General features: G+C 52.0%; 2 protein-coding genes across 10 annotated transcripts; both read right to left on the reverse strand.

Moving 5' to 3' along the window:
• Positions 1-309: 309 nt before the first annotated feature.
• On the reverse strand, positions 310-65,893 carry Ahdc1 (AT-hook DNA binding motif containing 1). Of its 9 annotated transcripts, XM_085838877.1 has the most exons (8): positions 65,870-65,893; positions 65,433-65,568; positions 65,104-65,198; positions 22,563-22,729; positions 17,076-17,187; positions 16,904-16,941; positions 11,684-16,588; positions 310-959 (listed from the first exon to the last, which is right to left on the reverse strand). In XM_085838877.1, the coding sequence occupies exon 7, from the start codon at positions 16,512-16,514 to the stop codon at positions 11,727-11,729; it is 4,788 nt and encodes a 1,595-aa protein (XP_085695003.1). In that variant the 5' UTR covers positions 16,515-16,588; positions 16,904-16,941; positions 17,076-17,187; positions 22,563-22,729; positions 65,104-65,198; positions 65,433-65,568; positions 65,870-65,893; the 3' UTR covers positions 310-959; positions 11,684-11,726. The 9 variants fall into 9 exon arrangements, with proteins under 9 accessions (XP_085695003.1, XP_021015124.1, XP_021015121.1 ...); XM_021159465.3 differs by lacking the exon at positions 65,870-65,893 and having other exon boundaries at positions 65,433-65,851; XM_021159462.3 differs by lacking the exon at positions 65,870-65,893 and having other exon boundaries at positions 17,076-17,292; positions 65,433-65,851.
• A 10,283-nt stretch (positions 65,894-76,176) lies between these two features.
• Positions 76,177-104,124, reverse strand: Fgr (FGR proto-oncogene, Src family tyrosine kinase). Its single transcript, XM_021159617.3, has 13 exons — positions 103,882-104,124; positions 93,950-94,012; positions 91,903-92,096; positions 90,940-91,042; positions 89,435-89,533; positions 82,730-82,833; positions 82,412-82,561; positions 80,015-80,170; positions 79,702-79,881; positions 79,218-79,294; positions 78,769-78,922; positions 77,214-77,345; positions 76,177-77,118 (listed from the first exon to the last, which is right to left on the reverse strand). Exons 3-13 carry the CDS (start codon positions 92,084-92,086, stop codon positions 76,910-76,912), a joined length of 1,548 nt encoding a protein of 515 aa, XP_021015276.1. The 5' UTR covers positions 92,087-92,096; positions 93,950-94,012; positions 103,882-104,124; the 3' UTR covers positions 76,177-76,909.
• Between the last annotated feature and the right edge of the window lie 37,499 nt (positions 104,125-141,623).

Genomic DNA, 141,623 nt, shown 5'->3' on the forward strand with positions numbered 1-141,623 from the left:
GTCCCTGCATCCAAATGACAGTGTGTAATTATCTGTTAACTGGGGATCCCATGCCCTTTTCTGACCTTCAAGGTCACCAAGCTCACATGCCGTGCACAAATCTTTAAAGCTCTAGGCAGTGGGATGGGAGTGCTTAGAGGCAGGGGAGCAGAGGCTGCGGGGAGGGAGATGACACCCAAACACAGGCAGGTGGGAGGACTCAGAGGCAGGGAACCCAGGAACATCCTGAGGTATTTCAACTCCTCTCGGAAGGACCAGTGGCTGTTGTCCCCAGTTTTACAAGACACAAGGTTTTTTTTTTTTTTTTTTTTTTTTTTTTGCTTTTTTTCATTTCTTTTTAATACAAACTTGGATCTTTGGGTGTGTCCTGCCAACAAAAAACAACAACAACAACAGAAGAGAAAACCCAAGAGTGAAAAAGAAAAAAGAAAAAAAGAAAAAAGAAAAAAAAAAGTTCCCAAAAGAGGTTCTCCCTCCCGCCCCACCATGCGAATTTGCACACCACGGGACCACAGCAGGTTTACAGAATGCAATATACGATCCACGATTTATAATAAAACAGTATATACAATAAATAGGATATTGTTCATTTTTGTCAAACGACCTGTAGATAAATTTCTCAGTGCACACTTGCAGGGGCTCTGGACACCTCGAAACCCCGCTCACAACCTCTTGCACACGCGCTCGCTCTCTCGCTCTCTTTTTTTTTTTTGTCTTTTTCTAAAACTGTGTTTTGTTTTTAAGTTTTGTACATTTTAAAAAGTATTTACAATTGCTGGTTTTGTGCAGAAAGGGCTCACCTTCGGCTTCTGCGTGGAGGAGATGGGCAGGGAGGGGTTGTGGGGTGGGGTATGGGGCCGCAGGGGGTGCAAGGGGCAGGTGGGAGGCAGAGGGGCAGGCGCTCCTGCCAGAGGACGATGTGGACGCTGGGAGGGGTCTTGGCATTGCTCTTCTGAAAGCTGCAAAGAAGCACAAGAGAAGAGGCGGAAGTCAGCAGCAGTTAGATACTCAATTTCAAGACCAGGGGGCTGGAGCTGAAAAGGCTTGGCTCAGGTCCTACCAAATCTCTGGAGATGCTAACTACCATTGTTCTTTCTCAAGACAGGCCCCCACGTGACTTGGGGCCTGCCTTGTGTTCTCTAAGCTCAGTTCCCTAATTTGGTCCAGGTTAGCCTCAAACTTGCTGTATACCAATGCTAGGTCTGAGCTACTGATTCTCCTGACTCAGCCTCAGCTGGCTATGGCCGGGTGTGGTGGCGCATGCCTTTAATCCCAGCACTCGGGAGGCAGAGGCAGGCGGATGTCTGAGTTCGAGGCCAGCCTGGTCTACAAAGTGAGTTCCAGGACAGCCAGAGCTACACAGAGAAACCCTGTCTCGAAAAACCACAAAAAAAAAAAAAGAAGCTGGCCAGCCTGGTCTACAGAGCGAGTTCCAGAGCTACATAGAGAAACCCTGTCTCAGAAAAACAAAAACCCCACATACACAAACAATGATGGGTTGGATGAGGGTGTCAGGTCCCATAGGACTGACGAAGAATCTAGACTCTGGAGTTAGAGAAAGAAAGCTAAGTTCACAAGCCAGTGCCACTATGTAAATCACAAGCCAGTGCTTGTGATTTCAAAGCTCTGCCTACCCATCGGAAGCCTTCTGTTGTTGCCAGACAGGGTTCACTACAGAGCTGAGCCTCAACTCACTGAGCTCCCACTTGCCTTTGCCTCCTAGGTACTAAGATTGAAGGGTGCCTGCCACTGCGCCTAGCTTAAAAGGGGGAGACCGGGAAGGCAGACATGGTGGCCCACATCTGTAATCCCAACACTAAGGCAGGAAGATCTTCAGAGTCTGAGGTTAGCCTGGGCTGGAGACAGATTTCATTTAGTAGACTGCTTAACTGGCATATATGAAGCCCTGGGTTTGATCCATAGTATGGAGTAAATCAGGTGAGCTGTAGCAGGAGTACCATCCTAGTACTCAGGAGGTACAGATCCCGTTTTAAAAACCCAACCAAAGCTTGGCAGTGGTGGTGTGTGCCTTTAATCCCAGCACTTGGGAGGCAGAGGCAGGCGGATCTCTGAGTTCGAGGTCAGCCTGGTCTACAGAGTGAGTTTCAGGACAGCCAGGGCTACACAGAGAAACCCCGTCTTGGAAAACCAAAACCATCCAACAAACAAAAACCAACCAAACATCAGAGGAGAGTAAAGCAGGGACAACAGGGGTACCCAGCCTAGATTTTGTTGCTGAATCCAGTGGGCTAAGACAGAGGAAGATTCAACACAGATATGCAATCACTAAAACTATCACTTTTATTATCTTCCTGGGGCCAGACAGGCCTTCCAAACCTCCACGGTAAGAGAAGTTCCAAGGACAGAGGCTTGCGAGGCAGAGCACCACAAGGGGTGAAAGCCTGATTCTATTTATTTGAATGCCACCTCTCTTCCTAGGCCCCCTCACCCACTCTGCTCCCAGGAGAGAGGAGATGAATGAAGGTAGAAAGAACTCATCCAACACAATGCCATCTGTGTTGGTGGAGACACTGCCTTCCTGAAGCTAGCAAACTCCCCAGTCCCCACAGCCACTCGGGTACCTCTTTTCCATAGACAGTTCTGATCACGTGTGTGGAACTTATCTTCTCTACGCAGACCACCAGTCTGGCCCAACCCCCCTCACCCAGATCTGCAGCCGTTGCTGTAAGGGATGAGATATAGCCAGGACAGGACCAGCTTGGTCATTCCCAGAACCCTGGGCCGTTAGACTGCCTGCCGTTCAGAGGTCTGCGATCCTGGCTCCCCACCCCCAAGTGCAAGACCATTTCCTCCAGAAGAGGAGCAGGGCTGGGGTGCTAAACTGCCTTCTAAGTCTCCTCTGTGAGCCACCTGTCCTCCCCCACAGCCGCAGGAGCCAGGCAGCAGCGACAGAAAGCCTTTCTCCCTGTACTTTCTTGGCTTGCCTCTCCAACAGGACCACATTGGCATTCCGCTCAGCCTCAGCTGCTGTCTGCTGGGCAATCAGCTCCAGGGATGACTTTTGTCCTCTGGTTGGACTAGCCAGGACACTCCTGAGAGCCAGGGGCACCAGGTGGGCTCCTGCAGGGAAGGAGAAGCACCCCATTTTGGTGATGAGGCCAGGCAGAGAGAAGCAAAAGGGCTGGTGAGGCCTGAGACATCAGATCTGTACCTCAGTAAGGGGTAGTGGGGAGGACAAGCCAGTGCGTCTGTAAGGTGACAGATGCATCACAATTGGGGCAGTAAGCAGAAAAGCAGCTCTTGGGAGCAGAGGTGCTGCGGGGATGAATGTCAGCTCTCTACAGTTAGGGTGACAAGCTCGACCAATTGCAGAGATGAAGGGAAAGGACCGTGACATGTGGGGTGCCAGGCTCAGCAAGCACTGGGGGCCTCAGTCCAGAAGCTGATGTCTCTGCAGTTGAGGGACAGTTGCCAAGATGAACAATCTTCTGGGTAACCAACAATAGAGGGTGGGCTCCTGCAAACTACTTGGCACAGTGAGTGATGAAGAACCCCAGTTTTGCCTGCTCCCCCAAGGGCCTAGAGCACAAATCCTGCATAAATCCCCTTCGCTCCCACCCCCACCAGCCCTTAGCCACTGCCAGTGACCCTCAGTAAGCCAGGTCTCCATGGTGATCTCAGCCCAGCAGGCGGTTCCTGCCAGAACCTTCCTTCCCATGGTGCCTGCGGCCAGGCAGCAGGAGGCTTTCTCACCCTCTGCTAGGCTGCCCAGAGCACCTTACCCTTCCCTCCCACTGCCTTCCCAGCTTCTAGGACTTGGCCAGCCAGAGGCACAAGCAGAATCTGGGGGAGGATGGTGGGTGGGGAAGAATCAAAGGCTGGGACGGGGGTGTTCTTCGTGCAGGGAGGAGGTTATGCTGGGCCGAATGCAGACTTAGCTAGACTCAAGTCCTGAAAACCGAACCAAATAACGAGGTGCCAGGCAGCCCTGCTGAGGGATTAGGAACAAGGCAGAGAGCAGAATCGCTCTGGATCCACCGTAAAAAGCCTGCTGAAGTGGAGGGACAGCAAAGCAGACACGTCCTAACCCAGGTCATCTGCAGATAGAGGGTTGTGCCAAGGCAAGGCCTGTGGGGCTCAGGATGAGGAGGAACCCTGCACCCAGTCTGGGAAGGAAGACTAGAGCATGCTGGGATGGCACATACGTGTGGACAAATGGCAGCACTGTGACAGATCTATGGCTGGTCAGCACCTCAGCTTTCACATGCCTCTAGGATGCCTTCTTAGAAGGCCTTGTTACCATAGCTACCAGAGCACTTGCCATTCCCCATGCTGCTCTGCTAGAACATGGACCTGTGTGGTTCACTTCTGAACCCTCAGTTCCAGTATGCACCTGGCCCCAGGACACCAACTGCGTTACTTAGTGGCCCCAGGAGGAACCTTAGAACCACATCCACTGTACCCTCACACTCCAGCAGCTTTAGAGACTTCGGTGGTCTTTGCCTGGGCAGAGATTCAAAGTGCTATGGATTATAAAGAGATCTGGCCGCCCAGAGAACCATTCTCTCTATGAAGGGAGGGTACACTCCTGGTAAGAAACTGTACCACACCCACTTCCTGCTAGGGCATGTGCTAAGGCTTGACCTCCGCTCCCTGGTCTATGCCTCCAGAAAAGGATTTCAGTGTCAGGCGCGGAAGATGGAGAGGGAGGCCCTTCTCTCTCTGAGCTTCAGTTCTCTTTCTGAAAAGCAAAGGGCTTGAACAAGTGATGAGACCTTTAGGTGTTCCAGACACAAGGGTCAAAGGGCAAATCAGTCGCCTGAAGACCAAGCTACTTCTCTGGCATTTCATGTTACTGCAGGCCTTTGAGGTACCTCAATGTGCAAGATATTTCTGTGGGGCTTAAACTACACCTGACAGGCAGATATACCACGAGAGGTTCAGTGAAGGGTCACAGGAGGCTTCCAACCGAGACCAAAGACCTCAGGGTCTGGGGGGCTCCTCCACTTTTCAGGATCGGTGCCTTGAACTTTGGTTCTGAGAGCCCCCCCCCTTTTGTTACTGGACACAGAGACCTACAAAACTTGCTGATGGATTAGACAGGCTTCTCACCTGCAGACACCCAATCTGCTGTGAGCACACCGCCCACTTGCCAGTTCATTTTGTCTTGAGGTAACAAGTCCTCATCTCCGCATTTGTACACTATTACACATACAGATGTGTCTCCAGGAAGGAGGCCTCCCCTTTGAAAGCCACCTGGTCCTGAGAGTGTCACAGGTTCCCTGACACACCCTTCCTTCCGTGTGCCACTTTTAGGATTACTTCCTGAAGATGTAGGCACTGAGCCTTCACCTCTCTCTTTTGGAGACAGGGTTTTCTCTATGTAGCCCTGGCTGGTCTGGCAGTCAGAGTGCACGTTTCTGCCGCCAGGGTGTTGGGATTAAAGGCAGGCACCGACCACCCTTTCCTCTCTTGGTTCTTCCAGGCTATTTCTTGCAGTCTATTTCTTTCACATGCATACATGTGTGCATGCATGTGCACATACACCTGCCATATCCCCCAAATGATCAGACACGAGTGAACAGTCCAAAGGGACTGATGGTACACTCGGGACACACCTGCACAGGGCAGACAGGTAGGAGACCACACTGGGTAAGAGAGGGCAAAGAAAACGAGGGCATATCCTATAAAAACTCTCATGCTCCCTGCTGACTCGGCCTGGTCAGGAAGGGTGTGTGTGTGTGTGAGTGTGTGTGAGTGTGTGTGTGTGTGTGTGTGAGAGAGAGAGAGAGAGAGAGAGAGAGAGAGATGGGGCTCAGGCAGAGGTGGATGTTGGGACAGAAGCCCAGATACCCTCTGCACCATGGCAGGCATTCAAGCCTGCGTTCTGTAGACTGAAGGCTGGAGAGGAAGGATGCAATCACAAGGTGTGAAGCACGGAGCTGCAAGAACAGATGTGCTTTAATCAATTCATCCAATAAATATTTTAGGGGCTCCAGACACTGTGCATCTAAAAATGCTGAACAGCAAGTACTTATGGCGGCCACCATGGGCAGAATGGACTGGGGTGGGGGTGGGCCAGAGACCCAGGTGGCTGAGTAGGGCTCTCACTGCTGAAATCTCTCATTTGTTAGGCTCCATTTCCAGCCTCAAGGAAGTTCCTGTTGCCTTCCCTCCCTCCTCATGTAGCTCACAAGGGCTGGTGTGGAGGATCCGCCTTCTTGCTGGAGAACCCAGCCTCCCATAGACAGGGTATTCATGTTGGGTTGAAACAAGCGCATTAGGTTCGTGGTCAGTGGTGTCTTGGGCATGGTTTACTGGCCAGTGCAAAGTAGGCTGCTAGTTCACATGGACTGGACACAGACTTCATCTACTTCTCCAGCGCAGGCATCGTGGAACCAAAGGTGGACAGTGACGAAACAGACAGAGCTATCTAGGGAAAACCATAACATACTATAAAGTTATAAGGAAGGTTCTCAGAGGCTTGGAGTTTGGGGAGAAGACTGTGCAAACTATATAGACAGGGATCTAGCTGACCCAGTAACTACTGAAGGTGCCTACGAGTGGGGCCGACCTTATCTCTATATCCCTACCTCTTCCCAGGAGGACTTGGTCCAGTGGCTAACATAAAAACACTGAGATTACCCTGTCTACCATCCATATCCCCGGGTCTGGGGGTGGAATCCAGGGCCTTCTGTGTGCACGATAGGCAAACACTCCAACAATCACCTATATCTCCAGGCCCGAGAATAATTCCAAGGTTTCCAAATGCTTGAGGCCCATACCAGAACACAAGGCTCTTGTCATAGGGCAGCAGGCAACAGATGCAGAAGGGCTATCTTTGGTCAAGCAAAGGTCAGGGACAAGGGTTGGAGATGTGTGACTCACACTGCTTGAATTAGGGACCCAGAATCCAGACCGTGGGAAGGTATTCATCCACCCATCTACCAGCCACTGCCGAGGTGCTTTCTTGTGGGCCAGGCCAGGGCTAAGGGCTTTACATGTCAATCCCCTTCATTCTTACAAGAGATAGAGATGCTGTGAATCACCAGGTTTCATGAGTCACCAGATCACCTAGCTGCTAAGGGCTGGAACCAAGCTGCACAGAGCGGCCTGTGTGTAGCCACAGACACGCACTCCTAGCCACTGCCTGCCAGTTTTAGAGGTCTGCTTTTACCAGGAATGTGGGGTGCAGAGAGAGGAGGAGCAGCAGAAGGTATGTTCATAGAGAGATGGTATTTCCAAGAAGCGGGGGCCTGAAACAAGAAGGCCTAGCCTAAATATGGCTCCAGGGAAGGCAGGCAGTAGAACTGGAGGGTGACCTCAGAAGGAGGAGAAAACCTGGTGCCTGGAGGAAGCAGGGCAAGACCGGCTGAGGCCTGACATGAGGCCTCTTGCTCAGAGCCAGAGGCAAGATCAAGTGACCTCTTAAGGATTCAAAACTCAGGGAGACAAAGCCCAGAGCAGCCAGGCCTGGGCATGCCTGCTGACCCTGGCTGGCTAGTGGCCTTGGAAACTGCCTCCTGTTCCGGTCCAGCCCCAGCTGGTATAACCTGGGAGGACCTGTGACATTTCTCTTGGCCTCCCTTCTACAGCCAAGAGCTAATAGGGAGGAGAGAAGGATTAGAGATTCCTGAATGTATCTGGTCCCTTTCCACCTTCTCATCTCTACTCCTGGGGTCTGCTGCAGTTGGTATTTGGTTTAAGGACCCCAGTATGGAGCTAGTCTGTCTGGGTCTGCTTTTCATTTAGGGGGACCTAAGAATATGCCTGTATGAGCTGAAGATCTCCTCCACCCCTTTTCACCTATCTCCAACTGTCCTGTCAGCTACAATACTCAGCAGAGGCAGGACACACATTCCCAGCTCTCCCTGGGACGGAGCTTGCTTTTGCCCTCAGTTCCCACTGCCTGCGGTGCCCTCCCCTGGCTCCACAATCTCGCCTTTTCTTCAAGCTCAGCTTCTTACCACAAACCCACAAAATTCATTTAAAACATTAGATCTTCTGGACCCAGCGGTCAGTGCCTGGAACACCAGCACTCAGTAGGCTGAGGCAGGAGGAAGCAAGTTCCAGGTCAGACAGGGCTAAAATACAAAACAACCTCTGATCCCAAAGAACCACGGGGTTCATCTTATGGGAGCCTCCATTTTGCTTGCACACAGGGAACTGGGGATGCGGGTGAAGAACAGGCCTGTGGCAGCTCTGAAGGGCAGAGATGGCTCCATGTTTTACAATGTATCCCTGGGCAGAGCTCAGCTATCCCTGTGTCCTTAACTCTCCAATGAAAGCCTAGAACATCCTCTCTGCCCAGGATGGTGTGAGGAGTCCTGGGGCAGTGCTACATATGAGGACAACACACATGTGTACAGAAGGACTTCTCAGCCCAACACCTAGTGCCTGGGGTGCAATCCTTGCTCCTTCCCACCTTTGGGGACATGCCGTCCCCTACCAGGTGTCTCCAGGTTCCCGTGTGCCCGTTTTAACTTCCTGGGCCGGTGCTGAACTGCTGACAGGAGCCGTGTCTACTCTGTCTCCCCAGATCCTGCCACAGAATGGGCTCCAAGGAGCAGAGGATGAGCAGATGAGCTGGAGCGCCGCTACCCAGTGCCTATTAAAGCTGCTCGCTTTGTCGGTGAGTGAGCGTTGTCACTGTCTTCTCTGCTTAAGCCTGCTGCTGACAGGGTGGCTCCCTCTTACCAATTCTTCTTCCCTGACACTCTACTCTCTGCATCCTCCAACCTTTCTCTCTCACAGGGTTTTAACTAGTCCTTGGCACCAGAGGGTTGCTCTACACGAGGCACTTGTTTGTTATCCTAACTAAGGCACTACCGCAGACCACTTTAGTCCAAGCCACCATCACGGCTGGCTTGTCCGGTCTCCTTTCTACAATGGCTCCCTGTACATCTTGGAATGATTCAAATTCCTTGAAGTGTCTGACAGCCCCTGCCTCTACCAATCTGGCCCTTGCTTAGCTTTCCTGCCTCCTCATCCCTCAGCTCTTCAAAGCCAAAACCCCTCCCTGCCTCAAGACCGTACACACCGCCTGCTGGTCCCCCTGCCCAGTAGGTCCCCGCCCTACCTACTATGTAGCTCCTGTGTCCTACTGGTAGCTGGAAGGTCTGGGTCCCCTGTTGCAAACTCTCACAACCTCCTAGCTGGCCCTGCCCCATTCTTCTCCACACCTCTACCCAACAAGTGTTCTGCGCCCTTCTGTGTTTCCTGTCTTTCTCTCTGAACCCAAGGTCCTCTGAGAATCAAGCGCCTCTTCTCTGGTGCTTCCAATGCCTGATGCATGCACAGGGAGGGCTGCATAGACATTCCTGTGAGGACAGCGCTGCTACCTCCCTGTGCTGGGTGGGGAACAGGCTAGAATGTGGGGCTGGATGGCATCCCAACTCCTGCATTCAGGCCTAGCTGGGTGGTTCCACTATGCACTGCGCTGAGCTATGACCTGCCCAAACACCCAGCCCCCACGCCCATTCATTTTCCATCCCAGAGTCTGGGAGGAACGGTTTTGGGATTATTTCATTTCTGGATTATCCATGAGACATCTCCCCTCCGGTGAGAAGGATCAAGGGTTTGACATTTTAAACCCTAAGCAGCTTCTCCCTCTGCCTGCTTCAGATCTGCAGCCCTGCTGCTTGCAGGGAGATGCATGGGGAATGCAAGGCCATTTTAATCTTGGCTTGGCTTCATTAGGAAGGAAAAAAAACACTGCCAAAAAAAAAAAAAAGAAAAAAAAAAGAAAAAAAAAAAGAAAAGAAAGAAAGCTTGAGCCATTGTCTCTGCCATGCAGACCTTTGAGAGACTCAGATATTGTTAAAGTCAATTTTTCTCAAACAGATGGGGAAACAGAGGCCAGGGAAGGACAAAGCTTAAAGACACGTAGCAAGCTAGAAGCCACACAAGGAACTGGTATTCCCCAGAGCCTTTTGGCTCTCATGAATGGCTCCTTGCCACCCTGAGGCACCAGGGCATCTGGGGTCTGACAAAGCGGGGGTCATGAGTTTCCACCGACTTTACCTCAGGACCCTGAATCACCCTGACCTCAAATGGCCTCTCCAGAGCAGGAAGGACAAGTTGGCCCATTAGGAGGTAAAAATACCCAGGAGGCTTTGGGGCAGCAAGAGTAATGAGTGAGGGTTTTAGTCAAGTTCTAAGTGACTTCACTGCCAATGGTCACATGGGGCTCATTCTGCGAGAGGTCTCTCGCCCCAAAATGGGTCTAGCTGTGGCTGTATTCAAAAACAGACTGTTCTTCAAGAAGGCAGTTCTTTTTGTTTTTTGTTATATTTTTTTGTTTTTGTGTTTGTTTGTTTGTTTGTTTTTTGGCTTTTCGAGACAGGGTTTCTCTTTGTAGCCTGGCTGTCCTGAACTCACTCTGTAGACCAGGCTAGCCTCGAACTCAGAAATCCACCTGCCTCTGCCTCCCAAGTGCTGGGATTAAAGGCGTGCACCACCACTGCCCGGCTAAGATATTTCTTTCAACCCAATTATTCTCTTCAGTTGTCTGGAAACATTTTCTGACTTTTCAATACAGGGGTTTCTGTGTAGCCTTGGCTGTCCTGGAACTTACTCTGTAGACCAGGCTGGACTCCACAGAGATTCCCCTGCCTCCACCACCTGAGTGTTGGGATTAACGGTGTGAGCCACCAACAGCCGGGCTCATTTTCTGCCCTGTATTTTCCTGAAAATACTGAAACAGACTTCCAACAGGAAGGCACAGTACCTGAGAGCAAGTGTTTCTGAATAGATCACTGGACTGTGGAGAGGCCTGGCTCGAGGAAAGGGACTTGTCTTACTCTGGGGACCAACCCCACTGGTTGTAATTTCCCAGGGTAGAGAAGACAACGTTCGTTGAACCTGGATCTTTGCTCCACAGGTCTGACTAGCAGACTAAAGGTGTTTCTCAAAAGCATTGGGAGGCTGGGGGTTGGTGGGTAGCACACACCTTTAATTTCAGCACTCAGGGGACACAGGGAGGGGAGTGTGAGGCCAGCTAGGGCTATGTAGTGAGACCCTGTCTCAATGGGGAAAAAAAAAAAGCCTTTAAGGATAAGAGGCCAAGAAAGAATCCTATGGGCCATTTTATAAAGCTCTTGCGAAGCACACGACCAAGGTAAACTAGCCACATCAAAGGAGCCTGCAGAGCCCTAAGAGAGTGACCGGCCCCTCCTTTCCTCATCGAAGCACAAGACCAAGGTCCTCCCTCCTAAGAGATAAGTGGTGGTGGTATGCTATTTCTTACCCAGGCCTAGAAAGAACGAGGGGAATGAAGGTCTGGTCTTATCCCATCTATGGTTCTACCACTCCCAACGATCAGGACTTCAGAATGGTTCCAGATGAATGAGTACATCATCTTTTCAAGACTGTTCAGTTTTTCTTTTTCTTTTTCCTTTTGGTTTTTCGAGACAGGGTTTCTCTGTATAGCCCTGACTGTCCTGGAACTCACTCTGTAGACCAGGCTGGCCTCGAACTCAGAAATCCGCTTGCTTCTGCCTCCCAAGTGCTGGGATTAAAGGCGTGTGCCACCACCGCCCAGCCCTGTTCAGTTTTTCTAATTTTGAGTTTTTTCTTCTTGATGGTGAATCCCTAAACTCTTCCTTGAATCTTACAGAGGTGAAGGGCTCTACAATCGCACACTCCCTCCATCTTTACGGCTCTCCCCCCAGCCAAGCGATAAGCAAGCTTTTGCCCTCTGCACCCACATCCCCAGACTTACCCAGGAACAAAACCTCGTGGTCCAGTCGGCACTTCAGTTGGTACTACAGGGAGGTGACGGTAAATGTGTCCTCAGGGTGAGGTTCCGCCATGGGCCCCAGGAAGCCACTCTTAGGGCCCCCACCCAGGCCAGGATGTGCCTGCGGCATAAAGCCTGGATACCTGTAGGCAGTGTCCTGCAGGGGCAGCAGCGAGTCCCTCGGCACAGGGGACAGAGTTAAGTCACTAAGGAGTGGGCAGCCATAGCCAGCAGTGGCTGCAGCAGGGCCACGGGGTGGACCCGGGGGCCGGGCCATCTCCAGTGGCTCCTTGTCGGCCTTGGGCGTGGCTGGTGGGCTAGCCAGGTGAGGGGCACTGAGGCAGACAGCTTCCGTCCTGCCCAGGAAGTCAGCCAGCAGCCCCGAGCCCACCTTGCCTTCATAGGGTGGGCTACGGGCAGCTGAACCTGGTGGGTACCAGTAGGCTGTACCCTTGCAACTAGGGGAATCATAGTGAGGCTGGCCCAGCGGCAGGTCCCGGCAGCTCAGGTGGGCTTGGGCAGCATGGCTCAGGCTAGCCCCCTGAAGACCATGCTTGAGGGGCTCACAGGCAGTCAGCTTGGAAGGTGGTGGCCGCAACTCTTCCTTGAAGCCTAGCGTTGGTGAACAGGTGGGAGAGTAGGCCTTCTGCAGGCCAGCATCGAACACTGTGGGCGGGTGGGCCAGTGGTGGGAAATGCTTGCCATCAAGCTCCGCAGCACCCAGGCTGGGAGAGTCACAGTGGAAGCCTTGGCCAAAAGTGCCATCAGAAGGTGTCGATGGATTCATGGAGTAGGGTCCCATGAAGTCACAGGGATCGCGTTCTCCCACACCAAAGGCTCTCGACTGGGAGGGCAGTGGTGACATGCTGCTGTCGCCACTGTAGTAGTCCAGGCCGAGGTCTGGGCTGTCCTGGAACAGGGGATTCACCGGTTGTGGCTTGGGGATGAACTTGGCTTTGGCCGCTGTACCACCTCTCTCCTTCTTGGCCGAGCAGGCCCCACTACCCCGGCCACCCCGAGGCTGCCGGGGCCCGGTGCTCCGTTTGGACGGGTAGCCAGAGGCAGTGGCCGAGGTGGATGTTGAAAAGCCCAGATGGGAGGCCTCAAACAGGTCCACCTTCTTCCGCCGTCCACGGCCAGGCTTTGAGCTACTCTGAAAGAGGACACTCTGGTTCCAGTTGTAGCCGGGAGCAGACGACGCTTCATTCCAGTCCATCATGAGCTTCTCCAGGCTCGACAGGCTAGACTGGCCCTCACTGCTTGAGGCCTCGCTGTTGGCACGCCTGAAGCCACCACCACCGACTGGCTGACTGAACTGGGTGCTGTCCGAGGATGACTCGGAGAAGGTCTCGGACACGGCCGTCTGCTGCTTTACCTTCTGCGGCGTGTAGTTCGAGATGTCCAAGATCACATTGGGTTCGCTGCCGTGGCAGTCAAAATTGGGATTGTAGAGCTGACTAAAGGCCTCTGAGGCCCAGTCCAGGCCTCCATACCCCTGCCGGAAAGGCCACTGAGAAGCCCCCACAAACTGCCGACAGTTCTCAGGTGAGGGCTGAAAGGAAGAGGAAGAGGAGGAGGCCGCAGAGGCCGCAGAAGCCGTGGTGCCCTTGGGCACCATGTAGCCACCGGGTGAGACGGTACTGGCTCGACTGTCACAGCGCAAGGGTGTGGGAGCTGACCCAGAGAAGGGGCCCCCCTCAGAGCTGTTGAAGAAGGAAGCCTTGCTGGGTGGTAGGCAGGGACCCCCAGTAGGTGGCGGGGCGTAGCCAGCACTGTGGGCACTGCTGGGTGAGGCAGGGAGGCTATTGCCGCTGCCATAGGCGAAGCTGCAGTCCTTGCTGTTTGCACAGTCCTGGCCTGAAAAGGGCTTTGCCGAGGCAAACACGCTTTGCCCGGCCCCATAGCCACCATACTGAGGTGGGTAGGTGTTGGCAGGCGGGTGGGTTGTAGGTGAGCGGGCCACGGCTGAAGGAGGGGGAGCCAGCTTTGGGAAGGTCTCAGCTGCCCGGCAGTCTGAAGTGGCTGGAGTTATCCCGTAGCTTGTTGCCCGCCCTGGTGGAAAGGTCTGACGGGAAGGCAGGACAGGCTGGAAGGAGGGGTCTGCCCCAGCTCCACTGCTGCCCACTGCCACCGGGCTAGCCTTGGCTCCCCGGCTTGGGAAAGTGGCAAGGCCCCGCTGAGCAGGCAGTGCACTGGAGGGAGGCCCTGCATAGGTTCCCGTTGCCTTCCGGGACTCTGGGCGAGAGGCCGACAGGGCAAAGTCCAAGAGGTCAGAGGAGTCATCTGAATCAAGCAGGGACCGAAAATAGCCAGTGAAGAGGTTCTGGCGCTCCTGGCTGAGCTCCGTCTGGCCTGAGGGCGCACCAGCATAGTAGCTGCCACGGCCTGAAGCCCCACTCTCCAGCCCAGTGGAGGCAAAAGCCCTGGCCTCGGTCCCCTGGAAACCACAGTTTCTGCCAGCCTGCCCTCCTGGGTGCCCATGGTGAGGAGCCCAGCCACCACCCTTGTCTCCGACCCACTCAGCACCTGCCTCCCCAAAGCCTGGGCCACTGGGCACCTGCTCTGGGAACAGAGTCCCATTCTTTCGGGACCGCCTCTTGCGCTTGGGTTTCCCAGTTACAGCATCTACCTCCCCTCGGCCCCTTTTGCGTGGATGCCCCAACTCGGTGAGACCAGGACCCACAACCCCAGGAGCTGCCACTGCTACCACCTTCTTTTTCTTGCCAATGCCCTCAAAAAAGTCACTAAAGGAACAGCGGGCTGCCTTGGCTGCGTGGCCTCCACCCCTACCTCCAAAGCCTCCTGTTTTGCCTCCACGCCTCCGGAAGCCCTGCACCCGATGCAGGAACTGAGAGATGCTCTGAGTGTCCGGGGCCTGGTGCACGGACTCAGGCTCACTGGGTGTCCAGCAGCGGGGTGGCGAGCACCTCCCAGCACACTGACTCTGGCGGTTCAAAAAGGCCAGCTTGGCAAGGACATCAGAATATTCAGCCTTACTGTCATTGGCGTCTGCTGCATATGATGGTTGCGGAGACGCCAGCTTCTGTTTCCGTCGTCGTCGTTTCTTCACCTCGGGCATGGCCATGGTGGCTGCTGTCACAGTAGCAGCCTCGGCAGCTACCACTGTCGGCTCTTTGGGCTTCCCGGGACCCAGCAGCAGGTTCTTGGGAGGGCGGCCACGCTTGCGCTTGAGAATGATGGGCATCTCACCTGGCGGGAAGACGACCACCACATTCCGCCCGTTGTTCTTCATCTTCAGCAGTGGGGTGGGCTCTGACGACACCCTCAAGCCCAGCTCCTTGCCCTCCACACTCAGACTGCTGCTCAAGGATGAAACTTTGTACGTGGTCTTGTTCCTCCGCCCCAGTGACACGGGGATCTTGGCCATTTTCACCACCATGCGCCGCACACCCCTGCACTTGCCTTTGCGGGTAGGGACCATTGGGGTTTGAGAAGACTCTGGCTCCAGCTCAGGAACTGGGCCTGGGCCTGACAGAGTAGGAGGAGGTGGTGGTGGCGGCAGCGGTGGGGGCTCGGCCAGAGCAGCTGCCAGCCCTGTAGGCATGGGAAGAGGAAGCAGGCGACCCTCAGGTCCTGAGTCCACCTTCCGCCCCCTTCCGGCTTTCCGCCTGCGACACAGGATCTTTGGCCTATCAGTGCGCCTCAAGGCGTACTTGGGGTGGCCCTCAGGCCCAGGGGGACCATGAGGTGAGCACAAGTCCAGGCGTAAGGGCTCAGCCAGTTGGCAGTGCCCCAAGGATTGCTGGGGCTCTAGACGTCGACCGGGGACATCTAGCAACTTGGGCAGGGGGTCGAGGGCCTGAGGGTCAAGGAGCTGGGATTCCAAGGAATCAGGTAGGGTGTCTAGGGCCTGCAGGGTCAGGCTCGGCAGCCCCAGGGGATCAGCAAGGGGCTGCAGGGGTGGTAGCTCCAAACCTTCTCCTAGAGGCTCTAGTGCCTGTGGATCTAGAAAGCGGGGCTGGGGGTCCAGGAGCTGCGGCTCAGGCTGTGGTGAAGGCGGCTCAAGGGCTTGAGCCTCCAGGAGCTGGGCCTCGGGGCACGTGAGGGAGGCCAGTTCACTGAGGATGTCAGCATCTGCCAGCTCAGAGTAATCAGGCCCGTCCGGCTCGGGCTCGGGGGGCAGTCCAGTGGCCGTGGCCGTGGCTCCAGGACCATGGCCTTGGCCAGGCTGGGGACTATCCCTGGGCTCAGGCTCAGGTTCATAGAGAGGGTGGCTGGGCCGCTCTGACTTGGTGTGAGGGTTAGCACGTTCCTCGGGGCTGCGGATGCTGTTGGCCAGGCTGGGCGAAGAGAAGAAGCTGTACTGCAGGTCGCCGGGTGGCGGAGCGGGTGGGCGGCTCAGCCGAAGCCCTCCACAGTCCAGATGCACACCGCTGTGCTGCAGGTCCTGCGACAGCCTTGTCAAGTCCTTCATGATGTCAATCAGCTGCACCACTGGACGCAGGTTCACACGCCCGTTGTCCCAGTGACGGAGGGAGTTGTTGTCTGGAGCCGGTGAGGGACAATGGGCCTGGGAGACAGGCCGGGCTGCCCGAGGAGGTAACAGGTCGTCTCCCTTGGCAAGGACTGGTGGACGGCGGGAGCTGGGGTCCCTCCGAGGGGGTGGGCGTGGGTTCTCCGAGAAGGTATGGGTGGAAAAGGCCTTGTCAGGTGGGCTGGCAGGGGGCCGGGTGGGAAGCAAGGGCCGGGGGGTTGGGGGGCCGCTGGGGTAGTACTTGGGCTCTCGGAGGTAGTCAGGAGAGCTGCACACGGCACTGGAAGTCACCACCAGGCCCTGGGGCTTCACACGCATCCTGACCTTGTCCTCCTCGGGCCGCCGGGCGGGGCCAGGGCTGACATGAGGGTACGAGAAGCCGGGACCAGAACCTGCCAGGGAAGGAGAGGCAAGAGGTTCTTCACCTAGCATTCCCATCCTAAGGTGCCCGTGAACCCTTATGGTCTTCTGTCACGTGTACATACTGAACTCCTCATGGGCCCCAGCACCCAGGGGCAAATGACCCACTTCTATAGGCTATGGTGTTAGAGATGACAAGATCCCCATATCTTGGCAAGGGAGGCCTGGTAGCAGGGCAAGATGACCACTCCACATAACACTAGATACAGAACTGAAGAAGGTTGGGAAGACCCATTCAGCACTGCGCTGCTCCTCTTCCTCACCCTCGCTCCCCAGGCTGTACTCACCCTCGGCTCTGCCGCCTGGGCTGTCACACTGGTTATCTCTGTAGGCAACAAGACATGATCAGAGCTCAATTCCCCGCATGGTTCAAGATCCACACTAAGCCTGCTACCCATACACAGCCCCACAGCTTTCCCGATGCCACCCCAGCTCCCTCAGGGCTCCCTCCTGGCTGACCTGGTAAACAGAGGGCCCCCGTGCTTGGGGACTCTGCCAGTCGATGGCTGTCAGCTGGGGGTGTTGTGGAGCAACTTCGGCCTGAGCCCAGGCCTTGGGGTGTGGACAGCGCCTGGAAAGGACCACCGTAGCTCAGGTTTAGTGAGCACCTACTGCACGCCAGGCACTGGGCTGGAAGCTGTCCAGGCATTGCTTCATTTGATTCTTCATACCAATCCTGTGAGGTAGGGGCTATTAATAACCCCATTTTGCAGATGAAGAAATGGAGGCTCAGACATGAACTAATATCATTCATTCATTGATTCATTCATTCACATGTTCATTATTTATGGAATATCTACTTTGTACAAGGCCTTGATAGTCAGACATTGAACGGGCAAAGCCCTACCTGACTTAGGAATCGGTGGATTAAGCAAGAGGAGCGTAGACAAGTGAAGAAAGCGCCTGGGACCAAGGGTCTGCGAGTCACCAGGAAGGTGATTATAAAGGCTTTGGGACACTTTACTGCCACCACCAAGCACTTTAATGGATTATCTCATCTAACCTCCCTGCCATTCACAGTTCAATTATCCTGCCCATCTTTAAAGAAGCCATCCGGTAAGGGTTCCAAGCCCCAGGAAGGCAAGCCTATCTGCCCCGTCGCTTGCTGAATCAAGCTCTGCGAATCTGCCACAGCTCTGCAGTGAACAGGGGCTGCTGCAGGCATGGGCCACCATGTCTGGCTCTCATCAAGTTTTTTCTTCTTCTTTTCTAGATCCAACAATGATGCCGAAGGAGAAACAGTGACAAGAATATAGAAAGGGGCCTTTTCTTGCGCTCCTCAACCTTCCTTAGTCTATGAAGTTCTGCCTTTCCTTATTGCCCACATCCAGCCCAGTCAGTCTGTCCTCCCGGAGCCCTGTCTATTTCACCTTCATAGGATTTATCACAACTGCAATCAATTACTTGTGTGACTGGCCATTTAGTGTGTCTCCCTTGAGACTGTGGGCTCTTCAGGGGCAGGGATCACATCTGTCTTGTTTACTGCTGTATCCTCTGACCCCGGAGCCTGGGCTATGGATGCTACATAAATATTTACGGAGAGACTCTGAGCTGGCCAGGGGGGCGCTGGGACTTAGATCTAGGCATATTTGATTCCCAAAGGAGCCTGAAGACTCAGAGCTGCGCAGGAACCAGGACCTCAGTGAGCTGCATGGACCCCAACTCTTGAAGGGTCCCAGGGACAGCAGCCACTGATCACCGCCTGTTGTTTGGTCCTGACCTCGAGCTGGATAGTTACGGCTTTTGCTCTATGGACAGGTTGCCATATTGCCCAGTACTGGTCCATGGGGAGAATGCAAAGCTGCATCAGGGATAGGACAGTGTGGGAGGGGACATTCCTGTGGACCCATGGGGTAGGCAGCAACCTCCAAGCCACTGACAGTTCTAAGCACCACCAAGGAGGGCAAGGCTGTCCTGTCTGTTCTGCTCACGGCACCTCTCAACATCTGGAAAGGAATGCAGCCCACAGGAACCGTGTGCAGAACTTTGCAGTCCACATACGCGAGCCTCTGCATCCTCACAGAAACCCAGGAGGCATTGCATAGTTTATTATCCTGGTGCTACAGAGCAAAGAGGCCCAGAGCCCTTGTGAACCTCGCCTGAAGCCACACAGCTGCTCAGAGGCAGAGTTCTCAATTCTTTTAAGGCCAAACCCTCTTTCTCCTCTCAGCTCCTGCAACAATCCTTTAGCCACTTCTGGAAAGGCTCCTTCTAAGCTGTGGTCTAATTTAAGGCTGGGAGGAACACTGAAATTATCTAAGCCATTGGCTTCTAAACCCTGAGCTCAGGGGAGCGGAGGAGCTGTGTAACACTCCAGATACCCAGGCCCTAGTCCAGGAGGGCCTGACTCACACATCTGAGGGACATCTGGGAAGCTGTCATTTTAATCTGCACCCCCCCTCCCCCAGTGAGTACCCTGTGCTCTAGTTCCATTTTACAGAAGAGGAAGCTGAAATGGAGAGGTTAGAAGACTTCACTGTTCATCCGTCCAGGCTGGTCTTTATTTCTGTCCACTGCCCCAGGCTGCACCCTTTGCCTCCCCTGCACCTGCTAACTCAAGGCTCTCTCTATGCCTGGCTACAGACCTGTACCACTTCTAGCCCAGCTCAGCACTGCCCCTCTCCCTGCCCCCTTCTTCTCTATTCCCCCACACACACATGTACACACACGCCTGCGCCCCTAAAAGATCTCTCAATGTAACCTGGAACTCTGTGTGCACCATGCTGGCCTAATGACAGCTGGGCAACCAAGGAGAACCTTGAACTTCTAATCCTCCTGACTCCATCTACCTACTCCATATACCTAATGGTATATATATATATACCACCACACCCAGCTTTTGCCATGCTAGAAACTGAACCTAAAGATTTGTGCACAACAGGCAAATACTCTACCAACTTGGCTACATTTCTAGCCCCCACCTTCTTCCTGGGAGTCAAGGTTTTACTCTTAGTCGTGGTTGGCCTGGAAATCACTATGTAGACCACGCTGACCGCACCCTTGCAGCTATCCTCCTGCCTCTGCTGAAGACACAAGAATGTACCACTCCACCCAGTGAGCCAGGTGGCACTGCTGTTCTTGAAGAGAGAGCACCTTCAGAGTATGGAGACAGCCAGGCAAGGGTGTGCATTTGGGAGGCAGAGGCAGAGGCAGAGGCAGGTGGCTCTCTGAGTTACAGCTGAGCCTGGTCTACAGTTCTAGGACAGCCAGGGCTACACAGTAAGAGCCTGCCTCAGAGCGCAACTCTAGGAAGTGGCTTGACCTAGCTTTTGGAGATACCTACACCAGGAGTCCCTCTCCTTCCTCACTGTGGGTGGGGCTGGCCAGGCCTTCCTGCTTTAGAGACCTCCCACTTGGGGCCCAAGGGCGTAATCTTGGCAGAAGAGACAAACCTCCTCCCCAGTGGCTGCTTCTGCTCCACCCACCCATGAAGACCTTTGGCCACATCCTCCTGACTGTCCACTGCTCTTTTGCAGCCTTCAGGATCTGAGGGAAGCGGTTGGCTCCCTTCCCCACCACACCCCAACAGGCAGCCATTCTCTTGGCGTCTTCTCAAAGGTACCATCTAGCCCAAGTCTGTGAATGAAAAGTCAAAGGGTCCTCTGTCTGCTTGTCTGCTTCTGGGTCAGTGTCTGAGCTTGCCCACAGGGACAGCAGCTGGCTAGGAGGGGGGCCCCAACCTGCAGAGCAGAGTGCCGGGAAGCGCCAGCCCACATCCTTGATCCCCAGCCCCACCCTCCCCCACTGTGGCTGTGACCACCCCACCCCTTCCCCAGCCCTCCTCCCCTCTCACCCACCCCTAACCTCCCCTGGGGAGCCAAGCTGCCAGTCCCAGCTCTCACTTCCGGCCTCATGACCCTCTCTCCAGCTAGCATGCAGTCCCCCTCCCATTTCCCTCAGCTGGTCTGAAGGCTCACGGATGTCCTTAGGCTCTTAGCAGTGGGAAACATGGCTGTTCTGAAACCTTCCTCAGGACCTCTCTTCCCCACTGAGGCGTTACCTCCCAGGACTGCCAGCTTCCTTTCTCTCAGGGATTTCATGTTTCACTCTCTTGGTCTTCCCTTCCTTTTAGCCCCTAGTGCCCACCTAATTCGTAGATCTTCTAGCAAGCAGACACTTGCCCTAGATCATAACAAGGAACCAGTTACTTGTTTTGCATTTAAATGTGAGCACAGAGAGGCTTAGTCATGCCCTTAAGGACACACAGCCATGCCAATCAGCTTTGTAGTCGCCTAAGTTTGGTTTTGTTGGGATCCTTTAAGTCAAACTGCTTCACCATCCAGAGATTCAGCCTAGCCCTGGCCTCCTCAACTATCTCAACTACCACTTCTAATCTCTTTTCCCCCAGCTTGTCATCAAGATGCACTACCTCCCCTGACCACTAGGTGTCCCCCTGGAGCCACTGATGCCCCAAGGGGAACTGGTCCTGCCCCGCCCCCATCATCTCCCCCAACCCCAGAACAGTACAGCACTGCATACCCCACCCTACCCTATCCTCAGCCACACAGAGCTCCTTTGTACAGCCCCCACCCACCCTCTTCCTGTCCAGAGTGGGGCACCTGGCAAGCAGGTCTGTTCCTGAACCGCCCCCTGCCAGCCCCTTGCCCCGGGTGCCAGGTGTGTAGGCGCCACTGCCAGCTCTCACTGAACCCGAGGGTCACCTCATTGGCAGCCCTCCCTTCCTCCCTCCGAGGTCACCCAGGGACTGTGCTTTCCGCCCCACTCCACCCCCATTCCCTCCTGCCCTTGGCCCTTCCAGACTCCTGTCCTTGTCTTTCCTTCTGTCTCCCAGAGGACTCCCTCTTCCAGTACCACTAGCACCTCCTCCCACCTCTCTCCCGCCCCCGCCCACGTCCCTCCCCAGAGAGAGCCAGTTCGGCCCCGCCCCTCACTGCTGACCAGGTCGGAAGAACTCCTCCCCCTGGAAAGTCACTGTTGAAAAGGAAGTGACTTCAGCAGTTTGGCCACAAGGCTGGGCATTGCTGAGCCCAGCTCAGCCCAAGTCCTGCCCAGCCCACCTTCAAAACACAAAGGGAGCCATGTGCACATGCCACCTCACCTTGTGCTCAGAACCCTGAGCACACACAAACCCACCCAAGGGTGTTTAAGTCTTGGTCCACTAGCACCCTGTGTGGTAGACAGCCCAGGATACCCACACCTGCATAGGATCCATAGCCAGCAGTCACCACTACAGCACACATGTGAAGCTCTTAACTATTCTCCCACATAGGCCACTTATGTAACTCTTGCACACACAGCCCTGCCCACTAAGGGCAGAGAGCCCCACACACCTGCTTGCACACAGACCCAGCACAGTACATTTACAGCCTCACATCCTCCCGCAGCCCTGCCTCCCCACCCTTCCCATCCCTGGAGGCCCAACCCCCATGCAGACCTCAGGAATGCTCCTTTGGAAGTTGGGTGGGGTTCCCAGCAGGCTAAACTCTAAGGAGCTTCCTGGAGCCTGAGGCTTCATGTGTCAGTTCAGGGAGTTGCCTCTATAGGGCAGGGCAGCCCCACCTGGCCTCTGTGGCTGGGAGCCTGGGTGGGCTAAACCTGGGCCACAAGAAAGATGGGCCCTGCCATGGCCCGCCCCCCGGCCAGCTGCCGGGCATACAATCACACCTGGACTACCATAGCCTCCCAGCTCTGTAGAGGAGTCCTTGGGAGGTCAGCTGCACACATAAGGCACACTGGCTTCCACCTCTGCCCTGAATCCTGGTCACCATCATAACCCATCTCTCCGCCCAGTTCTCCAGGTCATGGAGGCACAAGGAAGAGTCCTTAGGCTAGGAGGCAGGACGCTAAGGGCCTCAATGTACCCCATGAGCCTCTATTCCCCTCTCTGGATAATGGGGAGTTTGAATAGGCTAGATTAATGTCTCTCTCTGTCTCTCTCTCTGCCTAAGCTAAGAGGCGATCTCTGTTACACTGGCTCACAGTTACCTGTGCAGGCTCTGCAGAGGCTGGACTCAGCAGGAAAGGTCTGTCTCTACCAGCATCAGCTTCTCCAGGGTAGTCTCTGCAGAGGCCTGAGCTCACCCGGGGCCCTCAGCACTCACTCAGCTGGCTTGGCTCTGGGGTCCAGGCCGATGGTCAGGCAGCCTCCCCATCTGTAGAAGCAAACACAGCACACCAAAGATAAGCATGGATGGAGGAGCCAGGCAGAGGGCAACTGAGCCAGGCGGGCATGCTCCACAAATACCAGTCCTGCTCTGACTTTACCCCACTGCAGAGGCTCAGTACCTACCTACCATCCCACCTTCTTTCTTTGAACTCTTTAAAAATGCAATGACTTGGAATGGAGAGATGGCTCAGTGGTTAAGAGCACTGGCTGCTCTTGCAGGACTCTGGTTCAACTCCCAGCATGCACATGGCAGCTAACAGCTGTCTGTAACTCCTGTTCCAGGAAATCTGACATCCTCACCCAGACAAAGCACCAATAATACGCACGAAATGAAAATAAACGACTTTTTAAATGTTTTGCATGCCTGGTGCCCACAGGTCAGAAGAGGGCGTCAGATCCCCATGGAATTGGAGTTACAAGATGGTGGTCAGCTACCCTAGAGGTACTGTGAATGGAGCCCAGATCCTTGGAAAGAGCAACAAGTGCTCTTAACCGCTGAGCCACTTCTCCAGCCCCTAGTCCCTGTCTCTCATGCCCAGACTCCTGTTGGGAAGCAGTATCTTTGAAGTCTAGATACTCACACGTGTGCACAAACTGCACACCAGAGAGAGTGGAGGGAACCTGGCCTTGGCTCAACTCCTTATCCTGTCTATAGCCTATATTCTTCCCCATTTTCTTACCCCTAAAAATGGGGAGTTACATCTTATGAAGGCGAGACAGTTCTGGGGAAGCTGTGGGCTGGTAACTGTACAAGTCTGAGTTGCTGTCCCGAGAGGAAGAGGAAGGTATGCCCACTGCCATGGTGGTGCATGTGGAGCTGGCACCTGCCCAATGCCAGCAGCAACTGGACATAGCTCTTGTTTTTAAGAGACAGGGTTTGTCTAGGTCCCCCTAACTGTTCTGGAACTCATTCTGTAGACCAGGCTAGTCTAGAGATCCACCTGCCTCTGTCTTTAGGCTTTAAAGTGTGCACCACCACCCCGTCAATAACCATGGCCTACCTTACCACCCCAGTTTCCTGCCTAGTAGCTGGCCCCGTTGTCTGCACTGAGGCCGGGGAGAGTGGGGGAGTTTAAGAACCAAGCATCACAGAAGCTTATAGGTTCTCGTTACTTGGGAATGTGCACTGGTGAGACTCAAGTCATCTGTGTAGATACACACATCTGTATGTAGGTTGCTGGGGCTACTCTGCCTGTCAGTGTGCATCTCTGTGTGTCAGTGTGGGTAGCAGCATGCTTAAGACTGTACGTGTGGGAGGGCTCAAGTGTGGCTCAAAGGTATAACACTTGCTAGAATACAAGATCCCGGGTTCCACTCCCAGCACCACAGAAAAATGAATACAGTTCACACATGGATTCTGAGTTTGATCAGTAGTGATTGGTATATCAACTGAGTCTACGTATCTACCAGAATTAAGTGTCTTCAGTTTATAATCGTGGACACGCCCACCATCTAAATTTCTATTCTGTTCACTTCTCTGTGTATTTGGCTGAGCCCGTGACAGGTGTGCCCAGCTGTGAGTGTATCTGTGTGTATATACTGCGCCTGGCTCACTGAATCTCACTGTGTCAGGAGCCAGGCCAGCTCCTGCCTGCCTCGGAGCTCTCTGGATGTGTTCGGCAGCAGGGTGGGGGCGGGTGGCTTATCCTCTGCTGTCCCTGCAGGTTTCCAATCCCCAGGCCTGTGACTGTAGGCGCTGGTGTCACTGCAGATCAGCACTGCCTACCTCCTACCTCTGCCTTTCCTTTCCATGGGCTTTCAGGGTCACAGCATAATGGCGTGACTGGTCACAGTGTCCCTGTGGGTTTGTTTTGCCATGGTCAGCACGTGCTTGCGGGTGTGTTTGCATGTGCAGATTCGTATGACCTTATCACTGTGAGTCTGTGCATACCATGTATTTGTATATATATGTTGGAGGGTCCTTGTGTTATCCCATTATGTATCTGTGCCAGTACAGCTGAATGTCGGTGTCAACCGGTGTGAGAGGTCTGTGGGCCTGTCAGCACAATGGTGCCTCGGCGTTTGTGTGGTACTGTGGCTCTGTGTCACTGTGTTTGTGTGGTGTATGTATCCTTCTCTCTTCCCTCCCTCACTCTCTCTAGAGTGACTGTTTCTTTCTCTCTCTCTCTCTCTCTCTCTCTCTCTCTCTCTCTCTCTCTCTCTCTCTGCCAGACAACACCCCAAGCCTGGATTAGGGACAATTTATCCACAGGCAGAGGAGGAGAATTCCAACCTGCCAGAGCCTTCCTCTGCTCTGTTTGTTGCCTGCTTCCCTGTGGTTGGGTGGGGATAGAAACACAGCCTAGCAGCTCACAAACTCTCAGGGAGCCACCCCCCCCAAGTTCCCCAGATGCCCAGAAAAGTGGAAAGGTGTCCTGAGCCTCTACCCCACCCCAGTGACTAACTGGTCCCCATGGCTCAGCTAACCTTCGCCCTCTTCTCCTCATATGGCAGGTGGGTGAGAGACTAGTCTGCCAGGCTCTGGGGGCTGAGGAGCCCTAAGGAGCAGCTGCCCTCAGAGCCCCCATATCCTGATATTCTCCAGTTGATAAATGCCATTCCCCCAATAAATAACTAGGGAAAATGCCGCTATGCCCATTGCAGGGGGAGGATGTGTGGTGGGGGAACAGGGTTGGGCTGGGACTAAGGCTCCCTTCACGGTGCTCCAGGCGCAAGGCAGAATCACATGTTTCCCATTAGCTGCTTTGGCCTCCTTGTTCGGGGGTGTTGGCTGGGGGAGATTTGTTCTGGTTGCAGACACCAGCAAAGACCACACAAGAGAGAGAAGGAAGGGGGGTTCTGTAACAAACACCATAGGCACAGAGGAAGAGAGACAGAGAGACAAGGACAGAAGACAGAGGCCAGTAAAGAGAGGTGAACAGAGACTGTGAGGGACAGGGACAAGGAAGGAGGCAGGCTGGGCCCCAGACTGAGACTGAGCTCAGGCCAAGAAGGATCCAGAGAGGGGCAGAGAAGACAGCAGTCTGACAGGGATAGCCTCGGAGAAGGGAGGCTAGAGACTAGGTTGAGGTACAGGAGCCTCAAGAGGATGGTGGGGTGGAGAGAGGGAAGGCTAGGCTAGGTGAGGGTCTCACAGGCTGGGAAGTGGGTGCCCAGGCGGGTGGCGGGTGAGGGCAGCCAGTGCCTGAGCCTCCCGCCTGCTGACCCTCAAGCCTTGGAGATAACAGACCCGAATAGTGCTGACTTGCGGTTCAGAAATCCAATATCCTCCGCGGCACACTAATCGACTACCTGAGCCCCAGCCCGCGTGAGCTGCCCCGATTAATCCTGCGGCTCCACAGCCTTAATTAGTTTAACAGTTTCAGGGGCAGGAGAGGCAGGCAATAGGGTCCTTAGGCCTATGGGGACACTGCCTGCAAACCCTGTCTAGTGCACTACCTCCTCAGACACACTCCTGCCTAGGCCCCAGAGGCCCCTCCCCACACTACCTGAAAAACACTGGGTTCCTTCTCCCGAGGCACAGTTCCAAGGGCTGGTACTTGGTCAGAAGGTAGGTCATGCAGTATGAAGACCCCCCGCCCCCACTTTCTGTGCTTAGGGCCTCAAGTGTTTCCTCTGGCCAGCCTTTTGGGGACCTTGTGGCCCACATGGGGAAGTCCCACCAACTGCCAGCCACACACAACAGGGTACTATGTTGTCTCTTTAGGGGGAAAGACAGGCCCCTACCTCTCTAACATCATCCCAGCAGCATGAGACACTCATGCAGGCCACCCTCACAACAGTCAGTCACTGAGAATCCTCCCAACATGAACAGCCGAGCTGCAACCTGTTGCTTCCTTCAAAGTGTGAGATGGTCATATCTGATGCCCCCAGATGGCACAAGGCAGATATCCAGTCGTCACCCTTCGACAGTGTGACTACCTAACCGGGCACCTCTTACCCATTGACAGGATGTGGGATGTAGAGAAAACCTGTCATAGACAGTGAACCAAAATAGTTCCCGCCATGGGAGAAGTAAGTCTCTTCCACCCACAAAGTATGACCAGGGACACAACCATGTCCTTCTCAGAGTCCCCCATCTAGACATGACATCCCACCCACATCCCTACCCCATCACTGTCACCAGCCTGGGTGGTACTGTCTGTCCTCTGCCTGCAGGAGCGAGCGTCACAGCTCACAGGGCATGAATGTCACCCCAGCAATGCTAGAACCGGGCACAGCCACACGTTGCCCCAGTGACAAACGCTTCTGGCCCCAGGAGGAGGTGGAGGCACACAGGGCTCTGGGTGTGACCTTGCTCCCTGGACAACAGGAGGGCCTTCTGCCTGGGTAACCAGCAGCCAGGTGCTAAGAGGAGACTGGGAAGGAAGCTGTCTGGGCACACACAGACAACCTGGAAATGTCACCTCCCATTCCATTTCTAATGAACTCAAGGAGGGGGTAGGATAGTGGCTGAACTCCCCTTTGCTGTGAACGGCTGCCCCTCTCCACACTTCAGACCACAGAACTAGGGATAGGGACAAGGAGGACAAAGTCCGGGAGCATGACTCACTAAGGGAACAGGCCCAGCCTGCTGGCTAGAGTGGTGTGGAAGGCTAGGAGCCAAGAGGCCCGGGTTCAAGTCTATGCTCCTCCTAGGCCAAGCTGGGTGACCTTGGAGCAGCAGCCCAGCCTCTCTGGCGTAGGGGAGAGAGAAGGGGCTGAGGAAATGCTGGGGTCAGAAGCAGCTTTACAGAAGGGAAGCAGCTCCCACTCCCCGCCGCTTCTTCCTCAAGGGCCCTCCTAAGACCACAGGACACAAGCAGAACAGGAAGAGAGGGAAAAAATAACTGGGGAGCTGAAGTCCCTACAGGTACAGGCTAGACCAGCATCAGCTAAACCCTGTCTCCACTGCTGGCTTCCCAAGTGGACTGTTTCTTTAAGGCAGCCTGAGACGTGGGGTGGGGGTGTTGAGGTGTTGCTGGATATAGGACAGACTGCCTTAAGCTGAAACCATGGAATCAGACCCGGTCTGTCCTCCCCCTCACCTTTACCCTCCACCTCACTTGGACTACCTCAGAACCACGGACTGGAGCAACAGCTCAAAGGGAGGAGAACACACTCCAGTCCCCTCCTGTCCCCATGACCCACAACAGCACCTGCTGCACAGGACTAAAGGACCTGAGACTGCAGTGTTCAAGGGCCCCCTTGCTGTATATCCAGAGAGGGACAGACCAAACCTGAGGTCACACAGCCGGCCTGCAGCAAAGGCCACAACTTTCCTCAGCAACATTCTCAGAGCAGAGTCCTTCTAGCCCCTGGGGGTGGCTAGAGCTAGGGGGCCCTGGGGGACTTAGCAAAAAAACGTGGTGACAGATGGCCTGCCAAGGCAGCGGCGATCTGGGCGGCTGGCATGCATGCTCGCTCGCTCCCGCGCAGGGAAGCAGCTAATTTTAGCTGAGGCCTCCATGCCAGCTTTGCTCCCCCCACCCACCCGCCAAGGGGGCCCAGCATGCCTTGCGTGCAACCTGCCTCCCCTGGCACCCCTACCTCCCTACCTGACCCCTTTGGTGAATGGTGTCCAGACCCCAGGGTCCTAGAACTGTCTGCCAGACTAGGCCTCACCACACCCGGAGGCCAGTGCTGTACCCTGGAGGCCTGGATCCCTACCCTAGGGCCTGTTTGCCCAACTCTTCATTGGAGGACGACGACAGGAGGAAGGCCGGAGGGCTGGACACCAGGGCTGCCAGCCCTGTGGAGAGGTGGACACTGCCTCCCTCTCGGCACTGGAGGAGACAGGACCTTGATTTCACCAGGACTCTCCCCGGTGCTGTGAGCAGTGAGTTGCCCGAGCCTTTCCTTGTTCCTCATAACTCTTTGTTCCAGGAACTCAAAGTACTTTAAAGCCACAGCTAGCGAGTATGGAAACTGAGGCACAGCCTGAGAAAGCCATCATATCGGGAGCAAAGGACGAATCTTAGGGACCAGTGCGGCCTAGGTACCCTACAAGATAGCAGGGAGTTCTCATTTGTGCCACTTGCGCTACTAGAAGGGTGACCAAGTAGGGAAGGCCTCAAATTCTTCATCTGGCACCCCATTTTCTACAAGTTCTTTAATCTTAGACTCTGCCCATTTCAAGTTCAATTACATATGCCCAGTGGGGCACCCAGGGCATAGAGTTCCTACTAAAAAGCCTTTCTTTGGGGTGACCCTGCAGGGCTACTCTCAGCTCTCTGGCCATTGGTTACAAGGCAGATGACCACAGACAGGGAACAGAAGAATCTTGTAAGAAATCTGAATTTAGAGAGAACCGGGAGGACAGAGAGGATGAGGAGATAAAGGCAGAGAGTCAGAGGAAGATCTTGGGGGCAAGAAAAACAGCCTAAGGAGAAAGGAAGAAGGGAAGGGATGGGAAACAGCTGCAGAGAGGTAGGGAGAACATGACAGGAGAGACAGCAAGAAAGACTCAGGAAGAATGTGAAAAGGAGGGAGAAAAAGACAAAGAGAGAGAGAGAGGGAGAGAGAGAGAGACAGGCAGGATGATGCAGAGACAAAGACACACACAGAGGGAGAGAGATGGAGGAGCTTGCCACAGACAGGCCTAGGCACAGCAACCCGGGGAGCAGGAGACAGAGGGACCGACACACCCAGAGACTAGCGGAGACACTCAAGAGGGTGAGATGCACTCAGAGAATGGGGTGAAAAGAAGGGGGAGACACTAAGTGATGGATAGAGTGTGGGGGACAGTAGGAGCAGGCAGGGGTGGAGGGAGGGGCATGAGCAGGAGGGGTGATGTCGCCAGAACTGGGGGGCTTGGAGGGGGAAACAGAGGACAGAAATGGAATGTGGCTCTGGGCATGAGGCTCACAGATGCCTCGGCTCTGGTTTCAGCTGGGGCAGTTGGCTGCTTGGGGGGTGGGAGGGTGGGCAGGGCTGTCAAGGGAGGGGGGCCTGTTGCCATGGCGGCAGGCACGGCAGGGGCACAGTCTGCTGGCACTTGGAGCTCTGGGCATGGTAGGGGGCTGACTAAGGGGGAAGGGGTATGTGATGAAGAAGCTCGCCCCTGCCCTCAGGGCTCTACCAGGAAGGAAGTTTCCAGAGAGCAAATGGAAGATGCTGGAATGGAATGGGGCTCTTGGGCCTTGTCCAATCCCAGGGAGGCACCCTTCCCCAGGTCACATGTGCCATCCCAGGGTTCCACCTGCATGTCTCAGGATGTCCCCTGGGGATCTTCCTCTTCTGTCCCCTCCAGTCTGGCTGAAGATCCCACATGCTGCTGCTGCCTTTACTTGCAGGGAAGCAAGATTGTGAATTCAGGATCTGTAATCCTAACGCAGAGCCCAGGCCTACCGGGCTCCAGTTGCCAAGGCGACGGTGGGTCAGAGGGCAGTGCAGGGCGCCCGTTCCTCCAAGTCAGAATCCCAATTGTTAAAGCCCAAGAATAAACAGCTGAAGCGGCTGTGGGGGGGCTGGGAGGGGGGGTGCTGAGGTCTGCATCGGCTCAGTGTGGTGTTGTCAAGCGAGATGTCACTAATTGTCTGAAGGAACGGGCTGAGGCAGCTCTTAACTGCTTCTGTGCCACCGGAGACACCTTGGCTGCTTGGCCCCATCCCCGGGGCTTCCCAGCATTCCACTAGGCCAGCCTGTGGGTGTGTGCAGGGGAGTGCTGGGCCAGCAAGATCTCCGCCTCCCTTGCACTGAATCCCCAGACTTTGGCTCCCAACACTCCTCTTTGCCCAACTTGGAACCTCCCACCTGCAAGCTACATCTTTATGTCCCCAATCACTGGGCTCACAGTATTTCATGAAGTCCAGAATTGCTTCCCTTGGCCTGCAAAGGCTCTCTTAGCTGCCCAAACATGGCCTCCTCCCTCTTCCCCAAGTCAAAGGTCTGTTACAGATGTGTGGAAGGCAACGACTGACACACCCAGTGCTCTCCTGTCCTGGTGCTTGCAGGGAGGGATGGGGTTGAATGTCTCCCTGGCCTCCAGCGCTGGCTCTGTTGCTCCCTGCGTGGCTCTGGGCAGCTTCCCTTCCGTAAGCTCATTTCCTCACAGTCTGTCCCAACCTAAACATCTAGTGGTGCCTTTTCTGACTCATGCCATGTCCGTAACCCTGTTCCAGAGCTCCCAATAAAGATAAATCACACACAGAAGGGGCAGTGTCTAGTACCCAGCAAACTGCCTCATGGAGAGCTGGGGTTATTGTTATACCTCAGCAGCTGTCCCTCTGCACAGTGCTGAGTGAAGGTAATGGAAGAGGTGCCTTTACTGGAGGTGAGGACAGATTCTGGCAAGGTTTTCTCCAGAAAGTAGTATCTGGTAAAATGGAGATGGGAACTAGAAAGAACCAGAGGCTTCCAGAAGCAGTCTTTTTAAGATTTTAAGCTGGGCCTGTGGTCTCAGGATCCCAGTTCAGCCTCTCACTGTAGGAATGGGGGATGCCTTTGAGGTCTCCCCGCCCCTCCTCAGTCCAGCCTGTTCTAGGGGCTCCTGCTGACCCCACCCACTGCACTCCGGAACTCAGGAGATCAGGCAAGGCTCCAAGGGGATAGGTCCACCTGGAGTGGTATCTCAAGGAGGGGGGGCAGGGCTTTGGGCACACCAGCTCCTGACCTTCTTGCTGGGGTCTTCAGTACAAGTCTCCCCCTGCCCAGGACTGGAGAGGGGACTCAGAAAACACCCACACCACTCAGATGGATACCTGTGGGCAGAGGCACAGTCCGTGGGCTGGGATCTGGGCTCAGAAACAGGGGATCCCCTAGAGAGAGCCCAGCCCAGCTGGGGGCTGGAAGCGGACAATAGACTACTTGTTCTCAGGATGCCTGCGCCTTCTCAAACATACCTACAGCCGCTCTCTGGGGACACTTACACCCACAGAGCCACACAAGGCCTGCCAGGGTGGAGTTGGGGGGGGTGTCAACAATAGGTACAGCCAACCCTAAACTGAACCAACCCTTACCTCACAGAGAAGGCCACTCACCTCATCTTCCAACCAAGTCAGCTAGTAATGGCCCCCACAGCCCGAGGCGCCTGACTGAGACAGACCCAGCCAGTCTCAAAGCTGCTCTCTCCTTCCTATGTCTCTAGCTCACCAACTTCTCTCTAGAGTCAGCCTGGCAGCTAGTGAGATCTGTTATCATTCTTTTTATTTTTGGTAGTGCTTGGAATTGAACCCAGGGCGTCAAGCATGTTAAGTGCCCTAGTCCCAAGTTCCACCGCACCTTCTCGCTTACATTACTTTCTACTACCACCTACTCTGCTCCACTCTGCAGACAGGTAAACATTTAGGCTAAAGGCCTGCTTTAGTGTTTAGAGTCCTGATCTCAATGCTAAGACAGAGGCAAAGATGTGAACTCAAGCCAAGCTTGATGTAAGAGCCCACGTTCTTGCATCGTGTTCTCTCTGTCCCCTACCACACCATCTTAGACCTCCAGCACCCTACCACATACATGACCAGACAGCAGAGACATGTCTGAATGGAAGTGTAATTGCCCATCCCACACACATCTCAATGCCAGTCTAGCACCAATCTGTGCTGGTAATTCTAACTCCTCGGTGTTTCTGCTGTCCCACTCCATGCTGGCCCGAGGAACCTCATCACAGAGAGCTAGAGCAGGAGCTGAACCAGAAGAGGCCATCTTTAACATTTCCAGCAGGGTCACCTCTAACTCTCCTAATCCCAGGATGACAAAGCACTCTGCACAGGCTGGGGTGCCTGACCCCATGGATCTAGGCACACACCCCCCCCCCCTTACAGCCCCTGATGAGAACAAGTCTAAACAAACTCCTTCCTGGGGATGTGAAAGCCCCTTTCCTGGGGAGGCGATGTGTGATCCCAGAGCCTAGCTAGGGAGCAGGATCAGGTTACCCTCTCCCTAGCAGTGCCCTGGGCTCCTTGGGGCTGACCTTTCACCTCATCCCGGCCTAGACCCAAAGGAGGGGAGCCCAGGATGCACCTCCTGTTAACCCCCTGCATTCCTTATTTGATTCCTGGGCTCCTGCCAGAGCCTAGGGGGTCTAAAGAAGCCTAGACAGGCATGGCAACCTCTCTCTAGCCTCCCAGCCTCAGCATCCAGTTTTCAAGGAGCTTTACAGAAGGCGCATCCCTGCCCCCTGACCATGCTGTCCTGCTGGGATCAGATACCTCAGCCCAAGCAGCTGAAAATGACCTGGGCTATTTTCGCTCCAGGATCATGTTGCAACTCCCCCTGAGCTGGCTGCTTCCCACACCTCTCCAGACCATCACTGCCCACCCTCATCTCTCACCCATAATCACTGACTAACAGGATAGGAGGACTCTTAGCTGGCCTAAGCTCTTCATGATTGAGGCCATGAGGAGCCAGTCATGGGGCTGGGCACAGAACCAGGCTCTCTGGGTTCCCGCCCAGGTCGCTTTCTAACAGTTCAGCACAGCCTGCTCTGTACCCTAGATGCCAAAGCCTCTGACCCAGCCAACCTCCCCCAAGCACCAGAAAGTCACTTTGGAGACTCTGGAGGCTACCCATAAGTCCCCGGGCCGCTCTGCATGTTAGAAACTGCCTCTGCTGCACTCCTTTTTGTTTAGAATTGGTTATCAGGTCTGTACACCTATGCCAGACTCGCAGGCCTACCTGGAAGGTTTGAGGGTAGAGAAAGTGGGAGCAAAGATGGTGAGACTGAAGCTTTCAAAGTTTAGTCCCAGCTGCTCCTTGTCCCCAGCTCCTTGGTGGAGTACACCCCACCCCCCCCCACACACACACACACTTCCTCCCATCAACTCCCTCCAGGCCTCTGCCCTCTCTGCTCTAAGTTCCAACCCTCCTGGGAAGGAATGTGACTGGTCAGGTCTGAGCTGACCATGAGTGGTTATAAGGCAATAGACACCCCTCATACTCCCATCCCCCAACCTGGGGGAGCTCACATACCAAGGTGGGGGGCAGCTTAACCCCTTGCAGCCTGGCTTACAGAGGGGTCTATGCTTCCTTTGACCAGCCCTATTTATAATGGCTTCATAGAGGGTAGAATGTGTTCAAGTAATAGGAAGGGGTCATCTGCCTGCCAGGCTAGTCCTCATTAAGAAATCCTTTGCTACCCTAAATGTTTTATCTCATCTCCCATAAGACGGGAAAACAGCCAGGAACTGGCGCTGAGGGCAGAGAGTAATCTTCAGGAACCCCAACCTCGGGAGTCCCTAGTCTGATGGGAGAAACACAACCCTGCCCCGGGGGAGTCTGTTGGGGGAGACCAGGCACAGAGGCTGGGACAAAGAGCTGAGAGCAAGAGAGAGAGCCCTGAGCTGCTAACACAAGTGGGAGGAAGCCAGAGCAGGCAGGAGAGTGAGCCAGGTGGGGTCAGACCGGGCAGGCCTCCAGGAGGCCCCTAGCCCTACACCCCTCCCCCCAGGCTCTGGAATCTCGGGGGTCAGGGCCGAGGGACAGCTCCACCCCCTGCTCCCCTCAGGCTCAGGAATTTCCACCAGCAAATGGGGGGTTGGGGGGGGAGGCTTCGGACTCCATCCAAGTTGGCTCCCACTGGATTGGAAACTGCAGCTACTCCTAGCCCCCACCTCCACCCAAGCCCCTAAGGCTGGCCCCCAGCCCTCTTCTCTCCCCCCTGCCTGGGCTGGCATAGTGCGTGCCAGGCGCTGGCAGAAAACAAACCCGCCGGGGTGGGTTTGCAGGGAGCGGGGTAACCTTGACACAGTTGCAGCCGTCGCTAATGGCAGACACACACTCCGCCTGTTCTGGGGGGACTGTTGCCGTTGCTAGGAAACCGGCAGCCGCGTGAATGGAAATGGGTCAGTAAACCTGGGGAGAGATAGTGTGACACTCGAACCACTGCAGCTGCTCCAGCCCACACCGAAATCCCTCCTCTTCAATATTTATCACTCCCGCCTGGGCCCTCAGCTCCTGCCAGACCCGGCACCAGCCTGGCCCTCAGGTTCTCCCCAAGGCCTGATAAGGATGGAGGGGGAGAAGGCAATGGTTGTTGGGGTTGCTTATCCACTGTTGGGGTGGGAGGTGCCTCGGGATGGAACTAGTTCTAGAGAAGATTGAACAGGAAACAGAATCTAATCCCACGGTGGGGGAAGGGGTTAAAAGGTCAATTCACGCCTGTTCCTGACTTAGGCACCGTGGTAAAATTACGGTGAGCGAGCGGCCTAGGCCTGCCTGGTACCTACACCGCACTAGAAGGGGCAGATTTCCAGCCTCTCTTCACCCAGTTTTGGGACCTCCCTCTTGATAGGAGCTAGAGGAGTAAAGGCACCCAAAATATGAACCAGATTGATCGGCAGCCTGAAAATACCAATTGATAAGCCCCATACAATCAGATGGCATCCCAAAAGATCAGGGGCTGCCTACTCTCTTAAGACACACCCTCCAGATAGTCACTGCTCAGGAAATCTTGACAACAACCCCACAAAGAATCCTTCACAAGAGAGCAACTGCAATTCCAAATAGTGCAAAGAGGGCAAGCCTTCCCCTCTGGGCGAGGCTGGAGCCTGTGCAGCACAGCCCCTAAACCAAGCCCGCTAGCTTATGTATGGTTGTTTTCCTTCCTTCTCATGGCCAGCCTCCTTGTCTAGAGCACACCCTGATCCACTGTCACTGCGATGACTCTTCTGGGGACACACACACACACATCCCACAAGTTAGCTGCCTCATGCTCAGCACCCCATCCCTAGTGACTGACTGGTCCCTGACACACACATTCCTTTCCTCTCTCTCCCTCTGTCTCTGTCGCTCTGTCTCTCTCCAGCTTACAGGAATATAGAAACCCTGGGAGTCTGCAACACTGCTCATTTGGGTAACAAGCCCCCTCCACCCACCATGATTCCCGTCAGAATCCCTGAAGGGTTTGTTTCTTACTTACTGTAAGGAAGGTGCTCTAACTAACTCGCTCTCCGGGAGGTGTGGGGGATACCTTGACAGGGTTCTCCCAGTCAACTTGGTTCTCTGTGTGCTATCTCCTAGGACACATCAGTCAACACAGGCTTGGAGCCTGTCAGAGCTAGAAGGTGCCTGAGGGAGTAACTTATCCAGCCTGCGTCAAGAAGGGAACAGAGACACAGAAGAGAAATTGCCTGCTCAAAGTCACACAGCCTAACTGTTGTTTTTCAATCCATTACTGTGAGCCCTCTGTGGGTATGAGAAACTAGCCAGATACATGCATGTGTATTTTTTTGTTTCTGCACACAGGATTGCTTTGTGTAGCTCTGGGTGTCCTTGAACTTATTTGGTAAACAAGACTGGCCTGGAACTTGCAGAGATTCGCTTGCCTCTGCCTCCAGAGTGCTGGGGACTAAAGTCGTGTACCACCACTCTCTGGCTTGCACATTGTTAACTTCTGATGGGACCTGTTTTACAACCTTGCTGCTTACTCCCTAACCCAAACCGCAACACTCTGATTCCCAAACAGGTTGCCTCTGTGTAGTGGCTCAGAGTGGACTGTGCTGGACTTCCTGGTCCAGCCAAAGGGCAAGTTCCTGAACCCCAGAGTATTGCTAGGACCCACAGGTTTCTCCAGCCCATACACATAGCATTCAAGCAAAATCAATTTCCAGGGTATCCATGTCCTGTATTATTTAAGTAGATCTCTGCCAGGATGTCCCTGGGACGGTGAGTTGGATGAATTGAAGAGATAGGTGTTCAAGGTAGTTTTATTTAACCATATATAATAATTGGTGGTGTTGGGGATTTAAATGGAAGGCCTTCGGCCCGATAGGCAGTTCCATCTCTAGTCCATTTTGCAGAAAGGCAAACTTGAGGTTCAAGATGTCAAGTTTACAGTCAAATGTAACCTTTGTTGTTTTGAGACAGGGCTTCACTGGGTAACCTGGCTGGCTTCGACGGTACGGAGATCCACCCGCCTCTGCCTCCTAAGTGCTAGGATTAAAGTCCTTCACATTAGCCCTACTGAAAGGAATCTTGGGCTCCTTCCGGTGTGCTAGTCTTTCTCAATGGAGAAAGGCCAATCAAACAGAAAACAGAACCAGGGTAAGTGGGGGTGGGGAGAAGGTGTGAACAACAGGTCCAGGTGTACTTCCTGGGCTGGAGTGGAGCCTAGGGGAATTTGAATTTGAATCTGTGCATCTGGCGGCGGCGTGGTGGAAAGAGAGCAAGGAGCCCCAAAGGAAAAAATCCTACTGACCTTAAGCCGGCCTGGGCCTTACACCTGGAGACGCCAAGCTTTGTCCTCTGCCAGCCCCACCCCCCAGCGGAACAGTGGGAGCATCCGGAGGAGACCAGCCCCCACCTTGGGCATCAGTTTCCAGTCCACACTTAGTTCAGGCTGGGGAGGAAGGACTTTATAATTTAATACATTGTGCCAAGAACTGGTTTCCAGCACCCAGCAACTTACAAGGTCTCTTACTCCGTGTAGATCTACCTGAACCTAACAGTAAGCACGGGTTTAATGAATAAATGAACACTCAATGAAGCCAACGGCTCTCCCTCTCCATCCCCTTCTCACGAGACACTGATTACCTTGGGAAACCACATTATACAGGGACCAGTGGAAGGCAGATGGGATTAATGCTTTAAGGGTGGCCTCTATCCTCCTGAAAGCGACTGCTGTTACTCAGGTGTCCTTACTATTACTATGAGTTGGCCCCACACTAATTGCCTTACACGTGCAACTTTAAGCCCCACAAGGCCTAGTTTTTCAGAAAAGTCAAAGGTAAAGGAGTAAAGAGACTTGCCCAAGGACACTGAACAGTGCAGGGCAGAGAAAGAATCAAACATGCCTACTACCACCGATGCTCCGGTTTAACGCGGCGCGGTGAGCTCGGTGGGGGCGGGAATGTAACTGAATCGGGGCCTTCGGCTGGGAGTGGCCAAACGGTTCATCCGTACTTTACCAAACCGTACTAGAATTAGGCAAAGTTGTGGGGAAACTAATCTCTGAACACACGCGCGCGCGCACACACGCCCAATAGTGAAGTAAAAGAAAAGAAAAGAAAAGAAAATGAAGAGCCCTGAGAGGTCACTTACCAACTCCCCTGGCTTTCGGGGCTCCGGTAAACGGGACGCCCTCCCTCCCGGGTCCCTTTTCTGGACTCCCTGACTCGCAGGGTGCAGAGTTATGCCCCAAACCAAGCCGCTGCCGGAGTTGGGGAAATCATCAAGGATGGTCCCCAGCCGTCCGCGGTCCACTGGCTCGGTCGTTGCCAGAGAAGGGGGCCTGGGAGCGAACGGCCTCGCCTGCCTCCAGCAGAGAGGAAGCCCTTCGACGCCTCGGCTCGAGCAGGAGGCGCGGGTCTGCCGGCCGAAGGAAGCCGCTCCGAGGTTTTGCCGCCGCCCCTCGAGCTACCTGGCCGCCCGGTGGCCGCGCCTGCGCCCCCGCCCCCTCCCCAGGAGGCCGCAGGGCTTCTGACTCCGGCGGAGGTGACGGGGCCGAGAGGGAAACCAGGCGGCGGGGGGAGGGGCGTCGCCTGCACCTGGCCCCTGTCCGCCGCCCAGGCCGGGGAAGGGCGGGCCTGGACCCCCGCCAGCCCCGAAGGAGCGGCGGGGGAGGGGAGCCTCTCGCCTCGCCCCGGGGAGGTCCGGGACTGGGGCGGGGAAACCTCCCGCACCCCCGGAGCGGCGGCGGCGGAGGCTACGGAGACGCGTGCGGGGGTCGGTCGGCTCGGCGCCCCCTTCCCGAGCCGCGCCGGGCCGGCTCCCCCGGCCGCTCGCGCTCTCCAGCTGCAGGAAATTCCAGAAGCTCTCCATCATCCCGGCGCAGCGCGCCGCCCGGGCTGCCAAGGCTCCCCGAAGGAGAGCCACATGCCGGCCGGCCGGCCGAGCGAGCGAGCGAGCTAGCAAGCGACCGCGCGGCCCGCCCTCGCCCCCACCCAGTCCCACTCGGCGAGGCAGCCACGTCGCCCGGCCCGCCGCTCCTTCCCGCGCCCCGGGAACGGCGGAATGCGTGGCAGCCCCGGCCGGGGGCTATTTTGAGCGGGAGGGGAGCGGCCCGGCCGCGCTGTTTTCGGCTTTTTCCTGGCCCCCGTCCCGCTAGCCGGGGCCCTCGGCTACCCGCGGAGGAGGGACACGTGGAAGGGGAGGGGAGGGCCGCTTCGATCCGGCTCGGGGCTGGGGAGGGCCCGGGAGACACCCGGCCCGACTCGCTTGCTCTGCCGGTCGAGCGGCAGAATTGCTAACACCGCCTGATTGCGGCTGGTGGCTGCGAGGCGCCCGCTACCTGCACGCCCCTCCTCCGGTGAGCGCCCGCGGCCCGGGCACTCCCTCCCCAGCGGCGGACTCAGGCCTCACTGGATAGCGCCGCCGAGCACCAGTGGCCAATCACCGGCCTCGATTTCCTTACCTGTAAGTTGGGATGAGCTACCCGGCTTTATTCGGAGAGTACCTTATTCACTTTGCCGTGCGCCTTTTCCTGAGCAAAACTTTTTTTTTGGGGGGGGGGGCATTTATTGAGAGGGATTTAAAAAGCCCCCCCCCCTTTCAGAGTAAAAGTCCCTTACACCAAAACAGTGTATTTTCATACAATACATTTACATCTAGCGCCTACTTCATATTAGTGGCCAACAACACGCACACTGGCTCTGCAGTATCAAAAAGCATTAACTCCATTATGGTCCCAATAAAGATACAGTGTTTCTTGCCGGAGGAAACTGAGGTTCAGTAGTGACCTGCCAGAGGTTAGACAGCAACACAGCCCAAAATCAGACAAACTGGCTTCAGAATATTACTGACACAAAGTAATTAAACCTTAAACAGAGGCGGAAACTAAAGCCCAACGTGTCAGAGTAGGTACCCAATACAGATCTCCCGACTCTTTAGTACCCTGCTGCAACAGTTGGGTCTGTTCAGCACCTACTGTGGGACAGCTAGAGGGTCTCCCGAATAGTGTCTAAAGATGGGTACCAAACTGGATGTCCAAGAGCCCAAAGACTGCACTCTGCTTTCCAATGCTCGTCTCGGACTACTTGGCCCCTGAAGTTAACTCATTTATCATATTCTAGACTCAACCCAGCCTTAGAGGTAAGGGGTACAGAGATGAGGAGAGACGCGACACAGGGCGGGCGCGGGGGGGGGGGGCCGGGGGCATCCTCACAGAGCCTAGAGATGCTTCCTGCTCCCTACACACACACCACTCCAAGCAAGGAAACACAAAGGTTGGCAGTCACATATCACACACCCCCCCCTCCCGCCCCGGAAACCTGGCAGTTTATTTCTGTCTCCGGGTCCCCTGTTTCCATAGAGTCAGTCCAGGAAGGCTGGCAGCAGCTGGCTTAGAGGGGCAGGGTTTCTGCTCCAAGGGTCCAGCTGCCACCCTGCCTTCCCCCACCTACCAGGCCAGGACGGACTCCAGAGTCAGAGGTGACATTGGGATGAAAGGAAGGAGCTAAGAACCGGTGCCCAGAGGTGATGCCAAAAAGCCCTGAGAGGCGGGGAACCACAGTAGAGGTTCCACCTGGGGCCAGTTGGTCAGAACCCTGAGGGAGGGGAATCCTTTCTCCTCAACCCACAGCCCAGGTGCCCAGGTCTCCAGCTGGGCCAGTCTATACCGGCGCAAAGTGGCTAAAGGTGTAACCCAACACTTCAGCTCTATTTATTCCAGATAATTCTGCCTCATGATTCCTGGACCCTCGTCCCAAAGAAAAGGCTGCCACCTGTCACACGTGGCTTCTGAGAACACTGTTAGTCTCAAGTGAGAGATGGGTAAAATACATGGCAGTTTCTTTAGTCCTACTATTAAAAATGGGAAGTAGCTCAGCAGCCCTGTAGTGATGATATGCTGAGGTGACCCTACCTTTGATGTGCTGCGTTAGATATGATACATTAGCGAATGGATTTTGCTTCTCTTCTCTTCCTTAGAGCCCCCAGCACATGCCTGTAATTCCAGCACGTGGGAGTCTAAGAAAGGGTCTTAAGTTTGAGATGAGGCAAGCCTGGGCTACATTCCAAGCCTCCTTTGCGACAGAGACACCCTGTCTTAGGAAAAAAAAAAAAAAGTGGTTGCACGCCTTTAATCCCAGCACCAGGGAGGCAGAGGCAGGCGGATTTCTGTTGAGTCCAGGCTAGACAGAGCTGTGCAGTAAGACCCTGCCTCAAAATAAATAAATAAATAAATATTAAAAAAATAAGAAGAAAAGGATAAAAGAAAAAAAACAGGTTTTAGAAAATGTTTACTTCCTTCCACTGTGCTTCCACTGTTCTAGATCAGATGATGTTATGGTATATGACCAAAATTCTGCCAACTCCAGATCAATATCTGTACCTGTCAGATCACCCACTTCCCCAATCCAGACCACATCCTTATGGGGGGGGGGGTCTAAATCTCAACACCACGTGCTTCCCCATCCCCATCTGTGAATTTAGGCAAAGCCAGAGATTTTTAAGTATGTTCAGCCACTGTCAAATTTTTGGTTGTTATTGCTTCTTTTTGAGACATGACTATATTCTGTAGCCCAGGCTGGTGTGGCGCTCACTACAGAGCCTAGGCTAACCTCAGACTCAACATCTCACCTCGTGCCTGGACTTTCCTGGTGCTGGGATTACAAACAGGTGCTCACACTTGACTCTAGTCCAAGATCACCTTCCAGATGAGCCTGCCTGATACATCAGACTTATTTGCTCAGAGATCACTAATATTAGTTTAAAACCTGCACATCCTTCAGAAAGAAAAAGGCTTTTCACCAGGAGTTGGCAAATTACAGCCCATGGGCCAAATCCAGCCTGTGTCTATTTTATAAGTGAAGTTTTACTGGCACACAGCCTGGTCATCTGTTTATGCATTGTCTAAGGCTACTTTCAAGGTACCACAACAGAATGAATGGCCTACAAAGCCTTATAACTTTTACTATCTGACTCCTTACAAAAAGACCTATTCTAGACAGCCAAGTCCAATTCCCCACAAACCCATATTCCAGCCTGCCGAGCTAAGCCCCATCACTCCTGGCTATGCTCCTTGACAGAGCCCAGTGAGAACCTAATACGGGTGGGTCCCAAGCAGCTGGGGTGCCAGAGTCCACTGTAATCTCATCAGACGGACCCCAAGCGTCTTCTCTGGAATGAAGTCTCTACTTCTGTATTCCCCTGGAGAGTTCAAGGCCCACTGGCAGTTCTCAGTGGCCTTGGCACAGGGAGGGAGGGAGGGCAGATTCGAGACAGCACTGGAGCTGAGTCAAAGGGTCAGGGATAAGGCCTTCTCTGCCAGCCAGCTCAACGTAATCAGGTCATGAAGTTAGAGTAGCCTACACTCCACCCTTCCCCAGCAGCCACCATTAGCTGTAGGATTCTACAAGGCAGACTCTGGAAGCCAGGCCAGGGAGATCTACATGTGATGCTCCTTCTCAGCCCTCACCCGCATCACCTGATGCCTCTCACGCCTCAGGGCTAAGCTGGCATTGATGCAGCCCTTTTCCCTACCTCTGGCTTCAACTTCTCCATGGCTTTAAGACCCCTCCCAGGCCTGTCCTGGTCCCTGCCATTCCTCCCTGCTTGGTCCTAGAATCCTGAGCTAACTGTAATATCCGAGCTGAGGAACTCAGTCTTCCTTTGCAGCTGTGATTCTGAGCCAGTCACGCAGCCTCTGTAGGCCTCCTGGGCTACAGATCTGAACGAATAATGGTATCCGTCCCATATGCTGTGCGCAGCTTTCACAGGACACTCAGCGCCTGGTCCAGGAGAAGCACTTGGCGCTGGTGCCACTCTTAACTCACGCTGACCCTCCAGCTCAAGTCATGGACTTTTGTCACAAAATGTTAGCCAAATCGTTCTTATATATTTATCTGCAGAGAAGGCCCTAGCTCTGTCATCTTCTCAAAATGGATTCTTAGCTCCAAAAGTTAAAAAAAAAAAAATCTAAATGAGAAAACAGGTATAACGAAGAAGGGACCCCACTTAGGAAGGACCAAAGGGCAACGTCCGAGAGTACGGAATCTCGGGTCTCATTCTTTTCTGCCAACCTGTCTCTGGCCTGACCTCATCACCAGCTCAGCCGTGGAGGTTCCTCGACGGGCTTCCCACCCCATCGCCTTCAAGGACTATCCTGTGTGTACTCAAATCCCACGTCCTGACTGTGACTTTGCCTTAGTGCTGATGTGAACTTCAAGGCTGAGGTCTCTGGCTTGACATTCAGTGGCCTTCGCAGCCAGCCTGGGCCCTGCTGATCACGTGACCCTTCGCTCTCCTCTGGTTAGTGGGCTATTTCTTCCTCTCCACCCATCTGAATACCACCCACAGACTCACTCAGTTCTGGACAGATCTGGCCCTGCTGGCTGACCCCCTTGCCCCCCATGCCTCAGGCCTGGCCAGTTGCCCCTGTGCCCTTAGGGTTATTCCTCCGTTCAGCCTTTCTCAGCTCACCCTGAACGGACCAGGCTGAAGTGTACTGACCATGCTCCTGACTCAAGGAAGTAGGCCACTTCCGTAACTATCCAGGCTGGCTCCATGTCTGGACGCTGGCTTTACTTTAGCATCTCTCTCTCTACTCCACACTCATTCTGCCACCTTGCCACAGGGACTCTCAGGGAATCAAGGGTGATTCTGGTTGTTTTTCCCTTTGAGCTTCAGTGTCTCCCACCTTACTAATGGGGACAGCAACATCTACACCTCACATGATATTCATGAAGGATAAATCACTTGTAAACTGTGGGCTGGGGGGGGGGGTTCTAATAAAATTTAACAATTCCAAATAGTCACTACAGCCTCTATCTGTAAGTTTATTTCAATTTATCATCTGTGCCAAGAGTGATGGTGTGCATCCATACTTCCAGATACTCAGGAGGCTGAGGCAGGAGAGTGGCCAGGAGTTCTACAGCAGCCTGGCCAACTCAGTGAGACCCTTGCTTCAAAAATCCAGCTGGGCAGTGGTGATGGCACATGCCTTTAATCCCAGTACTTAGGAGGCAGAGGCAGGTGGAACTCTGTGAGTTTGAGATCAGCCTGGTCTACAAATTTAGTTCCAGGACAGCTAAGACTACACAGAGAAATCTTGTCTCAAAAAACCAAAGTTATATATTCAGGGCACCCTTGCAATCTATCTTGTATGCTATTAAGTGCCATACTGCTTCAATTTCCTCCTTGGTACTTCTAGTAACCTTCTAACTACACACACAAACACACACCACACACGTTCTTGTTTGTGTTGGAGACAGGGCCTCACTATATAGCTCAGGTTGTCCTTGAACTCATGATGTTTTTTTCCTCAGCTTTCCAAGGGCTGGGGTTACAGAGACACCACCATGCCTAGCCGGCTAACAGACTAACATTCCACCTGCCTTGTCGTTGTTGTTTTATAAATACATCAATTCTGTTCCCTGCTTTTGTGTCCTAAAACAGCCTAGCCCCAGATGCACACATCCCTGAGGATGAAGGAGCCATGTCGGCCGGCCCGTGTTCCAGGCACTAGACTGCTCTCGGGTCATCTTGTACTTGGGTCAGGTGCTTCAAAGACAAGTGGTCAGGAGGAAGCTTGGTTAGGCTACCTCCAGAGCGCACCCTGTTAATAACTATGCTATACTTCCTTTCCTGATCATGAGCTACGCCTCTTACTGTCACCCATCAAATGGCCCAAGGCCACTAGCCCTCCCAACCCATCTTTACTAAGCCATTTCCTCCCATTTCTCAGCCCTTCACTATTCAGTCTCCCCTTGAAGTGCTTGGGCCCTGCCTAAAATGTTACGGGCCCCCATCTCTGTCAACTCAGCTTTAACTAGAGCTCGGCCAGTCCTGGGAGCATTCCTGCAGATCAGATTCCACTTCCCTTTACCTGAGCTCACAGCAGGGAGCCCATACAGACTCAGCCCACACTAACCCTGCTTCCCCATTGTGGAGGTTTTCAGCCCAGAGTAGTGGCTCACACCTATAAGCCTAGCCCTTGGAGGCCAACTCGGGAAGACTGCAGCAAGTTCAAATTTGAGGGCAGTCTGGACTTCGCAAGTCAGTCTCTCTCCCTCCCTCCCCCCTTTAAGTGTTTGAGCACAAGCATGTGCGCGCCCCTACGGGCACGCACACACTACAAGCGCGCCTAGTCCTCTTCCACTCCTACTTTGCTATTCCAGTCCCCAGTCCCTCTCCGGACAAAGGATTCCTCCTTCCTCTGCTGGATCAACCCCCAACCGCCACCCCCACTCCAACCCCCAACTAGCTTGACTCTTTGTGAAAAGTAGCTCCAGGCAGCCAGTGGTGGCCCAGGTCTTTCATCTCAGCATGTTGGAAGCAGAAACAGGCTGATCTCTGAGTTCCAGGACATCCTGGTCTTTATAGAGTGAGTTTAGGACAGGCTGAGGCTGTGTAGACAGACTTATCTCCGGAAGGAAGGAAGGAAGGAAGGAAGGAAGGAAGGAAGGAAGGAAGGAAGGAAGGAAGGAAGGAGAAAGAAAAGGTACCCTCGCCCCTACTAGGTAACTTCCTCCTTTTACTTTGTTTCCTGTGTGTGCGCACGTGTGCACACGCGTGTGATTTTCTGATTAGCTGTGTTACTTGGGGGATGTCGCTGTGCCTCTCGGAACCCATTTCCAACCTGCAGATGAGGATGATACCACGCTCTGCCTCCTGAGTGTGGTGCTCCACACTAAGCCCTCGGTGAACACCAGCCCACACTGACATTTTATTGTGTAGCTCATCTCCGTCCAAAGAGCGTCAGCCCGCTCAGTTCTTCCTTTCTGAACGGGGCCCCCCTACACACACTTCTTTCCAAATGATGATGAAAAGAAGACAGGTAACATGTTCAGTACCTTACTCTCTGTAGTGGTTGGAAACTTGTATGTTACCCAAGAGGCTCTTTGTATAACTTGTTAAACTAACTCGATCCTCACTCTCAAGAGGTGGGGAGAGCTACTAATGTGCCCATTTTCCTGACAATCAAGACCACGCACCATAAGCAGGACTTAGAGATTTTGTTTTGATTTCTGTATCTGTTTTCTTTTTTTTTTTTTTTTTTTTTTGGTTTTTCGAGACAGGGTTTCTCTGTGTAGCCCTGGCTGTCCTGGAACTCACTTTGTAGACCAGGCTGGCCTCGAACTCAGAAATTCGCCTGCCTCTGCCTCCCAAGTGCTGGGATTAAAGGCGTGCGCCACCACGCCCGGCTCTCTGTATCTGTTGTATGTATGTGTGGATGCCTTCAGAGGCGGGAAGATGGTCCTGGATTCTCTGGACCCTGTGTGGTTTCAGATGACCATGAGCTGCCCAACATGGGGACTGGGAACTGAACTTGGATTCTCTGGACTAGCAACAAGTATTCTTAACTCCTGAGCCATCTCTCCAGCCTCACGCCTAGGATTTAAAACCAGGCACTGGGGCTGCCTTGGCCTTCCTTCCCTCCACCTCGCTGTTCCCTCCTCCTGTGCTCTGGGGTGGGGCTCTCTTTGTTCAGGTGGGGGGGGGGTCCTGAACATTTGCTAACCTCTGCTTTTGAGCTCAAACCCTTTGTATTGGACCTCAGCGAGTCTAATACAACCCTAAAGCATCGGTCTTATAATCTTCCTCTAGACAGAAGAGGAAACTGAGGCTCAAGGAGAAGTAACTGTAGGCAGCCCAGGATCCAAATCTAAACTCTCGACTCAGGACGCTGAGATAATTTTTCTCTCGCTGTATGGCACAACCCTTGAGAACCAGTCACACACATCAAAGTTGTTCCTCCAGTGTGACAAGGAACTTTCTGAGGACAATTGATTCTGCTGGGCCCCCTTCTGTAGCCACCACTGCAGCAATGGAGCCCTGTTCCACAAAGAATCCCTAGCCAGGGATACCTGGTGCTCTCTAGTCCTGTGTCCTCTTACCAGGCGCTGAGTTGTGGGTTATCTCTCTGCCCTTTCAAATATCTGTGATGGTGAAGTCTGCCTTCTAGCCTAGATGGGATGCTTCCCAAACACACCTTTTCTCTGTAAGTTCAGGACTCGCTCGCCCCCTAACTTAAAGCACCATGGTAGTGGGGTTCGGGAGAAGGATAATATGGTGGTTCAAAGTGAGAGCCTTGATTCCAGTGTCCCAGGTTCAAAGGCACTGGCTTTGCAGGACCTTGAACAGGTCCTGAAGCTCTTCCAAGCTTTGCTTCTGTGATACAGGATGTTGTACCCCTGACCCGGACCGCCCCCCTCCCCCTGGGCGATAAGTTAACAAGACCTGCCCCAGGTAAATGCTGAGACTGTGAACAATACCAACCCCTACAGATAACTATGTTTTCAAGTTTATAAATTACAAACCCCGTGAGATTAACAACACTGTCGTGGAATGCTTGCAATAAAGTAACTGCAACAAAAGTACTTAAAATGTATGAACTGTTTATTTCTAGAATCTTCCAGTTAATAGTTCTGGACTCCAAGTGATCACAGTTAACTAAAAGAAGTAAAACAGGCCGGTGGGGGGGGGGGGGGCGGGGGAGGCGGGGCGGGGGGGGGCGGGGGGGTGGGGCAGGGAGTGCAGACAACGTATAAAACAAGGACAACAGAGGTGATGGCTATGTGAATGTGTACTTGTAAAATTCTAAGTGTTTGCTAAGTAAAGTTGAGGGTGTGGGAGCAGCTCAGTGGAACAGAGTGCGCTCGGCATGCAGGAGGGCTCTGGGTTCAATTCTCAGCACCAGAAAGAAGTCCTTAATGAAAGCAGGCCTCTACCCTGCTGTGGAAGGCCTCCCAAGGATGGCCACACAGCACACGCAGACGCAGATGGCTCAGGAAATGGAAAGGGAGCAGAAACCTTATCCTGTGGGGGGGGCGGGGGGGGAGTCACTGTGACTCCCCAGCCCCACATCCTCCCAAGTCATCGGTCCTGGCCTCATCCTCCCTCCAACCTCTGAGAGTAGAGCAACTGTTAACCCTTTCCACCCAAGAAAGGTTACTGCCTGAATCCAGGCCTTGCTTCTCTTAGTTGCTGTGTGACCTCAGGCAAGTAAGTCACTTGGCCCTCTCAGAAGCCTCACTTTCTTCATACTGACCAGGGATAATCCTGTCCCCTATCACCAATGATTGAGGTCATAGCCACGGAAGTGTCGCAGGTGCTTGGTCATGTACCTAGAAGCCTGACCGTGCACTGAGCCTGTCCTCTGACCACCAGGTAGGGCAGGTAGCTGTTAGTAAAAACTGACATCAAAAGTTCTCCAGCAGCCTCAAAATACCACCCAAAAAGCACATTCTCTCTTACAACCCCAGGATGCCGAAACTGTTTATTGAAGAATATAGGCAGGTTCAAGTCAGGCTTCTCGGGGCCACAACACTATAGCTACAGCCCCATGTCGACCTGGAGGGGAAAGGGGGTAGGGAAAGCCCCCCTTGGGGAAGAAGCAGGGGCCATGGGGGACACCTTGAGATAGCAAAGGTAAAGAGGAAACCTGCTCCCCAGAGCCCCTATTTCCCCACAGCTAACCCGGTATCACCTGGCCAGGCCTTCTACCCCTCTGAAAGGCAAGAGGAACCACTGGCAGCAAGTTAGAATAAGAGATTAACTCTGTTAATTAATTAAAATAAATAGCAAATTAAATACAGTAAAATTAAAATAGCACAGGAAATTAATTCTCCTAGCCCCACCTCACAGGTGAGATGCTTAAAGGGCCCCTCACAGCCCGGATCTAGGGCAGCTGAGAGAGGGGTGTGGCAGATCACTTGCCTTATGCTACTACAACCCCATCCCTGAAGATTATGGCAGAGCATACCTCCCCCAAAACATTCACCTGGCTATGACACCCCAATTGGCCTCCTGGCCAAGAGGATTCCATGAACTATCTTCCCGACCCTTGCTCCTTGGTCAGTGGGAGGAAGGGTCCTCACACAGCCCAGGTCAGAGATTAGACACTGTGACCTCCTGGGCACATGGCCCATGCCCTATATCCACTGCCACATCAGAGTTGGAGCAGGACACAAGAGGGACGGACATAGGCCCTCTCTTCTGGGTCCTTTCTAGGGCTTGGAGTCAGATTTCAGAAAGTCCTCTGTCTTCTGTGCTGGGCTCTGGGCTCTCTTCAGGGTGCCTGGCATCCCTCTTGAAGACCCCTCACTTCATTCCCACAGTACACTCAGAGAAGGCACTACTGAAGCCCAGAACCCACGCCAAAGGTGTTCACTCCTCACGGTGCCAGTTTCCTCCCACACAAGACAACAGCTCACGTCACAGATGGGGAAACTGAGACCAGGGCACACATGCGATGGGCCTGAAGCTCAATCTCAGTGGCCACATTTCAGTTACCATCAAACATTTTGGAGTCTGAGTGAAACCCAGCGCCACGCTGACTGACCCTTCTACAGCCCCAAGCCACACTCCATCCATCACCTTGTGGCCTTCCCAACAGTGGATGAAGGACACCCCGCTCTTAGTTCTTGCCCTCCCTCAGGCTGTTGACCACAGATGATGAGTGATTCTACCTGAAGCTCCTCCCCCCAACCTTGGCCTGCTCAGAGTCTACCAGTTAGCTCCATAGGCCACACGCTCCTTTAAGCAATCAGGATGTTCCACCCGCCAGGGCGATTTCTACTGTCTGCCTGATAATGTTATCAGTGGGTCCGCCCAGTACCTGGCATGGCACCCAGCACTCAGTAGGTGCTGAGTGAATCTCATCTGATGTCCTCTACCATGGCCAACTGATATCTGACCATAGTGACTACTATTGACTGGTTCTCTACAAGTCCAGCATCACCCGTACGGTTGGTCCCCTTTTCTCAGGATGGTCCCTGCTCAGAGAAGCCTCACAGCTCTGAACCTGGAACCATACGGATCCTCGACTCTAGGTGAACCTGTTTCTATGCTGCATGCTTCTAGGTGAGAAGAACCGAACCGGCAAGCAATTCCCAGCAAGCAATTCCCGCCTATTCTACTGGAACCTCCCAAATAACACCCCACCCCACCCCCCACCCCCCTGATCCCAGCGGGGCTGAATCAGGCCAGCAGGTTCCTGGGCTACACAATGAATTCTGGCCTAGCCTGAATTCCAGGGGAGACCTTATCTGAAAACAAGGTATGGCACCTCCCGCTTTTAATCCGAGCACTCCAGAGACAGAGGCAGGAGTTCTGCGAGTTCCAGGCCAGCCAGGACCATATAGTAACACCCCGTCTAAAAACATCTGGTGGTTAATGAACAGGAGCATGTAGAGTTTCATCTACAGACAAGGATCAGTGTTGTTCCAGGTTCAGAGCTGTGAGGCCTCTCTGAGCAAAGGCCACCCTGTGAACGAACAAAAGCAAACTTTCCCAACTCTGTCTCCATTCTGTCCTAATCCGGATCCTGAGGCTAAAGACTTTGTGTCTTCTTGTGGCTCACTGGACAAAAACTCCACTCCCTGAGCAGGGTGGCCATTCGGTGTCACCTGGAGTCTGCCCTCTCTGAAGCTCTCCTTTGCTCTGAGCTGTACTACACCCTCGTCAACTTCTGATTCCCTTAAGGCTTTGTACATTCTGTTCCCTTCCACAGTGCTCCTGTTATGACTTCATACATATCCCTCAAGAGCCAAGATCAAGGCTTACCTTCTAATCTAGCAGAAAGGGAGAAGCAACAAGTAGCCAGGTTGGTCCCAAAACTTGGAGTGAGAAGAGTCTGTGCCAGTCTTTGTTACCAGCCTCCCTGGGGCTTCACTCATAAACACTGTTCAAGCAGCATGTGTTAAGGGAATGAGTGCTGGTATATACTAGTTAACCAAACAGAAGAAAAAGAAAGACAAAAGAATACAAGGCCACAGTACACAGCATGCAGGGCCGGGAGTGGAGGAGAGACTGAGGCTAGGAAGGCCAAGGATGGCCTGAGGAGAAGTGACAAATGCCACGAGGCTCTAATCTACAGCAGAGCTCCACTCCTGGCAGCCAGCGGGAGTGTTTGTGGGAGACAGAGGAAGGAGTGTAATGGGAGGCTCAGAAAGTGTGTGTGCGCATGTATGCCTGTGTGAGAGGTGACAATACATGTGTGCTGCATGTGTGAGTTAACCTGTGTAAGAAAGCAAGGAGGTGGGGGTGGGGTGGGGAGCTCTGTGCAGGCAAGCCATAGAGCCTGTGGGCCTGCCTAGGCATCCAAGTGAGGAAAACTATGTATGTGTGCATACAGTCCACACACAGATGATGCTGTCTGTACCTGACTGAAGTTGCTGCAGGAAGGAGGAATGACTGAAGAAGACAGAGGAGGAGGAGGGGGTGAGACTGTAAGGAGGACTGTAGTAAGGCAGCACAGGAGAAGACAGTGTCCCCATGTGAGTGTGAACAATGCAGAAGTTTGAGAGGTGTCAGGGCTCTGCTGAGGGTGTGGCTGGGGTGGCCTCTGCCACAGGCTTAGTGCCAGAAGTGGGGGGCCAAAGAGTGGGGGCTCTCCTAGGGCAGAAGATTCCTCAGAGCCTCTCAGGTGCCAGATCACTATGTTCCGAGGCAGGGAGGCTGAGAAAGAGGCCCAGATGTGCGAGTGCCTCCACATCTGTCCACAGCAAAACCTCTGGGCATTTATTTGTCTTTGTCTATGTCCGGGTGTGCACGCCTGTGCTTGTGTGAGCCCTGCCAGCCGTGTTGTCTACGCTTGTCTTTGTCTGTATGTATCTAGGGCCTTTGTCTGAGAGTGTGGCTGCTGGTCTATGCCTGTCTGGGTGGCAGTGTCTGGTTTTGTGTGTCGAAGTTGATCTGTGTCTATGGGCTCCCATGTGTCCTTGACTGTGCGTGTTTAAGGGTCGGATGCAAGAGGCCTCTTGGACTGCTTGCTTGTATCTGTTGATCGGGGAGACCTTACTGTGAGGACACACTATTTTGAAGCTCTGGGTCTTGAGGCTTTGGTGTATCTGAGCGTGTGCTAGCGTGTGAGCCATGCTATGGATTGTATGTAGCCTAGCAATGCTTAGCTGTGTTTGTGACAGCATGGATGTGTGTATCTCTGTACCTCTGCATATGTGTATCTCTGTGTGTGTGTGTGTGTGTGGGTGTGTTGGGTGTGAGGGGTTTGTCACAGACTGGTGAGCAAGTTAATCTCAGACTCCGTGACACGTGGAATAAAATCACGCTCCCGTAATGGGATCATTCGTCTTCCTGTCCAAAGAGAGAACTAACTCTTCACCCTCCACCCTGGGGGAGCCAGTGGGGCCAGGGCCAGCCCCCAGCCCCCACTCAGGCCCCTTCTGGCCCTTGGCACCCTACCCCCCCCCTTCTCTGCTGCAACAGGCTCATTTGGCCTCCAGAGTGCCCTGGTGCCCACTGTGGACTGGGCAGGGCTGCAGGACATGTGACTGGGACTTAGAGGCCTGTCCTGGGCCCCCCCAGCCCCACCCACTGCCAAGGAGGGCTCTGCCCCAGATGGGAGAGGGGGGGTGCAGGAAGGAATCTTTGGGCCCCTCCTCCTCCCGGAGGGGAGGGATGAGCTGCAGGCCTAGCCGGGATTTTCCATCTCTCAGCAACAAGATTCCTGGTGAGCAGGCTGCGGGGTTTGGCAGGACGCCTGCTGGAGACCCGCCCTCACCCGCCAGGACGCCTGGGTCCCCAAGGCCCAGCAGCAATGGGTTCCCTGGGGGGTTGAGAGGGCCTCAGCACTCCAGCCTACAGTTGCCTGGGCCTGTGGGAAAGCCAGACCCCCCTGCCTTCCAACCAAATATGGCTCCCCAGCCCCCACCCCCCCCAGACAAACCACCACCCTTCCTCTGGCCTCCTTGAAGCCTGCTTTCCCAGGCGGGCTACCAAGCACCGCCCTGGCCTGACCTCAGCACACACCCTGCTTGGGTTCTAAGGCTCACCTCCAGGTCTCAGGGCTTGCAGGACAGGGTTGTGCCTCTCTTCTCAAGACTGGGGGAGGGAGGGAGTCTCAGACCAAGGCTATTTATGAGTCTTGCATCTGTGAAATCCTCATGGTCTCAGCTCTTCTGGCCCAAGCTGAGAGGAACCAGCTGGGGAAACTGAGGAAAGGGAGCCCTCTATATCTCCTACCCACCACAAGGCATCCGAGTCCGCCCAGCCACAGTGCTGCCCCTCTGGCTTTCCCGTGAGTGCAATGTGAGCTTTCCTCAGAGACAGAGAGCATGGGCAGGTGGGCTTTCAACTCCCAGCAACATGGGCCGAGCAGCAGCCGGAGAGCAGGTTTGGTAAGAGATTAAGGCTGAAGAGGAACCAGAGGCTCCAAGATTTAGGAGGCTCATTCTTCTCCCTCAAATTCCCCTCAAAGTCCCCCAGTCCCAGCCTGGTCCCTCCAGGGTTGTGCTGTGGCCCCAGGCCAATGTCAAGGCCCCAACCCATCCATCAGCTGTTGCCAGGGAGTTTCCACCCCAACGGGTACCAAAGGGAGGGGCTTAACTGACACTGGGGACTCAGATGGATGGGAGGGGGCATGGCCCTAAAGAATCAGCCAACAATCCTGCACCCTCCCAAGAGCTGGGGGGCTCCAAGCCTCTAGGGAAGAAATGAGGTTGCTAGGTGGGAGGGGGGCGCGGGAGGAGGCCACACCCACTCTAAGCCCCACCCTTTTAACAGACCTGAAGGCCTGGGATCATGAGATGCTCTGAGATGCTCTCCAGTCAGGGTGTGAGACCTTAGGTGGCTTCTACTCCTCTCTGGGCCCCACCACACACTACAGGAAGTGGCTCTGATAGACCAGGTATTCTCTGTTCACATCAGCCCCTTAAGCACTAAACCCTTCCTTCTCCAGAACAAGGGAGCCAACAGAGTCTGGGCCACACGGAGTGAGATGGCCAGGCAACTAGCAGGAAGAGACTGAAGTCACCCAAGTTATGCTAAAAGAGATCCATTAATTATTCTCCCTCCTGTAGCCAATGAGACTGAGACTCTGGGAGAGGGGGTATCCAAGCACAAGGCTTGGATATTACTGACTACAGTGGTTAAAAGGACAGCTATGGGGGCCTGAATTAAAAGTCCCAGCTGTACCACTAACGTGTGAATTCTGATACATTCTCTCAGCCTCAGCCTTTGCATCTGTAAAACGGGGTTGCAGAGCCTCCCTCATAGGCCTGCTGAATCCAGCCGAGTAAATGCAGGCAAAGGGCCTGGCACAGTGCCTGACACACAGTGAGAGCCTGAACAGGGCTGCTCTCCTAGCTGTGCCTAATACTAGCTTAACATTCCAAGTGGCCAGAGATGAAGGCAACGAGGGATCTGAAAGTGGCTGGAGGGCGAAACCAACCTTCTCCTTAAGCCAGGTTGGGACCCTCAGAGCCTCAGCCCAGGAGGGCCAGCCAAATTCCTGGAAGCCCCCCAGCTGTCTCCCCTATTCGTTAAAGGCTTCTCATTAGTGAGCCCAGGCACCTGCCCCTCCATGCGTAATAAGCCTCATTAGTATCTTAGCCCCAAGCTCTGAGCCCAGAGTCTATATGTGTGCACACGCAGGAGGGTAGGGGGGCCGCAACAGGCCACCAGCCAGGAGACAGCATCCTCACCAACCACACCCCCTGCCTGTCATCCACAGAGCCCGTCACCACCCAGCTTGTCACCTGCCTGCCTCACACCCGCACCACCTGTCACCCACCCAGGCTTGTCACCCACCCAGCCCATCACCTGCACCACCTGTCACCCACCCAGCCTGTCACTGACGCCGCCTGACAGGCATCTAGGTGGGGGGACAGGAGATGGGAAGAGAAGCCCACAGAGGTGTAGAGCTGGGGGCCCCAGAGACCCTGTGGGACCCCCACTTCTGCTCGGCATCCTGCAGCATCGCCATGGCAACCTCTCAGCCGCAACCACTTTCCCAAACATCCCCCGCCTGCCCCCCCCAGGCCCTGCTCTTAGCTGAGCTGAGGCTCAGAAGAGCCTGAGTGACAGGAGAATGGGGCAGGAAGGAGGGGGTTCATCTGCTGGCTGGCCTTGACCATCCTCTCTGCCTTTGGACTCGGTTACTCCATCTGCAAAATGGAGGGGCCAGCAGGTGAGGCCTTTGGAGAGCAGGCCATCCCTTCTCCAGCCTGGATTGGCTGAGCTGACTGCCAGTTAACCTGGGAATGCTGGGAGGTGGGACAAAAAGGACGAGGGGGTTTCTGAGCTCTTCCATACTCCTTAGCCAAGGTCTGGTCCAGAGTCGCTAGGCCTCTGACTCAGGCTCACACAGCAAGAAAGAAGCAGGCTGGAAGGGAGAGGGGCTCTGCTTCAGGACAGCTAGCTAGAGGTAGCACACTGTGACCCAAGGTGACTAGGGGCAGGCTTGGCTCCCACCACTGAGCGGCATTATTTATGAGACTCTAAGGTGGGGAGTTTGAGCAGCTGTGACACTGACCCTCAAGGGACTTATGCATGGTGGGACAGCGAAGACAAGATGCCTCCTCAGGAGAGGACTTGAGAGTCCCTGCTTCCCAGGGCTGGCTGGGGCAGGGGCTGTCATAGCAGAGAGGCACTACTAGCCTGTCGTCCTTCAGAACCTTGCCCCCCCTCCCCAATCCCTCCCCACTCCTCCAGGCAGGCAGCGATAGGATTACTTCTGCATGACTGCCCGCTCCACGGGGTTCCGAGACCCTCCTGCCTGCAGCAATCTTTAAAATTCCTCCAGCCCAACCTCTCTCCCTTTCTCCCCGCAGCGTAAGCTCCGGAGTCTACCGCAGTGTACCTACTGCTGCCGCGCGCGCGGCCGCCACCACCAGCACCACTACCAAGCAAGCAGGGGCCCAGGTCCCACACGCCAAGGACAAAGACAGGCCGGTCCTCCTGGAGTAACCCGACCTCCTTCAGACCCACTTCCCCTTGGTACTGACCCGATCCTACAGACCACCGCTCCAGCCAGGGGCAGGCGTACCAGCTGTATCTAGGCGGATGGGTACTATGTACGAGCACCCCTGAAAGTGCCTGCCTGTGTCTGGAGTGCCAGAGCCTGGCTGCACCATCTCCCTTCTCTGTCTCACCAATCCCTGCTACCCCCGGGGTGGGCAGACAGCTTGGGTCAAGCTGCTCCCAAGGGCACAAAGGCAGGAGGAGATGGGTCCTCTGAATTTTTTAAGGCCCTGATAAAGGCTGCAACCTTGGACTTGCTAAACTGGGACCTAGACAGTGTTTTGGGTACCCCTCCCACAGCAACATACCTTCTTCCCCTTTTACAACTTGGGGGTCGGGGAAGTCCTCTATGAACCTTCTCTAAGCAAGAGATACAGAGACCCTTAGGAAAGAAGTGAGTTGGGGGGGGGCTGTAATACCCATACCCCAGTCTCTCCATCCCTAAAGCAGGCAAGAAGCAGCTCGGGCTCTAAATCACTCCCCTCACGCTGCCCTCTGAGGCGGATTCTGTGCATCTGTAATTAGGGGGTGGAACAGATGGCGGAGATTCCGTTTAAAATCATGCGTCTAGTAGAGTAACCTTCACTGTCGGAACTAACTCCCAGGGAGACCGAGCCCCACAGCCTAGATTTGGGGGGGAGGGGGCTCATCAGTTCTCTCCCCCCTCTCCCAAAGCCCCATCCCTCTCAGGTATGGGTGGGGGAATCAGGCAGGGTTGAGGAGAGGGAGTAACTTCCCCTACCCTGGACATGCATGCCAGAGCCCAGGCATAGGTACTCAAAGAGTTCTTGGCTGAGAGTCCAGGGTGACCAGGTGCCAAGTGGCTCTGCCTATTCCCCAAAGGGGCTCAACCCTGCAAGCTTAGACCAGAGCGTCCACAGCCCAGGATCTGGGGGGCAGCTTTGAACCAGATGTCCAGCCTCACTGTCCAGGAATGAAAGGCCTCGGGCAGCGAGGGTGGGGATGGCTCCCCAGGCAGAGGAGGCTCTGGGAAGTGGAGGAGGCTTGGGCAGTAGACAGAGCAGTACAGTGCGTGTGAAAAGGCTGGGGGGGGGGAGCAGGGGGGGGGAGGGTGTGCTGGAATGTGTGGCTGGTGGGAGTGAGGGCTGCCGAAGAAGAAATGAGGCTGAGGCGGGTGTGTGACAGGGTGCTGTGGGGTGTTGGGGGGGGGTGAGGGGGAGCTGGAACGCTACATGTGAGCTCAAAGGGGTGAATGGGTCAGGGCGGTGACTAGGCAGGGCTGTGCATGTCACAGACAGGCAGAGTGTGTTTGGAGAAAGGTGTAGGAGTGTCCTTATGCCTTTCCAGGGTTGAGCCTAGAGTCAGCTAAGCCTGGGGAGCTGCTAGGCCTCTGGAAGGGGTAGAGTGGGAACCTCTGAGGATCAGGAATGCTTGTACATGCATGCTAGGGAAGGCACTAGAAGCTATCAGGACATTTGGAGGTACCCGAGAGCTGAGGCTTTGTCTGTGAATTTTGAGAGAAATGTGAATATCAGGAGCTGTGTGTGTGTGTGTGTGTGCTCGTGTGCTGGAGAAGGGGGGATTGATAAGGTGTAGAGGTCCCCGCCTGTCTGCAGGCTGCCACGCTTTAGCTGGGGGGTGTAAGGGGAGATGTTGGATGTGAAATCTGTGCATGTGAGAAGGCATGGGGGCTGTGGGCAGGTCCTGGGGTGTAGCTGGTGAAATGTTGAGGCTGAAGAAGGTTCTGATGCCCTTGAGGATGTATGTGGTAGATGCTGTGTGTTGGGGTGTCTGGGAGTCATAAAAAAAAAATCAGGGTTTGGTTAAGTCCTGGAACTGCACTGTGTCTGGAAAGAAGATGTGGCAATATTCCTGGACAGGTTACAGGGACTTAAACTGGGTATGGATGCGGAGGTGTCAGGACTGAGAATGTCGCAGGGGCTTCTGTTTTGAGGAAAGGAGACTGTATCTGAGGAGGTGCCCTAGACCTATGGACTGGGAAGGCAAGTACGGTCCCTGATATCAGAGAGGATGGGCTTATAAAGCGTAGGAGTGGGAGAGTATCAGGGTTAGGATGAGGCTCCTGGTGTTTGGGGATGTGTTCCAGGTACGAACAACGGTGTGGTGTTTTCATTTGGGGGTGTGTTGGCTATGTGCGTGTGAGACAGTTGGGTATCAAGAAGGTATTGGTGCTGGGTGGTTGTGCGAGAAGTGTTGGGGTTCTGTGTTTGTGGGTACGCTTAGCTGTGATTTGGAGTTGCTGGAGCTGTAAGCATACACTAGGGGGCTTGTATATTTTGGGGGCTGCAATTAGGGGTCCTGTGCTTAGAGAGCTGCTAGGGAGCAGTATGGTGAGGGGCAGGGAATAGGCCTCTAGGATGATGAAAGGCAGAATCTCTGGGGCCCACCTGGGGACTGCACACTGCCTCCCCCCCAACTCCTTGCTTTGGGGTATCTATGCTTGGACCACACTGTTGAGACAGGCTGGTCCATCTGTCTCCACCTGTGCCTCAGCTCCAGGAGCAGAGCTACCTTCTCAATCCCTGGGGAGCAGCAATGCATCTCAGCCCACCCATCTGCCTTCAGACGGTCCGCACAGAAGCCTCCACCAAGCTGCCCAGAGGGGAGTCACTATGTTTGAAGAGGCACTGGCTGCGGGTAGGGAGAACTACACAGAAACTGTTCTTATGGAGGCTCCTTTGAAAGCCACCGCCACCAGGCAAGGGGACGCAGGAAGACAGGGTAGACATGTCTGTCCTTGGGCTGCCTGTGTGGGTCAGTGGCCAGCTGCACCCCCCTGGTAGCCTTCCTCGTGCTTTTATGCTGATTGTCCCTATTCAGGTAGGACCTAGGCCTTGGAAAACACCCATCCAAGCCGGAACAGCACACACTGGTACCTGCAGCTATATCCTCAGTTATGCACACCCCTAAGTTCAGACAGACACCCACCTCCTTCCACAAACAACGTGCACCACGGCACGGTTCTATGTGTAGCTCATCTTTAGGACATATATATATATATATATATATATATATATATATGTGTGTGTGTGTGTAGCTCATCCTCAGGACATATATATATATATAATATACATATATGTATATTATATATATATTATACACACACATACACACACACACACACACACACACTCACTCGCACACTGCATCAAGCTACTTGTCTCTGTAAAACCAAGTATAGCCGCACACCATCTTGTCAAGGTAACCTGAAGTCAAGGTTTCTTTTTCTTTCTCTGATGCTACTGGAGATTGAACCTGAGGTCTTGTGCACTCTAGGAAAAGGCCCCGGCACTGAGCTACGGCCCCAGCCCCTCTTTGCACACCCTCATCTTATAAGTGTACATTCACATTAGTACCTGCACACACACCACACCACACCACACACACACACACACACACACACCATCACACCCATAGCCCTTCTCACACATGCTCTTTCTCACATACTCCATGACAGACAGACTCATGCATGTTCATACACCCTTACCAGAACTCCTTCCCACTCCCCAGTCCTCCAGCCCACCTCTGTGTCCAGGTTATCCCCCCCCCCCTCACGGAACAGATAGATCTTCTACCAGCTGGGTCAGAGCAGAGCCCCTCTGCGCTCAGGTCTGACTCTTACTGTGTCAGAGTTCGGGTTGTGACAGCACATCCCGAGACCTCACAACTGTGTGTCACCAGCTAAGGAAGCACAGATGTGTAACCTGTTACATAGCAAGAAACAGAGTTGATGTAAAGGTGGCAGGACCAAGTCACAAAATGTGTCTGTGTGTACAGGTGGGAGCCTCAGAGATGCATTTACACACGGGAGACATCCTCTGGTAAGTTAATGAGCAAGAAGGGGCCTTTCCTGAGACAAGAGAGCCACACATTTTTGGGTAGGCGTGGGGGCCAGGAGAGCCCTCTCGCCAATCCCCCTTCCAACAGAAGAGCAGAGAGGAAGGGACTGTTCAAGGCTTTGCTGGCATCCCCATCCTGACCTCCTTTAGCAGCTGGAAACCGAGCTGGGGGTGGAAGGAATGGAGACTTGGCTAGCCTGGGGGTTTGGGGAGGGCCGAGGCAGAAAACACCTTCCAGATTCTCATCAAATTCCTGTTTGTGGTTTGTAGCCTCCAGTCAGTCTCTCTCTCTCTCTCTCTCTCTCTCTCTCTCTCTCTCTCCCCCACCCCAGGGTTTCCCCCCCTTTCTTTATCTCTTCCTGTTTCTCAGTCTCTCCCCATCTTTCTCTTTGCTTACCCTGTCTCTGTCTCTCCTCTGCCTTTCTGTTTTCCTGACGCCTCTCCCTGCAGGCACCTCTGTCTGTCTGTGTCTCCCTGTCCCAGTTCATCTGTCTGTCTCTCTCAGTCTGTCTGTGCGTGGGTGTCTCTGTCCATCTGTTCTACCACCCATCTGTTTGCATTAGTCCTTCTAAAGGTGTCCATTCTCTCTCCTCTCCTCTCCTCTTCTCTCTCTCTCTCTCTCTCTCTCTTCCCCTCCCTCCCTCCCTCCCTCCCTTCCTCCTTCAGGTCAGCAAAGGCCCCTCCTGGCTCAGGAGGTTGGGGGGGGGGGGGGGAGACAGACCTGCAGCTTCTGGTTTCAGTAGCATCTGGACAAGATGGGGGAGTTGAGGCCTGCCAACTGCAGAAATGGCCCCTCCCCTCAGCTCCCAGGCCAAGGACCTCAGAGCAGAAGAGTCACAACAGGGCTTTACCTGCAGCTGAGTTCATACATGGTTGGGCAGGGGTCTCACTTCACCCTCACACCTGTACCCTCCCCTAAGCCTACCTTCCTTAAGCCCCAGTCAATGAGAGAGACACAGGGCACCAGGGGAGAGGGAAAGACTAGGCCTTAAGGGAAGGAGGGGCTGGGAGCCAGGGCTTCCTGTCAGCTGGGCAGGAGGGGCTCTTTCCCTCCTCCTTTCCAGGCAGTCTCAGGGGACCTCCTCCTCCTCTGGCCCTAGCTCCAGGCATTAGGGGCTACCCTGGCAGTTCCTGTCAGCTCCATGAGGCCGTTTCTGCCTCCTGTCTGCCTGCAGGGATATGGGATGGGAGGGTCACACCAGTGTCTCCCCAGAAACAGCAGAGACTGGTTTGGGCCATGTGTGGTACTGGTCCAGTCTGGGCACTGGCCATCCTGAGAAGCACAAAGTAATGTATCCATGACCTACCAAACCAGCATCTACCCCTCCATACACACACACACACACACACACACACACACACACACACAGTATCTTAGTGCCCTGCCCACTCAGCAGCCCCTACTGCACTGGCACACACCCATCTGCTGCCTACCTTGCATTCCCAGCAGGCTCCAACAGTGCCCCAGCACCCAGCCTTCTTCTTGAAATCGCACCTCCCAACATTCTTCCAGGCTGCTGTGTTCTCTCCCCTCCCCTCCCCTCCCCTCCCCTCCCCTCCCCTCCCCTCCCCTCCCCTCCAACAGTTCATAGTTCAAGTCACACAACTGACAAAGAAAAGGAGGCTGAAGAGGAAGGCATGGGAGGACACTGTCATCCTCCTGAGACCCTGGGGTCAGATCTGCAATGAGACTCATCAGAGAAGGACTTGCAGAAGGGATGGAATATGGCTTCCTCCTGACCCACCTCAGGCAAAGTTCAGATTGGCTTCACCCTGGCGTGCCACTGGGCTGGGGCCAGGGGCTGGCTGCCTCCCTTTGCCACTCTCCTTGCCCCTGGCTGGGCTCTTTCTCTCTCCCCCTTCAGAGCAGCCCTCCCTGCCCTCTCCCTCCAAGCTCCCTGGCTCTCACATCCTCAGCTCTTGGAAGCCTGACTCACTGTTTCCCCTCCTCTCTCCCCTCCCTCCCTCCCTCCCTCTCCTGGCAGCAGTGCCTCCCCCTCCCCTGAGGGGGCTCTGGCCACAAGGGTGCCTGCCTGCTCTTCTCCATGGGCTCCAGCCCCTCTCTGTGCCAAGGAGGCCCCCCTGCAGCTGAGCCAGTTCCCCAGCTACAGAGAGGTAGGATACAAGAGCCTGAGTCCCAGGCTGGCCTAGCCACGGTATCTGTGACTCTGGGCAAGTGGCTCCTCCCCTTTGGGTCTGTATTCCTTCTGTCAAGCACGCGGTTGGGGAGGGGTACCTCAAGGGATGACAGACACCTTTGGGGTGCTAAAGTCCCCCACTTTTATAACATGGGTGTTTCCTTGCACAGGGTGCCTGCCAACCTGTGGAGTAACCCACCTAGCCTAGGCCCCGCCCACAGGTCCCAAGAACTCAGTTCTGGCTCCCAGATACCTGAGAAGGACAGAGAGGGAAGACTGGAAGCATTAGTCAAGACCCATGGAACCCCCGCCCCATCATGTCTCTTTCCCACCTGCCCCCCACCCCCCATTTCCCAGAGACATACACACTTTTATTTTTATAGTTCATCACTAGCCCTCAATCATGGCAAGGAGGCCTGTAGTGCCTCCTAGAGTCTGGCTGCAGGAGAGAGGCGGTGGGATGAGGCTAGGGCCTCGGAGGTTCCTGGGGTCCACCTGAGAGCCCTGAGAGCCCAGCATTCCTTGCCTAGTTTCTCTCTCACTCTCTTCAATGGCTTTAGCCTCTCTCTCTCTTTCCCACTCTTCAGGAGCATGTGGCTGTCTGGGTCTCCTCCCCCCCATCCCAGGGGGGGGGGCATCTGCTGGCATTAGCAACAATATTACCCTTGCTTCATCTAGCTGTCGCCAACTCCACCACACCTAGGCTTTGCCTCTTCTCTCTGTCCCAAGAGAACCCAGCCACCAGAGACAGAGCTTGGCTCCATCCCATAATAGTGCATCTGCTTGACCTCACCCAGCCAGACCAGAAGGGCTAGGGCATCTGGTACACAGGCATGGCACCCCTTGGTCTTGGGAGGCTGGCAGAAGACATGTAGCTCGCTCACGCTCCCCACCCCCTCACAACCCCCTCCCGAGCTCTCTCTCTCTCTCTCTCTCTCTCTCTCTCTCTCTCTCTCTCTCTCTCTCTCTCTCACACACACACACACACACACACACACACACACAGGCTCACAGATTCACGGACTCGACTCACAAGTAGCCCTGGGGGTGGTACAGAGCAAGGGAGGAAAATGACCAAATCCAGGTTTGCTTGAAGGGAAGCCCTGTCCAATGAGAAACAGAGCCATGCTTCAGGCTGACATCCCTCAGGGGGCTCTACCAGTGCACCCACCAAATCCTTTTCTGTCAGGAACAGTCTGCCCCAGTTATAATCAGCTGGAGCCCCCACCCCTTAACATCTTTCAGAATCCAGATCTAATCTCCCTTCATATACCTCTGCTGAACTCAGCAAGCAGGAGACCTCTCCCTGCCAATAGCTAAGCACATGGCTGGGGGTTCCCCCCCCCCAATCACCAAAGGCCCCATCAGGCTGGGGAACAATATAGAGTAATCCTGGAAGCCTCACAAACTAAAACTGGAAAACTAAACTGTTTACCCACATTACCTGGGGGTGTCAGGGGCTCCCTGACCCTGAGACCTTGTTCCAGACCCCCCCCTCAACCCAACAGCCATAATAAACAGCCAAGTCTTTCTCTAGGACAACAGATTTCTCTAAGCCCAACAGCTCCTTCCGTCACTACCTCAGCCATAGATCACATTAAAAACTCACAGAGGGCAACTTAAACCCATCACATTTGTTTCTCTCTATATTATTTCAAAAGTAACGGCATTAAAAATGGATTTTAGTACAGAAAATAAATATCAGCACGTGGGCCTGCAGCCCAGGCGGAGAAGAAAGCCCACCAGGGGACTGTCCCTGGGGGGGGCACAGGCACAGCTTAGGCACTGGCCAGGGAGGTGCCTGAATGGTCAAACAGCACCCTGGAGATGCCAAGGGAGGGGGGCAGTGTCTGCCCCACCTGGGCACCTGCTCCCATGCCAAACCAAGTGGGAGATGAGTCACAGGTTTGGGTGGATGCCCATCCCCTCTCTAGTCACTGCCACCTCTGAGGGGTGGGTGCTCTGGGGCCAGAAGTTCACAAGTCTCGGGGGGATTACTCCAGCTATCAACACAGGGGAAATGAATTCAACTTACTATCCCGTTTGGTTTTTCCATTACAATAAAGATAAATATACATCTGCTCAAAGGAAGGCGATTTAACAAGTGGCATGCATGTGCTACCTCGAGGGTCCCTCCACAGCTGAACACCACAGCCGAGCCTGCCTGCTCCTCCCATGCTGGAGGGGGGGGGTGATGAACAGACTGGTAATCTTTCACTTACAGCCCTGGCGCACAGACACACACACCGGGCCACACAGAACAGGGACAAGTCAACAATAGAAACACCCCAAATGCCCCTGGCAGGACTCTGCCCAGGCCTGGGCTCATGCCCCTGCCCTGCCAGCGGCAACAGCGAGAGCGGACAGAATGTGGCCACCCTGACCCGGAGGCAAAGCTTGTCCTCACACCCTGAGCTCAGCCCAGGGAGCTGGGGCCAAGTCCCGCCTGACACCAACTGGTCCAGCGGGAAACGCCTGCCCAGCCAGACAGGCACAGGCCCCCCAAGGGTCCCTCCTTGTGCTCAGGGACCAGGCTGGTGCAGCCCAGCCCTGCCTCCCAGGGTGACGCCTGGGCCCAAATTCAGCTGGCCCTGCCAGTCAAGCACTGGTGCAGAACCGAGGGCACCAGGCTCAGCCCCTCCCAGCCCAGCCCCAGGGCCCCCAAGCTGGGAGGGAGGGGAGACTCCCCACCCCTCCACATCTGGCCCTGGCCCCTAGGGTCTGCGGTAGAGAATTCCCGCCCCCGCTTCTCTCCCTCCTCCTGCTCTGTGCGATCTGTGCCCGCTGCCCGCCTCAGGGACAGCCCCAGCTCCCGCCTCCGGCCAGCAAGGCCCACATCCTTCCTCCCTCAGCTGGCCCCTTTGCCTGGCAGGAGGCTGGGGGGTCAGGCTGCTGGGGAACCCTCCCCCCCAGCTCCCATCAGTCCTTGTCCCCAGCCCCCAAACTCTGGGTTGCTGTCCCTTTTCCTGTAGAACAGGAAACAAGGTTATCTCCTAGTCTCAGAGCCAGCCCCCTGCCCCTTTGGCTCTGCCCAGGGACCCAGACCCAGCCAGGGAAGGCGCCCTCAGCCAGAAAGCAGAGATTCAGCAGCTCACCCCAGCTCCCGACCTAGGGGGCTGACAGCTGTCACTCAGCACCCCACCCCCTGGGGAAGAGGGGGCCGATTCAATCAGAGCCCTAGAGGAAACGTATTGATACACGATTATTTATTTATTTATGCAAAAGTGAGCCGACTTTGTTCGCCAGGTAACCGGGCACGCGGCCCAACCCCTCTGGCCAGGCCGCCCCCAAATCCCTCCTCCGCCCCACACCCCCTCCTGGTCATTAGGTCCCCGCCCCTCAACTCCCAGAGCGCCAACGGAACCTTGGGATTTGGGGGCTGGAGGGGAGGGGCTCCTCCCTCCGCAGTCTCCCCTTTTCCCAGCGCCTATCCTAAAATCCAGCCTTGTTCTCCGCTCCCACGGTCCCCCTACATCCCCCCCCCCCCCACATTCTCAGCAAGCTGGAGAGCAAATTGCAGTTTTAAATCCAAAGGCGGAGGGAGGGGGGAGGAGGAGGGGGTGCGCGGCAGCTCTGGGCGCGCACCTCGCCCCCGAGCCGGGGGAGCCGCGGGGCGGCCAGGAAACCCGAGAACCCCCCCTCCCCGCCCCCCCTCCCCGTCCACCTCCCCCTCCCCCTTCCCGGCGCTGCCTGCCAGGCTTCGAGCCGAGCCCAGCCGAGCCGCGGGCCCCGGTGGAAACAAAGACCGATCGCACCGCGGGCACCGCAGCCACGGGGTCCGGCGGACCGGACTGGGGGCGCTGGGCCCCCCCACAGTGCGCTGCACAAAAGAGCCTGGCCGGCCGGTCCCCAACAGCGTCTATTGCTGGGCAGGAGGCGCTACTTACCGGAGTGCTGGGCTGCCGGCTCCGTGGGTCCGAGCCAGGCGAGGGGTTTCGGGGGGCGTCTATCTTCCGCCGGCGGCAGCGACACGGGCGCCCGGCTGCTGGGAAGAGGAGTCGTAGAGGAGCCCTGAGCCGCCTGCCGTCGCTGACAGCATGGCTCGCGCCTCGGCTCACATTCTCCGCCGCTAACTCCGCTGGACACGGCCCCCCGCTCCCGCGGCGTCCCCCCCACCACGATTACTCCTTCGCTATCTGCGCCCCACTCGCTTCCCCAGCCGCTCACACACTCTCACAGCCCTGGACACCCCCGCCCCAACCCCCCAATTGCAAACCTGGGAGGGAAGGCGCCCCGCGTAGTCCTCCTGCTCCTCCTCCGCCGCCCTCCTCCCTCCCGCTCTGTCTGTCTGTCTGTTTGTCTGCCTGTCTCTATTTCTCTCTCTCTCTCTCTGCCTTTCTCTGCTCTCCGAGCTGGGTGGGAAAAGGAAATGAGGACAGAAAGCAGACGCTGGCTTTGGGTGGTGGTAGCTGGATTCCCTCTCTCCCTCCCTCCTCCCTCCTCCCCTCCCTCCTCCTGCCTTCTGCTCTCTCCGCTGCGAGCGGGGCTGAGCGCAGCCTGGCGGGTGGCTCGCTCTGCCCGCCCGCCCGCCTGTCTGTCTGTCTGGTCTGCCTCGCTCGCTCCCTCCCTCCGTCTCTCGCCCTCGCCCTGCCTGCCTGCCTGCCTCTCTCCGTCTCCGCCGCCGCCGCCGCTGCCTCTGCGAGCTCGCCTTACCTTCGCTGCTCACCATCCGGAACCCCAGGGGGGAGCGCGCGCAGAGCACGCCGGGACTTGTAGTCCCCGTTCGGCCGCTCCGCGCGCTGTGCGGGCGGGGCCACTCCGGCTGCTCCGACGGCGCGGCCCGGAGCGGACCCTGTGCCGGAGTATCCCTGGCCCGGATGAATCCCGTTTTATCTAGGACGGCTGATCCTCCTCAAGGGTTAGGAACATTCCGGGAGTTGCGAGGCCCCTACTCGGGGCTCTGGCTGCGCCAAGGTTGCGGGTGGTAGCGCAGGGGCGGGGTCTGAGAATAAAATGAGTGGAATCGGGCTTCAGAGGATGAGCCAAAAGGGCTGCGACTTTCTGGGGTGTCCCAAACACATTGAGAGGGCCCATGGAGAGACGAGAGGACCTACACTCTCAATTTGGGGACGTTTTTCCTATCAGAAGAGGCATTTGGCAAGAAAGCCGCTCTGGAAACGCCACAGTCTCCGCATTTCGTGGCCCTTCGCCTCAAACTCAGCCCTGGATTTAGTTCTTCCAGCGCCTACTTTTTATTGTCGTCCATGGGCGGCGAGGGCGCAAAAAAATTCTGGACAAAGTGTAGATACCATGCCTTTTCCTGAATTTGAACAATTGTTTGTGAGCGGAATTCAACAGTTCTCCAGCGCCTGCTGCGGCGTGGGGGCTGGGCGCAGCACTTTCACCTACCTCCTCTTCAGGTCACATCTGTTCTCCAGCCCCTGGCTCTGGGCCCCCTGCCTTGCCTATCCCACAGATGGGAATGTGCGCCTCTGAGGAAGGCTTTGTTACCCCCAGGGAGGTGGCTGGACAGCTCTGAAAGGAGAATTGCCGCGGCTGCCATTTACTGAGCACCCGGGCAGCACGGGGGGCCTTGAGCCTTGCAGCAGCAACCCTACGAGACAGACCTTATTTCTATTTTAGATATAAGAGTTCCGGAGCCCAGGTGTCCCGATTAGAAAGCGCTGGATTCAGCATCTGGATAATTTCAAAGCTTCCTTCCTTAACCCTTGGGCGGTAACAGAGTGGTGATCCCCTCTACTCCCCCCCGCCCCCCCCCATCCTTTACTGTACACCTTGCTTCCCTGTGTCTATGTGTCCTCCCTTGGCACTAAGGTAGACAAGGTTTGCAGGAGAAACAGATGAGTGATGCAGTGGTCACTGCCCTGCTACCTGGCTATTGACTGCTTCTGAGCTGATCCCAACTCATGACTGTGTCTGACATTCCCTTGGCCAGTGTCTGCCAACTTAATCCATCTTGCCCCATGTCCTAAGCTTCTCTAGCAATGCCTTTACCCCCTGATCCACCTGCTTCTGATGCCTTCTTTGCTCTTGCAGGGTAATTGCTAGTCAACATATGTTCAAAGTAGATGGTGACATTATGCTAACAACACATCCGCATCACCATCCCCATCCCTCCATCTCTCCCAGTCCCTACCTATAGAGCAATTGACATTTTTCCAGAAAGCAAGTAACAGGAGAGGCTCAAAAAAGCACACCCACTAATGTGGCATCGTGGCACATGTGGCCAGCTGGAGAGGCCTCTATCTAGGGGCCACTTCTCTTGCAGACAAAGTAACCCCAAGAACTGATTATGATATGATCAGGTATTAATAAAAGCAGAAGGTGCTTTAGAGATCCTTTGTAGCTTCAAATCTCAACTCTGAGGTCATCACAAGCAGAATTTTTGGTGTCTTGCCATAACTGCCGCCCACAGGGCAAACTTTAGTGCTGATGGGTGTGAGAGACTCCCAGGTCTGCCAATCTTTAATGCCTCACCCACCTTTACCAAGGATAGGAAGACCCTTACTGCTTGAATTAAATGTAGGCAGAGGAATGGGATGAGGTCATAGAGAGCCCCCAGGAAAGATGGGACTAATCGATATTCAAGAAAAGCATAAAGGGGGCGGGGGGAATGGCTAGTTAGGTGGCAAAAGGCACACGAAAAAGAAGTTAGGTAGAATTTTCCAAATATGCTCCAAGTTCTCCAGGCTGCTTCAGGTGTCCCCTCTGCAGAAGTAGTGGGTAGCCCCAAAGTGTTGCAGATTCCTAGAAACAAAACACAGCAGAGCCTTCCTGGAATTTAGGGACAGGTTTTTCTTATGGAGCCTTTCCAAAGTATGTTGGGGAAGGGTTCCCCCAAACTGCTCATGAACTATTACGCGGGATGCTGCTGCCACCTAGTGTCCAATCTCCATACCTGCTCCGGTGATTTAAGCTGAAGAAGAGCTAGGGAGAGTCCCTCTTTCTGGGGTCAGCTTCCTCCAACCACATTTGTTTCACTGGAGACAAAACCTAATATATTCAGACCCAGGAAATACTGCTTGAAAGTAAAGATAAAACTGTGGGGACCTAAGGTTTTAAAGGCCGTGTAAACTGGGACCCAGGTACACCTGGGCTTGCCTTTATTTGTTGTGTGTTAATTTGTCAGAGGCCCAGGTTTCCATGAGTAAAATAGACTCAGGTTCCTGAATGGTATGTGCCTGTAACCCCAGCATAGGGAAAGTGGAAGCAGGAGAATCAGAAATCTAAGGTCATCTTCAGCTGTACAGGTACACAAGGCCAGCCTGGGCTACATGAGACACTCCCTCTAGAATAATAAATAAATAAATAAATAAATAGAAAACTGGCGAGGTAGAGGAGAGATTCTTAAGTTATAATAAGAATGGCAATGACAGCTGGGCAGTGGTGGCACACTCCTTTAATCCCAGCACTTGGGAGGCAGAGACAGGCAGATTTCTGAGTTTGAGGCCAGCCTGGTCTACAAAGTGAGTTCCAGGACAGCAAGGGCTATACAGAGAAACCCTATCTCGAAACAAAACAAAACAAAAGAACGGCAATGGGATTCATAGAAAGGGGAGAAACGATGGGTGCCCCCTCTCTGAATACCAAGGTTCTGGGGCTTCCAGAAAGGAGGTCTGAATTGCTATAGAGTAATTCAGTTTCCTCCATACAAGAAGAAACTGAGACCTAACAAGCTTTCCTGAACTTTCCTGAGCCACTGAGCTGCAGATCCAAGAACAAGATGTGTCCTGGACTAGAGCCACTCTGTCCCTGCTTTACTCGCCATCAAATGCAATGGCTAGATCTAGGGTCCAGGAGATCAGGGTAGCAGGAAGCCCCCCTGACAGTGAAAACTACTATGGGGGGGGCACTTTACCCTTCTTCTGAGCCCAGCCCCTCTCCCCTCCCCTGCACAATCCTCCCACATTCCTCTAGGCAACAGGAAACCCCAGCTGCAGCCCAGACTTCAAACAGCTCCTCCCTCTGGGGCAGGGGGTGTGGGAGGAGAGGCCAGAGGCCACAGGGCAAAGGTCAGCTTTGTTCCTGCCAGAGGTGGTGAGGGACCTGGAGAAGACAGAGGGGGGCAGGGTAAGGTCCTTGACGGTCACACGGCATATGTGTAAATTCCTGTGTCCATCAGGGTGTACAAGGTCCTGGCTCTCTCCACTGAGTCTTGGGGGGTAAGTGTGTGTCCTTGGCTTGCCTTCGGTTATCTCTCTAACTGTAGGTCAGCACATTGTTGTCTGTCTGTGTGTGCTTAGCCTGGGACACCACTGATAATTCCGTAGGTGTTATCAAGTATAATGATATGCTCAGTTCACGGGCCTGGTCAAAGCTATGTGTCCTAGAAGCATGACCTAGTGTGGTTGTTCCATGTGTTCAGAGTGGATGTCCTCCTGCCTCTTCTGTTATCCCTCCTCCACCCTAGTCACCAGGAGTTTGGGATTTGGTCTCGTTTACTCCCATGGTCAAAACTCAAAGTGGCAGCTGAGCTCGTCATGCCTGGAATCCCAGCGCCGGTATTCAGGAGGCTGGAGTTTGAGGCTAATGTAGATGACATATTTCCTAGCCAGCCTGAGGCATGCCCCCCACCTCACCCCAAGCCCCATCTCAAAAGCAAAACAAATCAGGGGCCAGAGGGTCACAGCGTTTCAGCTGGTCTCCTAGAAGATCAGAGTTTCTTGCCACTAATTGTGATTTCAGCTCGGGTGCAGGGTGGGCGTGGGGGAATCTTTGGTATCCACAGACACTGTATACACACACACACACACACACACACAATTTTGAAAAACCCCACAAAACTCTATTTTGCCTTCTAACGCTGTTGTCCAAGGGTTAGAATTCCAGCTAAGCACATGGCTGACCAGGACTTCAAATAATTCACCATCTCCATTTTTGGCACTAACCCACTGTCATACCTAATTCGACTTTCCAGCAGCTTCATTTCCTGCCTCTGCATCCACTCAATTCTGTCTTTTTTTTTGTTTTTGTTTTGTTTTGTTTTGTTTTTTTTCGAGACAGGGTTTCTCTTTATAGCCCTGGCTGTCCTGGAACTCACTTTGTAGACCAGGCTGGCCTCGAACTCAGAAATCTGCCTGCCTCTGCCTCCGGAGTGCTGGGATTAAAGTTGTGGGCCACCACCTCTGGCTTGCCTTTTTTTAAAATAAGGGTTTTGGTGTTTTATTTTTTTCCCCTTTGTTACAGGGTTTCAAATAGTTCAGGCTAGCCTAAAGCTTACAATGTAGCTGAGGATGACCTTGGATTTTTTGATTCTCCTGCTTGTACCTCCCAAGTGCTGGAATCACGGGTTTGCTGCAGCAGGCTGGGACTTTCCACCCCCTTTTCTTCTCTCACCTCTCTCTCTTTTGAAACAAGGACTCTCCATACATAGCCCAGGTTCGCCTCAACTTCACAATCCTCAAATGCCCAGCCCTACTCCCCACTCTTTTTCAGCTGCATTAGAAAACAAAGAAGTGGGCTGGCGAGATGGCTCAGTGGGTAAGAGCACCCGACTGCTCTTCCGAAGGTCCAGAGTTCAACTCCCAGCAACCACATGGTGGCTCACAACCATCCGTAACGAGATCTGGCACCCTCTTCTGGAGTGTCTGAAGACAGCTACAGTGTACTTATATATAATAAATAAATAAATTTAAAAAAAAAAAAAAAAAAAAAAAAAAAAAAAAAAGAAAACAAAGAAGTTAGGCTGGAGAGATGGCTCAGCGGTTGAGAGCATCTTCAGACACACCAGAAGAGGGCATCAGATCCCATTATGGATGGTTGTGAGCTACCATGTGGCTGCTGGGAATTGAACTCAGGACCCCACTCTGCCCTCCCCACAAATAGCCAAAGCTATCCTCTCCATAGATGGCTCAGGGAACTGTCCTAGCCTGGTGTGCACATCATGGCTGTTCTTACATAATGAAGAGCAGCCAGTGCTCTTAACTGCTAAGCCATCTCTCCAGTCCTAGTCGCTTGTCTTTGTCTCTTGTTTCGTTGGTGTTTTTAGACAGTTTTACTATGTAGTTTATGGCCTGGAACACAAAAAGAGCAGCCTGCCTCTGTCTCTCAGAGCGCTGGAACTAAAGCTGCCTATCTGACTGTGTTTATTTTCTTGTTTCCTCTGAAAAGTTCTTGCCCAGGGCTATTGTAGTAGTTCATGCCTTTAGTCACAGAACATGAGAGGCAGAGGCAGGCAGATGTCTGTGAGCTTGAGGCCAACCTGGTCTACAGAGTAAATTCCTAGACAGCCAGACCGATATTGTGAAATCCTGTCATGTAAAAAAGAAAAAGAGGCTGGGCAGTGGTGGCGCATGCCTTTAATCCCAGCACTTGGGAGGCAGAGGCAGGCAGATTTCTGAGTTCGAGGCCAGCCTGGTCTACAAAGTGAGTTCCAGGACAGCCAGGGCTACACAGAGAAACCCTATCTTGAAAAACCAAAACCAAAAAAAGAAAAAAGAAAAAAAAAAAAAAGGAAGAAAGAAAGAAAGAAAGAAAGAAAGAAAGAAAAAGAAAAATTCCTGCCCAATTGATTTTGGATCCTCCTCTGTTCTCCAACACATCCAAAACTGTCATCTTCTCCATCTTTCCTCTGAGCTTGGTCACCATTAAACTTTGTGTATTTTGAAATGGGAATTAGAACCTGACACCCCACCATCCCACCCAGCAAAAAGTTTCCTTCATTTCTGGATGTAGTTCCTAGAGTGTCCACTAGGTGGAGGGCAAGCATCACTGCAAGGCCATCCAGGCCAAGTGCCTGATTAGGAGTGGTTAAGGGGAGAGAGGCTTCCACCTGTACCAGGAAAACACAGGAGTGGACAGAGGATTCCTCCAGCTCAGTTTTGGAGCAGAGGGACTCAGAAAGGTCTCCTATGGTGTGCCGTGGACGCCCAGACGATTTCTTTCTAGCTTTCTTTTTTTCTTTTCTTTTTTAATTTTGGTTTTTTCGAGTCAGGGTGTAGCCCTGACTGTCCTGGAACTCACTCTGCAGACCAGGCTGGCCTCGAACTCAGAAATCCGCCTGCCTCTGCCTCCCGAGTGCTGGGATTAAAGGTGTGCACCACCACTGCCTGGCTTTCTTTCTTTCTTTCTTTCTTTCTTTCTTTTTTCTTTTTTCTTTTTTTTTTTTTAAAGATTTGTTTTATTTATGAGTACACTGTAGCTGTCTTAAGACACACCAGAAGAGGACATCCAATCACATTACAGATGGTTGTGAGCCACAATGTGGTTGCTGGGAATTGAACTCAGGACCTCTGGAAGTGTAGTCGGTAGCTGGGCGTGGTGGCACATGCCTTTAATCCTTATTCTGCCCTGGTTCATCTAAGCTCCCTGCCATCCCATATGTAGTTTTTTGCATTTGCCTGAATGAGTCTCCCTTGGCTATACCTCAGGGCCTTTGCACGTGCTATTCTTTCAACCGGGATGACTTCATTGTCCTGTTTCCTCAGAGCCAATCCATTCCACATACTCTAAGAAATCTCCATGGGCGCCTACACTGGCCTCGCTGCTGTGTGTTGTAATGGTTTACTGTCATGTTTCCTGGACAAGACCAGCCTAGTTAGAGACAACACTAACAGAAACAGGAGGACTTTGAGTTCAAGGCCAGCCTGGACTACATAGACCAGGTCCATCTCAAAACAACAACGACAGCAACAACAAAAAAAGAACAACGCCCATTAAAAACTACAAACAGAGCAACACAAAAACAGGTGTATATGAAATTAACAAATGACTAAGTTGGTGGGTTATTTAATTTTTACTTATGTGTGTGTATGTATGTATGCATGTATGTATGCATGCATGCATGCATGAGTTAATGTGCACATGTCAGTGTACTCAGAGGCCAGGGAACATTGAGTCCCATGAAATAGTTTCAAGTAGCTGTGAGCTTCCAGATGTGGGTGCTCTGAATTGAACCCAGGTCCTCTACAAGAGTGGTAAGCACTCTTAAACATTGAGCCACCTCTCTAGTCCCAATTGAGTGCAATCAGCAAGTACGGAGACACCTGTATCCACAGCCTCGCTGCATCAGTATTAGATTTTGCCCCACAGCTCTATCATGTGTGCCAGTGGAACACACGAGTCCTAGAGTTCAAACCCAGACTCTATCACCTTACGGAATGACCTTGGGTGAGGGTCGGAACCTTCATTTTCTTCTCTGTAAATGGCTATAATCACCCATTGCTGCAGAGCCTAGTGGTGAGGATCAAATTAGACCACGCAAGCGAAACACCCCCCCCCCTGTCAATTAGGTGCCCTCCCGAAGCATGGAACCTGGAGATAAAATCGCCCTCTGAGCCTTAAGCCAGTAAAATCTACACATCACGGAGGAGAAGAGCCAGGTGGGGGAGTGAATGAGGCGGGAGATGGTTTTGTAAACGACCGACCGAAGAGTTTTGTGAACAGGAGCGAGCTGCAATCAAGGTGACCGGCCTGTAATCTCAGGGAGGCAGGGCGAAAGAGGGTGTGATTGAAACGGAAAGAGCTGTAGCTTAATCAATTGCATTGTGCTCTATCTGGAGGGAACAGAAGGCGGCACTGAGATGGGGGTGCCAGGGAGCTTCATCCAGCTGCTCTGGAGGGAGTGATGGGGAACCTGTAGACACAGGGACGGTCTGGTTCGGCTGAAGAGCAGCGAGGGGCCTGGAGCACTCCAGATGGCTCACTGCACTGTTGGGGCCTTCACTGAAACCACATGGGCAGAAGGCAGCAGGCAGAGCCCCAGGAGGCAGAAGACAAGAATATCTTAGTTCCAGGAAAGGGCTGTGGAGGATAAGTGCTAAGTCTGGGGCTAGAGACTTGGTCCCAGCCCCTGATCTACCAGCTTAATATCCTGGACACCTTCAGAAATCCGACTTAGGTCAGGCATGATGGTATATGCCTACGGTTCCAGCACTAAGGAGCCTGAGCGACATGGAAGGGGTCTATCTCAAAATGGATAGATGTGTGTGTGTGTATGGTGAGGGTGTCCACGGGTTACCTCACAGTACCTCAGTTTATCAGAACAGCCGCCTGTTTTTCTAGGTTGTGTGAGGCTGAAATGGCAGCATGCCCTTAGCAGGACCCCTGGCACCGAGTCAGCATTCTGTCAATGGCAGTGGCAGACAGCTGACGTGCGTGTATTAAACATTTAACGCTAGCTCACAGATGGACAGGCTGAAACCTGGGGAACGTAAACCCTTGCATAGAGCCATGGAGCCAGCCAGTGGCAGAGGCAGGATTCTCAGTGACTGGGCTCATGGCAGGAAGACGGTAACAGCACTGCCTTCTGGCTTGTATCTCAAGTTCTTGTGAATTTGGCTGGTTGGGACCCTATGGCCTCGAAAAGCCTTGGTATCTGAGGATTTGCCTACAGAGCTAAGTCTACCATCCTGTGACACCTGCATTCTCTCCATCTTTCTTTCTTTTTTTTTTTTTTCCATTTATTTATTTTTATTTTACGTGCATTGGTGTTTTGCCTGCGTGAGTGTCTGTGTGAGGCTGTCAATCCTTAGAGTTACAGACAGTTGTGAGCTGCCATGTGGTTGCTGGGAATTGAACCCAAGTCCTCTGGAAGGGCAGTCAGTGCTCCTAACCGCTGAGTCATCTCTCCATCACCTTCACCATTCAACAGCCTCCAGCACAACCCTGGTCACAGGGAACTCTCAGTAGATGCCACCCTGTCCCTTTTCTTTAGATTCCTCAGTTTGGCAGAGGGTTCTAGGAATCTTTCTGCCAGTAAGTAAAGAACACACACACACACACACACACACCACCCTTTCTAAAGCCCAGTGGTAATGAAGTCTAGTGAAGAGACCGTGGGCTTTGTGTAAGATCAGCTCTACCATGTGCAGCTGAGTGATCCAGGCATATCAGACAACTCTGGGCCTCGGTTTTCTCATCCAGTGGAACTAATAGAAAACAGTCTCAGCATTAGATTACATGCGGGAGAAAGACTGCAAACATATCTAATAGTCAGCAGGCAAGTTTGTTTGTTTGTCTGTCTGTCTGTCTGTCTGTTTGAGATAGGGTCTCACTATTATCCCTAGCTGTCCTGGACCTTGCTGTGTAGACTATGCTGGCCTCAAACACATGCCCATCTTCTTGCTTCTGCCTCCCTAGTCCTGGGACTAAAGGTGTGTGCCTCCCCACACTGGGCATGGTAGGTGGGACACAACTGTAATCCCAGCATTTGGATTGGGAGGTCGAGGTCCTTCTTGGCTTATGTAGAGAGTTTAAGGTCAGCCTGGGTTATAAGAGACCATGCCTCTTTCTCTCTCTCTCTCTCTCTCTCTCTCTCTTAAAAGGTAAGTATATGTTTATTTATTCATTCATTATTTCTCCACCCAAGGGAAAGCCTCCAGGATAGGAATAGCTCTTCCTCATTTTTATGTGCCCAGGGTCCTGCTCAGTGAAGGGCCCGTCAGAGTCAATTCTTAGTAATTGCCTAGTGCATCAGTGACTCCAAACTCCCAGGCTCCTCTCCTCTCTCCCAGCAATAAGCCAGAGGGCCAATAAACACTTCCTGACAGGAGAGGTGAGACTCCATATATCCTGTTCTCCTGGTTTCCAAACAGAGGCATGCCAGCTACCAGTTTCTCCACAGAGGATCCAAGAAGTACATCAAAGATGTCTACCATCTCCGATCCCAGCCAGTAGGTGCTCCAAGTCACTATAATAAAAATATTTCCAAAGGTCTCCAAAAGCTCCCTGGGGTGGGGAAGAACCCACCCTACTCCCCAGGGAGGTCGTATGAGCTAGGCCTTCATCCTCCTCTTGCTGTGTTCTGGGGAACCTGAGAGCTGTAGAAAGTTTGTTGTATTCTTCTCCATGCCTCTGCCATGGAGGCCTAAGACTGTGCAATCACCTGCTTTCTGGGTCTCTCAACTCATGGTGAACTGACATGTGGGTGAACAGTGGGACATAGGGGTGCCCTGAAGCCCCACGTGCTGGGTATCTGGCACTTAGTAGGTAAGAGGGAACTGCTAACCACCCCACTCCACCCTCCCCACAAATAGCCAAAGCTATCCTGTTCGCCTCCTGCAGACTACCACCCCTCTCCATCGATGGCTCAGGAAATTGTCCTAGCCTGGTGTGCACATCATCGCTGTTCTTACATAATGAATAAACACATACACGTCCCTCAGAGGGGTGGTGAGCATTCAACGGCTCTCTCCCTCAGACTTGGGCCCGGACCGGAGCATCCAGTCTGAAGGTGGAGAATCAAGCAAAGATGTCACCTGCTTTTGTAATGTAGAGAAACTCAAGAGATGCTAAGAATTAAATTCTTAGGGTTTGGGCTGGAGCGGGCTGATAGGAGGTAGGAAAGCAGGAATAAGGGATAAGTGGAAGAAGAGAAATACAGTTTTATAAATAACTAGACAAAGGATGAGTATTTTTAGGAGATGGGGAGAGAGACTAACGGTATGTCGGAGCCTAATGGGACAGGAAAAGTGGTACTGGGGTCAGAGTGTTCGAGAGAGGAGCTCTGAGCATCCACTTACTTCATCTGTGAAATGAGTGGGATGCCCTAGATTTTTGGATGGGGCATGGGTGGGAAAGGAAGAAAGAACACTTGGGGTCAGAGGAGGTAAGAGATGAATTTCTCGTCTCCATTTGCACCCTCTATAAAATGGCTTCAGAGCATCGGACCTTCTCTGATCCTGTGCTAGGATTCCACAGGGGTTCCAAGTCTCGGGCACTGGGACCAGAGTGCCCCGGGGGATTGGCAAGAGCAAGTACATACTCCCAGAGGGTCAATGATGCCCAGTCAGGCTATGTCTGGTCTCCAGGCTGGTACTGTGGTTCTGTGGACGTGAAATAGTCTTCCAGGAAAGACTGCAGGTACTCAAAGGTGGGCCTCTCCTCAGGATCCAGGCGCCAGGCCTGCTCCATGACCTCATACAGGGATGCAGGGCATCCTGCAGGGCACGGCATGTGGTAGCCATGCTCCACCAGTTCCAACACTTCCCGGTTGTTCATACCTGAGGAGTGGAGCTCTGTCAGCCACAGGAAGGGAGAAGGGAGCGGGGCTGGAGGAGACCCTTCCCCACGACCACATCCCCAACTCCTGGCTCACCTGGGTAGGGAACTCTGCCCTTGGTGATCAGTTCAGTGAGCAGAATCCCAAAGGACCACACGTCTGATTTGACAGTGAATCTGCCAAAGAGGGCGGCCTCTGGGGCTGTCCACTTGATGGGGAACTTGGTTCCTGGAGATATTGGGGAGAAGGGAGGTTAATTGGGGGGGGTGTCCCTAGGAACTGCTGGATTAAGAAAATGAGGACTTTAGGACTGGATTTCTTGGGGAACCAAGAGGTCTCTGTGCACAGCAGAAATACCTGCTATTTTATACATGATTTTGCTTCTCAAGATAAGATATTAGAATGTCTCTAGCCTTTACTGAGAGCCAGTCACAGTTTCATTTGTCTTGGTTTGAGTTTTATGGCACTGGGAGCAAATTCAGTCCCCCTTCCACTAAGCAAGGATTCTCCCACTGAGTTATAGCCCACAGGCCCCAGAACTGTTTTAGGAACTATGCCAATTAACACATTAAGCCCTTACCATATTGATCTCAACTTACCAGTTAGGAAAAGAAGTTGGCAAGTAAGTTCTCTGCCCAGCCAGCACAACCAACAAGTGGCTAGGATCTAGACATTCTGGCTATAGATCTGGTGTTATTATATCCTATTGTCTTTTGTTTAAGACTTAAAGTTAGTTTGTTTAAATCTGCTTAAGACTTAGCAATTTAGGGGCTGGTGGGATGGCTCAGTGGGTAAGAGCACCCAACTGCTCTTCCAAAGGTCTGGAGTTCAAATCCCAGCAACCACGTGGTGGCTCACAACCATCTGTAATGAGATCTGACTCCTAGCTACAGTGTACTTACATATAATAAATAAATAAACCTTAAAAAAAAAAAAAAGACTTAGCAATTTAGCAGTGCCTGGTACTTACTAGGTAGCTGGTGAATACTTTCTTTCTTTCTTTTTTTTTTTTGAAACAGGGTTTCTCTGTATATCCCTGGCTGTCCTAGAACTCTCTTTGTAGACCAGGCTGGCCTCGAACTCAGAAATACGCCTGCCTCTGCCTTCCAAGTGCTGGGATTAAAGGCATGTGCCGCCACGCCCGGCTTCTTCTTCTTTTTTTTTTTTTTAATTACGTATTTTCCTCAATTACATTTCCAATGCTATCCCAAAAGTCCCCCATACCCTCAGCTTTTTTTTTAATATGTATTTATTTTATGTATATGAGTACACTGTAGCTTCAGACACACCAGAAGAAGGCATTTTATTCCATTACAGATGGTTGAGTCACCATGTGGTTGCTGGGAATTGAACTAAGGACCTCTAGAAGGGCAGTCAGTGCTCTTAACCTCTGAGCCATCTCTCCAGGGAATACTTATTTTCTTATTGTGGACTAAGTATTTTTATTTTATAGCTCAGAAATGGTAACACATAGATGTTAGGTAACTCAAGACGTGGGTAGCTAGTGTTGGAGGGGAGACTTGAACTCAGAATTGCATGTGATTCACATCAGGATCGGGGGTGTCTGGGATCATCAGGGATGGGGAAAGATTTCCTACTCTGTGGGGTGCATGGCAAACCCTTAGAGTTTTTGGTCTCTAGGGAGGTTCACCTTGTTGGGGGTTATACTCATTGTCCTCTATGAGGCGTGCCAGCCCGAAGTCAGCGATCTTGCATATTAGGTATTCCCCCACCAGGATGTTGGCTGCCCTCAGGTCTCGGTGGATATAGTTCATGCGTTCCATGTAGGCCATGCCCTCAGCTACCTAGGAGAGAGGGGGGAAAGGAAGTGAGAGGCAGGCGCTAGCATGGGCTCACAACACCATAATTACACCTGAGGGGTGTGTGGGAGTCTCCTGAAAACTCCACTGTCCCGATGGACACCCCACCCCCACCCCACCGCTGCCCAGAGCACATGGGGAGACAACAATATCTTCCTGCCTCAGGTCTCAGAGCTCATAAGCTAGGCTAGGCTGCAGTTTCTGTGGATGTAGGCATATGGGTTTATGGAAGGCCAATAGAAGAGAAGTCTGGGATATGATGCCTGCTGGTCCAGCTTACCTGGGCAGCCATGTCCACTAGATGGGGCAGCATCAAGTTCTGACCTTCTCGATCCTTTAGGAAATCCAGCAAACTACCTAGGGGGAAGCAGCCAGAAAATCAGCAGCAAGCCCCTACCTCCAGCAAGCCTTCTTACACTGGCCTTGCCCTTACCCAGCCAATCTAGCCTTACTCTGTCCCCCTCTCTCCCGGTTCTTTCACCTAGATCAATCTATCTTCCTGCTCTGACTCCACCTCCGAACCCCTGGACACGACCCACTTAGACTCCTCTCCAGGTCGGCTCTCCATTCCCAGAGCTTGCCTGGTATGCTCAAAGGGATCCACTTGTTGGCTAAGCACCTTCTATCAAGAGGAGGCCCCGCCCCCCGCAACAGTCCCCGCCCCTAACCTCTCCCCCCTACCCCCTGGAACTATAGTTTCTAGTTCCTTTGCAGGTCCCCGGTCCCACCCATTCAAATCCTGCCTCCTACCCTGTCCCCCTCACCATAGCACATGAACTCTGTCACAATATAAATGGGTTCCTCCGACACCACCGCATACAGCTGTACCAGCTTGTCGTGCCTCAGCAGCTTCATGATCTGTGCCTCCTCCAGGAATGCCTTCGGGGACATGGTGCCCGGCTTCAGCGTCTTCACTGCCACCTTTGTGCTGCCGTTCCATGTGCCTGCTCGGTGGCCGTATACTCATCAAGACTGGCTCCCCGCAAGTCCTGTGCCTTTTCCCAGACCCCAGACAACCTCCCAGCATCCTCCATCCCCACCCCCATCCCTAGCCCCATTCCCACCCCCATCTCCTACCCAGCCACACATCTCCAAAGCAGCCGGTGCCCAGCCTGCGTTCCAGCGCTATGGAGTTACGGTCGATCTCCCAGGCATCCTTGGCCAGGCCTAGAGTCTGGGGCTTTGTGGTGGTACAAGGAGCCGTAAGCAAGTAGCACAGACCATCATTCACTTCTGTAGGAAGGGCAGATGGAAGGAGGTCACAGATGGAAAGTTATGGATACTCTCTCCGAAATGCAGTCCAGCATCAGACCTCAAGCTTAGCTGCCATAAATAACCAGGGCCTAGCGGAATATGGTGGCTCATGCTGGTAATTCCAGCATGCAGTAGGCTGAGGAAAGAGAAAGGAGTTTGGTTCTAGCCTTGGCTACAGGGTCTCTCTCTCTCTCTCTCTCTCTCTCTCTCTCTCTCTCTCTCTCTCTTAAGAGATTTATTTATTTTATGAATATGAGTACACTGTAGCTGTCTTCAGACACACCAGAAGAGGGCATCAGATCCCATTACAGATGGTTGTGAGCCACCATGTGGTTGCTGGGAATTGAACTCAGGACCTTTGGAAGAGCAGTCAGTACTCTTAACCTCTGAGCCATCTCTCCAGGTCCAGGCTACAGGGTCTTAAATAAATAAATAAATAAATAAATCCAGAGAAATGAAAATAGTGTACAGTTTGTCTTCACAAGCCAGGATTAAAAGAAAAGAAAGAAACAAAGAAAGAAGAGCCAGGCACAGACAGTGCTGGAACACAACTTTAATCCCAGCACTCAGGAGGCAGAGGCCAGCCTGGTCTACAGAGTGAGTTCCAGGACAGCCAGGGCTACAGAGAGAAACCCTGTCTTGAAAAACAGAAGATAAAAAGGTTCCTATTTGAGCTCACAGCCAGGAAAGAAGACAATTCAGTCCTCTGAGTAGGCGAACTTGTCTGTGCCCAAGGAAGGACAGTAAGTACACAAAAGAGAGATGACCCCCATGGGAACTTTATGGGTCTCCCTAGGAGGTGGCCTCCAGCCAGGTCTTTGAGGACAAGGACCAGTTCTGACAGGTGAAAACAGAGGTAAGGTTCTGAGGCAAAACTGGACATGAGTCCGTTCCTGCCACAGATCTCATCCTGGGCCTAACCAGTCAAGATGGGGACGAGAGGCACTGAAGGTGCCTGGTCTCCATGCTGGGTTTTACTCTTGGATGGACCATTACTGCTTAACCCCACAGGAGGCCTCGGTCAGGTCAGGTCCTTGCTGCCTCCTGCTCAGGCTCAGAATCATTGGCTTCTGCTTGTTTGCTGTCACCACATGGGCAATGACCGCAGCTGTCCAAGGGACCGCTCCTTCAGCCTTGTCCCCAACATCCAGGTAGCACACAACAGCCAGAGAGTCTCCACAAAGCTCTGATCAGCTTCTGCAACCTACTGCTTAGAGCAGCAGTTCTCAACCTGTGGGACATGACCCCTCTGGGGTTGCATATCAGATATCCTGCCTATCAGAGATTTACATTATAAAACAGTAGCAAGATTACCGTTATAAAGTAGCAATGACATAATTTTATCGTTGGAAGGGTCACCATGAGGAACTGTATTAAAAGGTGGCAGCATTAGGAAAGTTAAGAACTGCTGGCTTAGCCGGGAGTGGTGGTGCACGCCTTTAATCCCAGCACTCGGGAGGCAGAGGCAGGCGGATTTCTGAGTTTGAGGCCAGCCTGGTCTACAAAGTGAGTTCCAGGACAGCCAAGGCTACACAGAGAAACCCTGTCTCGAAAAACCAAAAAAAAAAAAAAGAACTGCTGGCTTAGAGCCTATGATAGATAATGACTCTGTCTAGGAAGTATAAATAGGGCCAGCAAGGTGGCTCAGCAGGTAAGGTGTGAGCCAGCAGCCAACCTAGCCACCCAGGTTTAGTCTCTGGGACCTATATGGCAGAAGGAAAGGACTTACTTCCGCAAGTTGTCCTCTGATTTAGACACACACACACAACGAGACCGAGAGAGAGCGAGAGAGAGACAGAGACAGAGAGACAGAGAGAGAGACAGAGAGAAACAACAAATGCCCCACAAAGTTTCCATAGACCGAATAGACCGAAGCCAGCAAGATTTTGCTCAGCAGGTAAAGAAGGTGTCTGCTGGCAACCCCAGTGACCTGAGTTCCATCCCCAGGACCCACTCGGCTGAAGGAGAGAATCAACTTCCTGACACGCATGAGCCCCGCCCCACAAAATGTAAAATTTTCAAAAGTTCCCCAGGCTTAAGCCTGGAAGCAAGATTAGGAGGCATTGCTTGGTCTCCGTCTGCTCAGACTCCACACAGAGCAGAATCCTGGCCTAAGGACGCACGTACTTGGCCCAGCCACTACTTCTTCAGGAGATTTTTGCTCTCCCGGCCTCAGTCTCCCCGTCATGACAACACGGTCGGTCACACTTAGCAGCTCACCCATGTAGTGCCGCACCAGGTCCTGTATGGAGTCAAACTGGGCCCGTGTGGTGATGTAGTAGCCGCCCGTGTCCAGCTTTCGGATCTTATAATGCTTTATGTGATCGCCTCTGTTCTGGTCCCAGTCACGGATGGACAGGGAGTAGGCCCCTGGGTGGAAAGGGTCCTTTAGTCCTCTTCTCCCTCAGAGCAGGAGGAGGCCCCCAAAGGAATTCCCAGAGCCCAGCTTAGCTCTGCCCCTCCACTTGGCCCTGACCCAAGCACTGACCAGCTCACTGTCCTTAATGTCTGGTGGCATGCCTGCCGGTACCAACCTACCTTTGGTGGTCTCACTTTCCCGAATGAGAAAGGCCCCCTGGGGGTTACCAGAGGAGAGAAGCTGCCTCTCTGCATCCTTTCTACTGATCTTTCCAAAGTACCACCTGTTAGGAAAAGCAGGCAGAATCAGGCACATTCATTCCAGACGCCAGTTCAACAGCCAAGTCTCAGTTTCCTCATCTGACAAATGGGTTGGGTTTTTTTTTTAAAGATTTATTTATTAGTATAAGTTCACTGTAGCTGTCTTCAAATGCACCAAAAGAGGGTATCAGATCTCATTATGGGTGGTTGTGAGCCACCATGTGGTTGCTGGGATTTGAACTCAGTACCTTTGGAAGAGCAGTCGGTGCTCTTACCCACTGAACCATCTCACCAGCCCCCCAAATGGGTTGTTATAATCTGCTTCATGACTTGAGTATAAGAATCCCAGAGAAGGGGAATGGAAAAGTGTCTGGCACACATGGTCGATGCCAAGAAAGACCAGGATTCTCTTTCCTACCCACTGGTGTCTCTTGAATTAAAATTGTTAGATTCTCCCTGGTGCAGCAGTATGATCCCAGCAATCAGGAGGCAGAGGCAGGTACCGCTCTGAGTTTGAGGGTACCCTGGTCTACATAGCAAGTTCTAGGTCAGCCAGGGCTACATAGTGAGACCCTACCTTAAAAACAAATAGTGAGGGGACAGGGCATGGTGGTGCATGCCTTTAATCCCTGCACTTAGGAGTTGGCGGGGGCAGGCGAATCTCTGTGAGTTTGAGGTCAGCCTGGTCTATAGAATGAGTTCTAGGACAGCCAGAGAAACCCTGTCTCTGGGAAAAAAAAAAAAAAAAGCCATAAAAGTCCGTGGTAGTGTAGTGTATGCCTTTAATCCCAGCACTTGGGAGGCACAGGCAGGCAGATGTTCCAAATCAGTCAAGGTTACATGGTAAGATGTTATATCAAACCAACAAACACACCAACAAACCAAAATTGGTAGAACCCAGGCATCAATGACTTTTTCAGGTATCACAGGGCCCTTGACCCTTCTCACTAGACCTCTCCAAAACCCATTTTACAGACAAGGAACTCAAGACTCAGAGGGGAGCTGAATTACCCACCAGGCTAGCTAATGTGAACAATTAGTGTCCTCACGCGCCCTGATTCTCTCCCACCACCCCAGGCAATCCTTCGGACTCCTGCCCCACCCTAGCCCCAAATTCTTTCCCTGCTTGCTGCTGTCTGAGACAACTGTAGTCCTGAGCTAACTGTGTGTATACAGGGCAGATTGGGGGGTGGGGAACAGATGTGACCACACTCGCTGTAGAAGACTCAGTTGTTATCTGATCATTAAATCGACTGCACCACGTGGGCTTTGATAGAAAAGAACACAGTTTTCGAATCAGGGCGGGTGAGGACACCTGGGAAAGCTGGCATGCTCAGTCCATACCTGAGCATCAGGCAAATCTGGGAGACAGAAGCGGTCTCTGCAAACTGTGTGCATGGGAAAGCAGGCAGCAAGGAGAAAGGGTTGAAGGGCTATACCATACACATTGTCAAAGGTTTTCAAGATCCTTCTTCAACCCCAGCACAGTGGTGCGCACCTTTGACCCCAGCACTCTGGAATCAGGAGGGTCTCTGAATTAAGGCCAGCCTGGTCTACCCCAGCACTCTGGAGTCAGGAGGATCTCTGTGAATTCAAGGCCAGCCTGGTCTACAGCCTTTTTCTAGGACAGCCAGAGCTACACAAAGAAGCCCTGTCTTAAAAAAGCCAAAAACTTCCTTAAGGATCAGCAGAGTAAGTCAGCACCTGGTAGGAGGAGTTTCTAAGTGTGAGGTAGCCTGAGCTACATGGCAGGACCTTGCTTCAAAATAAAAACCAAGCCTTAACAGACTGGGCACTTCCTTTGTGGTAGACGACAACCCTGAACATAAATAGACTTGCTTATAATATTCAGAAAAAAGTGCCATGTTTAAACTCATCAGAGAGATGAGGAATTGAACCAGCTACCTAGTGGTTAAGCAGCTTGCCTGAGGCCACACTGTGATCAAAACAGGAACCCAAACTGTCTCCTCTCAGGCCTGGGCTCTTAACCAGGACCCCACACTGAGCACTTTAGATAACACCTTGCTACCCAAGCTGTGGGCGCAGCTGATCCAACCCTCCACACACACACCATTGCCACCCCTCTGATCCAACCCACACACACACTCCCATACCATGGCCACCCCTCTGATCCACCCCCATCCCCCACCATTTCCACCCCACTGATCCGATCCACCCACCCCACCCCTACACCATTGCCACCCCGCTGATCCAACCCCCACCCTCACCCCCACACCATTGCTACCTCACTGATCCAAACCCCCACACCCCCACGCCCCCACACCATTGCCACCCTGCCGATCCAACCCCCCACCCCCACACCATTGCCACCCCGCCCCTCCATTGTCCTCCAAGCTTTCTGCCGCTCTCCATGATCCAGCCTCTTTCCTCTTGTGCTCTGGGCTTGCTCATGTCCCTCTACTAGAGAAAACCTACCTTACCCCATAAACAGCCCCCTGAAACTGCCCCATCCTTCAATCCCTAAACATATACCTTCCTCTTTCCTAGAGGGCAGAAGTTCTGAGTCCTACGTTGCTGTGTTTTTGTTTTTTTTAATGTTTACTTTTTTTATATATATTTTATTAGGTATTTTCCTCATTTACATTTCCAATGCTATCCCAAAAGTCCCTCATACCCTCCCCCCCCCCCATTGCTGTGTTTTAAAGATGTATTTCTTTGCTATCACTGCACACACTTGTGCATGCAAGTGTCCGTGGGGGCTGGAAGAGGGCACCGAGCCCCTGGAACGGTAGCTAATGAGGGTGATAAGTCCCCACGTGGGTGCTAGGATTTGAACCCTGGTCCTCTGGAAGAGCTTCCTGTGCACTGAACCACTGACCCATCTCTACAGCCCCCTACTTTTTTCTTTTTCAACAACAACAAAATTATTGCATGTTCTGTATTCATGTTGTGTGTGCACGTGCACACACATGCTATAACAAAGGAGTGGGGGTCAGAAGTCAGACCCGTGCATGCTGGGTCTCTCCTTTCACCCCTCGGGTTCTGGAGATCAAACTTAGCGGGTCAAGCTTGACAGCGAGTGCCTTTACCTGCTGCTGAGCCATCTTCTGCACGTTTGGTCCCGGCTTCTTAGCTCATCTTCACTTAGACCCATATTTTCCCCTCTTGAGACAATACTTCCTCCCCTTCCACTAACTCCCTCCTTCCTGGGCTCTGCTGTCAAGCCCATGTGACAAAGGTGACTTAGGAGGGTCACCCCATTGCCGAGGATGAGGGCAGCCTCAAATCCCCTCTCTCCTGTTTTCAGAAATTTCTCCTCCAGCCTTGGATGTTCTGCACTGGCCTGGCTTGCTTTTCTCCGTTCTCCAGTGGTTCGATCTTCTCCAAAGTCTTCACCAGACTCAAACCCCAGGACCACCCTGTGTCTTGCTTGCTCTCTCTTCCTCCTTCTTCCTACTAGGCAGCTCTAAGTGTCCATCTCTACTCAGATGAGGCCCCGTTCCTACCAGCACCAGTGTGCCATAACAAATGACAGAGTCTCAGGGACAATTAGGAACAGGAGTCCCTTCCTCTGGGATCATGAAGTGGCATGGCCCGGCACCTCTCATACACAGAGCAGCCTAGTCTAGCTTCTGGTAACTTCCTTCACGTGTAGTGTTCCTCTCTACAAACCACAAAACAACAATCCTCCCACCCCCATCCCCGCCGAATCCATGGACCTCCACTTGTTCCCCTGTCCCCCATTTTATCAACTGACACCGCACCTAACTTGTTTCTTCCGAAGATACTGGATCATCCAGTTCCCCTCACTTCCCAGAGTCTGAGTCCTGAGGACTCTCACTCTGGTTTGGGGGTAGCCAAGACTACCCTCAAATTCACTACAAATGCCAGAATCGTGGGCACAATGCTACTATGCCACTGTCCTGGATGGCTTTGTGTCAACTCCATACAAGCCAGTCTTCAGAGAGAAAGGCAGCTCAGTTGAGGAAAGGCCTCCATGAGATCCAGCTGTATTGCATTTTCTCAATTAGTGATCAATGAGGGAGGGCTCAGCTCATTGTGGGTAGAACCACTGCTGGGCTGGTGGTCCTGGGTTCTCTAAGAAAGCAGGACTAGTAAGCCAGTCAGCAGGATCCCTCCATGGCCTCTGCATCAGCTCCTGCCTCCAGGTTCCCGCCCCAGCCCCATTTGAGTTCCTGTCCTGACTTCCTTTGGTGATGAACAGGAATGTGGAAGTGTAAGCTGAGGAAACCCTTTCCTCCCAACTTGCTTTTGGTCATGGTGTTTCACTGCAGCAATAGAATCCCTATCTGAGACACGGTGTCCAGCCCAGTTCTTCAAAGTCTCTTCCATCATTTTTTTTTCCTCACAAATGTATGGGAGACATTGTGAGGAAAGTTTTGTCGGGAGGAGGGGACTGAAGATGGAATCTAGGACCTGGCTCATGTTAAACTACACTTCAGCTCCTCTCTGTGTACAACAAAATGAACTCTAAGGACTGTTCCTTGCAAGCCTTTTTTTTTTTTTTTTTTTTTTTTGGTTTTCTGAAACAGGGTTTCTCTGTATAGCCCTGGCTGTCCTGGAACTCACTTTGTAGACCAGGCTGGCCTCAAACTCAGAAATCTGCCTGCCTCTGCCTCCTGAGTGCTGGGATTAAAGGCGTGTGCCACCACGCCTGTCTTTTAATTTATTATGAGTACATTGTAGCTGTCTTCAGACACACCAGAAGAGGGCATCGGATCCCATTACAAATGGTTGTGAGCCACCATGTGGTTGCTGGGAATTGAACTCAAGACCTCTGGAAGAGCAGTCAGTCCTCTTAACCGCTGAGCCATCTCTCCAGCCTCCTTTTATTTTTAAAGATGAGATTTCTTTCTTTCTTTCTTTCAAGACTTATTTATGCATATGAGTATTGTGTCTGTATGTACATCTTTTTGCCAGAAAGGGGCATCAGATCCCATGACAGATGGTTGTGAGCCATCATATGGTTGCTGGGAATTAAACACAGAACCTCCAGAAGAGAAGCCAATGTTCTTACCAATGAGCCCTCTCTCCAGCCCAAATGTTTTTAGGTTTTAAAAGATTAATTTGGGGCTGGTGAGATGGCTCAATGGGTAAGAGCACACCCGACTGCTCTTTCGAAGGTCCAGAGTTCAAATCCCAGCAACCACATGGTGGCTCACAACCATCCGTAACGAGATCTGGCGCCCTCTTCTGGAGTGTCTGAAGACAGCTACAGTGTACTTACATATAATAAATAAATAAATCTTTAAAAAAAAAAAAAAGATTAATTTGGGGCTGGTGAGATGGCTCAGTGGGTAAGAGCACCCGACTGCTCTTCCGAAGGTCCAGAGTTCAAATCCCAGCAACCACATGGTGGCTCACAACCATCCGTAACAAGATCTGGTGCCCTCTTCTGGAGTGTCTGAAGACAGCTACAGTGTACTTACATATAATAAATAAATAAATCTTTAAAAAAAAAAAAAGATTAATTTGGCTGGACAGTGGTGGCACACACTTTTAATGCCAGCACTTAGGAGGCAGATGCAGGTGGATTTCTTTGAGTTCAAGGCTAGCCTGATCTAGGGAGAGTTCAAGGACAGCCAAAGCTACACAGAAACCCTGTCTTGAAAAACAAAGGATTTTATAATAATAATAATATTACTTATGTGTATGTGTGAGTGTTTGCTCTGTGTGTGTGTGTGCTCACGCGTGCACATGCATGCATATGCGTGTGCCTATAAAAGTCAGAAGAGAGTGTCCGATCCCCTAGAGTCACAGATGGGTGCCAGCTTCTGTCTTCGGTGCCGGGAAGTCCAGCACTGTTGACCACTGGGCCATCTCTATAGTTCCCACCCATTATAGGCTTGAAAGCTCATGGGTAGTAATCCCTGGCCACACCTCCCACTCTCAGGAATTCTTACACACTTTTCCTTTATAAATTCTACACTCTCTCTGCTACGATAGATGTAAGCAGACACATACACATAGACTTTTGGCATAATATTACTGTTACAGATAGGCAAGGTATATACTGACTAGCACATGGTATATGTCTAGCTGGGTTCACACACCAGTTCCATCCGACTCTAGCTAGGAAACCTTGGGCAGATTATTCACTCTCTCTGCACTTCAGCTTCCTCATTTGATGTTTTATTTTTTTTTAAACAAAGTCTCTCTGTCTGGCCTGGAACTCACTATGCAGACCAGGCTAACCTCAAACTCAGAGAGATGCACCTGCCTCTCCCTTGCAAGTGCTAGGATTAAAGACCCTGGCCAGCTTCCTCATTTGTAAAACAGAACAATAGAGTTTCTATCTGGACCACACAGCAAGCCCTCATTTACAGAACACAGCACCTGCTGTGTTATCTGCTGTTACTTTTTCTTTTCTTTTTTTTTCCTTTGAGACAGAGTTTCTCTGTGTAGCCCTGGCTGTCCTGGAAATAATTCTGTAGACCAGGCTGACCTTGAACTCACAGAAACTTGCCTGCCTCTGCCTCCCATGTGCTGGGATTAAAGGTGTGCACCACCACTGTCCGGCTCCTTACCATTATATGGGGGGGGGGCGCTCAGAGTGGGCCCCATCATTTCCTAAGTGATGGCCTTGGCCTTGGAAGTTAGCGCCAGGGATTTCTCCACAGGGCTGGACCCAACTGTACTCACTCTTCAGCCTGGATGGAATCCACAGGAGCAACATAGTTGCTGGGAACATAGCCTCTGTGTCCCGAGCTCAGGGAGCGAGCCTCCCACCAGTCATACTCCCTGTAGACACAGAACACAGGGGTAGTCAGCAGCACTTGGGGTCCAGCCTGGGCCACATTAGCTGGAGAGTGGCCCGGCCAAACCTCACCTTCGCTCCCCTCCCCACTCCAAGCGCTTTCCTTTGCCTGTCTGGCTGCCTTTGCAGCTGCCCCCACTGTTTTCCCTGAGATGGGAATGTGTTTGAGGGTCCCTAGGCTCTTCCATCTTGTTCTTCCACTGAGCAGATGCATGGATGCTGACGAGCTTCCCTCCCCACTGGACATTCCCAGAGGCTACAGAGGTCCTTCTTAGATAAAATTCAGGCTTTACAACACAGCTTTAAATGTCCATGGATTCTGACCGTCTGCATGTTCTCCGTGTCTCCTTCTCCAACTTCTACTTTCTATTCATTCATTCATTCATTCGTTTGTTTGTTTGTTTGTTTTTCAAGATGTGGTTTCTCTGTGGAGCCCTGGCTGTCCTGGAACTCACTCTATAAACCAGGCTGGCTTTGAACTCCCAGAAATCTGCCTGCCTCCGCCTCCCAAGTGCTGGCATTAAAGATGTGCATGCCACCGCCCACTAGGCATTTTTTTTTAATTGTTAGTTTTTAGTGTGTGTTTATAGGTCAAAAGATAACTTGCAGGGGCTGGAGAGATGACTCAGAGGGTAAGAGCACTGACTGCTCTTCCGAAGGTCCTGAGTTCAAATCCCAGCAAGCACATGGTGGCTCACAGCCATCTGTAATGAGATCTGACGCCCTCTTCTGGTGCGTCTCAAGTCAGCTACAGTGTATTTAGATATAATAATGAAAAAAATCTTTAGAAAAAAAAAGAAAAGAAAGGAATGTGCAGGAGCGAATTTCCCCCCCTTTCCCCATGTAGAGGGTGTTCTAGGGGTCACATTCATGTGGTCAGGCTTGGTAGCAGGCACCCTAAACCTGTCCTGAGCCATCTGCCCAGCCCTGCGCCTCACTCGTTATGTTACCCCCATGCAACCACTTGGAGCTCTCTAGAAATCATTGGTTGGTCTTATTCTCTCTTTTCTCACCTCTTCCTCTACTGTCTGCTTATTTTTCTGGTCTCAGCTTATAAACCTCTAGGAAGCCTTCCTCAATCACAGCTACCCTGGGGGACCAGGTTTAGTATTCTGCTGGTGTCTCCAGTCCTTCATCTTCCCTCTTCCTGCAATCACCCAGGGTTTCCTTGCTATCACCATTTCTTTTCGGGGCTTTAGGAACTCAAGGCCCACATGCTTGCCCTGTTCTCCCACCCCTGCATTTTGTTCCCAGTCCTCACCTGGGAGCTTTATTGGCTTCTACGGCCCCACCAGGCTGCAGCTTTCTAGCCAGGGATCAGAGTTTTGTCCTCTCTGGGATTTGCTCCCAGCCCAGGCCATGTCCTCAGCAGGGTAGCCCAGTCACTTACGTATTGTTCAGGATGTGGAACTTCTCGCCTTTGGTGAAGGTGAGGTCATCCCCTGTCCTGGCCTCATAGTCGTACAGGGCGACGAATATGGTCACTCCGGTCCCTGCGGAGGAGTCAGAGCTGCTCAGCAAAGGAGGATTTAGAGAGGGGAACCAAGGAAGCTGCATCCCGGATTCCAGTTCCCTTGCCCAGCTCTGTACCTCCCTGCCACATCCCAGATTCTAGTTCCCTAGCCCAACACTGTATCTCCCTGCCTCTACGATGTTCCTAAAGGAGTTCAGGGACAGGCGGGGTTTCTGATTTAGGTTTCATAGCTTGTCCCTCTAGGTCCAGGACAAATAGCCTAATGTTCCTCTTACCCTGTGGAAAGTGACTAAGTTGCTTCCCCACCAAGAACACTTCTCACCTTCTGAAGTGACATGTAAGAGGATAGAAGTGTGTGTGTATGAGAGAGAGAGAGAGAGAGAGAGAGAGAGAGAGAGAGAGAGAGAGAGAGAGAGACTCAGAGAGCCAGAGAGAGAGCCAGAGACAGACAAGCAGGCAGACACACAAACACATACAGAGAGGGACTGAGATACATAGAGTCAGACAGATAAAACCAGAGAGAGAGAGAAAGCCAGAGAGGGGATTGAGAAAGGGGAACCAAGGAAGCTGCATCCCAGATTCCAGAGAGAGAGAGACAGACAGAAAGACAGACAGACAGACAGACAGACAGACAGAGACAGAGAGAGCGCCAGAGAGCACCAGAGAGCCTTACTGGAATCCCTCTTTAGCGAGAACAGAAAAAGACCCAAACTGGGCTCCTAGGGTAGATTTACACACACGGACTTAGCTACATTGAGCTAGAGAATAGAGCTGTCTCCTATATCACTCTAGGGGCTTCTCAGGACAAGTCTGAGTCTCCCCTTTCCTGAGTTTTCCCCAGCACCCAGACAGCAGCTGTGCCCAGCCCTAGAGTTCCACCTGAGATGCTTCTCATGTTGCCAGTGTTGAGGAAAGCAGGGCTGGTGGGCTGAGGAAAGACGGACGAAGTCCGGCCTTGAGTGGGGTCAGGGTAATAGCGTTCTTCAGCCGTTTGGCTCCGGAAGTCCCCTTCCACATCCTCCTTGGATGCAGGCTCCAACTTCTTGCAGAACACACAGCCCATTCCAGATGCCCTGATGCAGAAAGGGGACAGGCCTCATAATTCAGGGTCCCTGGCTGGTGTACCACCACCCTAAGCACACAGGGGTGTGTGTGTATACATAGATTCACACAAACATGGAGCTACCACTCTCTGGCCCAAATTGGGGTCTTTCTATGTAAGGGTCACCTTTGGCCTGCCTTCTAGCTGTGTTCTTGTTTGGAAAGAGTGTGTGGCTTTCCCATGCCTCTAGGGCAACAGCTCAGATGGATTTCTGCATCAGGATGTTGATGTGTTGGCTATGTCTTCTCTGTTGGTGATGGGTCTACAGGGTCTGTAGTTTAGGCTGGCTTCAAACTCACTCTGTAGCCAAGCAACCTGATGTCCTGATCACTCTGCTTCCGCCTCCTAATGGCTGAGGCACTTTTATTTTTCTAGACACGGTCTCCTTGGATATGCCTGGCTAGTCTAGATCTCACCCTGTAGAGTCGGCTGGTCTTGAATTGACAGAGCTCTGTCTCCTTTTGCCTCCCAAGTATTGAGATTAAAGATGTGTGTTACCACTCCTGGTTTGTTTTGTTTTGTTTGTTTGTTTTGTTTTGTTTTTTCGAGACAGGGTTTCTCTGTGTAGCCCTGGCTGCCCCGGAACTCACTTTGTAGACCAGGCTGGCCTCGAACTCAGAAATCCACCTGCTTCTGTATCCCAAGTGCTGGGATTAAAGGTGTGTGTCACCACGCCCAGCTCTGTTTGTTTGTTTGTTTGTTTATTTTTAATTAATTTATTTTACATGCATTGGGTGTTTTGCCTGCATGTGTGTCTATGTACCATGCTCATGCCTGGTACTCAGGGAAGCCAGAAGCCAGCTTTGGACCCCCTGGAACTGTAGTTACAGACAATTGTGAACCATTGTGTGGGTACTGGGGATTGAACCTGGGTCGTGTGAAACAGCAGCCAGTGCTCTTACTTGAGCCATCTCTCTAGTCTTCCGCTCAGTTTATGCACTTTGACCCCTGTTGCTATGATACGTTAGGTTTCTGTGATTCCTTTAAGGTATTTCTTCTCCCCTGTGTGTATTTATGTGTCTCTAGACATGTGTTTGGTGTGTGTGTGTGTGTGTGTGTGTGTGTGTGTGTGTGTGTGTGCAGTTTTGGGAGAATGTCTCTGTGTGTAGAAGAATGTGCTGACCTTGGGACAAAGCTCAGTTGGTAGAGGGTTTGTCTAGCATGCATAAAGTACTAGATTCGATCCCAGTACTTCATAAACTCAGCCTGGTGGTGTGGTCCTGCAATCCCAGCTTTAGGAGAGGGAAACAGGAAGATCAGAAGTTCAAGGCCATTCTGAGCCATATATCAAATTTTAGGTAAACCTGAGCTACAGAAGACCTCATCTCAAAAACAAAAATGTATTCACGTCTGTTACATGTATTTGGTTATGTGAATGTATGTCTATATAGATGTGGTGGGCAAGGAATTGTGTGTGCATCTGTGTGTGTGCATGTGTGTGCGTTTGCATTCTCTCTCTCGCTCTCTCTCCCTCTCGTGTGTGTGTGTGTGTGTGTGTGTGTGTGTGTGTGTGTGTGTGCAGGCGTGCACTGGAGTGTGTGTGTTGTAACACACATCTGCAAAGCTGCCTGTGTTTGTGAATGTTGGAGGCCAGAGTGCCTGCACCTGGAGATTCCCTGCAGAGGGGGATCAAGGCCATTTCCTGTCATGAGTCCAGCCTCCAGCCTCTCAAGCTGCCTCATTCTGGCTCCTCTATCCGTTTCCTAGCAACAGGGCCCTTGTAGTTGGAAGGGGCTGGAAGGCAGGCTTTGCAGGGGCCCAGAAAGGCCACCCTACCCTGTTTCCTGACCCTGAAAGCCTCTTTGCACTTCCCACCCTACTCACCCCACAGACCCCTACTCCTGGGTCAGTAGGACTGATGCATGATCCCTGGGAGGTGCCGGAAACCTGAGGGTGAGACAGAACAGCAGGAAAGATAAAGCAGGCCTTGTCAGTATTTCTGCAGCCAGCTGCCCAGATCCCAACCTCTTCAGGAAGCCAGAAGGCCTGAGCTCTGGCCCATCCTGACTTCCATATCCATCCCTACGTAGGACACACAACTTGTGCCAGCTCTTGCACACTCGGTCCCACCTGAGATGTGGCAAGAAGACACACACAGACATAGTCACACAGCATCACAGCGGATGCTGGAGTGAGTGTCCTTGCTGACATCACTGCACAGCCACACTGCTCTCCGGTGAGCTCTGGTGCACAGCAGCGCACACACATCGGTACCTAGACGCCTCTGCACACACATATATGGACTTGTATACTTGGATGCATCTCAGCTTGGCATGCTCACACACTCAATGTTGTTCTTCTGTTTTGTTTTGTTTTGGTTTTGGTTTTGGTTTTTCGAGACAGGGTTTTTCTGTATAGCCCTGGCTGTCCTGGAACTCACTTTGTAGACCAGGCTGGCCTCGAACTCAGAAATCTGCCTGCCTCTGCCTCCCGAGTGCTGGGATTAAAGGCGTGCGCCACCACTGCCCGGCTTTCGGTGTTGTTCTTAGGTTCATCCTTCACACTGTGCAACTACCAAGCTGTGCTTAGCTCCCAGTCAGTCAAGATCTCTTAAAAAGGAGCCTGATCCTGGAACCCAGTCTCCGCCCTCATCTTGGGCCAATCCAGGCAGACCTATGCCCATCTCTGGTGCCAGGATGAAAGTGACAGTCTCCCACAGACCAGGGTTAGGGAGAGGCCCAAGAAGGAAGCTGGGGCCACTATAGTCTCCTGAAGAGATCTGGGAACAAGCCAAACTTTCCCCAGCAGCTATGTCCTGCGAGCCACTCCTCGAAAAGGTCATTGAGCAAGGGGTCCTCACCCCACCCCACCCCACCCCTGCCGGAAAAACTCCCCCATTGCAACACGCAGAGAGGAAGTGCCTGGGGAGAAGCCTGGTTTCCTAAGATGTGACACATCTAGTGATGTAGGGCGGGGCTAGACCAGGGACAGCCAGCCAGGGTCCCCCACTGGGGGCCTGAAGGTCACAGCTCCCATCCAGTTTACCCCCGTCTCTCACTGATCCAGGAAACCTTTCTTTTACTAAAAACATCATCTGTGTCTGGAGGTGAAGAGTTAGCATATCATGCCCGTGGTGTGCTGCGAGGCAGGCTGTGTCAAGAGGCCGGCCCAAAACAGTTGCTACTCCCTCAGCCTTACTGAGATGGTCACCTCAGGATCCCCACAACCCCAGGGAGTGAGGGACCAGTATGTCTGAAGGGGCCCAGCCTTCCAGGCTGTTCAGGCAGGGGAGGGAGGTGGGGGAGGATGTGGAGGGAAGAGAGCCCCACCACCACCACCACCAGAGCCTAGCTGAAGAGGGTTCAGAGAAAAAGGGAGGAGAGATTGGGTAATATGGAAGGGCTACAGGTGAGAGCAAAACTCCTCTCACCAAAACACAAGCAGAACCTGGACCGAGCTACACAGGTCTCCTGTAATGCAGCTCAGACATTATGCAATTTCTCAGCAACACACCAGCTATAAAGACTAAATTCATCCACACTGATTTCAGAGACATGCATCTGTGATTGTATCATACAAACACCGACTTACAGCCCTCATCCAGTGCACACATGTGAGCACACACATATTACATGTGAACATACACACAGCATGCAACCTCTCCACAAGAACGGTAAGATTAAAAAATATATAGCTCTTTCCTGGGTATCTATGGCCACTTTAGACACTTTGCCTGCATCGTCTCATTTTACCCTCCCTAGCAACTGAATAGTAGAGACAGTTAGATATTTGCCTAAGGTCACCCACGTGAGGAATCCCATCGTTTGGGACTAGAATCTGAGCCACTTCCCTGCATTGCTTGTTGCTGAGAAAGAGATGTAGTGGTTTCAGAAATCATATGCAAAAGTACTGCCTGGGTAGGACCTACTGGGACTGGGACACAGTCCTCCCCTGGAGACCCAGCCCTCCCCAAAGCCTCCTCTATAGGATACAAACTTACACAGCCCAGCAGCCCTCAGTAGGCACAATGTTGCCACTTGCAATAATACCCAAGTGTATATCGCTAGGGCATATCCCACACAAGGGAGCCCCCATAATCTGTCTGCCAGTGCAAGAGGAAGAAGGTTCAAAGAGAAAGCAGCTCTGTGGGCTGAACAAGAGTACTGTCTACTGTCAGGGTGACAACCAGCAGGCAAATTTGGACAGCCTCCAGGGCTCTGTCACACCCAGACTCTGAGGGTGTCTGTGGTCCTAAGGGGATCTGGTTTTCCCATATGAGTATACTGAAGGACTCAGGCCTGGTGACAGGGGATGTGTTTGAGGCCCTGGTGCAGCCAAGAACCACACTGGATGTGACCACATGAACCAATGGAAAGATGGGGAGGAAAAAAAGAGGCAGAGACTGAGAAATATAGAGAAACAGGGAGAGACACAGGCAGCTAGGGAGGTGTGAAGATGAAGAGGAGAAGATGGGGTGGTGTGTTCATAAACTGGTTTTCAGGGACTAGGGAGAAAGGAAAGGAACCAAAACAACAATAACAACAACCAACAACAAAAACCCCAAGCTCCAATTCTGTAGCATCGGCTAATTTTCATGGTGTAAATATTCCCACTGTGGCTGATTTAGAGCGAACGGAGCAGCTTCCTGATGGCTGGGCCCGGGAAGGAAGCGAATGAGCTCCCCGGAGTCAATGCCAGTGAGTGAGGCAGCACCTCGCTGCCAGAGAGAACCCCAGGCAGAGACAAAGAGACAGCAGTCCAGATGAAGAACACCAGAAGACCAGCGTAGTAGTGCACCCCCATAATCTTAGCACTCCAGTATGTGGGGCAGGAGCTTAACAATTTTGAGGCTGGTGCAGGCTACACAGAGCAAGACCTGGTGCTGCAGAATCCAGGGCTGAGGCTGTGGAGTGCCTGTCTACCACGCACAAGGCCCTGACTTCCAGGTTTGATCTCCAGTAGCAGGGGAAAAAAGAAAGAGTTAAAGAAGAGCTGGAACGTGGTGGCGCACGCCTTTAATCCCAGCACTTGGGAGGCAGAGGCAGGCGGATTTCTGAGTTCGAGGCCAGCCTGGTCTACAAAGTGAGTGAGTTCCAGGACAGCCAGGGCTACACAGAGAAAGCCTGTCTCAGAAAAACAAAACAAAACAAAACAAAACAAAAGAATGAAAGAAGGAATGGAAGAAAGAAAGAAAGAAAGAAAGAAAGAAAGAAAGAAAGAAAGAAAGAAAGAAAGAAAGAAAGGAAGGAAGGAAGGAAGGAAGAAAGAAAGAAAGAAAGAAAGAAAGAAAGAAAGAAAGAAAGAAAGAGAAAGAGAGAAAGTGTATGTGTGTGAGTGTGTGTATGTTTGTGTGTGTGTGAGAGAGAGAGAGAGAGCAGTCACTGAAGTTTTTGCTTAGCCCTAGGACATTAGCCTAGCATGCCTGAGGCCATAAGTACAAGCCCCAGTATTGAAGTGGGGGGAATAGAAGGATTGGGGGTAGAAGGATTGGGGAGATAAGAGAGGTGGTCCAGTGAGTTAGTTAGTGCTTGTCACACAAGCAGAGAGGAGTTGGGTTCTATCCTGGTGCCCTGCACCTGAGATCCCAGTATGGGTAAGTGAGATACAGGAGGATTCCTGGGGCTCCCTGGCTGGTTACTCTGGGGCTAGGCTCAGTGGGAGCTCCTGTCTCAAAACAGGAGGAGCCTGAGAGATGATCTGTCTGCTCCTCCAGAGAACCTGGGTTTGATTTCTAGCACCACATGGTGATTCACAGCATCTGTAACTCCAGTTCCAGAGGATCCAACAGCTTCTGGCTTCCATGGGTACCAGGTATGCACAGGTTGCCCAAATATACATGCAAGACGAAACACCCAAATACATACTATAAAAAAAAAAAAAACCCAACTTTTGTTTTGTTTTGTTTTCGAGACAGGGTTTCTCTGTGTAGCCCTGGCTGTCCTGGAACTCACTTTGTAGACCAGGCTGGCCTCGAACTCAGAAATCTGCCTGCCTCTGCCTCCCGAGTGCTGGGATTAAAGGTATGCGCCACCATGCCTGGCTTGGTTTTATTTTTTAATGTGTATGGTGTTTTGCCTGCATCTCTGTGAGGGTGTCAGATCTCAGATCATCTGGTACTAGGATTACGGACACTTCCGAGCTGCCATGTGGATGCTGGGATTTGAACCTAAGTCTTCTGGAAGAGCAGTCAGTGCTCTTAACTGCTAAACCATCTCTCCAGATCCTTAGACATATTTTTAAATTAATTTTTTTTTTTTGAGCTGAGGGCCGAACCCAGGGCCTTGCTAGGTAAGCGCTCTACCACTGAGCTAAATCCTCAACCCATAAATTAAAAAAAATTTAAATAAAAATTAGGGAGCAATTTAGGAAGACATCTGCATTGCCCACTGTATGGGCATCCCTTCACATGCGTGTACAGATACACCCATATCCACATATGACATGCCCATGCATACACACACCAGAGTGGGGGTAGGAGGACGGGGAAGGGAGGGAGGGAGAGGGAGACAGCCCCATATGAAGAGAGTCAGAGCTGGGCAGAGGGAACTGGGTAGAGGGAGCCAGTTTTGACTAGTCAAGCTGCATGAAGTCTCTCTCCCTCCTCCTCAGTGCCTGGATACCAAGCTCTGACACCCTAGGGAGTCATTGCGCTCTCCAGAAGTCTGGGTGGTGGCAACTATTAGTGAAAATGTGCTAATTTATTAAACATTTACACAGGGACTGGCATCATGCCAAGAAATTTCTACACATGACCTCTTCCGTGACCTCCTGGGGCAGGTTTCAGTTTTAACCCTTGTTGGATTAGGACACTGAGGTGCAGTGTGATTTTTTTTTGTTTGTTTGTTTGTTTGTGTTGAGACAGGGTTTCTCTGTGTAGCCCTGACTGTCCTGGAACTCACTCCGTAGACCAGGCTGGCCTCAAACTCAGAAATCCACCTGCCTCTGCCTCCCAAAGTGCTGGGATCAAAGGCGTGTGCCACCACTGCCCAGCTCCCTTTTCTTCTTGTTTCTGTCTGTCTGTCTGTCTGTCTGTCTGTCTGTCTGTCTGTCTGTGTGTAGAACAGAGTACAACTTGTGGGAGTTGGCTCTCTCCTTCTACCATATGTGTTCCTGGGATCAAACTCAGGTTGTCAGGCTCGTTGACATTAACCACTGAGCCACCTTGGATGAAGGACAGCACAAGTCAACAGCTCTCCTGTCTCTCTTTCCTAGGCGGCAGTGAACTTTGGCTGCCTGCTAAAGTCAGAAAGGGAGCAAGGGAGCGGCACAAGTCATGGCCGCCAGCACTCTGGGCCACTCCAAAGCATCGGTTTGTTCATGGATATGGGTGTTAGTCTTGTTCTGATGCTAGGGTTTCAACCCAGTAAGCGTCAGTCATCCACTCTACCACAGAGCTGAACTCCAGCCCCAGGTAAGTCCGACAGAAAGGAATCAACTTGGCTGGATGCTGATGACACACACCTTTAATCCCTGCACTCGGGAGGGAGGCAGAGGCAGGCAGATCTCTGAGTGTGAGGCCAGTCTGGTCTACAGAGAGAATTCCAGGACAGCCAGGGCTACACAGAGAAACCTTGTCTTGAAAAAAAACAAAACAAAACAAAACAAAACAAAACAAAACAAAAGAAAAAAGAAAGAAAGAAAGAAAGAAGTCAATATTCAAGAGCCCTATCAAGAGCCGTATCAAGGTTGAAATCAGATTATGGATATCACAGCTAAGGTCTAACCCTGGACCACAAAGCTGCCCACTTCAGTATCTGCCCCTGTTTAATATCTGCCCTTATGTAGTAATCTCTCTCTCTCTCCCTCTCCCCCTTCCCCCTCCCCAACCTCTGATTTAGTTCTCTCTTGTCTTTCTTCCTTCCCTCCATCTTCCCTTCAAGGCATACAGGATCTCTCTGCATAACCCTCCCCTTGAACTTGTGATCTTCCTGCCACAGGGATTAAGTGCCCAACCCCCCTCCCCAGCTCTGTTCTTCAGGAGGTTGTAGCTTTGCATGAAGGGCAAACCCTCTGAACATCCGGTTTCTCACCTGCAGCCTCTGGGCAGAGCAGCTGGGAGGATTCCATGAGAAGCTCTAGCTAGCTCAGTGTGCAGCAGCCAAGAGAGGCTAAGAAATGGCAGCTGCTTAGAGACCCCCCAGGGGCACGTGGTCCACCAGCCTTCCTGCATAGATCAGAGAAGCGACTTCCCTGAGAGGTCACACAGGCTGACAGAAGATTCAGGTGACTGTGAGAGTCAGTCCACAGTTCTGTTCCTGGCATTGTGGCTGGACTCTCCAAAGCTCGGGCAGGATCATGGTGTCCCTGACTGGTAAATGTCATTCTACCCACACGGCCAATGGCCAACTAAATCCATCTTATGGCATCTGGATGCCCAACAGGGAGCCTGCCTCCCACATACCTGTGTTCCTGGACACAAGAGCCCCAACCTTCTCACTCTTTCCCACGGGTCCTATTTCCCCAAATCATGTCAAAGCAGTGAGGTAAGGCTTGAGATGTCCTGACCTCCCCAGTCTGACCTCCAAGAATGTGGAAGAACGGGAGACAGGTTTAAGTTCAAAGTCTGTCCCTGTGTGACAACTGGCTTGAGGCACTGGGCAAGTCAGTCCAACTCTCTCAGAGAGTTAGGGAGACAGAAGCGCCTGCGCATCAGATCCCCGTCTGTCCCTATGTATATCAGCCATAGAATGGGTGGGTATCCAGTCAAATTCCTTTGTTCTTCTTGAAAAGGTCTCACTGAGGCAGAGAGGGTGGACAGAGGTGCAGGGCTGGGCGGGGCAAGGGGGAAAGAGAAGTTCCCAGACAAGGTGGGAGGAATGAGCAAACCCAATCAACCCGGACAACCTCACCAAAAAGGAACTAAGACTGGGCAGCGGCAGGAAACCACCTCCTACAAGAGTTCCGGTTTCCCCTCAGAGCGTGGGGCAGGGACAGTCCTGGGCTGAGGGGGCAAGTGGGAGTCTAAGGTGTGAAGGCATCACCATCCCTCACCGCATGCACTCAGAGCCCTGACTGCGGGGCTTTCAGGATCCTCCACCTTCCTTTCACTGAGCACTGATACCTCCTTCTCCCTCACAGAGGCTCTCATGGCTCACTAACTTCCTCTCATTTTTACACCATCCTTTCTTGAGAGTCACGGCTGGTCCAGTCCTGACACCATCTTTGTACTATCCTAGCTCTTCCCCCGACACGGTCCTTAAAGTATCAGCTGAGTTTCCCCCATTTGTGGTGGGTAAAACTGGGTCTATCTGGCCCGACACAGCAGTCTGAACCTTAAATCCCAGCACTCGGGAGACAGAGATAGATGGACCTTTTGTGAGTTTGAGACCATCCTGGTCTGTACAATGAGTTCCAGGCTAACCGGAGTTACACAGTGAGACCTGGTCTTAAAATGAAAGAAAGAGCCACATAATGGTGATGGTGGTGCACACCTTTAATCCCAACACTCAAGAGGCAGAGGCAGGCAGATCTCTGTGTGAGTTTTGAGATCAACCTGGTCTACAGAGTTCCAGGGTAGCCAAGGCTACACAGAGAAACCCTGCCTCGAAAACCCAGAGAGAGAGAGAGAGAGAGACCCCTGCTGTCTGTGGTGGCCCAAGCCTTTAATCTCAACACTCAGGAGGCAAAGGCTGAGGTGGGCCTTTGCAAGCCCAAGGCCATATAGTGAGACCCTGTCTCAAAGAAGAAAAAGAAAAAGAAAGAAAAATGGTTCCATACTCATCACGCTCTAAAGCAGGAGTCTTTAGGTTACCTCGCGTGGGACTTGGGGTTCCAGCCATGAGTGGGAGCCTAACGACGGAGAGTGTAGATCCCACAACGTGATCCCTTAGTCTTGAGGGAGTGGGATGGGGCAGTCTGCTTTCCTCACCATCGGCTGACCCAATGTGCTGTGTGGAAGAGACTTGGCTCTTCCTTCCTCATCTGTTTTCCCTGTCCCTTACCCGTCAGCCTGTCAGGGCTGGTTCCGTCCCTTGTCACTTCCACCTTAGGTAGCTTCAGAGCAGCCCCGAATAACCACACATAAGCTAGCACCCAGGCGTGAACACATTCACTTCAAGCTCACAGCACACTGGGGAGCACCCTCACACAATCTCACTCACAGCTTCAAGTCAAGCCTGCTGGGGAGCAGGAGCCTCCCTCCCCCTCCTCCTCTCTTGGGTCCACACAGCTTGGCTACCCCCTCCACCTACCCACTACAAATGGAAGGATGCTCACCGCATCCAATTCTAGGCTACAAAAGGCTTGCTTGTAGGGTGGCCACCTGGAGAGTGGGGTACAGATGCGAGCCTTGCTAACCTCCTTGGAATGGGCCCTAGTAAACGTGACATTTAGTAGATGCCAGCTGTGTGCTGGTTCTCAGAGGCCCTGTCAGCGAAGCTTTCTGGTCCTCCAATGCTTTGAGAAGGCAAAGAACTCTGTATAGAGCCAACTGGCCTGGATCTGATAGAACTTCATCTGCCTTCTCCTCCATTCTCCCCTCTCCTCCCCGCCTCACCCCTTCCCATTCTATTTCTGTTTCCCCCACCCCACCTGTCTTTCTGCTTATATAGCTCAAGGCGGTCTTGAACTCGTGACAACCTCCCTACCTCCGTTTGCTGGGTGCAGGGATTATTATAGGCATGCGCCACTAGGCACAGCTTTGGTATTGGGGAGGGCTAGTTTCTCCCCCAAAGTTACAATGAGAAAAGCAAAAGTCCAGAGAAAGCTAACTCTCCTTGAGGTCTGCATAGCAATTAAAGGCCCATTCTTGCCAAGAGAACATGTTTCTGAGGCAGTAGACCCCTGAACATCAAGCGGCACCCTCTCACTCCCTCTGTGGTGCAACACACCCGGATCAAGGACCAAAAATGGGGACGAAGGCAGGGACCAAAGTTGGCAGCCAGCCTTGAGCCCGCAGCGGCCCAAAGCCAACTGGCCTCACTGCCCTGTGTTGCCATGGAAACAGCCCCTGCGGGCATTGGCGGTCAAAAGCAGGATTTCCGTCGGGGCTGCCAGCAATTCCCGGATCCCGACAGGGACGCAAACCTCGACCGCCACCGCGGATAGGGAAAAGCACCCAGGGAGGTCTGGTGCCCCAGGGTGAGGTCTTCCCCAGGAAACCCAGATCCACGCCTCCAGCTCCTGGAAGGAATCCCCAGGGCGTCTGGGGCGAGAGGGCTTGGGGGGGGGGGGGTTGCCTTACTGTACTTTCAGCCCTCTTCCCAAATTTTATCAAATTTACAACAGTTCCCCCTCTCTTTCCCCAGATAGCCGGCCTCTGAGACCCCAGAACTGCACTCTGGACTTGGACTCCGAGTTCTGCAGAAGTCACTCTCCTAGACCCCCTTCTCGGGAACTCGCGCACCGATTTCCTCAGTATCCCCTCCCCCTTCCAGTTTCCCCACCTATTACCCCTCTCTCACACCCCCTCAGCTTCTTTCCTTTTCCTCCTCCTGAAAGCCTCTCAGAGCTCTCCCTAGACGCTTTTGGGGGATCCCACAGTGCCTTCCTGTACTTTCAGCCCTCTTCCCAAATTTTATCAAATTTACAACACAGTTTCCCTCTCTTTCCCCATTTAGACTTTTAGGGGGAACTTTTGGTCTGCCTTCGCCGTACTGCCTCGGCCTTCTCCTAGGTTTTTAATCAGCCTTTTCCAGCTTTCCTTAGTTTTCCTCCTTAATTTCCTTTCTGAATGGGATCCCCACCCCCATCTCCCGCTTTCAACTTGCTCAGCTCTCAAAGTTCAGGTTTACCCCCAAATCTTCCCTCCAGGGTGAGGACGGTTGGGGGCGGGGCAACACTTGCCCTACCAGCCCCCACCGTGTTTGGCCGCCTACCTGGTCTCCAGGGAGCCAGCTGCGGGTGACTCGATCTGGGGCGAGCCAACCTTAACTTCCAACAACCAGGAGAGGCGATGTAGGGGGGAAAGTGAGGTGCTACCCGCCTCTGCCCCTACTACCTACTCTGGGGAGGGAGGAGGAAGCCGCCTCGGACTTCTCTTATTTTGGTGACTGCGGAGGAGGAGGCGGCAGCCAGAGAAGTCGCAGTCACGCCTCAGCCCCAAGACTGCTGCCCAAAGCCAGGAGGGGCCCCCAGATCCAAAGTCCGCTGGCTCCCACTTCCCGCTGTGGATGGGCTCTCCCAGTGCTGTCCCTGCGCCCCAGTTCCTTCCCAAAGGTTCCGGCCAAAGGGACCTGTCCCTTTAGTTACTAGAGTGGGATACCAAGGGGGTGGGGGCTTGGCCATCCCAAAGGCTCCCACTCCTCACTCATCTCCTAGGTAGGAAAACACAGAGCCAGGTCAGGATAACTTGGCCCAAGTTCACACAGCCTGTAGCCTTTACACTACTGTCACTACATTTGCGATCTTTTGCCTGTCACTTATACCCTGCCGCCTCATCTTTAGGAACTGGGTGGTGGAGATAAGCAAGGCCCTTGCCTTTGGGTAGCTGTTTTTCACAACAATCAGCTCCCATCAGGCTACAGCCACACACAGTTTTAGAGAAGCTGAGGAGAATCCTTAATCACAGTGTCTCTAGGAGAGCCCTCCCTCCCTAAACTCTCCCGAACCTGATACCCACCCTCCCTTTAAAACCAAGAGTTATTACCAGTATTACCTCTCTAAAACCAAGGTGCAGTGAGACCCAGGAAATCCCCCTGCCTGGGGAGGGAGAGCTAGGGTTGAATTGGAAATGTATGTGGGAGGGTGAGGGCTTGAGGCATGGAAGATTCAAGTGGGTGTCGGGGCTATAGTGATGATAGGCGATGACACGTGTCTGGGTTTAGAATCAACAACAGCTCGGACACATTATGCAGTCAGGTGTGCTTCTGTGTACAGACAGGGGTGTAGGGGGCTGTATGTGAGCCCCCTAGAGTACAAGTTCAGGAGGATCATGGTGTAACACACAGTGTCAGCAAGTGATGGATGCAGATAGGAATGCTTCTCTCAATGAGCCATGGCAAACACCTTTAACTCCAGCACTTGGGAGGTTGAGGCAAGCAGACCTTTGTTGAGTTTGAGGCCAGCCTGGTCTATGGAGTGAATTCTAGAACAACCAAGGCTACACAGAGAAACTCTGTCTCAAAAAAACAAACAAAAATGCTTCTCTCGGGGCTGGTGAGATGGCTCAGTGGGTAAGAGCACCCGACTGCTCTTCCGAAGGTCCAGAGTTCAAATCCCAGCAACCACATGGTGGCTCACAACCATCCGCAACGAGATCTGGCGCCCTCTTCTGGAGTGTCTGAAGACAGCTACAGTGTACTTACATATAATAAATAAAATCTTAAAAAAAAATGCTTCTCTCTTAGGAAAATATGAAGTGGGCGTAGGAGGAAGAAAGGAAGTGTAGTGGAGGTTCAGGGACTGTGAGAGGATGGCTTTACCCTGCCTGGATAGCACTGCCACCATTATAGAGCATCCACTAAGTTGGCCTTGGCCATTGATCCATGTGTGCAATTAACAAATAAATGTATACCATGGCCAATGGGAGTCCAGCCATAGGGAGCCCAGATACAAAAGGGACAGCCACACCAGCTGCACTCCCAGCCACTCAAGAGGATGCTTGAGCCCTATGGATTGGAGGACAGCCAAAGGAGAGTAGTGATTCTCTACCTGAGAGGAGGGAGAAAGGGAAGAGGAGGAGGAGGAGGAGGAGGCTGCAGAAGAAGGCAGGGAGATAGGACAGAAGAAGGCAGAGGTTAGAGGAGAAGGGAAGAGAAGACAGAAGAGGGGAAAGGAAAAGAGGAAGGAATTAAAAACAGGAGGGAAAAGAGAGAAGCAAGGGAGAGAGGGAGGGAATAAGGAAGAGAGAGACAGAAAGACATACACTGATCTTGGAGGAATTGCTCTGTAATTCTTCTAAGTCCCGCTCCTGGGTGGCTCCCTAGGGGCCTTCCCCAGTGTTCACACACTTTCCAGCAGAGCCCTCACCACTCTTGCCTGGAGTGCACCACTCTTCTTCTTCTGGTCTGAAACCTGCTCCTTCTGGTTGGTTACTCTGTGTGCTCCCTCCTCAGAGAAGCCTTCTTGACCACAGATTTCCGTCCCATGCTACCTGGTTGCAGAGACAGACTCCCTAGCTGTTGTTGCCCTTGGACAAGTTATGCTTGCTTTCTGCATTTCCATTCTTCATGCAATAAAGGCTGCAGAAGACCGCACTTCACAAAAACCTTGGGAGAGACGCTGTAGCAGTCACACCAAGGGCCCGCCGCGTGGTAAATGCTATTTGCTTGTGGACATCCATTCACTTCTTCCTTAGATCAGACTTCACAGTTGTGAGTCACTGTCAGCGTCATTGCTAGGCAGGATGAAGGCTAGGGCTCTGGGATGGATTCTGACGTAGTCGGCATAGTCACAGAAGCAATGCACAGGGCCAAGCAGCCACAGGATGACTTAAGGAGACCGTTACTTCTCTCGATGCCCTATGTTCATGTTCCTTTAAGACAATCCCAGGGGCTGGAGAGAAGCCTCAGTGGTTGAGAGCAGATGGCTTCTCTTTCAGAGGTCATGAGTTCAGTTCCCAGCAACTACTCGGCGACTCACAACCATCTGTCATGGGATCTGATGCCTTCTTCTGGTGTGTCCAAAGACAGCCAAGACAAAAATCAAAAGGCAGCTTGCCGGCCTCTGGTCTTGTCCTGTCTTCGCTTCCCTTTTCAGCCACCTTGGCTTCTTCTGTCCTTGGTCAAGCCAGACCCATTGCTTGCCTAGAAGCTCAACCTATGAGAATCTAAGCAGCCACTTTCCCTGAGGAGACGCTGAGGCCAGAACCTATATATTAGGAGAAAATTTACTCCTGCAGCTTCTACACACACACACACACACACACACACACACACACACACACACACACACCACATCAAACTTAGCTGGGTAGTGCCACACTCCTTTAATCCCAGTACTTGGGAGGCAGAGGCAGGCGGATTTCTGAGTTCAAGGCCAGCCTAGGCTACAGATTGAGTTCCAGGACAGCCAGGGCTACACAGAGAAAACCTGTCCTCAAACAAAACAAAAATGCAAAGAACAAATATACATATAAAAGAATTGCAAATGACTCGGCCTTAGCCATTTGGACTGTAACAACCTCACAATATAAATGTCCCTTCTTACAGTTCTGGAGTCTCCATGTCCCAGATCAAGACTCAGCAGGGGTGATTTCTGGTGAGGGCTATAGTTGTCTGAATTGCATATAGCTGCCTTCTTCCCTCTCCTTGACCTCATGTGGTGAGAGCAAGCCTTCTGGGATCTCCACTGGTAAGTGCCCTAATCCTTAATTCTTTAGGTTAAGGTCCTACCCCATGACTTCATTTAGACATACATTGTTTCTGGGAAGGTCACCTTCTGAAACATTGCCACCTGGGGGAGAGAGAAAGGCACATGAATGGGGGAGGTGCTAAAACCACGGCTGGGGTGTGGGGGTAAGAGTTTAAAGAGCAGCCTGTTCACACAGTGTGAGGGCACCAGCGGATGCCACAGTATCCTCTAAGAGAGAGCCCCTCTTCCCTCTGTGGATCTGGCTGGCCACCAGTGGCCAGCATGCGCTCCTGGGATTACTGTAAAGATGTGTCACTGGGAGGTGTTCATTACCTCCACAGACGCTTGGCAAAAATCCAGTCAAATGATCAAGCCAAATATGGCCGTCTGCCTGGTTCTGTGGAGCCAGTGAGCTAAGAAAAATAAGTTGAGAGATAGGTGATTGTTATGTTGCTCAAGCTGGCTTCAAATTCCTGGGCTCAAAAAACCTCTCCCGGTTTAGCTCTATGGATGGCTGGAACTGCAGGAACAACACACTTCTTTTAGCTTTAACTGTCTGTCTGTCATCTATCTATCTATCTATCTATCTATTGAGATAGGGTTTCTCTGTGTAACAGCCCTGGCTGTCCTAGATCTATAGACCAGGTTGGCCTTGAACTCACAGAGATCTGCCTGCCTCTGCATCCCAAGAGCTGGAATTCAAGGCATGCACTATCACTCCGGGAAACAATATATTTTAATTTTTGCATTACATTAATTTATTTATTCAGTTGGGAGGGGGGTGTTGAAGACAGTTTGAGGGAGTTGGTTCTCTTCTTTTGCCCTGTGGGTCCAAGGCATGAGATTGGGTTCTGAGGGCTGATGGGTAATAGCACCTTTACCTGCTGAGCCATCTCAAAGGCTCCTTGACAATGGTTTTTTACATTTTAAATTATTTCAAAATGACAAGGGAAGTAAGCATAATATTTCAGGGGATAAGAAAACGAAGTCAAAACCAAATTGCAGTGTGCATAAACAAAGTTGGGAACACAGCCAGGCTCCGTTTATGTCTTGCGCACAGCAACTTGCATGTTAACATGGCAGAACCGAGTAGCTGCAACCAAGACTGGATGGCCAGCAAAACCAAAAATATTTATATTCTGGTCCTTTACAGAAACAGTGTGCCACTCTCCGCTCCGTCTCAGATTCAAATTTCAAAAGAGGAATCGGGTAGCCCTCATTCAATGAGAGCTTCCAGACCTGTCTGCAGTGTGGGGGATTCTGACCAGATTGCTCTAAAAATAGTTGCCAGTCTTTATCTACACCGTGAGTTTAATAAGGTCAGCCTGGGCTATATGAGACCTTATCTCAAAAATGAAAGATAGTGGTGGATCCTGGGAAAAGATTCAGTAGGCAAAGTGCTTACCGCACAAACGTGAAGACCTGAATTCAAGTCCCCAGAAACCACATAAATCTGGGGGCAGAAGAGCTGGTCTGTAATCACAGAATTCCTGGGGTAAGATGGAGGATGGAAAGGGGAATCTCTGGAAACTTGAGAGCCAGTTAGCATCCTGTACATGGGAAGGAACAGCAAGAGACTCTGTCCTAACCAAGGTGGAAGCTGAGGCTGTCACCTGAGCTGACAATCCTAGGATATCCTATCCACTATATATGCACTGTAGCCTGTATGCACCCATAGTCACACATGTGAAGGCAAACACACACACACACACACACACACACACACACACACAGATTTAAAAACAGAAGAAAGAAAAACTAGTTGTTAAAAAATGAAGCAGGTAGCCGGGCGTGGTGGTGCACACCTTTAATCCCAGCACTCGGGAGGCAGAGGCAGGCAGATCTCTGAGTTCGAGGACAGCCTGGTTTACAAAGTGAGTTCCAGGACAGCCAGGGCTATACAGAGAAACCTTGTCTCAAAAAACCAAAAAAAAAAAAAAAAAAAAAGAAACAGGCCAGGCAGTGGTGGCACATGCCTTTAATCCCAGCACTTGGAGCAGGCAGGCAGATTTCTGAGTTCTAGGCCAGCCTGGTCTACAGAGTGAGTTCCAGGACAGCCAGGGCTACAAAGAGAAACCCTGTCTTGAAGGAAAAAAAAAAAAATGAAGCAGGCATGGGGTGAGAGTTTTAAAGCATAAGAAGGGGTGGGCTGGAGAGATGGCTCAGCAGTTAAGAGCACTGATTGCTCTTCCAGAGCTCCTGAGTTCTATTCCCAGCAACCGCATGGTGGCTCACAACCATCTGTAATAGAATCTGATTCCCTCTTCTGGTGTGTCTGAAGACAGCTACAATGTACTTATATACAATAAATTTAAAAAAAAAAGAAAGAAAGAAAGAGAGAAAGAAAGAAAAGAAGAGAAAGGAAAAGAAAGGAAAGGAAAGGAAAGGAAAGAAAAGGAAAGGAAAGGAAAGGAAAGGAAAGGAAAGGAAAGGAAAGGAAAGGAAAGGAAAGGAAAGGAAAGGAAAGGAAAGAAAAGAAAAGAAAAGAAAAGAAAAGAAAAGAAAAGAAAAGAAGGGGTAACCACACATGTAAGGTAAGAACCTTGAATTGGAGCCGGGCGTGGTGGCGCAAGCCTTTAATCCCAGCACTCGGGAGGCAGAGGCAGGCAGATTTCTGAGTTCGAGGCCAGCCTGGTCTACAGAGTGAGTTCCAGGACAGCCAAGGCTACACAGAGAAACCCTGTCTCGAAAAAAAAAAAAAAAAAAAGAACCTTGAATTGAGCTCTTTTGTAAGAAAGAGCCAGCAGGGCCAGGTTTGTTGGGAATGTGCATAATTCCAGTCAGTGGGAAACAGGAAGGAGGGTCTCTTCCTGAGTCCACAACCAGTCTGATCTACATAGTCTGTTCTATGTAGATAGACACACACATATACATACAAAATATACATACATATATGCAATACATCACATGTGCACATACTTGCACACAATAAATATACATACATATGCAATACGATGTTCACACATATGTACACACAACAAATATACACACATATATGCAATAAAATACATATACATGCCGGGCATGGTGGAGCACTTGGGAGGCAGAGGCAGGCGGATTTCTGAGTTTGAGGCCAGCCTGGTCTACAAAGTGAGTTCCAGGAGAGCCAGGTTTCTATACAGAGAAACCCTGTCTCGATAAAACAAAAAACAAACAAACAAAGAAACCCACACATACACATATGCATGCATGTACACACAATAAATATACATACATATCCAACACGTGCACACACATATGCACACACAACAAATATATATATACATATACACGTATGCAATACAACACATGTACACACACACACATTCTCTTTCACTGAGCTGTGCCCTCAGCCATGGAACACATATACACATATGCAATACAACACAAGTACACACACACATTCTCTTTCACCGAGCTGTGCCCTCAACCATGGAACACATATACTCATATATGCACACACAATGAATATACATACATATACACATATGCAATACAACACATTCTCCCTCTCTTCCTCTCTCTCTCTCTCACTGAGCTATACCCTCAGCCCCCTTTGCTTCCTAGGCTCCAAGCTCCACTTTGACTTATCCTAAGAGTCTGGTGCCCACTAGGATGCGGGCAGGGATGAGGAGAAACACATCATGGTGGGCTGGGGTGGAGGATGCCTTCACTGCAGAGGCCGCATCTAAGCTGATTCCTTTTGTTGTTTGCCTGGAGGTCACACCCAGAGCCTTGGCGTGCTGGCTATCACCATAGCTGCTAAAGAATGAAGAGCAGGTGGCTCTAGGGTCTCAAATGCTAGTGGTGACCCTTATTTGGGGAGCCCCAGATGGCAGAGCTCTGACCGGATGCAGCAGTGGCTAAAGCAAGCCAGCTTTCATCTGGGGAGCAAATCCGCCATCATCAGCACAGCTTAGCAGCAGGGTGCTTGGTGTCAGGAGGAGACAGGGTGAGGCAGCACAGGGGCAGGCAGCCCCCACAGATGGGCAGACGTTGAGTCTCCATGGTGATTCTACCACCAAGCCTTTACCCACCTGCTGGGCTCTGTCCTTTTGTGCCCAGGCTCAGCAGTTCTAGGCAGGTAGCATTTTCTCCCTTTTCAAAACCCTTTTTCATTTCCTGAGACTGGGCCTTGTTAAGCAGTTCACGCTGGCCTCATGGCCTCTTGAGTGCTAGGGTTGCAGGCTGAGCCACCAGTCCCAGCCCCCTGCTAGCACTTCTTGTCTACACAAATAGGGATACATTGGCCCTCGGTGCCACGTATTGAAAGGTGTAGAGTTTTTCTGTTTTGTTTTTCTTTGTTTATTTATTTGAGACAAGTCTCACTGTATAGCTCTGGCTGTCCTGGAACTCACTATGTAGACCAGGTTGGCCTTGAACTCTCAGAGCACTCTCTAGTGCTAGGAGCACAGAGGGAGGCAAAGGTGGGTGGATCTCTAAGAGTTTAAGGCCATCCTGATCTACAGGACAGCCAGGGCTATACAAAGAAACCTTGTCTTGAAAAACCAGAGACAGAGAGACAGAGAGAGATAGAGACAGAGAGACAGAGAGAGAGACAGAGAGAGACAGACAGACAAAGACAGAGAGACAGAGACAGAGAGACAGAGAAAGCAAAGGAAGGAAGGAAGGAAGGAAGGAAGGAAGGAAGGAAGGAAGGAAGGAAGGAAGGAAAGGAAGAAGAAGACAGGGGTCTTACTTTGTAGCCTAGGTTAGCCTAGTATTGTGTAATCTAGGTTGTCCCCAACCTCATGCCTATCCTACAGCCTCAGGCTCCTGCATGCTAGGATTGCTAACAGGAGCCAGCACACCTGGTTTCTAGCTGACTTTTTATCAATAGACTTGTGCTGTCTTAAAGCCACACCCGCTGGGGCAATGATGAGACTGTGTCTAGGACACTGACTCAGCCATGGAGCTCAGAACATTTTGTCCTGGCAAGTCCAAAGGAGGCAGCCCCCTGCATTTGGTAACTGCTATCCTATTTCTGGTCCCTGGGGCTTTTGGCCTGGGGACAGAGGCTCTGTGGGGCTGCCATGCTGTAAGGAAGCCTGTGTGGCCTTTGCCCAGCTTCCTCCCACTAGGATGCTGACTCTCTCAATGCCAGGAGCAGGAGGCCTGGAGGACTGGTGAATTCCAGCAGGGACCTGTATCAGGGCTCACTCCTGCGAGGCTAGAGTTTAACGGGGAGGAGTTGCTATTAGGGGCTGGAGGACATCAGAGATGGCTGAATTCTTGTACAGCTGGGGCTAAAGAATTCCTCCCAATAGGTCAGTGGGTGAGATGGCTGCTCAGCAGTTGCCACCAAGCCTTACAAATTGAGCTCAATCCCTGGTCCCACGTGGTAGGAGGAGAAAACACGCTTCTAAAGTTGCCTCCTTTTCCCAAGTGCTGGGACTAAAAGCATGCACTACCACCGCTAAGGCCCCCTCTTTAAAAAACAAAAAACAAAACTACTGGGTATAGTGCCACACCCGTTTAATCCCAGCACCGTGGAGAAAGAGGGAGGCAGATCTCTTGAGAGTTCAAGGCCAACCTGGTCTACAGAGTGAGTTCCGGGACAGCCAAAGCTATATAGAGACTTGTCTCAAATAAACACAACAGAAAAAATGCCATGTCTGTTGATAAGCAAGCATGGGCCCACCCATACCCATACACAATAAATACATGTAATGTGTTCCAGAAAAAGAATTCCATGGAGACTGGGTTATCTCAGGTCAGGAGGTTCTAGAATATTTGGGGAAGTGCAAGAGAAACCAAGAGTATTTCAGAGAAACGCTGAAAAATCTTAAAGTAGATAAGATTTGGGCTGGTGAGATGGCTCAGCGGTTAAGAGCACTGACTGCTCTTCCGAAGGTCCTGAGTTCAAATCCCAGCATCTACATGGTGGCTCACAACCACCTGTAACAAGATCTGATGTCCTCTTCTGGAGTGTTTGAAGACAGCTACAATGCACTTACATATAATAAATAAATAAATCTTTAAAGAGAAGAAGACAACGAAGAAGAGGAAGAGGAGGGAGGAGGAGGAGAAGGAGGAGGACGAGGAGGAAAGAGTCAAGTCAGGAGGTAGGGTGCACACATCTTCCCAGCACTCAGGAGGCTAAGGCAGGTGGATCTCAGAGATCAAGTCCAGCCTGGTCTATAGAGTAAGTTCTAGGACAGTCAGGGATACACAGAGAAACCCTGTCTCAAAACAAAACAAAACAAAACAAAACAACAAATCAAAAAACAAAACAACAAAAAAAGAAGGTTGGGTCCTTCCAGGGGAAGCTGCACTGCTTCAGGGGGAAGAAGGATGTTTGGGTAGGAGTTAGTGTCTTGTACAGTGACCAGTGGAATTTTGAGACATGAGAATCAGAGTGGGAGCTGCATATGGCCTTGGAGGCTGCTGGCAAAGGGTGCCCCTTTTAACTGAGCTTGCATCAATTTGGAGATTTGGGAAGTCTGTGAGAGGCTAATAGTGTGTTTTCCTTTGTCCCCTGGGATAGGTCTGGAATAGTCCCGACATAGCAGTCCTTCAGCATAGGCAATAGGGTTGTACTGTGATCAAGGCCTCGGGGACCATTGACTGTTGTTGCTTCCAAGTCCCTGAGCTCTGTGTTTTTAGGTTGAGTCAGCCCGGCCAGCCCTTCTTCTGTGTGGGCAGATGTCTCTTTCCCTAGGTATCTTTCCCAGCACTGAGACTCCTACAGAAGCAGAGAGCCTTCCTGGGATTCTCTGGTGGTCTGTGCAAGCTCTCCTGCCTTTTTATGACAAAGAGAGCATCATGCTGTATAGCCCAGGCTATTCTCAAACTGGCAATTCTCCTGCCTCAGCCTCTGAGGTACTGGGATTAAAGATGTGCACCACCACACCCAGCTAGGTGGAGTCAGTACAGTTCTCACTTGAATCCTGGAGCCCTAGGCTGAGGCTTCTGATTTGTTTCCGTGGCCCTTGCAACTTTCTGCACCCCATGAGCTCTGAGGCCAGAAGCACTCAGTCTGAACTACAAGCGGTGACAGTGGATGACAAGAGGGAAAGAGATGTGTGCCAGCTAGGAGGGATGTTGGACCCCCCCTGGGTACCGTTGCTGACCATGATATCACTGCAGAGTTAGCTACCCCCATCCCCCACCCCTGGACTCTCCCTTTGACAAGAGCCTGTCACAATGTGCCAACCCCTGCAGCTGCTCTTCACTCCACTGCACTTGGCCCTTCCCTGACTGGCGACAGAGATGGAGTCCCAGCCCAGCTCACCACCAGAGTACCCACCCCTGCTCACTCACACACCCTGGGCCACTCACAATGCAACGAGACGGTGTCCCAATGTCAGGAGTGAAACATCTCCTTTCTGAAAAGGCTGTGTCTACACCTACCTAGAAACTGGTCCTTTATTACCCCCAGAGAAAAAGGCTCTTGGGAGTCAGGCAGCTCTGAGATTTGGGTAGTTAGTAGGGACCCTCTGCGGTCCTCTGGTCTTTATCAGTTTGGGAGGAGAGAACACAATGTTTGTCCCTCAGAGACTGCCAGGTCACTTGGTTTGGCTCATGTCCAGGCTTGGAGGTCCTACGGGGAGCGAAAGAAAGAAAGGAAGAGGGAAGATCCTTAGTGAGACCTACTGTGTACCAGATCTAGATCTCACAGAGAAGGAGATCATGAGGAAGGCCACTAAGGTTGCAGAGCAAGGTCACCCCTAGCAGCTCCATGAAACACTGGAGTGAGGCTGTCCCTCAGCCAACACTGCTTGTCTGTCAGACCCTGCCTGGCCTGAGCCTCTGGAGACAACCTCCTTCCTCCTTCCTCCTGTGTGACCTTGAACAAATCACAGAAAGGCTGTAAGCGTCAGGTTTCTCATCTGTGAAGTGCACATTAACGCTGGGCTCTGTGAGGTAATGACAGGCCCATATGAGAGGCCAGGTAAAGAGAGTGTGACCATCAGACAACACCAGAACTTAGAACTAGTACTTTTGGGACACAGCCCCGCCCTGAGGAGACAAAGCCCTGCCTGAAGAACAGGTAGTCTTGGGGGTGAGGAGAGGGTTCAGCTTGGCTGTCCAAGAGTAAAGACCTGGGCTCCACCCACGTAGAAGGCTGTGTGAGGTGACTGGGCTTGCAATCCTAGCACTGGCGAGGGAGGCAGGAAGATCCCTGCTCTCTGGCCAACCGATCTAGCCTAACTGGTAAGCTCTTGGCTGAAAGGAGACATTGTCCCAAAGGTCCGGCATTCCTGAGGATGACACTGGATTGTCATCTGCCCCCTACATGTGCGTGTGTGCACATGCCATGTGTATACACAGGCATGTGTACACACTCTCGAGGGCTCACACACACATACACACACATATACATACACCTAACATGTGTGTGTGCACATGGCATGTGTATACACAGGCATGTGTACACACTCTCGAGTGCTCATACACACACACATATACAACGCAGACGTGCTCGCATGTGCTATTCTTATCCCTGTGTTACAGACAGCCAGACTTGGAGGTGAGAGATGCTGGGTGTCATATACGGTCAGTGCCTCTCAGATGGCCCATTTTAAGCATGGAATGAGTTGAAGGATGGACTGGTAGGAAGCTTGTTCAGCATCTCCAAGGCCCTCAGGTCCCTCCCCAGCACCACAAATAAAGTAGAAAACGGTATTGGTATTTGGCAACATTTGGCTATTTTGGCTCTGCCTGAGACTGCTTGAGAGTTGGACTCTAGGTGAGGGGTCACTTCCCAGCCCTTGACAGCAAACAAAGTTTGACATAGAAAACAAAAATCAAAAAAAACCCCAAAAACCTTGGCCCAGTTGCTCTGAGAAGTCCTCAGTAAACAAAGAGGAAATTGGTTCTTCATGGCTGCAGAAGTGATTCCAGTTAGATGGCAGGAGGGACTTACAGAGAGGAACTAGGCAGCAGGGGAATTCCTCATCAGAGTCAGGAAATGACATAGTGGTCCCAGTAGTCAGCTCCCAGGGCTGAGCTCTGGGAAAGAAGCGAGCCTGTGAGGGGCAGGCTCAGTTCCCACAGTTCCTGCACAGGGAAGCCATTGTCTCCTGAAAGAGACATGTCACACCCTTGGGTCAACAGCCAAATGTGAAGGTCACTTGGAAAGGAGAGGGTAGGAGCTGAGAGAAGGGGTGTGTGTGAGGGGATCACCTCAGAGAGAAAGAGCCCGTGTGGTCATGTGTGAGGCGTCCCAAGACAAACAGGGCTGAGGAGAGGGTGACAGTGTCCCAGGGGAGTCACATTTATGGCACCTCTCCTGTGGGCCTGCACGCTGAGCGCTTGCTTGCTTTGCAGATGGTGTTTGGTTCCTCTGCTGCAGATATTTACTGTGTGAGATTCTGCTGGGGTGAGGACTGCAGCTGGGAGCTCAGCTCCTCCCCTCCTGGACCAGGGCTGCGGGGAGAGACAACGGACAGATACCTCACTGAGGGGGAGGTAGGAGGAATGGTGGTGGCGGCCCTGCAGGCTTTGAAGTAGAAAGGAAAGCAGGGAGGGGCCTGGAAAGTGTCAGCCAGCCCTGCTCTTTGGAAAGCAAGCAATGCTTAGGTGAATGGAGGCCTCCCCCGGAGAGATGGTACTCTAGCAGAGACCAAGAGGGCAAAGACCCTGGGGTGTGGGTGTGCCTAGGTGTGTGTGTGTGTGTGTGTGTGAGAGAGAGAGGGGGGGGGAGAGAGAGAGAGAGAGAGAGAAAGAGAGAAAGGGAGTGGGTAATGAGCTGTTATTGAACGAGACAGATGGCCCAATGCCAGGAGCTTGCTGGCCATAGTAAAGATATTTGATCTTGTGAGTGCGGTAGGAAGCCACTGGGGGGCTTCTGAGGTGCGTAATGAGATTTAGGATTTTGGTTTGCCCTTGAATTTAGTATATAGCCCAAACTTCTGATCTTTCTGAGTGTTGGAGATTATTGTTGTTGTTTTGAGACGGTCTCACTGTGTAGCCCTGGCTGTCTTAGAACTTGTTGTAGGGCTGGAGAAATGGCTCAGAGGTTAAGAGCACTGATTGCTCTTCCAGAGATCCTGAGTTCAATTCCCAGCAACCACAGGGTGCCTCCCAACCATCTGCAATGGGATCCGATGCCCCCTTCTGGTGCATCTGAAGTCAGCTACAGTGTACTCATATACATAATATAAATAAATAAATCTTTTTTAAAAAGGAAGAAGAAGAAAAAGACGCTGGCCTTGAACTCACAAAGATCTGCCTGCTTCTGCCTCCCATAGTACTGGGATTAAAGGTGAGTGTCACCACTGTCCTGCAAGTGTTAGAACTAAAGGGTGTGCCACCACTCAAAAGTTTATGTGGAGCTGAGAATGGAACCCAAGGCTTTGCCCACGTTAGGAAATCACTCTAGCGACAACTAAACAACATTGCCAGCCTTGTACGGACACGCAGGTATCATTCACTTAATTTTTAAAAAAAAATTTAAAAATTTATTTATGAACACAATGTCCCTATCTTCAGACACACCAGAAGAGGGCATCAGATCTCATTGCAGATGTTTGTGAGCCACCATGTGGTTGCTGGGATTTGAACTCAGGACCTCTGGAAGAGCAGTCAGTGCTCCTAACTGTTGAGCCACCTCTCCAGCCCCACTTAATTTTCTAATGTTTGGGCTACATATGCAGGGCCAGTGTTCTACCACTACGCTCCATTGGAGGCACCCCCCTTTTTGGAGACCGAGGGGAAATCTTGATGTGGCCCAGTCTGTCCACACCCTGAGTCACAGGATCCCACATATGTGCTACCAGGGTCATTTCCTCAGTCCTTTTGGTTACTACATGGTACTCTATCACCTGGGCAGCCTGGGCTGTAGAAACCCCAGCCTCTGACAGACTTGGGGCCGTTTCCAGTCTTTTCCTAGAGCCTTTGCAGGTGATATGGTGGAGAGCAACATTCTACCTGTGTACCTTCTTAGTCGGTCAAGAAAATCTAAAGAATAAAAATGCCCAGAAATAACGGTATCTGGATGTGGTTGTAATTTTGATGGATTTGGCCTAATGTCCTGTTCATACCTTTGCCAAATTATGTCCACACGAATGACATAACAAAAACTGGTTATTTTTATTTTAAGGGTTTAGTCGTGCCTGCATGCAGTTAAGTGCACTGTGTGCTGTGCCCAGAGGCCAGAAGGGGGCGTCAGTAGTCAGCATCCATGTAGGGTAGATGCCATTGCTCTTAACCCCTGAGCCATCTTTGGGGGGTGGCAGTGTCTCCCTTTCTTTTGAGACAGGTTCTCATGCATCCCGGGCTAGTCTTGAACTCACTATGTTGTGGAGGGGTGTGTACCTTTGTACCCAGTTTATATGGTGCTGGAAAGTGAACCTGGGGCTCTGGGGATGCTGAGCAGGTCCTCTTTCCATATGCAAAGCTGTCTGTGATTGCTCTTCTGGGAACTGTCAGGTCTCTGACTGTGCCTGGGATTTTCTACTAGGCTGTCGGTCATTTTCATCAATTTCCAAGAACTCATTATAAATTAGCAAAACGGCCTTTTGTTGATCCAGAACTGCCAAAGCAGCCCCCCTCTCCGTCTGTCACTCATCTTCTGAGTTGATCTATGGCGTTTTCCGCACAGGAGTTTTGGGTTTTCATGTGTTCCCTTTATCGATTTTATTTACTTATTTGCCTTTTCAGTCATCATTAGACTTTTCCCACTGTGAGGTTGTAAAGCCTCCCGAGTTTTCCTATTTGTTTTTATGGTTTTATTTGGGAGTTTACTAGCGTTTGAATCTTTGCTCCTTTGAGGCTTATCCTGGTGCATCCTGGAGCACATATCTGTTTTTGCTCCCCCTCCTCTCCAATCCCCCCAACCCCACCTGGCTATCCCAGCCCCATGTATTAAGAGACTCCCAGGCCGGACTTGGTGGCACATGCCTTTAATCCCAGCACTCAGGAGGCAGGGCAGGTGGATTTCTGAGTTCAAGGCTAGCCTAGTAAACAAAGTGAGTTCCAGGACAGCCAGAGCTATACAGAGAAACTCTGTCTCGAAAAAATCAAAAAAAAAAAAAAAAAAAAGAGACTCCCCCTGCACTCCGACAAGCCACCTTTATCAACTCCTGGATTCCCGAGTGCAGCCCACTCCGTTTCTAGATTTTCTGTTTCAGTCCCTGGGTCTGGTTTGTCTCTTCCTGCATTCCAGCTGCCTTTTCCTTCTGTTGCTGAGGCTTTTTTTGTTTGTTTGTGGTGCTTGGGATTGGACCCAGGGCCTCACCCACAGGAGCTACTTGAGGTGGAAGCTTAAAATACTACCGCCTAGTGGTGAGAATATTAGCTTTGTCCTCTCCTACCTCAACCTCTGGGTTTTTTTGTTTATTGGAGGCTGGGGGTGGTGTGGTGTGAGGAGGTGGACCAGGGACTTGCTAGCTCAAACAACCAGTCACCACGGTGGTCCCCAGCCTCCAGAGAGCAGGGGTCATAGGCCATGCTTGGCCTCCCCATCTCTACTTCACCCCAACTCACACAGGGTCTCACTTAACCCTGGCTGTTTCGGAGAGGGTCAGGGGTGGTTTTTGAGCACTTGGTCTTCATCCCTCAAGTGCTGGGATCACAGGCCTCACACTCAGATCAGATCCTCCAGCCTCCCTCCCTCCCTTCCTCCCCTCCTCCCCTCCCCTCCTTTCTTCTTTCCTCCACTTCCCTTCTTCTTTTCCATAATTCATTTCCTCTTCCCCTCCACCTCTCCCTCACCCTCCTGAGCTCTCCCGGGTCTCACAGTCCAGTAGGGAACAGGGAACAAACAAGCAATTTAGAGCCATTCCCTCGCTCTGCAGAGAGGAGATAATAAAGCAGGTGACAGAGGAGGAGCCAGAGGTAGAGGAGGAGGAGGAGCTGTTCTCATCTGCCAGGGAGGAGGAAGGAGGCATCAAAGAGGGATGGAGGCCCTGTGGTTCCCTGGGGAAGCTGGTCTGGGGGAAGCCTGTATGTGCTAGGAGGGCAGAAGCAAAGGTCTGAGAAGAAAGGCTGCTTTGCAGACAGCAGCTTAGGGGGCACGGTTTAGGGACGGAGGCCAATGAGGAGTGGCTGAGCCTTGTAGGTCACAGCAAGGACACTGGTTTTCCTTCTGGGAGGACAGTTGGTGGAAGGGTGGCAAGTTCTGACCTCTGTCTCCAGAGGATAGCTCCAGCTGCTGCCCAGAGTGATGTCAACTCAGAGGCTGATAGGATTTACAGGGAGAGGGGAGCTGAGTGACCTGCTTCTCTGATCTTCCCTTCCCTGTCAGGCACAGATCAGGTTCTGGAATCTCAATGCATGGGAGTGGGGTCCTGAAGAAGAAGGGAAGGGGAGGGGGACAAGTGGATCTGGAGCAGGGGCAGAGTGGCCAGAAAACATCACCTCTGCAAAGGCTGCAGAAGACACAGGGACCAAACCTGAGAGTCTCTTCTCTATCAGGAATCAAGATGCCCCAGACAACTTAAAGCTATGATTGCCATCAGGGTCTGAATCTGGGCAGATGGTGCATCCTTGCAACTCAGGAAGCCATGCCAGGAGGATGATGCCTTTGGGGCCAGCTCTGGTCACAGCGTATGATCTTATCTGTACACCTAAGAAAGGAATGGGGCTGGGGATGTAACTCAGTTGGTCAAGGGGTTACCTGGCATGCATGAGGCTCTGGGTTTATGTGCCACCTAAAACCATCATGGTGGTGCATGCCCGCAATCCCAGCAGGAGTCGAAAGTAGCCAGAAAGTAATCAGAAGCCTAAGGTCAGAAAGCTGGCTATGGCCGGGCGTGGTGGCGCACGCCTTTAATCCCAGCACTCGGGAGGCAGAGGCAGGCGGATTTCTGAGTTCGAGGCCAGCCTGGTCTACAAAGTGAGCTCCAGGACAGCCAGAGCTATACAGAGAAACCCTGTCTCGGAAAACCAAAAAAAAAAAAAAAAAGAAAGCTGGCTATGGTGGTTTATCTGAGACCCAGGTGCTGGAGGGGCAGAGGCTGGCAAATCCCTGGGGATCTTATTAGCCAGCCAGGTGAGCCTGGTTTAGTGAAACGGCCTGCCTCAAAACTACAGGGTGAAGAGTAACGGAGGAAAACATTTGCCATCGACCTCTGGCCTACAAAGGAGTATAAACATATGTGTGCGAATTCATAAACACATACACACACACAAGTATGAGCACACACACATACATACACATATGTCAAATTTAAAAAAAGGTGGGGCTGGAGACATGGCTCAGTGGTTAAGAGCACTGGCTGCTCTCTCAGAGAATCTGGGTTCAATGCCCAGGATCCACATGGCAGCTCACAACTGTCTATTAACTCCAGTTCCAAGTTAAAAGAGGAATGGGGAGCTGGAGAGATGACTCAGTTAGGTTAAGAGCACTGGCTGCTCTTCCAAAGATCCTGAGTTCAATTCCCAGCAACCACGTGTTAGCGCAGGACCATCTGTAATGAGATCTGACGCCCTCTCCTGACAGTCAGGTGTACATGTGGACAGAGCACTCATGGACACAAAGAGAGAGAGAGAGAGAGAGAGAGAGAGAGAGAGAGAGAGAGAGAGAGAGAGAAGAAAGAGAGAGAAGAAAGAGAGAGAAGAAAGAGAGAGAAGAAAGAGAAAAGAAAGAAAGAAACTAGAAAAACAGAGCAGTCAAGGCAGCAGCTTCCTTTGGACCTCAGCTTCAGGGACTCTCTTAGGCCTTGGCTGGGGTAACAGGAATTAGAGACCTTCTAACCAGCCAATGGAAGTGAGCAGTGGCCTCAGGGCTGGAGAGAGGGCTCAGAGGCTACAAGAATGTAACTGCTTTTGCAGAGGAGGACCTGAGTTCCACACCTGGAACCCATGTAGCCCACACAGATTGTAATTCCATCTCCAGAGGATTCAAAGCCTCTGACCTCCAAGCATGCACACATAATTAAAAATAGTAAAAATGAGAGCGCTCAGGGTAGGGTAGTGGCACACACCTTTGATCCCAGTACTCAGGAGGCAGAAGTAGATTGGTCTCTGTGAGTTCAAGGCAAGCCTGGTCTACACAGTCAGCTCCAGGCCAGCCAAGGCTACTTTGTGAAACCCTGTCTCACTAAAATAATACTGTTTGTTTGTTTTTGAGACAGGGTTTCTCTGTGTGGCCCTGGCTGTCCTGGAACTCACTCTGTAGACCAGGCTTGACCTCAAACTCACAGAGATCTCTCTGCCTCTACCTCCCTAGTCCGGAGATTAAAGGTATGTGCCACCACTGCCCAGCAAAACAAAACAAAAATAAATAAATAAATAAAAATAATAAATGTATTTCTTAAAAGTAGTGTACTCACTGACCTAAAGGAATACTAGGTAGAAATTATTCATTCATTCAATAAATTCCTACTGAGAACTGACCTTGATTCAGATTCTATACCCACAATTATCACAGGAGGATACAGCAACCGGGTACCCCTATCCTGTAACGCATATTTGAATAGGAGATAAAACCATAAAGGATGTTGATAAGATGGGAATAGGGCACCATTTGATTCTAGTATTCCAGAGGCAGAAGCAGAAGGATAATTGTAAACTCGAGAACATTAATGATCTATGTGGTGAGTTTCAGACTAGCCTAGCCATAAAGGAAATTCTCTCTTGAGAAGAAGATGAAGAAGAGGAGGAGGAGGAGGAGAAAGAAGAGGAGGAAGAGGAAAGATATAAAGAACGGGGGGGGGGTGCATGCCTTTAATCCCAGCACTCAGGAGACAGAGACAAGTGAATCTCTGTGAGTTTGAGGTAGCGAGGGCGACACAGAGAAACCCCTATTTCTGGGGGAAAAGAAGAAAAAATAAAAGTACAAAGAAAAAGTGTTGGATTCCACAGGAATGGACATGGCACCTCTCCCTCTTCCCTCTAGGGAAAGTGCAGGGTTGTTTTGTTTTGTGTTGCTTTGTTTTGTTTTTTGAGGCAGGTTCTCTGTACATAGGCCCTGCTGGCCTTAAACAGAAATCCTCCTGCCTCTGTCTCACGGAGTACTGGGGTTAAAGGTGTGTGTGCCTCACATAAACCCTAGAGAAGGTGAGTTCGAAACTAACACTGGAAGAAGTGCAGCTGGGGGGGGGGGGCTGGTGGTGGATGCGGCTCTGTTGGTAGAGTGTTCCCCCAGTGTGCACAAAGCCCTGGCATCCATACCCAGCGTGCCATATACCAGGCTTGGTGGCCGTGGAGGGTCCTTCCAAGTCATCTCAGTTACATAAGATAAAGAAAGGAGACGGTGGTGTTTAGGTCTGAAGAACAGCAGAGACAAAAGCCCAGAGGCCGAAGTGCTGCAGCTGCAAGTTCAGCCTGGCCAGAGGGAAAGGTGTAAGAAGAGGGAAGGCTGAGTCACTTCCTGGTCCTCAGCTGACCAAGGTGCTCATACCCAGTCTCCTGTGCTCAAAGGTAAGGAACTAGCTTGGAGAAAGATAAAGGATAAGCAAGGAAGATTGTCCCAGAAGAGGGGACCCTACATACAAGTCTCTCATGGAAGTCCGGTGTGGTAGCACATGCTTTTAGTCTCAGTGCTCAGGAGACAGAGGCAGGCGGATCTCTGAGTCCAAGGACAGCCTGGTCTACAGACTGAGTTCCAGGACAGCCAGGGCTACAGAGAAACCCTGTCTTGAAAAACAAAAAACAAACAAAAAATCTCAGGGAGAAGGAGAAGCTGAGGTGTTCACTTTGGCCAGAGGCCGGCAGGGAGATAGAGAGGAGGGGCCTTGGCTAGAAATAGAGACCCATGCCACAGGGTCTTGCTGAGTGACTTGAGGACTGGCAGTAGAGAGCAATAGAAGGATTTTATATAGAGGGATGTCCCAATCATGGTTGAAACATGAAGAAAAAACAAAACAACAACAACAACAAACAAACCTGCCCTAGGATGTTCTTGAAGGTCCTTAAAGGGGACCCCAGGATTATTTCACAAGATCTCTGAGGTGGGATGAGGGGAAAGCAGAGCATCTGTGAGGACCAAGTTCAAGCCCCAGCATTCTCTCTCAAAACAAAACAAAGCAACCCCCCTTGGGGAGCCTGGCTCCCCCCCACACAAAGACATTAGTGTTGTCATCACAGGAAGATTGGGAAACCCCCTTGTCAGAGGAACCTCTGAAAAATGAGAGGCCAGAGAACTAGAGCTGAGGTTTGGGGAGCTTGCAAAGAAAGAAGGGAGGGAGGGTCCGTGAAAGGAGTGAGTGTGTGGTTCTCACACCAGACCACAGCCAGACCTAGGTCTGCTCTCAGCTCACTGCTGGCTCAGTGACTCAAGCTCCCGAGACATGAGGCACTGAAAAGTTAAGTCTTATGCGCAGAGCACGGTCCATAGGGCTGAAGCGAAACTGCTCCAGCCACAGGCAAATCGGAGGTGTGATCAAGGTCCCCGGGGAGGGGAATGGGGGTGGGGAACTAGGATATCTATAAAGCAATCCACATATGCAAACCTACAAATGGGGTTCCGTTTGTTTGTTTGACAGGATCTCATGTATCCCAGGCTGGTCAGGAATTTGCTGAGAATCCAACCTAGGGAGGGTCTCATGTATATTAGACAAGCATTCTACTAACTGAGCTACATCCCCAGTCCAGATGTTTGCTTGGTTTTAGTTTTGCTTTCGTTGTTGTTGTCTCTTTCAAACAGGGTCTTTCCGTGTTGGTCAGACTTGCCTCAAACTCGCCACCAGCCTCCTGCCTTCCAAGCGTTGAGATTCTGGGAATTTCATGCATCCTGTCAATCAACCAAGTACAGTCAAGCCTATAGGTCCAGAGGGCAGACGTCGGAGTGCGACGTGAGGGAGACAAGGCCTGTGGTCTCCCACTCCCGCAGTACCTTTAACTCTAAGTTTGGGGTTGAGGGACAGGAGAGACGTGTAAAAGGGGATGAGTGGATAGGTGTGGCTGCCTCTGGGACTTTCCTCATTGAGATCAGAGTCCCCGAAATAGCTGCACTGGGTGATAGGTTGAGGCTGGGTCACACCCTCTGCGCCGCCTGCTGCAGGGAGCGGTCCCCCACCACAGCGCTCGCCCCCTCGGCTGTCATTTCCCCCACCCCAGAGCCAGTTGCTGTTTGTCCCTGTCCCCTGGAGATGTTGGGGGTATTCGTAGGAGCCTTCTGTGGAGATCAACTACAACTGAGACAACAGCTTCACGAAGCTGTCCCATAATCGCCAATCAGGAAGTAAAGACTCCTTGTGTATCACAGGGCTCCCAATGGAGAAGCTAGAGTAAGTACCCAAGGAGCTAAAGGGATCTGCAACCCTATTGTTGGAACAACATGATGTACTAACTAGAACCCCGGAGCTCTTGTCTCTAGCTGCATATGTATCGAAAGATGGCCTAGTCAGCCATCAATGGAAAGAGAGGCCCATTGGACTTGCAAACTTTATATGCCCCAATATAGGGGAATGCCAGGGCCAAAAGAATGGGAATGGGTGGATAGGGAAGTGGGGGGGCGCTATGGGGGACTTTTGGGATAGCATTGGAAACGTAATTGAGGAAAATATGTAATAAAAATATTAAAAAAAAAAAAAAAGAACCAGGGGAATGCCAGGACCAAGAAGTGGGAGTGGGTGGGTAGGGGAGTGGGAGGGGGGTCTGGGGGACTTTGGGGATAGCATTTGAAATGTAAATGAAGAAAATACCTAATTAAAAAAAAATAAATTGGAAAAAAAAAAAAAAAAAACTCCTTGTGGTTACGCCCCCAACATGACGTCAAGCCCGTAGTCCCAGAAGCCACGCCTTGCCAAAGGAGGGCACTGGTGGGATTGTGGCTGTGGACTTCCCAAGGGTAGAGTCTCATGTAAGTCATGCACATCATAATTGCCTTTGGCTGGAGAGATGGCTCGGGTTTTAGAGCATGCACTAATCTTCCAGAGGACCTGAGTTCGATTCCCATCACCCACTACAGGCACACACAAAGATACCGCAGAGTTAAAAATAACGCACAAACCTACACATAATTAAGAATAACGCAAATAGGGGGCTGAAGAGAGATGGCTCAGTGGCTAAGAGCACTGGCTGCTCTTCCAAAGGAGCCAGGCTCAATTCCTAGCACACACCTGTTAACTCACAACTATCTGTTAATCTTGGGGATCTGTTGCCCTCCTCAGGCCCCCAAGGGTACAAGATACACATGTGGTACACATACAGGCAAAATACCCAAACCAACAAACAAGGTAACTAATGAAATGAAATTAAACAATTAACTGCCCTAGGTCGGAGTCAGGTATGATGGTACACAGCTTTAAACCGAGCACTCTGAGACTCAGAATGCCAGTGGATCTCTGAGTTCAAAACCAGCTTTGGTTTTGTACTCAGAGTAGTGAGAGCCTGTCTCAAATATAAAATAAAATGAAACAGCCCCAAGAAATATAGGCAAAGCAAAAAAGGTTCTCAATTTTATTCATTCACAGCACAGGGGAAGAGTCCAGGGCGCTCTGAATGGTAAGTACTCAGGCCCTGAGCGGGACCTCCAGTCCTCCAGTCCTCTCTTTATTTTTCTTTGTTTATTTAAGAGAGGCTGGGTCACACCCTCTGCGCCGCCTGCTACAAGGAGCGGTCCCCCACCACAGCGCTCGCCCCCTCGGCTGTCACTTCCCCCACCCCAGAGCCTCTCGATCTGTCACTCAGGTAGACCTTGAACTTGTGATCTTCTTGCTTCAGGTTCCTGGGATGACCAGCCTGAGTCACCAAGCCCAGCTCGGTGTGTACGTAGGTATGTGTGCACAGACATGCACGAGGAAGCCAGAGATCAATACTGGGTGCCTTCCTCAGTCCCTCTCTACCTTAGTTTTTTAAAATATTTATTTATTCGATGTGTGTGAGTACACTGTAGCTGTCTTCAGACACACCAGAAGAGGACATCAGATCCCATTACAGATGGTTGTTTTTGTTTTTGTTTTTTGGTTTTTCAAGACAGGGTTTCTCTGTGTAGACCTGGCTGTCCTGGAACTCACTTTGTAGACCAGGCTAGCCTCGAACTCAGAAATTCGCCTGCCTCTGCCTCTGGAGTGCTGGTATTAAAGGCGTATGCCACCAAGGCCCGGTTGGTTGTAAGCCACCATGTGGTTGCCGGGGAATTGAACCCAGGACCTCTGGAAGAGCAGTCAGTGCTCTTAACTGCTGAGCTCTCTCTCTCTGGCCCTTACCTTAGTTTCTGAGATAGGATCTCTCACTGAACCTGGCTAACCCAATTGGCCATCAAGCCCCAGAGATTCTGTGTCTGTCTGCCTTCCCAACCCTGGAATTGCAGGTACAGAATGTCACACTGGGCTGTTGTACATGGTTCTAGAAGATCAAACTTTTGTTTTTCTTTTATTTGTTAGGACACAAGGTTGCACTGCATGACCCAGTCTGACTTCAAACTCTGAATCCTGAGGTCGTCTGTGAACCCTGACCACTGGGATTGCAGGGGTGTGCCATTACATCACATACATCTTTCTACCAAGAATAGACACTGGGGGCTGGAGGGATGGCTCAGCGGTTAACGGCACTGACTGCTCTTCCAGTGGGCGTTGGTGGCGCACGCCTTTAATCCCAGCACTCCAGAGGCAGAGGCAGGCGAATTTCTGAGTTCGAGGCCAGCCTGGTCTACAAAGTGAGTTCCAGGACAGCCAGGGCTACACAGAGAAATCCTGTCTCGAAAAACCAAAAAACAAAAACATTACAGGTGGCTCACAACCATCTGTAATGGGATCTGATGCCCCCTTCTGGTGTGTCTGAAGACAGCTACGGTGTGTAAGTATACTCATATAAATAAAAATAAATAAATCTTTTTTAAAAAATAAGACACAGGGGACCTATTAGGAGGACCCTACAAGTGTCTTCCATGCTTGAGGGTGGCCAGCTGGATGACAGGGAAAGCATATGGGTGAATGTGAATAGATCTGCGTTATACACAAAGTCTATACTAGGACTGAGGTGGTAGCTCACTGTTAGCAGGCATGTCTAGCGTTTCATTCCCTGAACTACAACACAACAGCAACAACAATACTTAGAAGACACGGTCTATAGCCTGGACGGTTGACGGTGGGTGAGGCAGGTGGGTAGTCAGAGGATGTTACAGTTGCCTGGCGTGGCGGTGGTAATCAGACACGACCTGTGGAGTCCCTTCAGTTTCAAGGAACTGTTCTAGGCTTTCTGGGAGCAAACGCTGCTTATCTGCCTTAGGAAAGCTAATTAACCTCTCTGTGCTCTGGTGGAACGCCCAGGAATATCCCGGAGGACTGCTGTGAGGGTTAACATGTGCAGGAAGCTGGATGTGAGGACTGGGAGATCAGTTCTGAGGCGAGAGACTCGGAGCTGATAGTCACAGCTGGTGCTCGGGCCTGCTTCTTAGTGTCGCCAGGTCACTCTTTCCTTACTGGTCTTTTCCTCCTCTTCCTCTTCCTCTTCCTCTTTTGGAGACAGGATGTCTCTGTGTGTGACACTGACTGTCTTGGAAGTCCCTCTGTAGATCAGGCTGGCTTCAAACTCACAGAGATCCGCCTGCCTCTGCCTCCTAAGTGCTGGGATTAAAAGGCGTGCGCCACCACCACCGCCACCACCACCACCACCACCACCAGGCTTCCTTACTTCTTGTGCATAAAAATAGTGATATGGAGCCGGGTGTGGTGGCGCACGCCTTTAATCCCAGCACTCGGGAGGCAGAGGCAGGCGGATTTCTGAGTTCGAGGCCAGCCTGGTCTACAGAGTGAGTTCCAGGACAGCCAGGGCTATACAGAGAAACCCTGTCTCGAAAAACCAAAAAAAAAAAAAAAAAAAAAAAAGTGATATGGTAAGGCAGGGGTACCAATACCTGTCTGTGCACTATAACCGCCTGGACACTTGCTTTGCTTGTCTTTGTTTTTAATTCCAAAGCCCAAGCTGTACCTGAGACTAATTAGACAGCAACCTCTGTAGTAAGACACAGGTACCAGTATTTTTGATGCCTCCAAGTGGTTCCAGGAAGAGCACTGTGGTAGTGTGGTAGTGAGAAACAAGGCATGTGGCTTGGGCCCCTGTCTGCCTGAAGGCACCCGTACTTAAAGAGGGGAGGACTGTAAGAGACACTAGCTTGGGGTGGGAGGTTCAGAGAAAAGACTGTGGACTCCCTGAGGAATGAAAACACTCTCCCCTCTTTCTCTGGGTTAGGATCTGGGGTGCTTCCGGCAGAGGTGGATGGAGCCCCCTGTTGGCACAGAGTTCCTGCTCCGGCAGGTAGGATGGCTCAGTGGATAAAGACACTGGTGACCAAACCATAGTAGGAGGGAATGAGCTCCTGTGAGCTGTACTCTGACTTCCAGAGGCTCTAGACAGTGGTGAGGCAGAGGCCCAGACACACACACACACACACACACACAGACTTTGTGACGTAGTAGCCGTGTTGTGTCAGGAGTGGCAGCCCCCCTGCTCTCTGCCCAGGAAAGGTTCCAGCAGAGTTCTCTGTCCCTGACCTTGTTAAGGACGCAGGCTTCTCCATAGGTGTGACGGGAGACACATCCCTGGACAAACAAGCTGTATGCCTGTATGCGTAGGGCAAAGGCAGCCAAGTCGCCCCAGTCTGGGCTGTGTGGTTACTTGCATGCCAGACTGGCATTTCCTTGGTGTTGGCTACAGGGACGAGTCAGCTCAGTAAACAGAATCTGTAAGGATTGGGGCAAAGCTTTCATCTGGAATCATTTGTTTGTTCCGATAAAGAACCTCTGGATCTGGATCGAATCGCATGTCCTGTGTTCTTATGTCCGGGAGCTCACCAGCCCTCCCCTCCCCTCCCCTCTCCCCGCTCCTCCTCCCCACTCCCACCCCCACAGCCTCTGACAGGGCATTACGTCTTCTGCTTGCACAGCGGGTGCATGCAGTTGGGAACAAGCTGGGGTTTTGAGGCCGAGAACTTGGGGCTGGGTTTCTCTATCTGAGTTTCTGAGGTCAGGCACTGAAACCGGGGTACTTGTGGCTAGGTGCTTGGACTTGCTGTCTGTATGAGCAGACAGACCTGTTCCTGCCCCTGTCTCTTCCTGGTAGCTTCACATTAATGATGCTGTTTGTCCTGCCTGTCTATCTTAGGAGATGGCAGAGGCTGAAAGGCAAGAGAATGCTCTCCCTGGCCTCTTCGCGTGCCTTCCTGGGACCCTTCCCTCTTCTCACCGGGAGGCCTGGGCGTCCTAGTCTTCCACCCCTCCCCCCAGCCATCTGCTTAAAGGACGTGGCTCCTCAGTTCTTCACAGGAAGCAACAGGCCTCTTCTGCTTCAGCAACCTCCGCTGCTGCTGGCCCAGGCCCCTTTCCAGGTCAGCTTAGTAACGCCCGGTTCTCAGCATTTCCCTGTACCGCCAGCCAAGAAGCCTGGGTGGCGTGTTTCTCTCTTTCTCCTCTAAAACCTTATGGCTCTGTCTGGGGGTAGAGGTGGGGGGTGCATAGGCTGTGAACTTGAAGACAGACCTGATGGCATAGAGGGTCCTGAATTGTGGAACTAGGGGTTTGGGAAGGAGAGCAGGAGGAAGGTCCTTCAGAAACCCTGGGAATGATCACTCCAGCGTCCAGGCTTCCTGCTGCAGAGCAGAAGCCGAGTCCATTCATTTCAGTCTCGGAAGACTGTGGTGGAGACTGCCCCAGGGAGGGCTTTTAGTAATTGCGGAGCAGCTCAAGGATAATGAGGGCTGATGAAGTCTAGCCCGGGACTACAGTGCCACCTAGTGGTCATGTTCATACACTGCACCATGAGATTGTGGCGCCAGTCTTAGGAGGGGCTGACAGTTAAAGGGTACCAGGGCCTGGAAGGAAACTCCCTAGATAAAGGGATTTGATGAAAGGTCAGGACTAAGTCAGCTGACATGGTATGCCTGTAGTCAAGTGCTGGAGGAGCCTGCGGCCGAATTGTTGAGCCGAGGAGTTCAAGGGCAGCCTGGTCAGCACAGCAAGAACTGACTGCAAGGTGCTGGAGAGAGGGCTCAGCAGTTGCTGCTCTTCCAGCAGACAGAGTTCCATTTAGTGACTCACAGTGACCTGCAGCTCCAGCTCCGCCCTCTTCCTGCCTCCCTGGCACACACCCATCTTTAAACCTTCAAGCTAAAAACAAAGACACGTCCTCTAACGTCAGCACTTGGGAATGACACTCTTGGTCTAGATGAGACTCCTTTAGCACCATTTGACAGACAAGAAAACTGAGGACCAGAGATGACCTTGACATTGTTTTACAGCAAGACAGTCAGAAACCGGGATCTGAATTTATTTTATTCTATTTTATACTTGGGATGGAGCCCAGAGTCACTGAGGTCTAATTTGGGGCTCATCTTAAGACATAGCTCCAGAGTAAAACGCACTCTCTGCTAGTTTCTAGTCACCCCCTTTGTGACCAAACATGGCACTGCCCAGCACCAACCCCACTTTAGTCACCAAAGTTGGCACTACAAGATGGCTTTTCCCCAAAATAAACTCTGCTCTGAAGCACGAGGATCTGAGAAGGCCAAGGGTTACAGAGCGTGTGCGTTTGCTCAGCAGACACTTTAAAAGAGGAAGCCCATGGGGCTGGAGAGATGACTCTTTGGTTACAAAAGTTCCCTGGTCTTCCAGGGGACCCGTTAAGTTCCAAGACCTCACATCAGGGAGTTAACAACTGCCCGTAAGTATAACTTTTCTAAACCACACACATGCACACACTTAAAAATAAGATCTCGGGCTGGTGAGATGGCTCAGTGGGTAAGAGCACCCGACTGCTCTTCCAAAGGTCAGGAGTTCAAATCCCAGCAACCACATGGTGGCTCACAACCATCCTTAACGAGATCTGACTCCCTCTTCTGGAGTGTCTGAAGACAGCTACAGTGTACTTACATATAATCAATAAATAAATCTTTAAAAAAAAAAAAAAAAGAAACCTTGTCTCGAAAACCAAAAACAAACAAAACAAAGTCTTATAAGAGCCAAACGCGTTAGCAGAGGAAACCTCCTGGCTTTAAAGAAAGCAGATTTGGGACCCTAAAAACGCAAGGAACTTGTCAGGCTTCAACCCTGCAGCAGGGCCATGACTCAGTGGTGTGTCTGTCTGAAGGCCACTGCCAGAGAGAATTCTAAAAGAGACAGATGTCACATGCCCCTGCCGCTGCTGTGTGTCATCATGTCGTCTGGTGCTGTGTGAACGTAATATTCAAAACCTGTGAAGACAGACAAGGGTGGGGGGTTATCGAAACAAATGGGGATGAAGAGAAGGTGAACAGGAAGGAAGAGGGGGCCTCATGGATTCACTCTGAGCTGCAAGTAGGCTGGAAGTAGGTTCCTTTTGCGGTGGGGTCCTTAGCGCCTGGTACAGTGCCTGGCATGGATTGATCACTCAGTAAATGTCTAGGGGATGAAGGTGAAGAATTAAGCTGCATTGTGGGAGAGCAGTATGAGGCCATCTTCAGGGTAATTCAGCCAGAGGGATTGCTGGGGACTGGGACTCAGAATCCAGCAACCCCCAATCAATACTCGGGAGGCCGAGGCAGGAGGAGCATCATGAGTTTGTGGCTAGCCTGGGCTACCTAGTAAGACTCTGTCTTAAACACTAATTAATTATGTGGTTGGAGAGATGCCTCAGGGAGTAAGAGCACTCTCTGTGCTTCCAGAGAACCTGGGTTCAGTTCCCAACATCCATATAAAAGCTTATAGCTAGCCATTAGTACTCCAGTTCTAGGAGATCAGACATCCCCTTCTGGCCTCCTTGGCCAGTAGACACACACACACACACACACAGTGCACAGACACACACTCAGGCAAAAACTCCTCCCATATGCATAAATTAAAAAATAAATAAATCTTTTTTGGAAATTATTAATTAAGATATATTTTTTAAAAAATTAGACTTGTGGGAGTGGAGCTGTATGTCTTTTTTTTTTGGCTTTTCGAGACAGGGTTTCTCTGTGTAGTCGTGGCTGTCCTGGAACTCACTCTGTAGCCCAGGCTGGCCTCGAACTCAGAAATCCGCCTGCCTCTCGAGTGCTGGGATTAAAGGCGTGCGCCACCACGCCCGGCTTGCTGTATGTCTTTCTTTGATGGTGTCCAAGGGAATAAATGGATAGGGGCGCCCCAGGACAGAGTAGCCCTAATTAGATGCCAATCTTTGGGAAAAAGGGAGAAGAACTCTGAGCCCTTGGGAGCCATGCCTGGCTGCAAAGTTAGATTTTCGAATTCCCAGGTTGCTCCCTGGCTATTTCCTCCACTCCCTCATGGTGGTGGCGGCTGACATTTACTGACTGCTCGCTGTTTGTCCATACCACGGCCAAGCCTTTCTGTGCTGTGCCTCTGCCTCATGCGTGCATCTGCCAGACATGTTTCTCTGGGGACAAGCCAGTGGTGGCAAACAATTGCCATCTGCAGAGGTGGCCCTGAAACCGAGGCCAGGCTGGAGCAAGCAGAGTGGGAGGAGGTGGTGACTCAGGAAAACTGTGAGTTAGCAGAGGCCTCAGGGCAGCGGCCTCCAATCCATCCTCACTGGTGCTGCCCCGGGGGCTCCAGGTTGCCTAAACCACAGTTCTTTGGGAAGCAGCGTCTATGGGATACAGACAGACATCTTCCAGGAGTGTGAGTGTTCACTGCATGCTTGGCAAGCAGAGAGCCCACTCCAAGATGGACCCAATCGGATGAAATTCATAAGGTGATTCTTCCTCTTCAGGGTTAGATCCCCCCACCCAACACACACACAGAGACACAGAGACACACACACACAGACACACACATACACACAGACACACACACACAAACACACACACACATACACACAGACACACACACACAAACACACACACTGACACACACACAGACACACACACAGACACACACACACTGACACACACACAGACACACACACACAGAGACACACACCTTTGGGTTTTTTTTTTTTTTTTTTTTTTTTTTTTTTTTTTGGTTTTTCGAGACAGGGTTTCTCTGTGTAGCCCTGGCTGTCCTGGCACTCACTTTGTAGACCAGGCTGGCCTCGAACTCAGAAATCCGCCTGCCTCTGCCTCCTTTTTTTTTTTTTTTTTTTTTTTTTTGAGACAGTCTTGATATGAAGTTAGACTGGCCTGGTCTCGAACTCTGGATCCTCCTGCCTTAGCCTTCCAAGTGCTGAGATTACAGGCATACATCACCATGCCTGTGCTGTTGCCGTTAGATTTATCAGGTCTTTTTGACCTTTTCCTGCCTTGGTCTGGCTACTGAGATGTCCCCTGAACACTCCCACTCCGCCCCAACACACACAAACATTAAATCCACCCAACCTAGCTTGGGAAGTGCTTTCCTTCCAGTTACCAATCAAGAGGTGTGTGGGCTCCTTGTCCTTTGACCCTGACTCTCTGTGAAGACAGGGTGTGGGGGTGTGTGTGTGGGGGGGTGTTTGAGGGGTTGGGGGAGCTGGGGGGGCTTGCCAAGCCTCCTTCACAAAGTACCTTGTTGTGTCTGTACACTCTCCCCTACACACACACACACACACACACACACACACACACGGCAGTTTGTATTCTCCATCTGATGACGTCGCCAAAATGTTTCTTCAGAGACTGGAGTCCTGGCTTATCCACCTCTGCCTAAGCAGAGAGTGAGTAGGCAGAAACTGGTGGTATCAGTACAGAGTCCCTGAGCTCCGCCCATCACCTACGGACCCTGGGCAGGAGCACGCCTTTGTCTAACAGTCTAACAACAGAAGGACACCGCTGAAGGAGGAACCTCAGAGGAAGCTGTATCTCAGAACAAAAAGGGAGGGCTTCTGTAGGCAGATGAGCCTTAGCGGACACTCCGGGCAGAGGGCAGAGAACAGGCCGTGCTCTGAGCCAGAAACAAAATCAGCTGGGTTTGTTCCGGGAGGTTGACCTGAGGGGAAGGTGAGGGTGGGGGCGTGTGGCTGAGGCGTGCCCCGACCGGGTCTTGCGAGCTTCTCATTGCCTGGGTGATTCACAGGACACAGTGTTTTCTCATCTAGGTCACTGTTGAGAGTGATAGAGAAAGTTCTGGGCTCCAGCTGGAAGAGGGAGGACGAGGACGAAGGAAAGGGTTCTTGGGAGCCTCCAGCTCTCCCTCTTTCCCGTCACGACCCCCTTGTTTGCCAGGTGCTGGGAGATAGTGTGGCCCAGAGGATGCCGCTGCCACGGACTGGTCCCCCGGGGGACTGGGAAGCCAAATGTCTGAGAACCAATGGTCAGATCGAAGCTTCTGACTTCCCGATGGATAAGCCAAGGCTCAGGGAGGGGCTTCTGGGAAGTGAATCTCCTTTCCTCCGTGTCTCCATTCCAAATCGGAGACGGTGTAAGAGATGATTCAGACAGAAACAGGGGTTCCTTGGCTTCAATGCTTGCAGTAAAAAAATGCTATGCACCGTTGCCATTACCGTTATCATCACTGCTGCTGCTGCCGCCGCGGCAGCTACCGTCATAGCCACCACATCCGCCACTGCCACAGTCACCCCCATCACCACCTCCCCATCGTGGAGATGATGCACGTGCTGGCCAAATGTTCTACCTCTGAGCTATGTCCCATCCCTCATGCCATGTTCCTAATAGTGACCGCTAGTGGAAGTTGCCGCTGTGGAGACCTCCCTTGCACGGTGCTGGAGAGTTCAAAAGAACAGCATCATTTCATTTGGTCACAGCCTAATCCAATCTTCAGCCAAGGCCTCTCCATCTTCCCTTTCAGCCTTTTTTGTTTTGAGACAGTGTCTTGCTATGCATCCCTGGCTGGCCTGGAGCCTACTGTGTAGATAAGGCTGGCCTTGAACTCAGAGACCCACTTGCTTCTGTTTCTAAGTGCTAGCGAGGATTGCAGGTGTGGGCTGCTATGCCCAGCTAAGCTGAGAATGGACACTCCCATTGACAGATGAGGACAGATGAGGCTCGGTGTGACGTCGTCACCACTGCATTGATGAGGCACCTAGTTTAAGTGGCTGGAAGACAGAGCTTCAGAATGGTACTCACGGAGTTTGAATGCAGCCCTTGGTACTGAGAACGTATCAAAGCCAAGCTATAAGGCTGATGCCTGCGAGTCCTTACCAAGGACCCTGAGCTGGGATGTCACAGAAGGTAGGGACGTAAGAAGATTCCCAAGTGCCTGACCCTCTGACTCTCTGCTTCCATATACCCCAGAGGGCCAGGACCCCAAAGCACTGTCCTCTGGGCTCCCTGAGTTTCTTTTCTGCCTGAAGGGAAGCTAACAAAGCCAAAAGTATGAATGTTGGAAGAAAGGTGTGTGTGTGTCACCTACTTTGTGTCTAGAGCTAGGAGGTTGGACCCTATGATTTTGGAGCACCTCACAAAAGGAAAGGGACTTTCCCCCGAGATACCGTGCTGGTAGCGGTGAGACTTCACTGGCAAGTGATGACTCAGAATTGTCATTGCATGCATCTTGGTAAAAACATCGGAACTAACAGAGAAGGGATTCATTCCCGGGACCCTGGTTAACTCTGTGCCCTGTCTTGGATGTAATGATTCCCACCCTCCACCCCATTGCAGAAACATACCTGAGTCTCTATGGCAGGGATCACGAAGCTCTATCCCCCCACCAGCGTCTCATCGCCGGGCCCTAGCCTGTCTGGAGCTGGCCCTCTCTGACCTGTAAGCCTCCCCATCCACTTCAAGAGGTAGAGAGTATAACAGCGATACCTGCTCTTGCCGCACGGTGGCGCCTCTCACGGCCCTTCCTTCCAAAAGGAAGACCTGAGGCGGCCTTCAGACCCTGTTGTTTCTCCTTCGGATTTCATGATGGTTTGGGGATGTTCTGATAAACTGAGACTAGAACCCTGCTTCGGGAGCCACGCCAAATCCGTATCCTTTCTACAAGTTCTGCCTCCACCCAGTGGTCATACGTTCAGGTCGAATGGACCCAGTAATAGATGTCTGTTAGCAGGGTCTGGTGGTTCACGCCTGTCATCGCTATACTTAGGAGACCGAGGAAGGAGGATTCTGGAACATTGTAGTGACTTCCAGGTCAGCATGGACTACAAAGTGAGACCTAATAATAATTAATTAATAAATAATAATAATATAACAATAGTTGTCCTAGTAGTAGTAGTAATAGCATTAGTAAATAATGGCGGCTAGAGAGATCGTAAACTCAGTGGTTAAGAGCACTTGCTGCGATTGCAGAGGACCTTAGGAAAGATGGCCTAATCTCCCTTAAAATTGCGTTTATTTGGTTACTTTGTTTATTTGGGTTTTTTGGGGTTTTTTTTTGTTCTTTGGATTTTTCAAGACAGGGTTTCTCTGTGTAGCCCTGGCTGTCCTGGAACTCACTCTGTAGACCAGGCTGGCCTCGAACTCAGAAATCTGCCTGCCTCTGCTTCCCAAGTGCTGGGATTAAAGGCGTGCGCCACCACTGCCCGGCGACTTTGTTTATTTGTTTATTTACTAGTCTGAAGGGGAGCACGTGCCAAGGCACACATATGTAAGTAAAAGGCCAGCTAGCAGCAGCAGCACACCTTTCGACTGTGTGTGCTCTGGGTATCGAACTCTCGTGGTCAGGCTTCGCAGCAATCACCCTAACTGGCTGAGCCATGTTATCCGGCCTTTTCCATTTTAGCGAAGTGAAGTGAAGTAGGGTTAAAGGCACAGGCAGTTGAAATGACAACTCTTAGCTAGATTTTGTGGCTCTCACAGCTTTGCAGTCCATCTGCTGAAAGCCCTACCTTCGTATTAGTCACAGCCCAGGGCATGAAAGGAACCCAAGGATTCTGCCTCCTTAATACGCATGCATTCAGACTCACAGGCAGGCGCCTTGGCAGAGGAGGGGGCAGCTTTGCACCCACACTTCCTGCCTCCTGGTTTTACCTTGGAGGAGAGAAGAAAAGCCGAGTTCCTGCCCGAAGCCTGAGCCTGCTGATAGATTGGAGCTGCAGCGAGAGAGCTCCTTTCTGGCTGGCTGAAGGCTGGCTTTTTATAATCATGTTGGATCCCCTCCACTCTGCCCCAGGCAGCCAATCCCCATCAGAGTTTCCATTTCCTGCACGATGCAGTTTTCTGGTCTCCTGTCTTCCAGCATCTGTGCCCTGCCTGCTGGCAGAAGACTGTAATTCAAGCCGGGGACCTTGGGAACAGCCAAGAGTATTGAAAGCCTGTCACGCCATGGTGGGAGCCACCGCCCTATTGGGCTTAGTGGAGCTGACCACCAGCTTCCCTTAGGGCACAAAGATCTTTCAAAACCCAACTCAATTAACACTAAAAGCGTTTATTGGGCACTTGCTGCATGACAGGACCTGCACATGCTCAGAGCACTCTGTGTGCATGAGGCCTTTCCAATTCCAAATGGTCTCACAAAGTGCCATAGGCTGTTTCTTTCTTTCTTTTTTAAATTTTATTATTTATTTGTTTTATGTATGTGGAGACACTGTTGTTGTCTTCAGACACACCAGAAGAAGGCACAAGATCCCATGACAGATAGTTGTGAGTCACCATGTGGTTGCTGGGAATTGAATTCGGGACCTCTGGAAGAGCAGTCGGTGCTCTTAACCGCTGAGCCATCTCTCCAGCCCATGTGGCAAGTACTTTTATCCACTGAGCTATGGCTCTGGTTCAGACAGAGCATTCCTGAAAGCCTTTGGGTGGTGCTACTTGCAGAAGCACTCTGGGTAATTTTTTGGTGAACATAGGAATTGCTGGAAATCAGAATTATTCCTGACCCCAAAGTAGAAAGGGTCTGGTATAGCCACCCTGCCACTGGGTCGATGGATGTTGTCTACGAGCAACATGGCCATTTTGGCCCCTACTGGCAGAGGGTTGGCCCTTTATTGGCGGTTGCTAGTTCAGCCTCCAGAAGAGAGAGCCTTAGCCGCTCAGCCCATTCAAAGCCTCATCACTGTCTCCATGGAGACTCTTACAAAGTCTATTGCAAAGGCATGGGGCTGAGATGTAGAGGCTAGCTGACATCCATAGGTGGGAACTGGCTGGGCACCTCCTCTGCACATGGACTCTGGTCAGTATTCATGTGCAACTGAGGGTCCCATGCTTTGCACCCACTTCATGTATATGTGCCTACCCACGCTACTTTTCCCCAGCCTTTCAGTCCTGTTCATTCCAGGCCCTTGATCAAATAGCCAAGACACGCATGTTGCTGGTAGGAGCTGGAGTATGCTTACTCCCACCCATCCGTCTCCATGCAGAGGATGGAGAAGTAGGCTTGCCGTGGTTACACGCCTGGAGGGACTCTCACAGTCTGTAATAGAATGATCTGTGTCCATCTGACTTGTGAACTGGATTCAACTCTTTCTCTCTGTCATCAGTGGGTTGCCAGGAGCCCTCCTGGTAACCATTGGGGCAGGTCAAAGGTAAGCTGTCAAGACCACACGGCTGCTAGAGAGCCAGATCCTCCTGGCTTTTGATCTCAGACCTCCCGGATCCAGCCGGCCCAGCTGTGGGTGCGCTGCTTCTGTCAGATGCTAGAATGCTGTAGTGCTGTCTGGTGAGATCTAGCTTGGATAATGTATCTAACTGGCTTGTAACCTTACCAGTGCTCGTTCGTAACTGCTAAGCCATCTCTCCAGCCCATGTGGAAACTACTTTTATCCACTGAGCTATCTCTCTGGATCTTATTATCCATTTCCATGAGATTATCTCTCATGGATCTCAGTCACTTCAGGGACCCCGTGGCACATCAGCCTCTTTGTCCAGATGGATCACGGTGACCGTGGCTGAGCTCCAGAGTCCCAGGAGTCCTCACGGTGGACCTCCTACTGAGGCTGTCAGAGATTTCCTGCAGAGTTGTTGACTCCTACAGAGACCCCGAGAAAACTCCTACCAGCAGGATCTTATAATCCAATCTAATTGGCCTGTCTTGTGATCTGAACCCCTCTGGCTTGACTTGGGTACCACTCATAATTGGCACCTACCAGGCCACTCGATCAAAGTGTAGGAGAAATATTTCTACAGGGAAAAATTCTGTCTCCTGAGCTGGAGAGATGGTTTAGAGGTTAAGAACACATACTGCTCTTGCACAGAACCCAAGTTCAGTTCCCAGCATCCATATCAGGTGGCTCACTTCTGCAAGTCGAACTACCTCCAAGGGATCTGACATCCTCTTCTGGCCTCAGTGAAGACCTACACTCACGCATGCATACGATACGCTCTCTTCCCACAAATGCATATCATTCAAAATAAAATAAATTTTAAAAGATTCTGTCTTCAGCCAGGTGTGGGGTCCCATACCTTTAATTTGAGCACTTGGGAGGCAGAGGCAGGAGGATCTCTGTGAGTTCAAGACCAGCCTGGTCTACAGAGAGAATTCCAGGACAGCCAGGGCTATACTGAGAAACCCTGTCTCAAACAAACAGCAAAACAAAAAAGTGCCACACCACCACCATCAACAACAAAAACCAAAAACAAAAGCAAGAGAAAACAAAACAAAAAGACAACCAAACAACCACAAAGCTACCCTGAAACTAAACAGTGGTATTTCTACCAACTTTTGTTGGTGAGGGCAACTCATAAGGCCAATCTAGACTCAAGGACAAGGAAAATAGACTACAAGGCTCCATTGTTGTGTATCTGTGTGTGTGTGCCGGGGCAAGCATGCTCTTGTGTACTAGTGTGTATGGGTGTGCTTATCCTTATCATGGGTGGCACACAAGCACACATGGCGGTTAATGTTGGGATATCTCCTTTTTTCTGGAGGAGGAGGAGTGTGGTGAACTGAGGGTTGGACGGAGGGCTTCATACATGCTAACCAAATACTGTACCACTGAGCTACATCCTGCCCTAGAGGACATCTCTTGGGGTGAGGCTTGGCCTGTGCACAAAAGGGAAGGATTCACCCATCTTTGGAAAGTGTCTATGAGAGGCCAGCCCCAGGCATCTGCAAGAGGGTCACTGAAGAGTGGTCCTGGCAGACACAGTCCCTGTCAATCTTATCAGGTCTCCTGACTGCTCAGGTCACGCTCACTGTCAGGTGCAAGTCCCCAGAACTGTAAGCTACCTCATCCAAGCCCTCTGACATGCATCTTGCTTTCCTGGGTCCTTTCTTAACCTGCTCCACTCACCAGGCACTAGGAACCCAGTTTTTTGAGTGTGGCAGAAATAGATCTGAAGAGAGAGAAATGGCCCCTGCTTTGCACAAGACCGTTGTATACTCTTGGGTAAGAGGAAACTGATTCTCCCTGGAAATAGGGAAGGAGCTGCCTCCACCCCCCAGAAACCAGGAGTCCATGAGAGACTTAGATTTGTCCACATCAATAGCCTTAATCCCTAGCCTCAGGGTCCTCCTGTTATTCCCTTCTAAAACCTGGACGTGGTGATGGGAGACAGTCTATTCTGAGTCCTCTGGGAGTCTACCTCTTAGCATCTTGTCCTGGAGTTGTCGTTTCGATATACTCTTCTTCATCAGTAAATACTGGGATGCCCAGTGACGCCGAGGCTGTTCCCATCCCTGCCACCAGCTGTGAGGTCCTGATTTCCCTTCAAGTTGCTTTTCACAACCTTCACACCCCTCCCTGCTAAATGTCAGCCTAGCTTCCCTAGGAAGCCGACCCTGGG

The sequence above is a fragment of the Mus caroli genome, unplaced genomic scaffold (genome assembly GCF_978045245.1).
Source record: "Mus caroli unplaced genomic scaffold, Mus_caroli_1 scaffold_6, whole genome shotgun sequence".
NCBI classification, from domain to species: Eukaryota; Metazoa; Chordata; class Mammalia; order Rodentia; family Muridae; genus Mus; species Mus caroli.

Bases quoted from the DNA above. Each gene is read 5' to 3' on its own strand.
- Ahdc1 (XM_085838877.1), bottom strand. From the start codon at position 16,514: ATGCGTGTGAAGCCCCAGGGCCTGGTGGTGACTTCCAGTGCCGTGTGC.
- Fgr (XM_021159617.3), bottom strand. From the start codon at position 92,086: ATGGGCTGTGTGTTCTGCAAGAAGTTGGAGCCTGCATCCAAGGAGGAT. The intron at 79,295-79,701 runs GTGAGGGGGACA...GCTTCCCCCTAG, and splicing joins GACAGAGTTCATGTGCTATG to GTAGTTTGCTGGATTTCCTA. The intron at 78,923-79,217 runs GTAAGCTGGACC...CCTCTCTCCTAG, and splicing joins TAGTGGACATGGCTGCCCAG to GTAGCTGAGGGCATGGCCTA.